We start from the raw sequence: 144,179 nt of genomic DNA on the forward strand, positions 1-144,179 counted from the left end.
TCTACCATCTACAGGAACAATGGAAAACTCAATGAAGGTAGAGAAAAAACTAGAAGGAGCCTCCAACTACAGGGCATGGAAAAAGAGAATAGATCTCATTCTCGAAAAGAATAAAGTCTTAGATCTTGTTGAAGGAAGAGTCAAGAAGCCTACTATTGAATCAAGTAATGCATATCAAGTGAAGTTTAGAAAACTTGAAATCATGGCTATGAATCTTATAGTGGATGTAGTTAAGGATAACTTAATTCCATACATATCCAACATAAATTCTGCTCAAGAAATGTATGAGGCTCTCCCCAAGTTATTCACAATCAAGAACATTGGTCAAATATCAAGCCTCAAGAATGAGCTAAGAATTGTTAAGATGACAAATGATGATATTGTTTCATCATACGTTTCAAGGATATCTAGAATCAAGGATGAACTCCAAGCAATAGATGAAGTTGTCCCAGAAAATGAGCTCGTAATTATTGCCCTTCCAGGACTACCTAAATCTTGGAGTGCCTTTGCATGAGGACTCAACAGTTGGAAGGATATGCCAACGTTTGAACAAATGTGGAATGCATGTAGCCAAGAAGAATCCAGAATATCGATGGTACACAACAAAAAGAAGAATGAAGAAGAGAACGCCTCAAATGCTTACATTGCTCATCACAAAAAGAAGGGAACCTTCAAGAAATTCGAAGGAACAAAGAAGAAAATGGACCTATACATGGTTGAACGCCACAATTGCCACAAGATGGGACATTACCAGAGTCGTTGTCCTGAGAATCCAAGAAATAATAAGGGAGAAAGGGAACATGCAAATGTTGTTGATGAAAGACCACCAAAGACTAACAAGATGGAAGAATCTGAAGTCAAAGACTTATTTGCTAGGGATTCCAAGGGACATTATCCCTTGCATATCCTTATATTATATTCTAAGTTTTGAATTGTTTTCCTTTATGTTCTGATCTCTAGAATTTGTAGGTCTAACATGTTAAGAAATTTTTGAATTATTCTTATAAGTTGTAGGTATCCCTCAAGATTGGAATAAGAGGGAGCCCTCACTATATTACCAAAGATAAGTATCTTATTCCTTGTCTTACCTTTTATGTTTGGTTTCCCTCTCTCATCAAGATGTGTTTGTATTATATGCTAATAACCTTTCTCTTTATATATTTCCTTGGCTAGGAAAGCTTGTTAATTGCTCAAAGATCATGAAGACGACTTCAAAGGATTGACTTGAAGTATGAGAGAATTTCTATTGAAATATTTCAAGCATTGATGTCCTACAATGTTTGATAAGAAACAACCCAAGGTATGTCTTAGGCTATAAGCTTTGTTACAAAAATATCTTCATATAAAGATATGGTCATTCTTCTTTTAAATTTTTCTCTACTAACATCGTTATGTCTAGGGTTTTTGAATCATAAGAGATGCTTGTTTGGGTGATTAATCATTAGATTGAATCTACCCTCATTATATTTTGATTATTTGTATGGAACCCTAAAAGGTTCTCTATAAAACCCTAACCTAAGGGTATGTCTATAATTATGAAACCCTAGTCTTCTTAGGGTTAATAATGAAGTCTAGAAAGCATATTCTCTTGTTTAGAGCCTTGGTATGGTTATAATAAAAACCCTAGTCCTTTAGGGTTTGTTGTTAATGTTTAAAATGAAGCCCTAGGTGTATGTTCATCCGTCTAATCGAAACCCTAGCCTATTCAAAATTGTTGTATGTCTAACTTTAATATATTTGTGTCTTGGATTTATCTAGTAGATATTGTTGTATGCTTGTGGATGACTATGAAATCCTAGATATGTATGTTTGAGTATGCTAACCTAATTGTTGTTGCTCATGTAAATTATAAGGTGTATAACAAAGCCCTAATAGATTTTGATATTCTAGGATATGATGATATTGTTTTCGATATGATTTAGTCAAGGGTTTGCATCAAATCTTAGTAAAGTCTAACATTGTTGAAACATTAGATGCATGGTAGGATTATTATTAATTACTGATATCTAAGGCTTTGTGTCTCTAAGATGGAATCTCGGGTTTGTAATGGATCATAGTATAATTGGTCCTATATCTCTAAAAATAATATGGAAGCCCTAGAAAGAATGAGATTAATCTAAGTTGCTTTATGTTGCAGTCTAGGGTTTGTAACAAAACCATGGCAAAGAAGTTGAAGTTTACAAGTATATGTCTCTTACTGATTGTGAACCTAACTAGATTTAGGTATTTGATGTCTAAACTATTTGATTGTTTTGATGGTTCCACAACTTTAATATTGTTAACTTCATGCTTATATATATATTTGGTTATACTTGTTTTAAAGTTTTGTAGGTACACATAATATCTGTATGAGCATGATCAAGATGACCTTGATGAAGTTATAGAAGTAGAAAGTAGTTGATCTCCCTAAGTTAAGAGGGAGCCTGGATAGAAGAAAAGGTACATCTCCCCAATTGAGAGGGAGGGCACATTATGACAATGAACACCTTGAATTAAAGAAAAGGACCTAAGAAGATCGAAGGATGTATTTAGTGTTGTTGAAGAAATGAAAGAAGTGATAGAAGAAAGCCTCCAACAAGATGTATTTGATAACTTGTTGATAAAAGCAGCATCCCGACCTCGAATGTTTGTGTGTACTTGTTTGTATATTTGAAAATTTATAATTGATTGGGGTTTGTGTTTGTACAGGTAGATCTCTCCATAAAAAGGTTTAACACTCTGGAAGCATGCTTCGGCAGATGGATATATCTAGTTTGATAGGGAGAGATGAAGATCTAATGGTGGATGCTTGGGAGGACATTTGGTCAGCCTATGTGTGTTTGATGCCCTAATCCCAAAGAGGGAGGGTGGCGTTGGTCTTGGAGCTCTGACCTTGTATACACACCTAGGTCCTTAGGTTGATGGTTACTTAGTAAGTTTGATGGTACCTATAGTGGTTGAAATCTTTAGTCCATCCTAGTCCCATCGAGAGATAACCCTGGTCAAGTATCTAGTCTGTGGCATTGAGTGTGCCTCAACTCTTCATAGTTCACATGTTTTTGAGATCTTCCATGTACCTATATATGGTTGTAATTATGAATACATCCCTAGTTAAGAGTGTTGAAAAATGTAAATAGGTTCAGTCTTCATAAATGTATTTCAGTCACAATATAATGTATTTGTAAAAATAAATAAAAAACAAATTTTATTATTATTAAAATTGACTTATTAAAGCATGGGTTTCATGCTTGGGTCAATTGTTTTTAGGTCAAATCCTCCATTGTAGGCTTCTAGGGTTTGTGTCAAGTGTCCTTGTCCATGTCATAATGTAAAGAACCCTTCTTGGGATTTATTTGTCAAAGAAGAAAATTATTTTATTGTAAAATTGGTCAATTAGGCCTCCTCCACCAAGTTGGCCTAATCTAGGTAGCAGAATCACTATATAAAGGCAACAACTCGACCCCATTTTTCACACTCAAAACAAGTTCGATCTGCAACTTCTGGGGGTAGAAAAAAGTGCCAATTTCAAGAAAGAAGAGGAAGAAGGATAGTGAAGGAGAAGGAGGCCTCTCACAAGCATAAGTCAAAATTCTCTTTTTTTCCCACATGTGAAGTTGTGAATATGTTGGAGGGGCCAAAATTTTGTAGTAACTGGGAGGCTAAAATTTTGCTGTTGAGGTCGAAATTCTACAACTGGGAAGTCAGATTTCTGGATTATTGTTGGGTTGGAGTTATTGGATAAGAAGATACTATTATATCATCTCAAAAGGCTAACTTGGTGGAGGAGGAAAGTTTGTTGGTCTAAGGTCTTGGTCCATCTCAATCTGAATTACTGAAGGAAGATTTCTTGACTGGGTTTTCCCCTATATAGGGGTGTTAGCCCTGCCTATCCGCCTACATCTGATGTCCCTAATCTTCATGATTTGCTTTTGATAATTGCTTGATGAAACAAATATAAAGAAAAACAGAAGAAAGTTAATAAGAACATAAGAGTATCATAAGAAATTATCAACATAAGAAAATATTTTTGCATTTTTTATTTTCTAACATGTTGCATACTTTCGATGGACCCTGCTAAACGAAAAATGAGAAATACATGAAAAAACATAATTGCAATCACGTTTTTCATGTATTTCTCATTTTTCGTGTAGCAGAGTCCATCAGAAGTATGCAATATGGGTACTCTTTGGATGAGGAATTGAATTATGCATCCAATGAGTGCTCTCACTCGAATTTTACTCAATCATGTTTTTCATATATTTCTCATTTTTCGTGTAGCAAGGTCCATCGAAAGTATGCCACATTGATACTTCTTGGACGAGCAATTAAATTGTTCATCCAAAGAGTGTTCTCGCTCAAAATTTGAGTAAAACCATATGGAGACAAGTTGAAAATACAAGTTGAATTTTTTTGTTTTTAGTTTATTTATTTTTTACTCAAAAAATCATGAATCATTCCCCATGGTTGACATCATCATCTTGAATCATATTGGTTCTTATAAAGTTGATTTTGGTTGTACATTTTTGTTTTGAGACCCATTTTTTACCTCAAGATTTCTCTAATGCGTGTATGCGTACTTATGTGAAATTATTTGTTGTATATATGAATACATTGATTTTACTTGAAGACTGACTTGAGTTTGATGCAACAAGATAAAAATGCAAGATGTTAACTAGATTCCCTCGAGAAATCTAATAGAATTGCAAAAATTTATGGCTGAGTGATGAAGCATAACTATGAGGGAAAATCTCTTAACTTGTCTCTTGCTAGTTTTAATATTTTTCCTTAATGTTTTGAGAAGTTGTCATATGTTGATAAATAATGGCATAGGCATGCTAAAAATGCAAGAGATAAAATAGTTCAAAGATGCATGTCCATTGAATAGATATTAAATAATAATATGCTAGATTCATGAAGATATGTTAGGTGCATACAATAATGGATGTGCATGCATAAAGACTTGGAGTATTTTGTTGTCATAACATGATTCAAATGACTAATAGTGGTTAATGGTGAACATGTAACCAAGAACAAGTTGACAACATGATTAGGAAGCCAATGAAGGTGTTGCATGTAGTCTTTTGGAATCAAGGTTATGGAAGATAAGGTGTTTATGAGAGACTCGTACAAGTGGCACCTATGCATTGACATTCATATTGTGAAAGTGTTGTGAGTGCAATTCTCCTTGTGTTGCCTTTTGGAAGGCTAGAGCCCTAAAGGGAAGAGTGTAGGGACAATCATTTGTGTGTGGGGTTTGGAGAGTGTCTGGAGCCCCTAAGGTAGATGAAACTCCTATAGGCCATGGGGCTCTAAGACATCCTTGGCCAATCCAAGTTGGAGACCCTGTAAGGATAGTGGAATAGCTCGAGGGACTATTATGATTAGAGAAGGGAGTGCATTACCTTGGGTCGAGTGGGATGGTGGTGGATTATGAAACGAGGAAAGAAAAGAAAATAAAAGGGTTGGGGTTGGAAGGTGATGGGCCGGCAGCAAGGGGCATCGAGGGATGGATAAACCTAGAAATGAAAAGTGATACTTGAAATGGGTCAACAAAGCCTTTTAGTCACTTAAGAAGAAGACATGACTAGAGGATGATGTTTGGGATAATTTTAAGACTACAACAAATACAAATTTTAGAGGGTAGGTTTCGTGGAATTTCAGAGGGAGAAGACATGTGTTGGCGAAAATATTTTCCATGGAAAGAGGGACTATTAGCTCTCGGGGTCACTCTAAAAGTGTTTACACCATGTTTGGGGGTGCTTCATGAGATTAGGGGTACATGGTGTATGATTAGATCTTGAATGGGCTATGGTAGGCCTACACATTAGAGGTGGCTTACTTGTTGGTTGTTTGACCTCAATTAAATAATTTCTTAACAATTTTTCCTTGGAGTATTGGAGATCTTGAAGCAACTTGGGAAATTCTTCATGGTGACCACATGTAGATTGGTTGCTTGCTTGAGAGGACACTTTACACTAGAGGAGGAGCATTTTGCATTACAAAGGAGGGTGTTAAGCCCTAGATAACATAGAGTAGCTTAGATTCTTGCAAAAAGGCATGGAGTTGTCATAAGGAGGTTTGGGTTGCAACAATGTACATGTAAGTGTAGTGGACCCAATGGAGTACATGGCATAGGAGGAGCATTCTAATCCTTGAAGGTTTGTAGAAGGAGCACTGGAGTCCATGGAGGTTTGTAGAAAGAGGATTGGACATATCCCATGGAGCACTCTTACATTAGAGCCTTGCATGTCTCTGCCATCACTTTGGACCTTGACATGTATAACATTGGAGTGTAGCAGTTCACATGAGTGTGCCTACTTGTGTTTTGTGGCTTGCTTGTAGAGGTTTAGGCCCCCCTTTATATTGTTGGCTTGCCTTACCTCTCATTAAATAGAGGAAGGAGAAAAGTCCTTTTGTTCATTATATTTATAATCATGTATTATAGATGTGAGAAGACAACACACCGGTCTCTCTCTCTCTCTCTCTCTTTCTCTCTCAAGTGTATTCTTCTTTGTATCACCTCTCTTATCTTGGAGCACTAAATTTTCTTGGAGGATTCTTGGATATTTTTCAACTTAGGGTTTCTACACTAAGGAGGCAAGGAGTGAGGGTTTGGTGATAATCCCTATGATTGTACTTTTTGAAAACAAGAAGAGAAGATGTGTTGCCAAGGAGGCTTGCTAATGTTGATGCTAGCTTGTGGAAAATCTTTGGTGGAGCTAGAGTTTTCTTGGTTTTCCTTAGCTAGGGTTTTGGAGGGCTTAGAGAGTTGTACCAATGTGTGACAAGTTCAGAGTATGTACTTTAACATCATCTCATGTGTGTGTGTGTGGGTTTGAAACTTCCAGCTATCCAAAATTTTCTTATTGTAGATTTGATTTTCAGCGATCATTGTCTTCATGATTTAGTAATTTCCAACACCTGTATGTCTTGTAGGTTTAACTTGAGTTGACACTAAAATTGTTAATAGTTTCAACATTGATATTGATGAAGGTAGGGTTAATTCAATATTGTCTTAAGTACATTTCAGATCTATTTTATGCTTGTAGTATTGACTTAGAGCACTAAAAATCGTTGGCACACATCTGACATCTTTTCTCTTAGATTTCCTTGTTGATTAGGGTTGAAAATGAGTGAAATATTGTCCATTGTTTATTGTTTTAAATTACACTTTAGATCAAAGCTAAAGATACTAATTGATAGGGACTAGATCCAAGAAACCTCTAGGGAAGAGGTGAAATTTGTGATTACAACTTCACAAAATTTCTTGGAACATAATATGGAGAAGATATCTAGATATGGGCTATCACATACACCCATTTCAGTTACAAAGAAACATTTCCACAACTTTAGGTTTATAAATCCTAGGAGGAATATTAGCCTATTGGACTTGCTCGAGTGGTTGGGAACTTTGATTTTCATGGAAGAGGTTTCAAGGTCAATTCCCTGGGTTGGCTACTTTCATTGCATGCCTCACTAAATGTCCCTGTCGGGTTAGGCATCATAATCAACACTCACAAATTTGCATTGGGTACCATCCACGAATGCATGGAAGTGCCCAAGAGTTTCCTCACGATGTGTTTCTTGGAAAAATGTTCTTTGGGAAGATAGTAAAATGTATAAGCCAAAGGGAAATTAAAAAGATTATTGAGAATGAAATCTTTAATGTCTTGACAATAAATGGGATACTCATCAATATTCCAACTTAATTTTCTCAAAAGATATTGCCAATGGACTTGATTGATTTGTTGATAAATCAAAGGATTAGAGTTATTTGAATCCTTCATCCATGTAATGGGATTTGTCAATGACAAGTCCTATAATATTGATTTTATGCTTCCATATATTTTCTTGTTTAAGGATTTTAAGGGCTTTAAGCATCCTTTAGGCTTGACATTGTTGAAGGATATCCTTTATTTTAGAATAACAACACCTTTTGTTGATGATAAATTTCACGATCATCTATGCTTAACCAAGATGCCAAGAGGGAATTAGGATATGGAAAGGATGAATGCAAACCTTCTAATCTTTCTCCTCTATTTCTGTATGGTTTTGGATCAATGCAAAATATTATCAAAGGTGAAATTTTCTCACAAAATTAAGATAATCATTAAACATGTTATAAACAAACATAAAATAAGAGCATAGAATGAATTTCATGCTCAAGCCAAGCGATTTTCTCTCATCATAAGAAAGGTTTCTCTCAAAATGATAATGGATGGAAATGTCTGAAACTTTTTCCTCCACCTCTTGGAGTCTTTCTCGAGAAGGTGAGGCATTAGAGAAATTTTGAGGTAAAAAATGAGTCTTAAAACAAAAATGTACAACCAAAATCAACCTTACAATAACCAATAGGATTCAAGACGATGATGTCAACCATGGGGGATGATTCACCATTTTTGGAGTAAAAAAAAAAACTATTTTTTCAAGTTATCTTCTCGCAGTTTTACTCAAATTTCAAGCGGTAGCACTCATTGGATGCATAATTTTAATTCTTCATTGAAAGAGTACCCATGGTGCATACTTTTGATGGACCTTGTTACACGAAAATTGAGAAATACATGAAAAATGTGATTGCAATCACGTTTTTTCATGTATTTCTCATTTTTCATGTAGCAAGGTCCTTTGAAAGTATGCAACATTGATACTCTTTGGATAAAGAATTAAATTTTGCATCCAACAAGTGCTCCTGCTCGAAATTTGAGTAAAACTGTGGCGAGATAAGTTGAAAAAGTAGTCTTCTTCTTTCCCTCCAAAATTTGATGAGGTAATCCAATCTTATTTTATTATTTTCACTATTATTTTATAATATTCCTTGGGATGCCCATTTTAGACCTCAAAAATTCTCTAATGCAAAATCACTTTGTTTGATGATAGGGCCCCAATAATTTAATTTAAAGCACTTACGTAATTCTTGTCTTTTTTTCTAGTTTTTTGTTCTTCTCCTATGACCATGACCTTTGCTCTTACATATGCCTTGATCCATTAAATTTGAGTTCCCTTACAATGTAATGGTGGGCCAATTCTTTATTACCCCATTACAAAAACATGTTGAAGATGGAGGTGTTCTTGTAGCTAACTTGACATTGTTCTCATTCTAGGTTGTAGTACCTGTAGCCCACCAGTTTGTGGGTAATATCCCTAGAAGAAAAAATTTCTCTAAGATGGTCTTCAGTCAGAATCCATCAACTAGCTCATTGTGCTATTTCTCCGCCACCTAAGCCAGCCATGTGGTCCCTCGCCCATCTACCATGATCGTAAGTTTGAAGGTGGGCCACCCGAATCTAAAGGTATGCCTTGTCATTTTGAAATTGAGTATTGTAGTTTGCTTGTCATGGACACTTATGGGCATGGATTAATGGAGGGATTCGGCGAAAAGGATGGGTTAGGTCTGTGCCTCTGTCCCCTAGAACCCTTTTAGTAAATAACCTTGGATTCTAGTCCTGTGGGACCTCTTTTATTGACCATTTGGTTTCAGGGATGGTATTTCACAAGAAACCCCAATTTTGGTTGTGGTCCTACTCTCTTATACGCTCATATTACCCTCTTTCCATTCATTATTACCACATTCATCATGTTTCCCGCCTGGGTCCACATTCCTCCATTGGGTCTGCATTGGGTTAGCTTGCGCTTCCCCTTGCCCACACCTTAGGTCATGGCCTAGAATGAAGCCCAGAGGTTAACGTAGCTGAAAAGAAAGTAAAAAGAATATATGGCCACATTCAATAGGAAAAGTACCACAAGATGCAAAAGATGGTTGGAACAAGAACATTTTAGCACATGGGCAAAAGCCAATACATGAGCTCTACCCCATTATCATGGCCACCACCCTAGTTCCTACAGGTTCTATGAGCCTTCTTCATCATATAGGAACCCATGATTGTCCAAACCCCTGGTGGACGATGAACTGCCCCATATTAAAAAGGGGATTCCACTATTATATCTTACATATCATGCTTTAACCCCTCGATCCCTGAGCAATTAATCAAAGAAAATCACAAAAAGTAAAAAGGCATAAAAGAAGGGTGGAAAAATCAAGGTCGAGGCACATCATGTACCACGATTTCTCCCTCTTATACATTATAAACCCAAGTGTGAGCTTCCCTCTTATTAGCTACCCTACATCCTGACATGTGACCCAAGGTACCCCTTTTCATCCCTTACCTCATTCACCATATCTGTCACATGCCACCACCTTTTGAAGGATGTACCTTGAATATTGTCCCCTTTAGAAGTAGAAACCACCTAATAGGGTCATTGGTTAACCCATTTGGAATTTAGGAGACATTAGCACATTCTAAAGCCTATTATAGAAGGGCGAGCCATTTTGAAGTCCCCACCTATGGTCCATGATTAGGTAAGTTCATTTACTCGATTTCTCTAATGACTTGTTGTACTGGTAGGCTAGGGGACGCATTGGATCTTATGCAGGATTGCAGATGGTTTCCATTTTGGGTTTGGTCTCCCTATATGGGGTCCTAATCCTCCAGAGGGCTACATTAGCACATGTAGGGTGAGTGTTGAGAGCCATGGGCTTCCACAACAGCGGATTGCACTCCATGGATCCCCACAACCATCTTGAGATTGCTCGTGGTTCACTTGTTAGACGAGGAGGACGCACTTGATCCATCATGCTCAGCCAGCCCCAAATCTGCACCATACACTTGGAAAATGATCCAGGACTTCCACGATGATGTGGTATCACCTACTACATCATCCTAGCCCTTGAGGGCAACCTACAGGCATCTTCAATTTGTTTGGAGATCCATGAGGACACTTGTGTGCCCCCGCATGTCATTTGGAGCACCACAGGTTATTACAAGGGGCCACCCCCTTGCCCACTTCTTTTGAGGGTTCTTCTCTTCATTGTGGCACCCATGGACCTCATTAGGCCTCTTAGAGGGCCCTACGACATACATGGATTATTATTTGACCTCTTGAGAGGCTTACCTTGTTATTTATGAGCAAGTTTGGTGGGCTTGTCACCGAAAGTTAGTTAATTTGCACATCATTTTATTTTAGGGGCTAATGTAGGCCCAATTAGGTAATTTGAACTCCTAATGAGTGTATAAATAGGAGTTAGGTGAATTCACTTTGTATCATCACTGGACTTGGATCATTCTCTCTCTTCAGAATTACACATTTTTTCCTTGGAGGATATTTTTGGATCATGGATGAATTTTAATGTGTGGATTGGGTCTTCTTATCTCGGAGCTTCTTATATTGCAAATGTGATGATGGTTGGATATCTTCTTTTACATGTAAGTACAATTTTGAAATTATTTTCTTTTACTTTTTTGTATACATTGATCATGAAATTTTCGTTATTTTAGGGCTAGTTGTTGCATGCACTTACAACATCAATGTGGAATTATCTCTATATAGCTTGTCTCTATATATGGGCCATGTTTGATGAATGAATTGTCTAGAGGTCGAAGTTACCTTAACAAGACTTCGCCATTTACAATGAAGTATAAATGATTTTAAGGTCACATTTCCTCTCTTGCCCTTAACATTAGACGAGGTTGACTTTGAGAGCCTCCTTGAATAAGAAACGAGATCCATCTTTACAGTTCTCCTTCACTCCATATCGCAAAAAAGGAATTATGCAATGATCCTTCAAAAGGTGGTCACTTTAAATCTATTTCTTCATCTTTTTCACCTCCTCCCAAGTCTAGCAACATTGGGGTACCTAGGGCATCAATTTCCTGACAAGCTAGCCATCAAAACAATTTGATCTCGTAGGGTCCCCTGACCTGGACTTTCCTCTAGATCTCCTCCAATTTTGAAGACATTCCGACGGTGGAGTTGGGAGAAAAGCCAAGCCCTAGCTCTGGGATCAAAACTTGCTCTTACATCCCCAAGGCTAGTACCTCAGAGGATCAAAGCAACATCCCTGGGTGAAAAAATTTCTTTGATCCTTTCCCACCTTATATAGGGTAAGGATATCATTGGTTGTTACATTTTTTCCTCATACCCTAGGCCTAGTCCACTTGGCCCCATGTGGTCTCGTTCCTTTGAAAGACCATTCTTCAAGAACCATCGGGGATACCAATTCTAACAAGGATTTTAGGGATTAGGGAACTCCTTCACAAATCTCATCCCATAAACCTAACCCTCAAATCCTCTCTTCCTTTCCCTAGAACACATAGTACTTTGCTTAGAAAGCAAGCAAGTTCAATCCTTCCACCTCTTCTGGGAAAGGGATTCATTTGGGTCACTTATATCCATTGATTTATCCTTCATTGGTGGCTCTACTCATACTGGGTATCTTCCCATCGGTGAAATTATGTACATAGAAGGGAGCCTTAGTTGAGGTGACAATGGGCTAAGTCTCCATTTGTTATCCTTGTTCTAGTGTTTGCCCATTAGGTCCCCTACTAGTTTGAGTGGTAAAATTTTGGCACCGTTTCCAAGGACACGAAACGTGGGTTTTGTTCCCTATACGACATATTGACATATCGTTATTGGCGACTTTATTGGAAGAACAAAGCCCTAGTTCTTCATTGAACTTCAAAGTCAATGCTTGTAAGGTGAAGCAGGCATTTGTTAAGACAATTTCATTCACCCTGGCGACTCCCATGTCATTAAGGACCCAAGAACATGTTGACCACATATTTTTCCACCATAGGTATGATAGGGACCCCAAAATTCCCTTCATTAAAATCCACGAAGAATATGCCAATGTTCGATGGGGATCCACATTCCGCAGCCAACCACGTGGTAAGGTTCATAAGGTACCTTTCAAAGCAAAATATAACTCAACCTTGTGACCAAATGGAAGTGTTTGTCCTATCCATTGCCCTAAGTACTCATTGGCTTGAATCATGTAAACCTAAAAGCATTCCTTCTCTTCTGAAGTTGACTACGCAGTTCTTGTTGCATGAAGGGTCAAGTTTCCAATCTCATGAAGACATATCCCAAATGTTAGATATGGCCTTCGAGAGGAGGAATTTATTTAATATGGCTTTATGTCTGAAGAAGAGCCTCTTATTGATGCGTACTTTAATAATAATGCCAAGGGAGAGACTCATGAATCGGAAAGCATATCCTCTAAGGACAATGAGGAAGATCTCAACCCCGAGAGCCCTCAGATATTGCAAGAACGGGTGATGGAATGTGAAAAGTCTTGCAAGAAACTAATGGCCACATATGACTCCCAAGAGATTTTCTCCCACTATTGTGAGCAATAGGAAAGGCTTTGTAACACAAAAAATATATATAAAGAGAGTCTTATTGATTACCTTCTTCGAAATCATGTAGTAAATACCTTGGAGATCATTCTTCGGGAATGAATGAAGGAGGAAAAAACCTCCCTATCTAAAGACGGGAATGAATGGCATTCTAACCAACACCAAATATATAGTAAAGAATTTGAGGATTCTGAGAAAGATCATGATAGTCAAATAAACGGAGAATCTATGAGTGACTTTGGGGTTGTTGATTGGGGAATTAGGTATGATTATAGAAATGAAGACCCCATGGTTCCTCAAGTCCATAAGAATGAGCTTATGGTAGAAGAAAATGCTCTGCCTCTTCTGAATAACAATATTGGTCCTTATGAAGCCCTTCCTAGTGATTGGAAAGGTTTTTTCTTTATGTTCCAAGATGATCAATAAAATAAGAGCCTTCAAAGATTATGGGAAATTATGATGACTCTAATATAAAAGAAATTAAGGATGCTTCCCTAGGCCATGCCACCGATAAAAGGTTTTTCTCCATGTTTGAGTGTTCTTCCCTTACCCTGTAGATAGATGTTTGTGATGATGTTCATCCCCCTAGTTTTGATGAAGAATTAATTTCCCCTATAAAGAACCAAGAATCATGGTTTTCCCCAAATACGATGAAGAGACCACTTCTTGTTTTCCCAATGACCAAAACAGTATCATCCTAAATATGTCTAAGTCTTTCACCCCTTCTTACCCTAAGAATGATAACAGTGAGATAGTTCTCCATCAAAGATTCATATACCGTGTTACTGACATTTCCATCTCCTGGCTGAAGGGTCAAACTCAATCCTCTCGACTGGTGTCTTTTCCTTCTTCTAGGATCCCTTTCTATGGCATATGGATCTCCTGTTTTACCACCTCCCTCCCTCAGAGCCCCTCATTATTATTTTGATTGTCAAGTCCATTGCAAAAATAATCACAGAAGTATGCATTCTTATATTGATCAATTGACATGTTGGTTGCATGGGGTCTATGATTATACCTAGCACTTGACATTGTATCATGTGCATGGTAGAGTAGGATGCATTGCATGCTGATTTTTGCATTAGAAATAACATCATATGATATTCCTCAAGGTAGATAGATACATATTTTATTTTGTGTTGATTTTATGGCCTAGCATATTAACATGTGCGATCATGAGACGTCGTGAAAGCATGTTACCCCATGTTTTTCCATCTAGTGTATGTCAAGGTGACAAGGCTACGATAACCAGGAGATTGTTGGAGTTCTTGTCACCTCTCGTTCGAGTAGCTTCGCACACTTCTTCGAGAGATCACGTCCCAGTTGGAGCCAAATGTTACCCACTATTTTGTGGGTAATATCCCCAAGAGGAAAAAAATTCCTCGAGATGGTCCTCAGCCGACAGCCCTGTGCAGCCATCAGGGAGCTCATTGTGCCATTTCTCCGCCACCTGAGTCACTGATGTGGTCCCTCGCCCATCTGCCATGATCGTATGCCTTGTCATTTTGAAATTGAGTATTGTAGTTTGTTTTTCATTAACACTTTTAGGCATGGATTAATGGGGGGATTTGGCGAAAAGGACCAGCTAGGTCTGTGCTTCTGTTCCCTAGACCCCTTTTAGGTATTAACCTTGGATTCTAGTCCAGCGGGACCTCTTTTACTTACCATTTGGTTCCAGTGATGGTATTCACAGGAAACCCCAATTTTGGTTGCATGGTCTCGCTCCCTTATCCGCTCATGTTACTCTCTTTTCATTCATTATTACTCCATCCATCATTTTTCATGTCTGGGTCCACATTCCTCCATTGGGTCCACATAGGGTTAGCTTGCCCACACCTTGGGTCATGGCCAGAAATGAAGCCGGAGGTTGATGCAACTGAAAAGAAAGTTAAAAGCATATATGGCCACATTCAACAGCAAAAGTACCACAAAATGCAAAATATGGTCAGGACAAGAACATTTTAGCATGTGGGAAAAAGCCAATACATGAGCTCTACCCCATTATCATGGCCATCACCCTGGTTCCTACATGTTCTATGAGCCTTCTTCATCATATAGGAACCTTGATTGTCCCAACCTCTGGTGAGTGATGAACCACCCCATCATAAAAAGGGGATCCCACTGCTATATCTTACACATCATGCTCTAACCCCTCGAGCCCTGAGTAGCTAATCAAAGAAAAACACCAAAAGGCGAAAGGCATAAAAGAAGGGTGGAAAAATCAAGGTCGGGGCACCTCATTTACCACGATTTCTCCCTCTTATACATTATAAACCCAAGTGTGGGCTTCCCTCTTATTAACTACCCTTGCACCCTGACATGTGACCCAGGGCTACCCCTTTTCATCCCCTACTTCATTCACCATATCTGTCACATGCCACCACATTTTGAAGGATGTACCTTGAATATTGTCCCCTTTGGAAGTAGAAGCCACCTAATAGGGTGCTTAGTGAACCCATTTTGAGTTTAGGAGACATTGCACATCTCGAAGTCCATTATGACCATTATGAAGTCCGCACTTGTGGTCCATGATTAGGTAAGCTCATTTACTCGATTTCTCTAATGACTTGTTGTACTGGAAGGCTAGGGGTGCATTGGATCTTATGCAGGATTGCAGATAATTTTCATTTGTGGTTTGGTCTCCCTATATGAGGTCCTAATCCTCCAGAGGGCTACATTGGCACATGTAGGGTGAGAATTAAGAGCCATGGGCTTCCACAGTAATAGATTGCACTCCATGGATCCCCACAACTATTCAAAGATTGTGTGTGGTTCACTTATTGGACAAGGAGGATGCACTTGATCCATCATGCCCAACCGGCCCCAGATCTACACCATACACTTGGCAGATGATCCAAGACTTCCACATGTAAAAATTTCTCATTTCCCACCCCGGTTTTCAGTTTCACCTTATTTCTCCAAAATAGTTAAATGCCCTTTCCCATATCTATACATTCAACAACTAAAAAATAAATTTTGCTGAAAACACAAATTCTGAAAATATTACATAACGCTGGAAAATGCAGAAATAAATATCAGCACATACAAACAGCCATTCAACACATTTAAACACAGTGATTTTTTGTCAAGGTGACCCTAGAAAAACCCCCTACAACTCTTGGGGAAAACTAATTCGAAAACTCTTTCTTATTTCTGGAAAATGCTTTTACAGTGAGAGAAATATTCAGCAAAAATCAGCAAGCAAAATTTTACAACTTATCTCGTTTTCCGTGCCTCACAGTCAATTGGAAAAACTTGCAAACAGCGAAACAGAACAACAATAAATGTTGTATGGCCTCCTCGATTTTTGTGCCCAAATTTCAGCCTTAAATGCTGTTGTACAGACTGCCTAGAAAAGCGTGCAATCTGCCATAAATGCTGTTGTACGGTTTCCTCGATTTCTGTGCAGAAAAATAGCAGTACATCTGTACGTATTTCTGCCTAGAAAAGTGTGCCAAGGTACAGCCACTTGCTATACGGCCTCCCTTGAAAAATGTGCCAACAAACTTCAGTTTTTCTGCTCCTCGATTTCTGTGCTAACTTGTTGTACGACCTCCTTGGAATCTGAACCAAAACTATTGTACGGCCTTTCTAGAAAATCGTGCCCAAAACCTGCCTTTCACTGTGTGCTAACTCAACTGTACGGACTTGCTGAAACACTGCCTTGGAATGTGTGCCAAGTTGCTGCCTCCTTCTCCTCACTATCCAAAAATCTCCCTTGCTCTCTTGCTCTCCTTCTCTCAATCTGTTCATGAAAGAATGAATGACTTTTTCCTCCTTTAATCTAACCCTAAGTGACTTTTGGGGAATCCCTAAATCCAATGGCTGAAATAGATTGAAATCTAGGGCTGAGATTAAATGCTCATTTAAATCTCACTTTCTATTTTTTAGTTCACCCCACTTTAATAAAGACCCACTTAGTCATTTATTTCCAAAGTCACTTTTCCTTTCTAATTTTACATTGACTTTATTAAAGTCACTTTAAAATTAGACTTTAGTAACTTTATCACTTAAAGTCACTTTTAAATTAGATTTGACTTTATAAAAATTATAAAGTCACTTTAGGAGAAAAATTAAATTATTTTGGACACTTTTCCCTAGGCCAAAGATCAAAGCCTTAGGGAACCACCTGTCCTCCGGTACCAAATTTCAACACTCCCTCTTACCAAGGAAGATGTTCCTCACCACACCCATCTTGTCTCTAAAGTAGACATGCTTGCTCCGTGGTAAGGCTTTGGTAAGAATATCTGCAACCTGCTCATCAGTGGGAATATACTCAAGCTTCACAGCTCCCTTCTGAACATAGTCTATGATGAAATGATATTTGATCCCGATATGCTTTGACCTGTCATGAAATACTGGATTCTCCGTGAGTTTAATGCAACTCTGATTATCACAGTAAATCACTAAAGGTCTCAACGGCTAACGAAATAAGCCAAACAACATCTTGTGAAGCCAGATGGCCTCACAACTAGCTAAATTGGCTGCCATATACTCTGCTTCCGCTGAACTCAATGCTACTGACTGCTGCTTCCGGCTAAACCATGACACTAGTGCCGAACCCAACCCAAAACAGCACCCTGAAGTGCTCTTCCTATCAGAAGCACAACCTGCCCAATCAGAATTAGTATAACCTGCCAATCTCACTCCATCCCCCTGCCTGTAGTCCAGACCATAATCCATTGTCCCCTGCAAGTACCGCAAAATGTGTTTTGCAGCCACCCCGTGAACCTTCCTAGGCTCACACATAAACTAACACATCGTGTTGACTGCAAGACAAATATCTGGTCTAGTGTTGACCAAATACATCAAGGAACCAATCAGCTGCCTGTACAATATGGGATCCACCAACTCGGAATCCGAAGCTTGAAGCTTCTTCCAGTTGGTGATCATCGGTGTCGACATGGGTTTACTATCCTCCATGTGGAATCTGCCAAGGATGTCCACAATATACTTCCCCTGCCCCAGGAAGAAATGCCCCTCCTGCCACACCTCCAAACCCAAAAAGTAATGCATCAAGCCGATGTCCTTCATCTCAAACTCCACCGCAAGATCTCTCTTGCAGTGCTCTATGAGTCTCTCTTCACCTGTAATGACCAAGTAATCCACATACAGCACCAGAATGAGAGGCTCCTCACCTATCACAATATAGTAAAGGTTTAGATCTGCCTCACTCTTTATGAAACCCATCCCCTGCAAGTATGTATCTATCCTGGAGTACCAAGCTCTGGGAGCTTGCTTCAGGCCATAAAGGGTCTTCTTCAGTCTACACACATGGGACTCCTTCCCATGCACCTCAAAGCCCTGTGGCTACTCAATGTACACGTCCTCCTGTATGAAGCCATTGGGAAATGCAGTCTTCACATCCATCTGGTGGATCTTCCAACCCATCTCTATTGCTATCGATATAATGGAGCGAATCGAAGTATATCGAGCCACGGGAGTGAAGGTCTCCTCATAATCAACTCCCTCTACATGGAAGAACCCTCTAGCCACAAACCTCGCTTTGAATTTCTCAATGCTTCCATCTGCAGCATGCTTTACCTTGTAAAGCCATCTGGAAGTAACCACGGATTTGCCATCAGGCCTCGGCACCACCTCCCAAACTCATTCTTCATGATAGAAGAATACTCCTCCTGCATGGCCTCTCTACAGACCTGCTGGCTAGCTGCCTCCTCATAGCTAGAAGGCTCAAATTCAAGGATGCTGGTAGCCATTGCCATATAGCTACAAAACCTCTCAGGTGGTCTACTCTCTCTGACCGGCCTCTTAGGCTCAGCAACAAATGTGGCATCTCTCAAGGTGTCCTAAAGCCACTTGGGCTCCCTCTTCCCTGAGCACACTTCTCCCATTGGAAAATGAAACTCCTCCTCCTCATCATCATCAAGAGCCTGAACTCTTGACTGTCTGTCTGCTGTCCTCCTGCCTGCACCTGAACCTGTAGAAGCTGAGGTACCGTGTGAGCTGTCCATCAGTGGACTCCCTAGTGAACTGCTCTATGGACTGCTCTGCATGCTGCCCAGAGCACCACCCCTCTAGCTCGGCGAGCCACTGGTCACTGACGAACCTGACATCATCATAGATGTACCTCCGGATCCTCCTGATCCCCACAACTGACTCAACTGTTGTTGAGGGTCTAGCTAATCCAAATACTCTTACTCCCGTGACCTCCTAAAGGCCCTATCCTCCTCGAACTTCACATCCCGCCTGACAACAACTTTCCTCTGTGTAGGAATGTAAATCCGAAAGGCCTTTGAGGTCTCACTGTAGCCCACAAAGATACCCTTCTCTGCGGTGGGATATAGTTTGGTCCTCTTCTCCTTGGGTATGTAGGAATATGTAATGCACCCAAAGATACGAAGATGACCAATATCAGGCTTCTTCCCAGAAAAAGCCTCCTCCGGAGTCCTGTGCCCCAAGGCACGATGCGGACTCCTGTTCTGCAAATAAACAGTTTTGTTGCAGGCCTCTGCCCACAAGAACAATGGCAACCCCTGATCATGTAACATGGCTTTGGCAGCCCCTCCGATGGATCTGTTCTTCCTCTCTGCAACCCCGTTCTACTGGGGGTTGTAAGGAACAGTGAACTCCCTCCTAATGCCTGCCTCTGCACAATAGTCAACAAACTCTCCAAGGGTGTACTCTCCCCCATTGTCCGACCTCAGGGACTTGATCTTCCGACCTGTCTATATCTCCACAAGAGCTCTAAACTCCTGAAACCACTTGAAGACCTCACTCTTGGTCTTCAAGAAATAAATCCAGGTCCTCCTGGAGTGATCATCAATGAATAAAACATAGTACGCATATCCACTCAAGGAAACATGAGACATCTGACCACTCACATCGGAATGAATCAAATCAAGTATCCCAGTCGCTCTGTTTTCACTGCTGGGAAAAGGGGATTTGGCAAACTTGCCCATCGCACATCCTCTGCAAGTATCAAAGTGATCAGTACTGAAATTTGGCATACCTGTAGTGATCTCCCGCAAGGTGCTCAATGCCAAAAGGGGTTGGAATGCAAACTTGTACACCTTTTCATGGCGTACACCTATCACTCTAGCTGAATCAGCTGGAGTGCCCCTGGGATACATCAACATCTGTCCTCCCCTGAACAGTACCTCATATCCTCTGTCCTCCAAAGCTGAGACGGATATGAGGTTCTTCCTCATACCTGGCACATAAAGAACATCTTACACCTTCAAGGGAGGTTTGGACTCCCTCTGAAATGTCAGTGTCCCCACACCGACTGCTCTAACAAATCTATCATTGCTGAGTACTACCTCTATATCAGTGCCACTCTCTGAAAGCTCTGAGAAGTACTCACGGACTCCTGTCATGTGACGAGAAGCCCCACTGTCCACATACCAGATACCCAAAGATGCTCCACTAATCGAGAGAAAAGCATGCTCCCTCTGAACCTGTGTGGCGGGTGATCCTGCACTAGAGAACTCGCACGCAGTGAACCCAAACTCCCGTCAAAACGATTTACAAAGTCCTCAACCTCTACTGAAGCTGCCATGCTCTGGTTCTTCCCCTTCTTCTTCTTCTCCAGACACACAACTACATAGTGTCCCATCTTTTGACAATTCCAACACTTCACCTTGGAATAGTCCTTCTGTGTGTTACCCTGTTTACCTTTACCTTTGACTTTGCCCCCACCATTGCTTGTGGAAGCCTGCTTCTTCCCTTTACCTCTCTTGCCTCTTGCCAACAGTGCTACATCATCATCCTGCTCAACTGGCATGGCTGCCCCAAACTGACCTTTCCTGATCTTTGTCTGAATGCAATCATCCCAAAACCTCTCCCATGTGGGAAGGGTCTCACGTGCACAAACCCCATCAACGAAGTTCATCCATGAACGGGGAAGGCCATTCACTGCAATCCGCACCAAATCAGTGGGTGGAATGACCTCTCCAACTGCTGCCAACTCATCTCTCACATTAGTAATCTTTGTGAGATATCCAGTTGCACTATCATTACCCATCTTAATGGTCTTCAGCTTCTCCTTCAGGACCATTTTCCAGTTCTCATTGGTACTCTGGTAGAGATTGGACAATGTTGTCCACATCTCATGGGCATTTCTCTTTCCTCTCACATGAGGAATGCAATGGTTTTTGACTCCGTCTAGAATCAGTCTCTTACCCTTGTTGTTCTTTCTATTATAAGTAGTCAACTGAGTAGCATCAGTAGGCACAACAACAGAGTTCTGTGTAGTATGCACCATAATGTCTCAGACTTCTGCCTCTTCAAAGATACTCTGCATTCTCTCCTTCCAAACACTGTAATTGGTATGCCCATCCAACCTATCCTCCACCCTCAATCCCAATGACATCCTGCTATCCTAAAACTGAAAAATAGCACTGTTGTAGTAAAGATAAAGCTGTTGTTTGTGAAAAATCAGCTTGCTGGAATTTTCTGAGTGAAAAATCAGCAGGCTGTAATTTTCCTCCTTGTTGTCCCAAACTGCACTTCAACACTCAAGCTTTGATACCATGTAAAAATTTCTCATTTCCCACCCCAGTTTTCAGTTTCACCTTATTTCTCCAAAATAGTTAAATGCCCTTTCCCATATCCATACATTCAACAACTGAAAAATAAATTTTGCTGAAAACACAAATTCTGGAAATATTACAAGATGCTGGAAAATGCATAAATAAATATCAGCACATACAAACAGCCATTCAACACATTTAAACACAGTGATTTTTGGTCAAGGTGACCCTGGAAAAACCCCCTACAACTCTTGGGAAAAAACAGTTCGAAAGCTCTTTCTTATTTCTGGAAAATGCTTTTACAGTGAGAGAAATATTCAGCAAAAATCAGCAAGCAAACTTTTACAACTTATCTCGTTTTCCGTGCCTCATAGTCAACTGGAAAAACTTGCAAACAGCAAAACAGAACAGCAATAAATGTTGTACGGCCTCCTCGATTTTTGTGCCCAAATTTCAGCCTTAAATGCTGTTGTACGGACTGCCTAGAAAAGTGTGCAGGCTGCCATAAATGTTGTTGTACGGTTTCCTCGATTTCTGTGCAAAAAAACAACAGTACAGCTATACGGATTTCTACCTAGAAAAGTGTGCCAAGGTACAACCACTTGTTGTACGGCCTCCCTTGAAAAATGTGCCAGCAAACTTCAGTTTTTCTGCTCCTCGATTTCTGTGCTAACTTGTTGTACAATCTCCTTGGATCTGAACCAAAACTGTTGTAAAGCCTTTCTATAAAATCGTGCCCAAAACCTGTCTTTCGCTGTGTGCTAACTCAGTTGTACGGACTTGCTGAAATGCTGCCTTGGAATGTGTGCCAAGCTGTTGCCTCCTTCTCCTCGTTGTCCAGAAATCTCCCTTGCTCTCTTGCTCTCCTTCTCTCAAACTGCTCATGAAAGAATGAATGACCTTTTCCTCATTTTCCTCTTTTAATCTAACCCTAAGTGACTTTTGGGGAATCCCTAAATCCAATGGCTGAAATAGATTGAGATCTAGGACTGAAATTAAATGCTCATTTAAATCTCACTTTTTATTTTTTAATTCACCCCACTTTAATAAAGACCAACTTAGTCATTTATTTCCAAAGTCACTTTTCCTTTCTAATTTTATTAAAGTCACTTTAAAATTAGACTTTAGTAACTTTATTACTTAAAGTCACTTTTAAATTAGATTTGACTTTATACTTTCTATTTTTAATTCTCCCCACTTTAATAAAGACCAACTTAGTCATTTATTTCCAAAGTCACTTTTCCTTTCTAATTTTACATTGACTTTATTAAAGTCACTTTAAAATTAGATTTTAGTAACTTTATCACTTAAAGTCACTTTTAAATTAGATTTGACTTTATAAAAATTATAAAGTCACTTTAGGAGAAAAATTAAATTCTTTTGGACACTTTTCCCTAGGTCAAAGATCAAAGCCTTAAGGAACCACCTGTCCCCCGGTACCAAATTTCAACACCACAATGATGTGACATCACCTATACCATCATCCTAGCCCTTGAGGGTAGCCTACAAGCATCTTTGATTTGTTTGGAGATCCATGAAGACACTTGTGTGCCCCCACATGTCATTTGGAGCACCACAAGTTATTACAAGGAGCCACCCCCTTGCCCAATACTTTTGAGGGTCCTTCTCTTCATTGTGGCACCCATGGACCTCATTAGGCCTCTTAGAGGGCCCTACGACATACATGGATTATTATTTGACATCTCGAGAGGCTTACCTTTTTATTTATGAGCTAGTTTGGTGGGCTTGACACGAAAAATTAGTTAAATTGCACATCATTTTATTTTAGGGGCTAATGTATGCCCAATTAGATAATTCGAACTCCTAATGAGTGTATAAATAGGAGTTAGGTGAAATCACTTTGTCTCATCACTTGACTTGGATCATTCTCTCTCTTGAGAATTTTGCATTTTCTCCTTAGAGGATACTTTTGGATCATGGATGAATTTTGATGTGTGGATTGGGTCTTCTTATCTTGGATCTTGAAGCTTCTTATATTGCAAATGTGATGATGATTGGATATATTTTCTTACATGTAAGTACAATTTTGACGTTATTTTCTTTTACTTTGATGTATGCATTGATCATGACATTTTCATTATTTTAGGGCTAGTTGTTGCATGCACTTATGGCATCAATGTGGAATTATGTCTCTATATAGCTTGTCTTTATGTATGGGCCATGTTTGATGAACAAATTGTCCTAGAGGTCGAAGTTACCTTGACAAGCCTTCTCCATTTATAACGAAGTATAAATGCTTTTAAGGTCACTTTTCTTCTCTTTCCCTTAACATTGGACGAAGTTGATTTTGGGAGCCTCCTTGAACAACAAACGAGATCCATCTTCATAGTTCTCGTTGACTCCATATCACCAAAAAGGGGCTAGGCACCAATCCATCGAAAGGTGGTCACTTTAAATCTATTTCTTCATCTTTTTCACCTCCTCCCAAGTCTAGCCACATTGGGGTACCTAGGGCATCAATTTCCCGACATTGAGCTAGCCATCAAAAGAATTTGATCTCCTAGGGTCTCCCGCATTGGACTTTCCTCTAACTCCCTCCAATTTTGAAGACATTTTGACAGTGAAGTTGGGACAAAAGTCAAGCCCTAGCTCCGAGATCAAAACTTGCCCTGACATCGCCAGGTTAGTACCTCTTAGGATCAAAGCAACATCCATGAGTGAAAAACTTTCTTTGATCCTTTCCCACCTTGTTTGGGGTAAGGATATCATTGGTTGCTACATTCTTTCCTCATACCATAGGCCTGGTCCACTTGGCCCCATGTGGTCTCGTTCCTTTGAAAAACCATTCTTCAATAATCATCTAGGATACCAATTATAACAAGGATTTTAGGGATTAGGGAACTCCTTCACAAATCTTATCCCATAAACCTAACCCTCAAATCCTCTCTTCCTTTCCCCTAGAACACATAGTACCTTGCTTAAAAAGCAAGCAAGTTCAATCCTTCCGCCTCTTCGGGGAAAGGGATTCATTTGGGTCACTTATATCCATTGAGTTATCCTCCATTGGTGGCTCTACTCATACGAGGTCTACTCCCATCGATGAAATTCCGTAAATAGAAGGGAGCCTTAGCTGAGGTGACAGTAGGCTAAATCTCCATTTGTTGCCCAACATTTTCCCTTTAGGGTTCCCCTTTAGGTCCCTTATTAGTTTGAGTGGTAACAATACCATTCTCATTTTTTTACTATTGGTTGGATGTGCTACTTTGAAGTAAACACTTGATTTTATGCCTCTCAATGTGATGGAATATTTATTGTTGCTATGTGGTTGATGAAGAGCTTAGTGATACATTGTTTTTAAGTGCCTTTGTTTCTTTGACGAAAATTGAAGTTTGCTTGGCCACTTTTTCATCTATAAGTTATGCTATTGATTTTGAGGTAGAAGTTTGTCCATGTATACCATAGTCATATCTACAATTTTTTGCCTTTCTTATTCAATGTGTTTTGAAAGTCTTTTTTATTGCTTCTCCATCAGAGAGTTGTTACTCTCTTTCAAGTTCAACCTTAGATTGGTGGTGTCATTCATTGGCCCCAATGGTTGAGTTGAATCCTTCCACAAGATTCATTGTAGGTAATGACTCGCAAAACACCTTAAGAATCTCATGAAATTTCTCGATGTTTTTAATAATAGTCATTTCTCAAGGGCTTGAATGCAAGCTTCATGGAACAAGTTTTTAGCTGAATCTCCTCAAACCTTGCTTCTAGAATTGTGTGGGATTCTAAATCTCTAATGAGCAACCGTAGACACTTGATCTTTAGGGCTTGTAGTAAAACCCAGGGTTTTATAGGATTGGACTCAATTCTCCAATTGTCTCATTTTCTACACTATAATGGGAAGTTTCTAAAGTCGTGTACAACTTAGTCGACAATAGAGGTGATTCTCCACTATAATGGGAAGTTTCTAAAGTTGTGTACAATTTAGTCGACAACGGAGGTGATTTGACCCAACTGTGAAGCTGAAGAGGATATGTTTCCATCATTTTTGTTGCCTTAATAGCTTAGAAAGTGTAGTATTAAAAACTTGAAAAAATTATTGTGAGTGTCCAGCTTGGTGTGGAAGATTTTAAAAGTTAGGGAAACAATTATTTCATTTTTAATGTTTGACCAATTCAAAATAGCTTATGAACTACAATCGCTGGAATATTATAAAAGTTAGGGAAATATAAAAAATAAGTCACCTTATTTAAGATTTCAATATCAATTTCAAATCATGTCACTCATCAAGAAACTGTATTATTTAGCTTTGTGCTCACACAACAATTATTTTCTTAAGCACATACATATACTCAATTTTCAATTTCAACTACTTCCTTTTGTAAATAAACAAACTGAAGAAATTCTTATAAATAAGCAAAGAGATAACCCTACAGAGAGAATCCAACTGGAAAAAAAAATGACAATACTAAGATTAGGCTGATACTAACTTTAAAAAAACAAAAATTTAAATTTAAAATTACACTAAATAATCATCTAAAGTGAATATCATCAGCGAAATAAAAGGTTAGAGAAAGAGAGGGAGCGAAATAAAAGGTTAGAGAAAGAGAGGGAGATATCCAGAGAGGTGTTGTTACAACTTACTAACATCTATATTTAAAACTGAAATTAAAAACACACCATTTCTCTTATATAATTTATACCGAAAAACTTTGATCAACACAATTTAATAAAATTATTTATCATCCAAATAAATAAGTTAAAATCACATAATTTAATAAACTTATGAAGTATCCATTCAGTAACAACTCTTTTCAAGTAAGCTGAATAGGTATAATTTATTTCGAGCATCGTACCTGGATATTTTTAATTTCTATGGTAGCCAAGGTTCAGTTCAAAAGAATAACATATCAAGTGAAAGTATATAATTAATTTCGAAGGCCGAGTAATTGAACTTGCAATTCTTCAAATAATGACAAATATAAATATTTTATTGAATATTTCATGGATTCTTGAATAATTGAATTTTCATTTTGGGAATATCGCAAACTCGAAACCCAGGTTCATGTAATCCATATAATCATGCCAACGGATCACTTTCAAATAACCAGAAAGAATAGTTACTGTTTGTCTCAATTCTGAATTGGAAGCTTTATTTTTTTATAAATTCGATTTGAAAGCATTACAATCTTAAGACACTATTTGAACTGAAATCAAAAGGATCTGTGCCAGCCAAAGTTGAATGCAGTCTACCTCCTGCCCAGCCATTATTCAATGGCTGGGCGGCAACCCTGGCTGGATCTCCAACAACACGACTACCTTCAACATATTCTTCAAATTCTGCGAGACCTTGTGCCCTTCTTTCCTTTCGAATTCTCTTCTCTTCTTCCTTCTCTTTCCTCAACCATTTCTCCACTGTCCTCTGCCACACGCAAGTAAAAGGGTTTAAAAAGAGAGTTCATCTAGATAGACATCGGAAAGAATCCCTCTATACAAAATTGATCCTCTCAAATTAGAAATGAAAAGCAATTACTCAAGCCAAGTGCAAGATAACATCGAAGTATGGAAGCATTTCAACATCGACAAAAAAATGGAAAATATTTATGGTTATTTCTTCTCGGTAATTCCAATATCATAAGCCACTAATAAACTAATCCTTTGGTAAGTAAGCACCTAGCGATACGTGCCCTAATAAACTCACCCTTGGTCATAACTAAAGTAAAATAGAAAAAAAAAATTAAATACACTTGTTTATGTGTTTCATAACGATTAGACAGGGCACCGGCAGAGCTATGTTAAACTATGAGATATTGAGATGCATACTGGTATAACACACCCCTTTTCATGTGGACTGAAGATGGCATTTTGATATCACCGTGACATAACAATAAACAATGTATGCTATACACAGACCCTTCATTATGCAACATCAGGGATTAGTTCATACATTGCTCATTTAAAAATGAAAACACACTCGGAAGTGCCCATATACCAGGCTGGCTGCTGTAATGAAGCCAGCGGTGTTGCTTCACAGATATTAATAATACAATTTAGTTTTCATAATTAATTGCAAAGTTATCATGGAATAATATGAGATCTAGAGTATAGGTGACTGAACAAAAACTTCACAATCAGAGTCCTAAGAGGAGCATGAACAGAATAAGAATACAAAAGCTTTACCAAAACTCTGCAAATCTCACAGAGATTTTATCACCAAAAAGATAAAGCAACATTGCTGGGACATTATGTGGAAATTTTTTGGAATTCTGAATTCAGAAATTTCAACTCTTAACTAAAAATTTCCTGCATCTCAACCCTGTAAAATCCAGCCTTAAGGCTGTTATGTTATGTAATATAAAACAAAACAGCAGTGGAAGTGGACAATATTTCAATCCTCAACAATCCAAACTTCTAAGCAATCCAAAAAGAAAAGATACTGAAGTGTGCTAATAAGTTTCATTATTTACTGTTAGTCTTTGAAGCATCGGAGGTGTTCTAGTCTCGAAACTTTGTGGAGAGATTAAAACACGAGTTCTCCATAATCCAGAAATTGTTTTTGGAAATTTCCTGGAAGTGTCTCAATTAGATTATTTGTCTATTTTTAAATATTTCGTAAGTCTGAACTTAGGAAAAGATGTCAATGAATCAGTTTTAATTGAAAAAGGTATGAATCATCAGGAAACTCACACGGATCAATCCAGAAATGATCTCAGGCTTCAGCCATTGATTATGTTTTAATGTTGGTCTTTGAAGTCTCAACTGAAAATTATAAGAAGAGGTCGATGGGTAGATGGAGAACTGTTAATCTTAGGTTAACACGTTCTTTGCTTAGGACAGTTACTTCAAAGATCCATATAGCCCATTTTACAGTCCACAATATTTCCATTAGCAATAAATAATGTTGACAGTAACTCACGAAAGAACATAAATGAAAAATGTCGAAGACAGGCCAAGACAAGAGAACACAAGAATATGGCTCAAGCCAGGGAAAAACCCCAAGATGGGGAAACCCTTGATCAATTTTTCTTATTATTAATGTCAAATGTCCAGCAGAGAGAGGGAGTACAATAATACTAGGTCAAGATTGACTTGCTAATTAGGAGATGCACTATTCTGACCTCAATCATAGATGTACTTCTGAAGCTGACAATATATACCTTCTTAGGCTGGTGACATACTGTAGAAGAAGCTTGGACTGGTTAGGGCTACTTCCAGTTTATCTAGGAGCTGCCATAATCTGACCAGTTAGGTCGATCATCCAACTAGCATTCAAGGCTACATAAATACATCAGATCTTAGGTTGTAGAATATTGTTGTTGCTAGCTGCTCCTGGTTAGAGCATGTGGCACACTGCTTCATATTCACCCAAACAGCCTTCTACAGCTACGGCTCTCCTCCAAGACAGTCAGTCATCTATCAGCTACAAGACAGGGCTTAGTCCAGCCCCCAAACACACCTTGATGCCAATCTGCCTTCACCAAAACAGGTCTGCAGTTTACTTGGGCAAGTATTTACCCTCATGGACCATTGTTCAACAACATAATGTCTGTGGCCTGCCTGAGAGGAACTTCTGAAGGTACGGCCTACCTAAGAGAGGGTTTTCACATCATAAGAAATATATCTAACCAACCCAGCTCTGCCCTTATGCCTCGGTCAACCCCAGGGATAACTCGGACCTGTAATGGAAGATAAACATGCTCAGAGCAGTTCCTACATAAGCCTAGACTTGCCTCTAAGAAGCTCGGCCTTCTGTCTAGGAGACTCAGCCCATCAAACAACCCTGCACAAACATCAACCAATCCCTTCTTCCTTCACTGGAGACACCTTCCTTCTGCGGTCATTTCAGAGAGAAGCAAATGTGTGATTGATGTGTCCAAATGAGGATGAAGGACACCTATATATATAACAATTTGTCCTTATGGAGGTGAAGTCGACTTTGACAGTTGGAGGCAAATTTGAATTTCAAATTTTCAATTTTCCCACCTTAATAAAGTTATGACTTGTAGAATTTCTTTTAAATAAATAAATATTTTTCCTTATCCAAATTCTGTGTTCTTTAGGTCAATTTTGGTCCTCTCGAAAACAGAAATTCAATGCCACAATTATCTTCCTCAAAGGAGCTGTCCAAAGTGGGATTTGTTCCTAGTTTCCAATTTTGACAAGCACACACTAGTGCAGATACTCAGTTGCCCAGGCAGTTCGATTTTTTTCAGTAGCAGAGATCCAGTAGAAAAGATTGAGCCAGAGGGTGAATAGCAGGTGGATGTCTTCTAGATTCGGAAGAGGCAGTGAGAGAGAGTGTGAAATTCCCAAAGGATCTGCACAAGAACTATGCAGGCATAACAGCAGAACATTTCGATCTAGTTGGAGGAGCTAGTGATTCAGGAGCTGGAGGCCGGGATTTTGGTCAAATGAGCTAATGAGTCAGTTCCAGAGCCAAAGAGAGACAAAGTTGTGGATTTCAGAGTTTTCTGGAGGCAGCTATAGCAGAGCCTGCGCAAGCTCTACGCAGGGTTTGACACAGAAGGATTTGCATGTGGCCGGGGAAGCAGATCCAAGGATGGAAATTTGTTGTGGGGTGAGGAATAATTTTGCCAATGTTTTTCTTAGGTTGGATTGTTAGTAGAGCATCCAATTTATTGTACTCAGATGTTTGCTGCTGCATAATAAAAATAAACCCTCATACTGCTGCACCGGTTTTCCCACATTGAGTTTTTCAGGGGACATTTGTCCAAAAATAACTATGTCAATTTTTATGTGTGCTAGCATATTTCTCAGTGTCCAATGCTATTACTTTCCACAATATTTTTGTCAAGGTTGCAGTGTGTTTATTTTGTTGTTACCGTAACAATAAACAACTAATTTAATTAACAGTTAGAAGAAATAATCCCAGTCACTGCAATAAAATTTCGTAGCGAAATTTTCTCAGCTGCAAAATAATTTCGTAGTGCGAATTTTTCACATTTATAATAATAAATACAACAATAAAATAACATTTATATTCTCCAATAACAATGTTAAATCACTTAACATAATTGCCCTTTACTTATGTCAATGCAGCAAAATATATATAGTTGTAAATTATAAATCATGAAGAACAAAGATTGTTGAAAATTAAATCTACAATTTACACAAGTATTGGACAGCTGAAAACTTTATTAATATGCATAAGATGGTTGTACATACCATAGCCTTATCACAATGTTAGTACAATCCACTAGCTCTCCAAAACCTTAGTTCAATCGCAGATCTTCAACATGCATGAATCACTCAAACAAGTCCTCCAAGGCAAGACATCTCCTTCTCTTCTCCTTCTTCACCAAATACAGCCTAGGGTTTCATATCAAGAGTCAAAACCTTGATATTAATACTCCAAGGGATGAAACCTAATGCTAGACTTCAAGATGCTCCAAGAAGATCAAGAAACCCTGACAACTCTAAGAGAGAGATTGAAAAACCAAGTACAAACAAAAACCTAAAAGAGAGAAGACGGCTAGTATGCACCACTTGATCACGTCTCTAACACTAGTGATAAGCATAACGAGTTTTATGAATATGATGATCATCTCCAACGTCTTCTTCTTCACAAGAGTAAACCCTAGTTACATGAGCTACCTCCAACAAAGATGTCCTCCTCCCATGTATAACTTCTCCTAGGATTTCCTCATGAACCTTAGCAATCACTCCAAGAAGACAAGTACAAAGAGAAGAGTATGATGATGATAATAAGAAAGGATTCTCTCCTTCAAAAGAGAAGAGTACGATGATAATCATAAGAAAGCACTCTATCCTTTCTCTATATATATGGGAAGTAAGGGAGGTCAACAACATTATGTGGGCCCATACCTTACAAGCAACCTACAATAAACACGTCGGCTCACACAATTGAAGCACTACACTCCAAGGGTACACATGTCATGCTCCAAGGTGGTCATACACAATAAAGGTTCCAAGATGATATAGCTACACAAGGTGTGTCAACACCCCTCCATCACAAGCTCATACAAACTCCATTACTCCTTTTAAGCCATGTACTCCACTGGGTCCACTCCTCTTGCATGAACATTACCACAACCTAAGCATCACCGAGCCAACTCAAAGCCTCCATATAGTAATCCAAGCTACCCCATGCTATCTAGGGCTTGATGCCCTCCTCCAATACACACACTACTCCACCTCCTAAGTAGGGCATTCTCCAAGCAAGTGAACCTCTCCATATGGCCATCATGAAGGACATCCACCAAGTTGCTAAGAGAACTTCAATGCCCTAGGGAATAATGCCAAGCAAGTGCCCAACGTTAAGTAATCATTAAGGAAGCTATGTGCAATGTACATTTTCATCTTGGACCATCCAAGAGATGAACATACACCATGTACCCCAAATATCATGAAACACCACCAAACATGGTGTAAACCCTTACAGAGTAACCCGGAATCTAACACAATACAAAAGAAAATAGTATAACCTCTAAACTGCAAACGGATTTCATGCCACGTTCTTCCATAATGACGTATTCAAACACAAAAGCAACCATTCTTTATATCAGCTCGAACTTCCAACAACCCTCTAGATACAAGTTCTCTCTTTCATGTGTCCAAAAACTATAGTTAATAGTGCAGTTTGCCCGAGGTAATTAAAATGTCACTTTCAAGCAAAGTTACCATATACAAATTTAGATCCAGATTTGGAAAACTCCTATTGGAAAAAGTCAATTCAAAAAAATATGGAAGTATACATCTCACTAATTTATCTATATATATGTGCACGCGCGCAAATCATTCGAAAATTTTAAAAATCTACATTTTTTCTAAAATGACACTACTGAAATGTATATAGTTAATGAACTCTGTAATGAGGAATATTATGGCCTAGCTTAGCAAACTCTCAAAAGCAAACCAACATGTTCTATTTTTTAATCATGTAAAGGGCTTCTGTATAACGTGGGTAAATACAGCTGAATAAAATTATTGGCTGAATTTCAGTAGAGAAAGGCTTGATTCAGCCAAATTCTGCTACTTTGCTTTCAAGCAGACAAAACAAGGATAATTTCCTCTTTGAATGATATGCTCCAACTCTAGATCTAAACAGTGCTCACAATGAATGCCTTTGGTAACATCGCTTATAAAAAGCAATGTTCCCGTTTTCATTGTGAGGTATCGTGGACAAATTCTCTTCCATCTCATGTAGTAGAATAAAATCAAGACTTCACACACTACACAGAGAGCACTCAGGATAGAATGACTTTTGACAGCCAAAGCATGCCCTCAAAGATGAAACAAAACTGAAATCAAGTCAAGTTCGGAAACTACTAAGCAACCAAACAAATGACGTCCATGATCCTACTGAGATTAAGTCAGGTTTGTGATAGAAATCTGCCCACCAAAAAAAAACCAGAAATGATAAATATGACACACTGAGAAGATGTGAAGACCGATAAGTGAGCTTGGAATCTAGATGTAGGCTTTACAGTTTACAACGTAGAAGGAAAAATAAGCATTACTCAATGATTCATATTTGAGCTAAATACAGGTTAACTACAAAATGAGATCTGAAACTCAGATTTGCAGTTTCAGATCCAAAAACTTCATGGAAAATATGCTCCACAACAATCTGATTATGCTCCTTATCTACCCAATGCCACTCAGCTTTCCAAGAAGTTCCAGCATCCAACTGGGCCGATGTCGCAGCAATGCCCACTGAAAATTGCACCAAAACTGTGTGTTTTGGGGCCCCATGTAACAACAAAGGACACGTAGAGGCTCCCAACCTATCAAAGATCATGTGGGTGCTCCTTGACAGGAAGGGAACCTCTACACATTCCTGGCCATGCAGAATGCCTTCTGCACCAAATCTGGAGCAGCCCGTCCCATGGTCAAACACTCCCAGAACCACTCCCACTATTTTCAAATGTTTCATACATGTTCCAAAGCCCTCAATAACATGGAAATGGTGGGGATGAGTTTCCCACTAGCAAAGAACAGTTTTAATCAATGTTTCCAGGACACTAGAGCAAGGGGGCAGGGAAATGCACATTGGGAATGAGTGGGCACACTGCTAAGATGAACAAAGTTTGTTCTCACACCAAACATTCAAAATGTCTGAAAGATAAAGAAATCCATGTGGACTGTTGACCACACTTTGTCAACATCCGAGACAGCAGTGAACAAGGAAGTGGAGAAAAATTTTCAAAGTCATCAATCAGCCTGAATTTCATCACTGTAAGCCCAATTTCTGCAGTTTATTGTAAATGATACTAGTATGACCATTCAATTATGTAACACCTACGTAAGCCTCTGATATTGGCAAAGGATTTCATCCTAGGGAGTTTTTTAACCTCCCCGAATTATGTGTGTTTGTAAATACACATAATCGGCAGAGTTTTCCTTTCAACTATAACCCCAAAGCTAGGGTGGAATTCGTTGACAAGGTCTTAGGTGAGCACTAGTGTTTATAAAGTCTATTGTAAAGTGTGTTTAGAAATAATCCTAGTGCACAGTTCCTCGTAATCAGAACACCATGGCTAAATTGTTTTATTATAAGCACACTTGGTTTCATACTAGATCATATTGTGTCGCATAATTGGGTAATGTCTCTAGGGTTTGGTCTAAATGTGTATTTCCCCTTCTAAGAGTTGAATTAATTGTAATATTTTGATGTAAAAATTATTTTTGTGCATGGTCCCTCGCAATCAGACACCATGGCTAAAATATTTGAGGGTGGAAAAATAATTAAATACCCTCTAGTGTCAATTAATTAATTCTTTTGGCAAAATTGAATAAAAATCCTAAGCCTGAAAATTAATTAATTTAGAGTCAAAAAATAATTATAGAGAAATTAATTTCTCTCCAAGGGGAAAATTCAAAAATCGTCTGTCAAAAAGAAGTCAATTTTTGAAGGTCCTCCACCAGGGGAGGTATCATTAATATATCATCTGCTATCTTTCCCTAGGTTTCTATCCACAACTTACACTAGAGACTAGCATTAGGGGAATTTTAGGGTCTAAAATGGGCCTCCTAAAAAAATGTACAACCAAAATAAACTTTATAAGGACCAATAGGATTCAAGATGATGATGTCAACCATGGGGGATGATTCACCATTTTTGGAGTAAAAAGGTAAATAGTTTAAAAAATAATAAAATAACAAAATAACAAAACTACTTCTTCAATTCGTATTTTCAACTTATCTCCCTAAGGTTTTACTCAAATTTCGAGCGAGAGTCCTCGTTGGACGCAAAACTTGATTTCTCATCCAAGGAGTAACCATGTTGCATACTTCCGATGAACCCTACTACATGAAAAATGAGAAATACGTTAAAAACGTGATTGGAATCATATTATGCATCCAACGAGTGTTTTTGCTCGAAATTTGAGTAAACCCATAGGGAGATAAGCTGAAAATACGAGCTGAAAAGTAGTTTTTTATTTTTTCCCTCTAAAATTTGATGATGTAATGTAATATTATTTTATTATTTCCACTATTATTTTATAATTTCCTTAGGAGGCCGATTTTAGACCTCAAAAGTCCCTTAATGTTTCAAAACAACTGAGAGGAAGGATTCATTTAGATAGGCATCTAACTTAACATTTATCGAGACTTTGCACTTCACTTAGTTTTAGGTGTGGCATTTCACATAGGATAGTAAGCATCCTAAGTAGCAATTGTTCATCCGGTAACCAAATTTATATTAAGCAAGTAATTTTGACTCCATAATGCACTGGTCTCTCTAATAATTGAACATGCTAATCATAATTAACCAAGTTGTTAGGCCATTCAGTTGTGTCTCCCTGACTTTTCAGTTGTCGATAAGTCTCTCATCCTCACATTTCATAGGGACTACCCCCATAGTCTGTTGTAGAGAGACAGCTAGAACGAAGAGGGCGGGGATCAGAGTGATAGTCCCCGTCTCGAGCATTGTTGCATCTTTCCTATACAATTGGGGCGACAACATGGACAGTATATAAAATGTATATAAAAAATTGATAGTAGAAAATATGATGATCTAAGTAACAGGACACCTCCAAGCAAGGTTCGTGTCTTGTATCCTACATGTATGACACCAATACGTGAGGACACGTGTCTTGTTCGCAGGACACCTTCCAAACACATGCCCTCATTGGGTCCCCCATAAAAAAGGCTTGCACCCCATAAAAACACATTTTCCTTTTCATTTGAGCTCATTTCACTCAACGGATTGGAGGTGTTAGACATTTTGGAGTGTAGTTGAAGGTTATTGTATAGTGTTAGAAGGGATTCCAAGACCTGTGCAAGTGGATTTGTCCACCAATCTTCAAGTTTTTTCCTACAACAGTCTATTGTCTTCCTCATTTCACAAAAATCATGGCTCAATCATCAAGGGCGGCTAGAGAAAGTTAAAAGAAAGGGAGGAATGACCCCAACAATGTTGTCCCCCATTTTTTATTTTCTTCAGGGTCTGTTAGTGCTTCATATGCTTGAAGTGGGGCTGCAATGGTAGCTTCAAATGCTGAAAAAACATTGTTTTAGCAAGACAACAAATTAAAGAGCAAAAGTTGTATGATTGAATTTGTAGCATTATCATGTAATATTCTAAATGTTTTTAGTTTCTAAATTCTAAACAAAATCGAGTCTTTGTCCAGATTTCATTTTTGTATGTGTAATTTACTAATTTGTTCTATTTTTTAATATATAAAGAAATTTGTGTGTGTAATGTGTCCTCTGTGTCTTGTTTAGGGTCACCATGTCTTGTATCGGACACCCTTATTTTTGTTTCCTCTTCGTCTAATGGCATCGTATCATTTGACTTAGATGATGATTGATTGTACAATGATGAGCTCTATATAAATATTCGACAGAAGTGCCCTCTCATTTAAAAGTCATATCTTTTAAGTTGACACATCTCCTTTCTTGTGTCTCTACATTGTTTCTTTATTATATTATTATTATTATTATTATTCATAACATTGTCTTCCCTTGTAGAAATGTTTTGCTCTCAAAGCATATTGATGAAAAGGCTTGAGGTCTTCTTTTTGTCTTGTAATGTCTTCGTATTTTTCTCAACTCTTGGAGTTGTCATCTTCAATGATACAATACAATATGAACCAAGTGCTAAGAAAAATTGTCAAACCAAAAAATGGTCGAACCATCCTAATTCGATCCTCTATGGAATGTTGTGCTTATAGACTTCCCATGATGAATTGTTATCGTGAGACTTAATAATATTGATATCAATATTCTTCAAAAGATATTTTAATTATTTTCCTTCTTATTGATGTTGATATCCTTACTAGTTAATGTACTACTCTTGTGATTAGAATGTCAATAAGGAGTTTGATTTTCACTTATCATACTTGTAATGTTTTCTCGGCTTACTTAAGGTAAATGATTTTCTTCACACACTGAATTTTCAATTGGAATTCCCATTGATTGTGCTGCAACATCCAAGTATGTCTTCACTTCAATTGGATTGGGATCCTTTTGAATCATGATATTATTTAGATCAGTATTTGTTCCTTTTTCTTCAACTTGAATTTTCACATCTGAAGATTTCAATGCTTCCCTTTTGATTAGTTGTTGTACTTTGTTTTCTAGCGACTTCATAACTACTTTAAGTTTCTTAATTTGTGGAAGTAAATTTTGATTTGATGTCGAAGAGGTGAAAGTTCTTCAACTTCTTATTCATCTATTTTATTTTTAATCTTTTGATGCTCATTTTTCTCATTTTTTAATGTTTTAATTTCTTCAAACACTTTTGATTAAGGTCCTTTAAGTGAGAATTTTATTCATCCTATTCTGATATGCTTTCATTGAGTTTCTTCTTGAGATCTTCATCTTCTTATTTTAATTTCTACTTCATAGCCTTACACTTTTTGAATTGTGTCAGTAATTTCTCACTGTGATCTTTTAAGCGAGAAATTTCTTTGTTTCTATCCATGATAACTCCATTAAATTCTTTTTGCATTTTTTATACTGGTTTCTAACTTTCCTGATTGATTACTTTTGATATATTGTTCACATCTTTGGATGAAGGTACTATCGAATTACCTTCACTGTAATGTCCTGAAGTGTCACCTTCTTCTTCTTATCAAGAAAAGTCAAAAGCTTTTTATATGTTTAATATGAAGGTACCCAATTTTTCAAACCAAGGTAAACCGAGAATTATGTCAATTTTTTCTTCAAGCAAAGTTACGACACTGAATTTGTTGAAAATAGTAGCGAGTAAGGTCTTCTTTGACTTGTGCATTGGTGAAAGGGACCATAAGCGATCTTTCTTTAGCATGCAAAAGTTCCTATAAGTTAAGACGAGTTCATGAAGCAGTTTAACTCATGCGAATAGTTGGAGGCTCAATTTGTTTGTCTCCTAGTGCGAGTTAGATTTGGAAAAGGACAAGTGACAAGTCTCAATGGTTATTTGTGGCTAGGACAAGTTGCAAGAGTCGGTTAGACTTAGTTAACCAGTCAATCACAAGTTGGAGTTCCAAAAATAAATTTTCCAAATATAAATAGTTCGAATTGCTTATAAGGAGGACAAAGGAACATTGTTGGATCATTATTTTGCACAATATTGTGTGACTAGAGACTTCTAGCAAGGAGAGTGTGTGAGGAGAATCCCATGTGCAGGATTGAAGGGAGGAATTCTTGAAAATTTGAGCAAGGAAATAGGGAGAATTCCCTATAAGATAGGATCCACTATTGCATTCCTACACTAAGAAATAGGGCTCAAGCTGTGCAAGGATTCAAAGAGAAAATCAAGGCTACAAGCAAGGTGTTTCAAGCTTATGTAAAGCAGGGTTAACAAGTGTGTTGTCTATTGAAACAAGATTGTTTTGTAAGAGATCTATTGCTCAAACTCCTTCAATAAAATTCTCAAGAAATGAAGTGGGTTTTCCAAGTTGGGTTCCCAGGAAAAATTGTATTGTGTTCTTGCGTGGTTGTGTTCTTTATCTCTACATATTCTTTTTTTTTTGCAGCTTTTCTATGGTAGAGAGATTTTCTGTCTTAATGAAAAAAACCTAGTGTTCATATTTTTCATTATAGCAGTTTCAAAATTTCAAGGATTTTCTACATGGTATCAAAGTAGAGATCAGTATAAAGACCAACACCAGACTGATCGGTTAGTGAAGAGTGCAGTTCAATCAATAAGGCTAGTGCTAAAGTTTTGAAGAGAGTTTTTTTTAGGCCGGGAAGAATATTTACGGGCAATTTTTTTTCGTGAAAAGAAAAAAAGAAACGTAAAAAAATTATAAGAAAAGTAAAGGGTCGATTTTTTTACTGAGAAAAAAATAAAAATAAATAAATAAGGGTCAAAGGTTCGTGGGTGGCCGACCAACCGTCGAGCCATCCAAAAGCCAACCACAGCCGCAGCACCCGATAGCTAAACCAAACACAAAGTAGATTAGGTTGTAGGCATAGCAGTGGAGATCAACAAGCATCAAAGGAGCCATCGCACGTGGAGTTTAGACACACTGCAGGCATTGGGCACTAGAAAGTGCAGCCAATCAAAGACAGTAGTTGTTTCGCAGTGGTGTCGAGCAGTCGTGTTCGATAGGGAATCAGCGATCAAAGCAACCTACCCAACCACAAAAGGAGAAAGTTGAGGTGGGGTTGTAGTGGTCGATAGCTACCTGTCGGCACCACCCAGCCATCGTGAACAAAAATCAATTGATAGATGCACAAAAAAAAAGTCACACGTTGGTTGGCAAGGTAGCAAAAGTCTTAGGTCACCTGTAGATCGCACAGTCGAGGAACGTGATATCACTTCTCCAAATCTCCAAGGCTGAGGAAGAGTCCAGTTGAGTTAACCACAGACCAATCTTTTGACTTGGTAGCTAGCCTTACCAAGCTGGAGAGGGCTCTCTCCAAAGGATCACATCCCAAAAGGGTTGGATAGATTAGGGTTTTAGGCTAGATATAGTAGCTCAGGGTTTTGATTTGATTTGATTGGGGTAGTCACAGATGACTGAATTAGGTCAGAGAGTGAACTAGGTCAGGGCAAAAGAAAATCAGAATTGTAAACATCTGATGGGGCAAGGTAGGCAAGTACTTTAACACTTTGTAGTATATTGATCAAATGGTTTAGACTGATGAGGTGCTAAAAAGAGCATGAAAATCATGAATTCTTTTTAAATTGAAGAAATTAAACAAATTACGATGATTTTCCCAAAATAGAGCATAGAAGATGTATTCTGCTTATCACACCTTGAAATCAAACATATCTAGAAGTGAAATGGATCATCGAAGATACAAAACATTCACACATGTAATATTCCTAATTAGCCATGGCTAATTGGAATATTCGATTTTGCCCAATTTTGCCTTCTATAGTTAGTTATAAATAAAAAAAAGTGAGGAAGGGGGGACATAACTCACTTTATGAATAAAGTCACTCCCTAGTAGCAAAACGTTGTAACTTAAAAGGGGAGCCAAGGGGGCCCAAGGACCACGTAGAGAAGGGGCCCACACAGACACTTGGAGGGACTGCGCAGATGGAGAAGGAACACGTGGCAAGAGAGAGGCTACGTTGGAGGAGGTGGGCCTTAGGGTTTTGAGAGAGGCCAACGCTATAAAGGAGAGAGGAGCCTTCTCATTTTGATTATTCGATTATGTTGCATTTGAGCTAGTTATTTCGACTTAGAGCACGCTGGCTGTTTAGCCTGTCTGCAACACTATTTAGTGCATCAAGTGTCTCTGTTCAGAGATCTCACCCTTAGCCCTGGGGGACTTCGAGTGCCTGCTCGGGCAAAGTAGTTTCATCAGTATTTTGCAAGAGGAGCGATCTTTGGAGTTGAGGAGGAGCTGAGCATTTGATGATTGCGCAGTCTTGAGAGGGGAGGACGCAATTTCTTTGGGTAGGAGCTCAGGACTGGGGTTTTGTGGAGGATTTGAGCTAGGAGATTGAGCTAGGGATCAGCCCTTGCATATTGGAGGATTTTGGCAGAGTTTCGGGTAGAGTTTTGGAGGATTCTCTTCAGGTGCAGTGTAGAGCCTTGAGGGATTGCGCAGATCCCCAAGGGGGTGATTTTCGGGGGTCAGCTATTTTAGAAAAGCTTTCTAGGCTATTCTGGGTTTATTGAGCAGAGGTTGATTCCAAAGTTTCAGCATTTTCTGAGGAGGGGAACAACCCCAAATCCTCATTTGACTCCAACAGTAGCAGCAACACAGCAGTTCTCCAGCAGTTTGGATGCAGTTCAGAGAGAGGCCATTTCCTTACCATTCTAAGTGTATTTCTTCACTTGCATTGTGCAAGTCGAGGTGTTATCCTTCTGATCAGCTCTTGTACTCTTTCCATTACTCAGTATAATAAAATGGCTTAGCATTTCTCGAGTATCTATTTATTTTCTGTGTATACATTATTGTATGTTGCACTATTGTTATTTCTCTGGTTGGAGTTTGCTTGTATTTGAGGGATATCTCTGGTAGGGGATATTACAGTGGTATCAGAGCATAGATCTGGCTCAGCCTGTGGAGCTAGCAAATCTATGACATCGGGGGAAAATCCCTACATCTGTTACAGAGGTAGGAGATACAGAGACATTGGGCGTAGGTTGGAGAACACCTACAGAGAGGGAGACTGTGTTCCAGTGGTGGACGCAGAACAGGAGGAGCCTGTGGTGGACGCTGGACAGGAGGAGCCTGTGGTGGACGAAGAGCAGGAGGATCCGATGGCAGATAAGGACAGGAAGAGATTTGTGGACATGCTCCTCAAATCAGTGTAGGATCTGTCGAGGCAGGTCGAGGTGATGGGTCAGAGATTACAGCAGTGGAGGCTAGACAACGTGAGAACCCACAGGTTTTTCAGGTGGGTGAGGGATCACGTACATCCCACCATTTTCCAGAGCAGGGTGCCACTCAGCGTGATACTACTCAGCAAATGGCCTCACATGCCCCTACACGCTCTACCATGCCCACTTTTCTAGGAGCAAACATGGGGGCTGGAGCCCAGCAGGAGGCAGAGCCCGGTCACATGGGCGATTATTTTGCAGAGTACCAAGCCTATGGGCAGGAGTTCAAGGATGCTCTCTCATTCAAAGACTTTGTTCAGCTCCAGCGGGATAGTAGACCCCGCGACCATCACAGAGGACACCGGCATTATCACGATGGAGACACCCACCGCACAGCTAGTAGATTCCACTTGCCTACGTTTGATGGTTCATCAAACAGTTCGGCAAGGTCTTGGGTGGAGAAGCTAGACATCTATTTCCAACTTAACCAGATGTCGGAGGCAGAGGCCATCAAGGTGGCGACATTACATTTGGATGGTGAGGCCCAAGATTGGTGGTTCCATGGGATGGTTACACTCAGACATTCCACAGTGACGACATATGTCGAGTTTACCAGGAGATTGATGGAGAGGTTTGACCAGAGGGATCCGGAACAGCACTTTGTTGAGCTGACGAGGCTCAAACAAACCGGGAACCCGGAGACTTACATTGCAAACTTCTTGAGGATTTTAGTGATGGTGCCAGATCTATCCGCGGCACAGAGGATCTACATGTTTGTTGAGGGGTTAGCAGAGCCACTTCGGGGTCTAGTCAAATCCACTAGACCAGCCACACTCCAGGATGCTGTTAGCAAGACCCGAGACTTATAGGATGCCTTACCCAGGACCCGGACACCTTACCCCCAGAGACCGGCTTTCCAGCCTAAGGGGAAGGATGTAAGGATTCCGCCTCCAAAGGGGAATCCAGGACGAGCACAGATTGATGATGATGCCAGGAGGGAGTTGAAGAAGAAGCGGTTGTGCTTTACCTGTCAGGAGCCGTGGGCACCGAGACATAGATGTGCTGCTGGAAAAGCACATTTTATTGAGGTCTTCTCCGAGAGCAGCGAGGAAGAGGATGAGGAGGATGATGTGGAGGTAGGAGATAGTCATGCCGCACAGGATCCTTTGCCACCTCCACCACCACCAGCAGGTGGTACAGCCTTTGCACCTACCAGAGGGGCCCTTACAGCATTGCGAGGAGTTCCCAAGTATTTGACGTTGTGCGTACAGGGGACAGTACGTGGCCAGCGAGTATCAGTTTTGGTTGACAGTGGGGCAACCCACAACTTCATCGATGCACAGATGGTTGAGCGGAGAGGTATACAGACATAGAGCTTCGATGGCTTTTCAGTTTTGGTCCCAAGAGATTAGAACATGGTGTGTGCTCGTTATGTTATAGAGTTATCAGTGATGATGGGCACCTACACGCTAACTGACCACTTTTTCGTGGTCGATATTTCGGACACCAACATGATACTGGGTGTTCAGTGGCTTATCACTCTAGGGAAGGTCACGACAGATTGGAAGGCCCTAGAGATGGAGTGGGATGATGAGAACACAGGGAGGCATGAGAAGATACAAGGACAGCACACATATCCGCCTTAGACTGTTTCGGCTCATCGGATGGAGGCAGTCTTCCGGAAGGGAGACGTAGAGTGGGCAGTGGAGCTGCGTGCATCAAAGGCAGGGACTACAGGGCAGATGGTGCACCCAGAGATACAGTCCATCCTTGACCAGTATGCCACAGTGTTTGGAGAGATTCTGTCGGGACAGCCACCGGATCGGGGATTTGAGCACACCATTGAGCTTGAGCAGGGCATACAGGCAATGATTACTACTCCCTATAGGCATCCCAAGGCCTATCAAGATGAGATTGAGCGGGCTATTCAGGAGTTGCTGGCTCTTGGGCACATTCAGCCGAGCACGAGTTCTTTTGCTTCTTCTGTGGTGTTGGTGAAGAAGAAGGACGGCACATTGAGGATGTGCATTGACTACAAGGCCCTGAACAAGAAGACCCTGAAGAACAAGTACCCCATACCTAGGATCGATGAGTTGATGGATGAGTTGAGAGGAGCACGGTTCTTCTCAAAGATTGATTTGAGATCTGGGTACCATCAGATTCGCGTGAGGGAGCAAGACATTCCCAAGACCGCCTTCAGGTGTCACTATGGGCACTTTGAGTTTTTGGTGATGCCCTTCGGGCTAACCAACACCCCAGCTACATTCCAGTCCTGCATGAATCACATCTTCCGCAGTCACTTAAGGAAGTTTGTGTTGGTGTTCTTTGATGACATTCTCATTTACAACAGGACTTGGGAGGAGCATCTCCAGCACATTGAGATAGTGTTGCGCATCTTGGAGGAGCAGCAGTTCTATGCCAAGCTCTCCAAGTGTGAGTTTGGATTGACGGAGATGTTGTACTTGGGACACATCATAGGGGTGGATGGAGTGAGAGTCCACGAGGAGAAGATCAGGGCCATCAAAGATTGGCCAGAGCCGAGGAACGTGATAGAACTCCGGGGATTCATTGGTATTTGTACTTACTACTAGAAGTTCGTCAAGAGTTTCTCACAGCTTGCTGCACCCCTGACAGATTTGACGAGGAAGGGGGCATTCAGTTGGTCGGATACAGCACAGCGAGCCTTTGACAGGCTCAAGGAGGTTATGAGCAGCTACCCAGTGCTTGTATTGCTAGATTTTTTGCAGCCATTTGTTTTGGAGTGTGATGCATCGGGAGAGGGGATCGGCACAGTGTTGATGCAGGGAGGTCACCCTATAGCCTTTGAGAGCCGGAAGCTCCTTCCGCATGAGAGGTTGTATTCTATATACGACAAGGAGATGCTGGCCATTATGCATGCATTGGCCAAATTCCGGCAGTATTTAGTGGGTAACAGGTTCAGGGTGAGGACTGATCACAACAGCCTCAGGTTCTTTTTGGAGCAGAAACAGCTACAGGAGAGGCAGCAGAAGTGGATCAGTAAGATCCAAGCATATGACTTTGACATTGAGTATGTCAAGGGTAAGAACAACGTGGTAGCAGATGCCCTTTCACGTAGACCAGCCACGTTGTCTCTTATGAGCTTGGACACAGACTGGAGGGCTCGACTCTTAGTAGAGTACTCCAAGGATAGATTTGCATGTGAGATTCTAGATGGGCAGGTGGCGGATAACAGGTACAGTGTGATCGAAGAGATCATCTACTATAGGGACCGGATCTTCTTGACTGAGGGATCTCAGCTCAAGAAGAAGATACTTCAGGCATCACATGATTCACCATTGGTCGGCCATCAGGGTTTACCAAAACCTACAGGGCCATTAGAGAGAGGTTCTCAAGGAAGGGCCTCAAGGAGGACATACTCCAGCATATGCGGGAGTGCGAGGTTTGCCAGAGTAACAAGGGGGAGTTGAGCCATCCCGCAGAATTATAGAAGCCTCTTTCCATTCCAGAGGGGAAATGGGAGAGTATTTCGATGGACTTCATCACAGGGTTGCCCATGGTGCAGGGCAAGGATTGTATCTTTGTCGTCGTTGATCGTGACAAAATACGCACATTTTTTCGCCATATCCGCACACTACACAGTAGCGCAGGTGGCCGATCTGTTCTTCAAAGAGGTCTTCAGGCTACATGTTCTTCCTAAGACCATCATCAGTGACAGGGACAGCCGTTTCATGGGCGGATTTTGGCAGGAGCTTTTCCGGTTGGTGGGGACGGAGTTGACACCGAGTACCAGTTATCACCCACAGACGGACGGGCAGATGGAGATAGTTAACAAGTGGCTGGAGGGCTACTTGCGTAACTATGTCAGTGGGCAGCAGCGAGCATGGCTGAAGTGGCTGCATTTGGGGGAGTACTGCTACAACACTACACATCACATGTCCATTGGTATGTCACCATTCTATGCTTTGTATGGATATCATCCTTTATCTTTTGCTGACGTGATGTTTGGTGCTAGCAAGGCTCCGAGAGCCAAGATTTGGATCCAAGAGAGTCAGGATATCCTCCGAGCTCTCAAGGATAATATGGCTACAGCGCAGAACCAGCAAAAGCTGTATGCTGACAGGGGTCGGGTGGAGAGACAGTTTGAGGTAGGGGACTTGGTCTACCTACGATTACAGCCATACCGACAGTCGTCACTGAAGCAGAAGGGAGTTGATAAGCTCAAGCCCTGCTTTTATGGGCCATACAGGGTGATACACAGGATTGGACAGGTTGCGTATGAATTGGAGCTGCCCCAAGGCAGCAAGATTCATAACGTTTTTCATGTATCATGCTTGAAGAAGGCATTGGGGCAGCAGGTGACAGTGACAGATGAGCTACCACCCACGGATGATGAGGGGCATTTGGTGTTGCAGCCAGAGGCTATTATTGATACCAGGGAGAGGCAGCTATGGAGCAGGACGGTCCAGGAATTCTTGGTGAGGTGGAAGAATTTACCAGATGAGGATGCCACTTGGGAGAGTGAGAAAATTTTGCAGCATCCATCACTTCAATTGCTTGAGGACAAGCAACATTTTGCCGGGGGAGACTGTAATATTCCTAATTAGCCATGGCTAATTGGAATATTCGATTTTGCCCAATTTTGCCTTCTATAGTTAGTTATAAATAAAAAAAGTGAGGAAGGGAGGACATAACTCACTTCATGAATAAAGTCACTTCCTAATAGCACAATGTTGTAACTTAAAAGGGGAGCGAAGGGGGCCCAAGGACCACGTAGAGAAGGGGCCCATGCAGACACTTGGAGGGATTGCGCAGATGGAGAAGGAACACGTGGCAAGAGAGAGGCTACGTTGGAGGAGGTGGGCCTTAGGGTTTTGAGAGAGGCCAACGCTATAAAGGAGAGAGGAGCCTTCTCATTTTGATTATTCGATTATGTTGCATTTGAGCTAGTCATTTCGACTTAGAGCACGTTGGCTGTTTAGCCTATCTGCAGCACTGTTTAGTGCATCGAGTGTCTCCATTCGGAGATCTCACCCTTAGCCCCGGGGGACTTCGAGTGCCTGCTCGGGCAAGGTAGTTTCATCAGTCTTTTGCAGGAGGAGCGATCTTTGGAGTTGAGGAGGAGCTGAGCATTTGATGACTGCGCAGTCTTGAGAGGGGAGGACGCAGTTTCTTTGGGTAGGAGCTCAGGACTGGGGTTTTGTGGAGGATTTGAGCTGGGAGATTGAGCTAGGGATCAGCCCTTGCATATTGGAGGATTTTGGCAGAGTTTCGGGTAGAGTTTTGGAGGATTCTCTTCAGGTGCAGCGCAGAGCCTTGAGGGATTGCGCAGATCCCCAAAGGGGTGATTTTCAGGGGTCAGCTATTTTAGAAAAGCTTTCTGGGTTTTTCTGGGTTTATTGAGCAGAGGCTGATTCCAGAGTTTCAGCATTTTCTAAGAAAGGGAACAGCCCCAAATCCTCATTTGATTCCAGCAGTAGCAGCAGCACAACAGTTCTCCGTCAGTTTGGACGCAATTCAGATAGAGGCCATTTCCTTACCATTCTGAGTGTATTTCTTCACTTGCCTTGTGCAATTCAAGGTGCTATCCTTCTGATCACCTCTTGTACTATTTCCATTACTCAGTATAATAAAATGGCTTAGCATTTCTCTCTGCATTTCTCGAATATCTGCTTATTTTCTATGTATACATTATTGTATGTTGCACTATTGTTATTTCTCTGGTTGGGGTTTGCTTGTATTTGAGGGGTATCTCTGGTAGGGGATATTACAACACACATGTAACTGAAGAAGAAAAAATATAAAAATACCATGCCACAAGAATCCCACCAAAATAGCTGCAACTCATCCAATATATTCCATGCCAAAGTCTGAAACACTAGTACAACATCCAATGGAGTCCAACCTGTAGAATGACTGAAAAAGTACATGATATAGGCCTCAAACAAACTCCTCCCAGCCTCAGGGGTCGAATCCATGAGAGGAGGAGCAGTTCCACCAAAAACTAAACTGATAGCTAGAGTGTAGGGTGGTCAAAGTGACTCATCCCTCACTTTTTGGAAACTGATTCATTACATCACAAAAAGAGTTTTCACCTAATGTATTTACCCTAGGTAACAGTAAAAACATCATTATTACATTTACATCCATCAATTACATTGGTAAAAACATGATTTGTCAAAGTGAAACTGTCAAAACTGAGAAAATTTACAAAATGAAGAAACTCAGAAAATTTGTGTCAAAAGCACAGCGCCAACTTTAGCTCCACTTTTGAGGGGGTTTCCAGTGTCCAAATTGAGCCCAGCATAGCTCATTGGAAAGCATGTCTTGTCTAGTTTCCAGATCTACCTTTAGTTTCCAGAATGGTCAGTTTTGAACCTCCAAAAGTTGATTCTCCCAAGACTGGTCAAAAGTGCAGCGCCAGCCTCCAAAACAAGGCAGAAACATGATTTTTGGGTGTTTTTTGACCTTTTAACTACTTAGTTGACCCAAAAAAGCTTAGCAAAGTCGTTTTCCTGACTATATTTGGCCTTCTGAATCCAATGGTGGTAGCCATTTTGCATTTGGAGGTCTCTAGGAAAAGCGCAACACTCTCAGCGTTGCGCTTTTCCAGTGTGACTAGTGCAAAAATTGCCAAACATGCTAAAAACTCCACAATTTTCCAAAATTGCTCAAAATTCTTCAAAATTTGACTTGTGGAATGTTGATGAGGTGTGTTAGGCCATGAGTGATGCCTCAGCAAGGATTTCAAGCTTGTCTTCCTCCTTTTGCTTGGCTAGGGTTTCAAGTCTTGTTTTGACCTTTTGGAGCTTGGACCTTGCAATTTGATTTTTCTTGAAGTAATATTTGGCCATCTTTCTTTGTAAGTCATTGTCCCTCTTTGAATTCTTCAAGAGCTTCTCAAGATGCTCATTTACCCTTTCAAACCAATATTCTCGGTCCTTATTGGTCATGGTGGAAAACTGCTCATTCAAAGTGAGCTTATTGGCAAGTTCAACCTCTTTTTGCCTCTCTAGTTCTAGAGCTCTTTTCAGCCCTCTAGTCCTGGGCCTCTGTCTTGGCATTTGGTCTTCTTCCTCATCAGAATCACCATACTTCCCATATGCTTCATCAAGCATGACCTTTGCTTTATTAGCTTCTCTTTGAGCCTTGATGAGTTTCACCTCATTGATCAAATTTTTGGTCTTTAGCTCCTTGTTTTCCTGCTCAAGAAAAGAAATGACAAACTTAGCTCTCTCTAAGTTAGTCTGAAGCTCTCTAATTTGGGCATCCTTCTCCTTGATGACTATGCTAAAATCCTCATAGTCATCCTGCTCACTTGGATCAATAAGCTCAAAATCTTGTTCTGTCTCATGGAGGTCCTCCTCCTGCTGCTGGATCTTTACCTCTGTCATCTTTTCTTTACCTTTGTGTACCTGCTTTGTTGATGAAGAAGGCAAGGCCCCTCCCACAATTTGTGGGGCAAACACCTGCCTATGGCCTCTCTGATAAGTATGTGCCAATGTGCTCACATCTGTGCTCTTAGGCCTGATGACCTCAGCTCTACTAGGTGACCCTGCATGATCATGAAATGGTGATGATGGTGGTGATGCGAAGGGTGGCCGATTAGATGGGGGAATAGATATAGTGGGCTGAGATGGAGGTATGACTTCAGCATGATGATCAGTGGGATGAGATGAAGAAGGCATACCTTCAACGTGTGGAGCTTGTGGAGCAGTGAAAATATCACTGGCAATGATCATGAAATATGCAACTGGTCAAGGTGATGAAGGACAATGATCTTGATCAATGAGTGATGGAAAAGACTATTTATCTGGTGGTCATAATCTCTCTTTTGCACAATGGAGGCCATTTTGTCTATGCTTCTGAACAAATAGTATGGGATATTGAGGAATTTGACCCTTGTGAAGTGCATAAGCAGTCCGATATGATAGGTGTGAAGCCTAGAGAACCTTCCTTCACAAGAGAAGTACTTCATGATGATTTTCATCATGGGGGCATACCTATTAAGAAGGTAGCTGAAAGGGAACACCCTCCTCCTCTCATTTTTGTACAGTGGTTTGATGAATGGTTCATAATACTGATCCTCCAAATCTTTTGATTTAAACCACCTCTCACCCATGTTTGGAATCCCTGTGGCAGCAGCGATGATGGAAGTAGACAAAGTGAAGGTCACTCCTGCTAGGGTCACTTGATTATCTTTAAGGTTTGATGCAAAAAGTCTGGTCAAAACAGGGTGATGCTGAGCTCTTTCAATCATTTTGCAAAAATCAAGGCAACCTACATACTGAAAACATGAGACTGCCATTGGTGAAGCCATGAGTTCATTTGTGTTAGTGGGCTCCAACCTTAGGATTCTGCCTCCTTTGTGTGGCCTCCTCTGTTCTCTGTCCTCTTCTTCTTGCCTATCCTCCTCTTCTTGTGTATTCTCCTCTTCCACATAGTCTTTGTCTTCCTCCATAGTGTTTGGTTAAGAGACCCTAGGGATAAGGTAGGTGGGAATGGGAAGTGGAAATAGGTCTAGGGAATAGGGATAGGGCTATAAAAATTTGGGGAGATGAGGTGGTGGATTATGGAGCTGTGGGAGGTGATAGGAGGTGAAAATGTCAAGGGAGTTGGGAATGAAAATTAAATTATAGGTTTATGGTAGAGGCTACCTAGGAATTTTGGAAACCTAGGTCTTAGGGTTTTATGGGAAAAGTGTTTAGGGACTAGGAAATGATAGTGTAAGGGTAGGGATGGGTTTAATAGTGATGTAGGAAGGTGTTGTAGGGTCTATGGGCAGCAAATTTTGGGATAGGGATGAATTTAGGGTTTTGTCCCTTGCCCAAGGGCCAATTTTGCTTAGGAATCAAAACACTAAAAACAAATGTTGTTTAGAAGTGCAAATAGGTGGAAAATAGGGTCACTTACTTGGTAGAAGAGGAAACAAGGCCTTGTTGAAATTTTGAGAACATTTGGAGGCGTTTTGGTGCTCTAGGGGCTCACTAGGCAAAAGAGCAACGTACTGGGCAAAAGCGCAGCGCCTTACCTAGAAGCACAACGCCTGTGTTAAAAAAGGCAGCGCCTGCAACTCTAAGCGCGTCGCCTTCCTACTAAGCACAGCACCAAGAGAATTTTGCCTTTGAACCTGCAAAATCGACTTTTTGAACCAAGGGAGTGTGAGCTCAACCTTTGAGAGTGAAAATGAATTTGCTTTTGATGTCTTGGTAGCCTTTATACTTCATGAAATTGATGATTTGGGCCTTGGGACCCACTTTCTTCCTTTTGTCATTCACTTTACTCTTTGGAAACTATACCTTTACACTTGAATTTTTCTTTGACAAATTGATCACTTTGAAAACACTTTGACCTTTGACTTTTGGTCCTTTAGCATTTTGGAACTGAGTTGACAGCTTGGGAAAAGTTACTTATTACATATAATGACATAAAATTACATAAATATAAAAAATAGAATTACATCTCTGTTTTTGGAATAAAATTACAAACTGGAATGAAATTCTTACTTGAAATCAAAATTAGAACTTTAGCAACCATGGTTACATGCTTGCAAATCCTCTTTAACTGAAAAAGGGATATTATTTTGTTCACTCTCATACTTTTTCTGGCCTTATGCAGTGAAATGTTGTTTTATTGGACCTTGGAAAAATGAAACCTAAAGACCTAATGGGACCTTGGATGAGCAAACTGCAGGTGGACTTGAATAACACAAAGCATGATGAAATGAGCCTTTATAGTCAATGTATGCTCAGTAAGACACATGAAGGTGGGCCAGCAAATATGGATTTTTTGAGAGAGAGTAGGGCTTTTGACATAGGGCTACCATTAGTGAGTAAATTTTTAAACGAGGACCTAAGTGGAATGACAAAAATTTCAGAATGGGGCACTAATATGATATAAAAGAGGGGTTTTGATCACTGATGGCAGTATGCAAATACTGACTCTAACAGAACAGACTATGTCAAGGGCACTAGCCAATAAGCCAGTAGCCACTAGCCACCAACAACAAATCGTGGGCAGTAGAAGACAGTACAGGGAAAACATGGGTTGTGCAATTGTTGTGTAGGCAGTCATGTTGCAGATCTTCAACAAGGCCGACGAGAAAAATCGACCTGCACGTGAGAAGAGAACGACAACCAACCAACCACTGAGAGTCCTCATCCACCACAAGTCTGACAAAGTCGTCGGCCACTGCAACACGAGGCAGTCAAGGTAGTGTCAGGGTCAAGTCGCTCGAGCTAGGAGCCGCTGAGTGGGGCTCAATGAGAAGTCGAGTTAACACAGTCTAGAGAAGCCAAAAATGGGTGCATTTTGAGTTTGCAACTCCGCAAAGAACACCGTGAGAATTGACCAGCTGCCAGACCAGATTGCAACAAGAGCTGAAGAGGGTTGCGTACAAGGAATAGTTACAGGCAACGCAAGTTACATGAACCCTCATGCATGTAGAGACCAGCAGGACCGAACCGCTGACAGAGTGCCAACAATTAGTCTCAGTTGCAGAACAATTCACATGCGAAGGGAGGAATTTACAGCAAAGCCATTGTTGGCAAGATGTAAAAGAATGTGGGTTGCAGAGGACCGTGGGGTCAAGCAATCACAAGATGTTGAAGTCGGAAAAACATAGAAGTTGGCAATTATAGCCAGCAACATGGTACAAAGGAAAGTACCAGCAGTCAACAGGATTGGCAAAGGTCAACCCTCAGAGGGAGACCGTACTAATCGTGAGATTGGCAGCAGAATTCATGAGTGTCTCAAAGGATCGAGACAGACCCACATTCGTGCTAGAAGGACTTAGCACAAGATCAATGTTAGTGACAAAAAATGGGCACGAGTCCTCTTCCAGATCTGTCAAGACTAGTTGGTATGAACTAACATTGATGGATGCTCAAGAGCAGGATCCTAAGAGCATGGTTGGAAGGAACAAGGCTTCATATTAGATTCAGCAATAGGAAGCAAGGAAGTCTTCTAGTTCAGAGGGAGCGGCTACAACAACAGATAACGTGGTGGTGTTGAAGACAAGTCCAGGTTGACGAGGTTCTTCCAGAAGCACCTTCCTCGTTAAGAGGGAGTGTTGAAAATAGTAGCAAGTAAGGTCTTCTTTGACTTGTGCCTTGGTCAAAGAGACCACAAGCAGTCTTTATTTAGCATGCACACATTCCTATAAGTTGAGACGAGTTCCTGAAGCATTTTAACTCATGCGAATAGTTAGACACTCAGTTTGTTTATCTCCTAGTGCGAGTTAGATTTGGAAAAGGACAAGTGACAAGTCTCAATGATTATTTGTGGCTAGGACGAGTTACAAGAGTCAATTAGACTCAGTTAACTAGTCAATCACAAGTCGGAGTTACAAAAATAAATTTGCAAGATATAGATGGGTCAAATTAATACAATTGTCTAGGGTTCTCATACCAGGGATCATGGCCCTCATACAATCACTGATACAAGAATACAAACTAGGTTTTGGTGTCAACAACTATGACAACCAATCTACCCTGAACAAAATACAACTGACCTAATAGTTGATGTAGTGCATCTCATAGCATCCCTTGGTCGTACCCTGAACACATTTGTTGGTCCTTCTACTCCCAATCTCTAGCAACACAAATATACTTCTATCAATGAATCATGTTCCTTTAGGTCACTGAACACAGTTCACCAATTTTCCCTCTAGCTGATCATTAGTCCATCAATGAATCAACACATAGGGTCTTCTTGTGAGTTGTTCACAACTCCATTTGTGAACAACTCCTAGACTGCCCATTGTTGCTCCTCAACACTTAGGGACTGATTCCCTCTATTACCTTCTTGCGTTTCTCCAATGAAGACAAATTTAGTGCATGGAGGGATGCCTTCTATCACTGTAAGATGTCCTTCTCTTCTGCAAACTTGGGCTAGACAAACTACTCCCTTGTTTGCCTTCCTTTGTCCTTCAAAGATTAGTCTTTGAGCACCAAACCACTGCCACTTCTAGGAGACTCAATGTCCTTCTTAGGTATGCACTTAGGGCATCCATTAGACACCTACTTGTTTCCCTCTAATCAACCACACAATGCCCAAACAATATTGTCCAACTTGGACTATCTCCCTGCTAAATTCAACAACTCAAAATGGCATACATACCTCTTGAAAATCCTTCTTATTGTCTGAAAAACTTAAGCCTGTGCTCTCTTCTTCTGAAATCTTGGCCCTTTGGTTAGGGCATCCTGTGGCAGCTATAGGACTGCCCTTTTCCTAGGCCAAATACCTTTTAGACCTGTGGTTGCTCTTTCTCCTTAGACCTCCTGTCCCTACACTATACCTTGTGTAATTGCAGCCCAAATTTATTACTTTCTAGGCCTCTCAACCCTCCCAAATTAGGGAAGCCATCCACCACTAGTATACATAGATTCTCAGCCCAATAAAACAGAGAAATTTCACCACAAAACAAAGCATAGATCTACCTTCTATATTGTTTGCAATCATCCCTTAACTTGGCCTTGTCCAGACCTTAAAAGAGACACTTCTTGCTCCTTTGTTCCACTTGAACTAGCTCCTTATGTGCTTGTAGCTACCTCAGACCATATGCCACTTCACTATCATGAATTAGCTCTTGGTGATGTGCTAAATGAGATTCCTTTCTCCCTTATTTATATGTTTGTTTAGGCCAACGTCTAGCCCTTCCAGAGGGTTCCTTTAAGTCAAGGCCAACTTGATCTCTAAGACAATTAGCCCACACTTTGACACAAAAAAATATTTTCTCATAATTTACAAATCCCCTCTTGGTATTCTTGGCAGCCCCTTGCTCCATTATGGGTGCCCTACAATCTCCAAGTGTTAAATCATCAAAAGTATGCATGGTTTCACACCCACAAGCTTGGGTGCAAAAGCCACCTCTTGGGTTCATACCCCACAAAGCCCTTTTGTGGTGCCAATTCCTGTACAACCTTGTACCCTAGGGTTTGGAGTACCCCCCAACCTATCAATCTCAACAAAGTGTTCCCTCCCTGGAAGGAATATCTCATCAAGACAAAGTTATACTAAGTATCAAACTATTTTTTTTGGCAATTGTTTCTATTGTAAAAATTTTGGTCATCAAGTAAAACATTGCAAGGCATATAGGGCAAATCACCAAGACAAGATTGTTGACATAAAGAGGCAAGACCAAATCAAAACCTATAATTCATTTTCTCCACTTTCAAAGTATAGTCTAGAATGTTACAAATGCAATAATCTACGCCATGAAGCACAAAAATTGTTCACTAGAGCCAAGAGAGAAAGTTTGAAGGAAGACTAGAGAATCTAACTTACAGAAATGCAATCTGGTTTTGTGTGCGGAGAAAAAGGAAAATCAACGGTTTGTAGATAGTGGTTGTTCTAGGCACATGAAAGGTGGCTACAAAAAATTCATCTCACTAAGCACAGAAAAGGCTAGAATGTGACCTTTGGAGATAATGGATCTACTAAAATTGTTGGAAGAGGCACAATGAGTCTCACCAGTGGCAAGGAAAAGCACAAAATGCACTATATGTTGAAAGGTTCAAGCACAATCTTCTGAGTGTCAGCCAAATTTGCGATCAAGGACATGATCTCATTTTTCGTGTCAAACACTGTGAGATAAGGAGGTCATCCACAGGAAAACTAGTGGGAAAAGAGGTAAGAACAACAAATAATGTGTATATTCTCAAAGAAATTCAAGAAAAAAGATGTTAAATGAGTCAATCAAATGAAAGTTGGTTATGGCACAAGCATTTGGGACACCTAAGCTTTGACAACTTGGTGAAGAAGTACAGTCCTTCAACAGGTCTAAAAGTTACACACAGGCTTATAGAACAGTGCAGAACAGGTGCACAGTTCAGTTAGCCACAGATCTGTTATTGGCTGATATTCTTTCAAGATGTACTTCTACAGTCTACTGCATAAAAATATGAATAATTTTCAATCAATTTAAATCAGAAACAATCTCCAAGTTTATGATTAACAACTTACCATTAGGGAAAGTTCTTTCAATTCCTCAACCTCCTCTAATGGCAACGCTAACTGTAGTTTGCCACGAGCAACATATGCCTGTATAATAGAACAAATATCAAAAATGGTTTTCCAAACAGATGGATTATACAACACTGTAAAGAGTATCTAAAAAAAGAATCCTTACTATGTGTGATGGCCAATTATCAAGGCCATCAAATATATGTGTGGCATAGATAATTGTGGCTCCTCTGTCTTGACATTCATGCTTTAAGAATGACAATAAATCAGCCCTTGCAAGTACATCTAGGTCAACTGTAATCTCATCTAGAAGAAGAACCTACATCAGAACAATACAGACTGGTCACGAGATACGCTAAAAAAGACAGGTATGTAAATATTCTAAGCTCTGTGATTATGGATATTTTGCATTGCTTTTGGCCTGTAGGAACAAAGTTTATAGATTATAGCATCAAAAAGCAGTAAAAATCTGAAAGAAGATTAGGAAAACCTTAAATGGCCGTAGAAGGCCCATACAAATCTGCACACGTCTCCTTTGACCATCTGATACATTATGCATGCGCCATCTTAGGTCAATGCCTAATACCTGAAATAATTTTATTAAATATAATAAGTTCATAATTCTTGAAGCTGGCAACATCTAATTTCAGGTAAGTTCAAACTCAGCCAAAACTTGTGTACTTGTACAAATATTGAATTTGTATGAAATGCAGAAAGATGAAGATCAACATATCATAATAATATCCTCATAATGAATGAGTGTGTGCATCTTATTTATATCATTCCATTGTCAATGACTGTAGGTTCTGTTGAAATTTGAATGCAAGAGAGAATTTCTTAACATTATAATTACTTTTGACTGTTTATATATGTTTTACATTTAGCATTTTACTTCATTCATTAGGTCATCAAGCAATTATACAAATATAATGCACAAAAAGACAAGGAACGCCAGAAATTAGGCCAGAGGTGAAGGCAAAACCCACAAGGGAAAAACCCAGCAATCCTTTTCTTATAGAATCTTTAGTCAACAGGAGAAATCAAAGTCATAGATAAACTGACCAGTAACCCAAGTGCCAAGTCAGACCTCCATCCATAGCTCAAATTCTGCCTTCAATAAGTCTTCCAAATGCCTGTCCTTAGATGCCACGTCCCACAGAGATGATAGAGTATCTTAGATGGCTCGCATTCCATAGAGATAATGACCCTTCCTGCAACTCGCATTTCACAAAGATAACAGCCCTTCTTGCAGCTCGCATTTCACAGAGATAACAGCCCTTTTGTAGCTCACATTCTTCAGAGATAATGGTCTTCATGTAGCTTCCCTTCTCATAGACATGTAGTGCCTTAGTAAGCTCATATACCACAGAAAATATGTCTCGGACATCCGAATAGATGAACATTGAATTGCTTGCTTTGTGGTGGAGTAATGTTGCTAATATATAGTGATCGCCTTTATCCGAAAAGGTGCCTCCAAGAGCAGAGCCAACTTGTTCCTTCGAGGGCCGACTTGGCAGATTGGATGGACAAATGACAGTCAAAAATTCAAATTTTACTTCTTTTACAAGGGTCACAAACAACATGCCCTTTTACTTTTTATTTTGACCAAAACAAAGCATGAAGAACATGCTAGAAAATGATAATAATTTTTCTTCTTCTTTTTCTACATAAATACACATTGATAAAGTAAAATGACAATTATGAAGACCGACCCTAGTTACAATTTTAACACTCCCCTTAACTAGGTAGGTATTCATAATGACTCATAGGGATATTCTCTAGTTGAAGACTTCTATAAGAAAAGATCCAGATTGATAAACATCATTATAAATATCATCATGACCAGCAATGTCAAATTACCAAGACCTTGACAAATAAGCTCTATCTCTCCACTAGATCAGAGCACAATGTTGGGAGGCATTCAATAGGACACCACACAACCACCTCTCCAAGGCACATACTCCACCTAGGTTCACCAAAGTATGTCCTCCACAGGACCATTTCCTAATCTGTTGTCACAATACTTGACACAAGGAAATGTTGGTCCTCCGGACCATTCTTATACCAGATCAATGTACTTGACTTATGGCTGTTAGTCCTAGTCACAGTACATGTCTCAAGAATGTCGGTCCATGATGCTTATCCAATCTACCATTCTCCCTATCCGTGTTCATGTACTTGACTTACGGCTGTTAGTCCTAGCCACAATACATGACACATGGAGAACTAGGTGTCCATCCTCACTCCCTCTCAACCTGGGAGGAGTAATCCACAAGCCCAAGCTTGTCTTGGAAGTATTCATACTTCCCTTACATTAGCTACCTATTCATCCGTGGAGATCTGTTGTAGCTTCTTGGCTCCTATCTACACCATACTCTCGAATCATAAAGTGCTTCGACCTTCCATGAAAAAACAATTTATATGTCAATTTTTATAGAGTATCATGATTGAATCCAACACCTCGTCAAATAGTCCATCAAACAATTTACGGAGCCAAACTACTTCACATCTAATTGTACACATTGCCATATCTTCTGCTTCCGAAATGCAACAAAATCCTGCTTCATGCTCCTCTAAGAAACCATACCAGATTCCCAAGTTGTAGTGTAAGATCCTTCATGTCAAATTTTGCCTCCAAATCCCTCTAAAGTCAATATTTCTACCTTTCACTCATGAGTTCTTCTTTCCCAAAGTACTAGGTCTTCTTTAATCATGAGGCTCCTACGAAATCTGGGTTAACACTTTCAACTGAGGCAAATTATTCTTTCCTTCTTACTAGGAGATCCTTCTTGCTTCCATGTTGTTATCAGTTGCATGCTTGACTTCTCTCATATTTTAAATTTTCTTCTTTAGTACACATTGGAAAAAGTCCTTATGTTTTGCTTCCATTTTTCCAGTTCTTCCATTTGTTGCCAAAGCCTGAGCAATCCTTGCTATTGACTTGCAAACCTTACTAGGAGGATATAGAAGAACAATTATAACCAACCAAAGGATACATAGACAAGAGATTAACCAAAAATTAAAGACAATAATAATAGTCTCAATGAAAGAGAAAAGGTATAGAATACTTATCTTTTGAAAAGAGTCAACTCCCTCTTAATCTATGGACTTCTTGTATTAACTTGCAACTTTGTCAGCTCCACCTGGTATCCAGCTTCTAAGACAACATCATCATGCATAGGCTAGGGTTTCTACTTCTTTCAATGGAAGCAATCAATCCTAGGGCACAAACCCTAGATATTTCTTATTCAAACCTTCGGTAGGGTTTATAGATCAACACACTTGCATGATCAAGACTTTTCCTTTCAGCTTCTTCTCAACTTGCTAGGGTTTTTGTAAACCTAGACTCTTAATTTGCAAGTGCCTAAATGCCAAGATCCTAAATTTCTTACGTCATTGATTTAATCGACAGTTAATCTCGACTTCATCACGCTAAGCAACCATTGTATTTCATCGTGGTAGATCTCAATATTTAAGAGACTTTGGCATTAACTTTTACTCGAATATCCTTGGCTTGTAACATTGTAGTTTTGATACTTGACCTTCATATCAGACCTTGAATCTAAACAAGCCATGTCACAGCTGAGCTTCAAAAGGATTACATATATGCCACACTTCAAGTTGTATTGTAACTAGGATCTCAAGCCAAACCAATCCAACAATTTCTTTAAGCTATTTACTTTGAAGAGACATTAGATTGACTTTCTGTAATATGTATGAACTAGATATCCTTGTAAGATAGCAACAGATTTGGGTTGATCAGAAGGTTTTCTTTCTAAGGCTCACATAATTTTCATAGTCATGCCTAAGGTTATTCAGCCTCAATTAGTAGCCTTGTGGTGTTTCGATTTTGAGCAATAAGCTATACCTTGGTTCTTATAGGTATAGCAATAGAGAACCCTTTATCATTGTAGTGCCATGTTCGCATTAGGTCAAGGGACAATCTTCAAAGAAAGTGTAAGATGCAATTCTTATAAACACCAAAGCATAGAACTACTTTTGATTTTATCATAGTGATCATCACAAGGATGATACCCTTCTTTTGGAGAGCCCTGCAGCTTGATTTGATTTCAAACTTAACCTTGACACCACAAAGATGAGGCTTGGTATAGATTGTATTTCCACAGACTTCGAACTTCTATAGTAATAAAGTGTTTTCGGTTCGCATCCTCAAATCCAAGGAATTTCAAGGAGAACAGGTGCCACAAGTAGCTCAGCCTAGGTTACAAAGATATACTGTCACGGGTATGCACTGTCTCAGAGATATAGAAGCCATAAACTTTACTTGTATTACTGAGATGAGTTACTTTTAGATCTCGCATAGATTTCAAAGACAAAGAGCCTTTAGATCCTTCAGATGACGTGTTCTTGGAGGAGGACGAATACACACTTGGATTTTAATTTAGATTTCTAGTTTAGTCTTCATATTGTTCAAAGATGAACTTCGCACAGGTTATATGAATTGGTAGGTTGTTCTTCAGACTTGGACCATAAGAAACTCGAACTCTTACTTGTCCTCTTTCCACGGGGATAAAGAAGCTCAGTCTTTAGGTCACACTTCAGAGAGTTTGGATACTTTATAATTCAGATCACAGTCCTTGCTTCACAGATATATATCACAGTTCCATGACTCGCATAGTTCCACAAAAAAATTGGCCTCATACTTCATGACATTCCATAGTTTTAGAGTTTCAGATCACCAAAAATTGAGCTTTGTACCACAAGGATAACACAGGGACTTGACCCTTCTTACACGAGAAGTTTAGGTTCTTTTACAGATATGGACAAAAAGAAGCGAGGTACTTCACATATGAAATTCGGACCTGTTACAGAGCTATTCACAAGGAGATTCGGACATACCATATTGTACTAGGATCATCATTATTTGGATCACAAAGAGGGTGGGAACCTCTAGATTTCTTCATAGGAATAGTTTGGACCATAGAACAAAGATAAGACAATTTCAGGATGTGGTCCAATGGTTAGGTGGGAGGTTTGGTTGCCACAAGTATCATGGTCCAATCCTGGGCAGGACTATGTATGCTTAGGCACGATTTCTTCAGTTGAAAAGAAAAATAAGACAACTTCTTGAAACTAGCTCTGATACTATGTTGAAATACGAATGCAAGAAAGAATTTCTTAACATGAGAATTACTTGTGACTATTTATATATGTTTTCCATTTAGCATTTTACTTCATTCATTAATTCATCGAGCAATTATACAAATACAATGCACAAAAAGACAAGGAACATCAGAAATTAGGCCAGAGGCTAGGGAAAAACCCACAAGGGGAAACCCAGCAATCCTTTCACTATATAGTCTTTAGTCAACAGGAGCAATCCAAATCATTGATAAACTGACCAATAACCCAAGTGCCAATTCAGCCTTCCATCAATAAATCAAATTCTGCCTTCAATAAGTCTACCACATGCCTGTCCTTAAATGTCATGTCCCACAGAGATAGAGTGTCTTAGATGGCTCGCATTCCACAAAGATAATGACCCTTCCTGCAACTCGCATTTCACAGAGATAACAGCTCTTCTTGCAGCTCGCATTTCACAGAGATAACAACCCTTCTATAGCTCACATTCTTCAGAGATAATGGTCCTCAAGTAGCTTCCCTTCTCATAAAAACGCAGTGCCTTATTAAGCTCGTATACCATAGAAAATATGCCTCAAACATCCGAATAGATGAACATCGAATTGCTTGCTTTGTGGTGGACTAATGTTGTTGATATATAGTGGTTGCAAGCCGACTTGTTCCTTGGAGGGCCGACTTGGCAGATTGGATGGACAAGTGACACAGTTAAAAACTCAAATTTTACTTCTTTTACAATGGGTCACGAAGAACATGCAAGGTTACATGAGATATCCATCTTCACGGGTGCGTTTGTAGGAGTGCTTATGCATTGAATTACCATTTCCTCAGCTTTAGTTTTTTTCCCAACAGTCAATCATAAAACCCAAAATTTTACCTTTTATTTTCTGTTTTAGGTTTAGATTAGGTTTTATAGCAGTAAAACATTCATTTTCAGCCATAGAATACCTAGATGTATAGGGTTTATGAGCATTTGTATGGTTAAAAATAGATTTTATCATCATATTTTGCATTGTTAAAATGTTTAACAGTTTTCTTATGACTGGACGCCTCACATTTTAGGGCTGTTAGTGCCTTTTAATTTTCAAAGTTTATATGTCAATTAAAACCAAGTTTAATTTTCATTTTCAGCCCCAATTTCCATTGGTATTTAACTTGTTCAAGAGATGTCTTATTTGTTAAGATAATAACTTGCATTATTGCTGAAATCTATCATCTTTTCTTAATGTATTGTAACAGCCATAGCTGTTTCTTCTTTTGTAGTGTTTGGGCCCTGGGGTATCCTCTCTGACCTATATTGTCTTGATAAACATCTAAAATTGTCTTGGGAACTTCATAAAACTGAGATCGCTTAACATATTTCATCATCAGGGTCAATTCCGTGGCATTCCAACAATTTCCGTAAAACAGAGTTATTAACGGGCATATTTTAATTAATTATGCTTAAGGTGTTGTTTCGGGCCGATTACTTGGAGAAACACCTTAGTGTAATAGCTCGTTGGAATTGGGGCGAAAAGATCTACAGGGCAAGATGATGAAAAGGGGCTTTGGGTGGCCAGTGTGACCATGGAGGCAAATTAAGCATTTTCCGGCACTAAAAGTGACTTTAATTAGTTTATAAAAGTCACTTTATTAAATAAAGAAAGGAGTGTTTTTAAATATTTAATTGAAGAGAAAAGGTAAGTGAGTTACAAAAAGGGAAATGAGGGTGTCTCTCCTCATTCATTCGTGCATTTTGAGTTTTTGGAGAAAAAGAGCTCCTAGAGAGAGCTTGAAGGAGAAACTTAGGGTTTTGGAACCCTAGCCATCATAGCAGACTTTGATGTTGAAACTAGACACCCTAGTTTGGATTCAAGAGTAAAATCACACAAATTTCACCACTAAGCTTCAAGAAGGAACAAGATTTCCGAGAAATAATGAGGTATTCATGTGTTGTTAGTGGATTTTATGGTCTCATTTGGTATTTTCCATCTCATTGTGATAGGCTGGGAGATACCCATGAATTTATCAAGTGTCAAGCTACTGCTGGGGTCGATTTGGTAGCTAAATCTCACACAGCTAAGGGAGATCGAATTTCTGGTGCCATTAGATGAGTTCCGGAGCCTAAACAGAGGAATCCCTTCCTTTCCTTGCTGGATGCATTGCTATACTTGGGACGAGAATTTCTTGAAGAGAAGGAGATCGAATCTCCTCACCTTTGATGATAGACGAGTTTTCCTTTGCTGAGGTCGTATTTCTACCATTGGGGACAAGGTTTACATCTGGTATGGCCCACAGTAATCTCCTGAGCATATAACTGGTCTGGAGGGTCGATTTTCAGTTGTGGAGGACATATTTCTTGTTGACTGTAGTTGTTGTTCATTACCTCAATTTCTGAGCTTGGGTAAAGGCATATTGTGGGGACTTCTTTATTAGTTCTAAGGTTGTGCTAAGAGAAGGCACCTTCCACCATTCTTAATTGCTGGACAATCAACCAAAGAGGGTCCACACTCTCCCATGCACCTGGGTCTTCACTTACAGCAGTCCAATCTACTTCTGGAGCTGATTTTAGACATCTAGACCAAGACTGGAGTGGAGGCAAGCATTTCTGGGCAGCATTATATCAGGTTTACTGTTCCTTGGAAATCTGTGCTATTATTTCTCTGGTTGTGACTGGTGTATGGACTTCTAAGTTCACTCATTTCACTGTATATCTATAACTGAACTTTACTTCTGCTATATACAATTGTGATGTGCTGAATATTGAAGGAAATATGTTCTGTGGACTGATTTTTGAATAGGAGGAGGTGTTTTTTATGATCTGTTTGTGTTGTTCATTATAAATTGTTGGTTGCTATATACTGTGGTTGGAACACCAACATTTGGGCGCTATTAAACTGCTGTAAACCACTGTTTGAAAAATCAGAGTTACACAGTATACCGACAGCCATGTGTACGTGACATGTTTGACGAAATGTTTGACTGAAAGGTTCTTTGAAAAACTCGGAAAAATTGTGGTACTTTGGAGGGTTTTCTTTGCGGGAATTTTACAGATCTATATTGCTCTATTGAAGAAGTTGACGGTTGAAATTTTCCGTATAACTGCTTAATGATTGGAATGCCCTAAGAAGTTTAATTGTAACATTGGAAGTAGTTTTCAGTTTGAAAATTTGTACTAGCTTTGATTGCACTAGAAAATCAGCATTATTCCCATGTCAACTTTTGCCAATTTATGTGTAGAGTGAAAGCAAAAGGTGACAGAATTGTCTCTACATTTTCGAATGATTCCTACATTTAACAATTGTGTTCTTAGTTCCCATTCCATCTTCATCAGGAAAGTATATAGTAGAGAAATGGCATCTGCTAAATGTTGTTTCAGATAAATAACAAAACTCTTTTCTTCTCATCCATGTTCAATTTGATAAATGATTGCACTTGCATTCTAATAATTCAATTGCAAATGCTCTTATTTCTGTCTCCCAGAAATCAAGTTTATCCTATAATTGAATGTATAAAAAAATAAATTGAGGTTTTGAAATGGAATGACATTTTGGTGTAGATCCGCAGGGCTTGCCTTTATGTGAGTTTTCATTCAACACAAATAACTCGGAAAAAAATCACTTTCAGAATGGTTGACAAGACAGGAATAACTTTCTTGGACCGCTAATGAACTAGATTTCATAGTTGAATTAGCAACACCAAAGAAAGATTTGGAAAACCTCATCAGTGAATGAGTGTTTATACTGAAGGACAATAACAGACAAAAAAGAACTTAAGTACAAAAGGAAAGTCACTATGGACTCTAATATAAACAAATTTCATATTTACCTTTATAAGGTGATCTCTTCGTTGAGGTTCAATTCCATGAACACCAAATATCATTTTTTCGGCTGAAACATCCATTTGTAACGGAACATCAAAACCAGCAAATGCAACATCTCTTCGCCACTGCAAAAGGGTTAAATACGAAGTTTAGAAATTGAAAATTCTTACCATGACCTCTTCACATTGCAATGAATTCTTAAATAACATGTTCTTCGTCTTAAGACTATCCAAACATGTTCTTGCATAATATAAATAAAACATAGACTAGTATGGGTTTCTTTATTTAGTGCAGTGGCTATTTCAGCTTATTAAAGTATTTGTTATTTATAATATTCAATTATATTTTACAGCTTAATTTTATGGCAGGCAATGTTGCTAAGATGCACACCCGATTAAGCCATGGGAGTATAGCTAGTCGTCCATTAATCACTTGACAAATCCTCGCTTACCTCTCATATAAATAGAGGAAGGAGAGAGTCTTTCCATAACATACTCATTCACTCTCTCTCTCTCTCAGGGATATAGGATTTCTTGGTCTTCTTAAAGTTTGTTGGAGCATCTTGGAGTTCCAGGGTTAATGCTTATCACTTGGAGATTTGAGATTAGGGTTTTGAGAGAAAACCCTATAGTGGATTTGTGAAGAAAAGAAGAGAAGGACATCTTGCCTTGGAGGTTGTGTCGGGGATATTCCTGCACTTGGATCTTCTTGGATCATCCAGGGTTTGATTATTTACCCTAGCTAGGACTTTTTTGATAGTTGGAGTTTTTATACAAGGTTTGAGAGAAGGAAATGGTATGTACTTGTACTTCATCTTGAGCATAAATATGAAGTTACCAGCTATCCACATCTTCTGTCATTTTCAGATTTGATTTTCAGCTATATATATCTTTATGTTTTGCTACTTATAGCCATTTATGTCTTGCTGATTGGACATAAGTAAAAGGGAAAATTGTCAAATGATTTGCCATCTAAGAAAAAATATATGGGGCTGACTTGACTGCTGTTATATTGCTGTAAAAGTGCATTTCCAGATCTGATTATTGGCTCATAAATTGCCCTAGAAGGGGCTGAAACTTAATCTCTTTGTTTGGTATATTTTCTCCTTGAATTTGTTGGAAAGTTTGGGGCTGTTTGAAGTGAATTATTGTGATCTTTCAACTACTGTTTTATACTCTAATTTACAGAAGTTCAAAAGGCTAAAAATTCGAGGGCTAAAATCTGGGAAACCTTCTAGGGAAGAAGGTGAAATTTCAGTTTTGCATTAATTGCCCAAGTGCATGAAATTTCCACAAGGCAATAACCCCCCTAGAGCTTTTCTAGGTAGTTTTTCAATATGAGATAAGGAATCGCCCAATTGGGAGGATTATTCATCCCATTGAGAGTATCAGTGTGACCATATTGCTGGAACTACAGGAATAACGCATCAATTTAAAGAAATGGTACCCAGAGTGAAAAGACTTTGGACATCAAGAACCACATTGATGCCACCTAAACCGATAGAATACACAGGTGGAGAGTTGATAATCGGATATGCTGAGTTTGACATTGTGAAGCCTCCACAAGAAATTGTACTGCCACTGACAAACATGACCTGGAAATTTTTTACAAGGTATGGAAAGCACTTGAGTTGTGCAGCTCACTTATAGTCAATGAAGTTGTGGGTGATTTCAGTGAGAACCATAACTCTCTGTTTCTTGATGTAGCCTTCCACTTTTAATGTCTGTCGGGTGGGGACATCAGTGAGTGCATGCATGGAGACTGTGTATACCTCTAGTTCAACTGGCATTGTTTCTGTAGTGGGTTCCACAGGAACCTCTGTGTTGGCCACCTGGTCAAGTTCCTCTTCTAGGTTAACTTCAAGAATGAAGAGTCAAGATTGTTCAACAGATTTATGCCCTTGAAACCAGTAATAGTTCTTCTGAAAGCAAAGACGCTTACCACATCTTTCTTCTACTTCATTAGGGTAATACTGATTGTAGAAGGTGTAAAGAGCATGGCATCCTTAAATTTATTACTATAAGGGTACAGAGAACAATGAACGGCAAGAAACTTGTCTTTAATCTATCAAGCCAACTTGATGGTTGTGGAGATGTCTTTAAGTGATGCATTTTTACCTCAAGTGTTATTGGTGTTTTCAGATAGTGTTGTTGGCAAGGTAATAGAAGAATTACAATGTGATATCTCAAAACCCTAATTCACTAACCATCCTAGTGGAAGAGCCCGCTATTCTTCCATACATGAAGAATGCCAGGGTTTACAAAACAATGTGCACCACCCCAGTGAAGTGCCCACCTTGTAAGTTCAAACTTCATCTACAATAATCAAATAACTTTGCATATACCACAGAGCAGAGCTGCTAAGTGTCTCCCATGGAACAGAGCTGTAGAAATTGAAACTGAAATTAAAAATCTATTAGCATCCAAGAATAACTGAAACAGGTCAATGGAACTTGAGGGTACAACATGCACTAACAGCTACAAAGGAAACGCATAATGCATTTCCCAGAAAAGAGAAGTCAATTCTAATTCTAAATCTAAATAAGTAATAGAAGTGTCACTAGCAAAAGGAGTAGGCCAACGCAGAGTGTCACCACATTCATGAAAATTTTGGTTGAATATGGAAACCCCCGAAGAAGAAAATGTCTCATGTGTAATATGTGCATAATACAAACTACACCCAGGCAATCTATAAAAAAAGAATCCTCAGAAGAACCAGTTTTCCACTGCACCAATTGGTTTACAGTTTCGCATGACAGTCAATAAAGGCCATCTAGCGAGGACAAACAGAAATCAAAAGAGTCCTGATTGCTGGACAATCAGTTTGATTTCTTTTGAAATCACTGTCATTCTATGGCTGAGATTACTCAAAAGGCATAAAATATGGATGACTTCAGAACATAGAGTTAAGTAACTGTTCCAATATTGTCACACATGACCAAATATGACTCACCAAATCACACCTGGGTTGGTGTCAAAACCAAACCGAGTCAATTCTTCCCAGAAAAAAGTCCCCAACAGAAAAATCCCATCAACAACTGAACAAAAATGTGAAAGACTAACCTAGACTTTTCAATTATTCAAGAGTTTTTCAAAATCTGAGAGTTTGACTTACCAAAAACTCTGGAAAACTTGTGAATTTTGTGTTAAAGAAAACAAATTGCCAAGTTTTCAACCAGCATTTGACCGAATTGTACTCTTACTCTCAGGGCCAGAGGAATTTTTCCATGTTGTAATGAAAAAAATCATGATCTTATGGCCCCCTTCCACCCATCCCTCCAAATGACAAGTGCTTGACCTTGGCTCTTGCTATCTTTGAGGCTGAAAAGCCTCTAGGCCCAAATAGGGAAATAATGGGTAGGAACCCATCCTCACTTATCAAAGCCATTTGTTGGAGGATGGGTGCCACACCCCAAGGGCAAGGATGACCCTCCACTAGACATAGACACGATCCCTGTTAGTTTTTGTAGCATCAGAGGTGTTCTAGTCTCGTAACTTTGTGGAGAGGCTAAAACACAGGAGTTCTCCATAACCCAGAAATCGTTTCTGGAAATTCCACCTAGAAATGTCTCAATTAGATTATTAGCCTATTTTTAAATATTTCCTAAGTCTGAAGTTTGAACTTAGGAAAAGTGGCTAATTAATTAGAATTAATTGAGAATGTGTGAATCATATAGAAGCCACTAGACACAGACACAATCCCTGTTAGTTCTTGTAGCATCAGAGGTGTTCTAGTCTCGTAACTTTGTGGAGAGGCTAAAACATAGAAGTTCTCCATAACCCAGAAATCGTTTCTGGAAATTCCACCTAGAAGTGTCTCAATTAGATTATTAGCCTATTTTTAAATATTTCCTAAGTCTGAACTTAGGAAAAGTGGCCAATTAATTAGAATTAATTGAGAATGTGTGAATCGTATAGAAGCTCACACGGATCAACTGGGTAATAATCTTAGCCATCAATTAAGATTCAATCTTGGTCATTGGAGTCCCAACAGAAGATTATAAGAAGTCGATGGGTAGATGGAGAACACACACACGAGAGATCGATTTCCATGGGCAATTGGATTTCCAGAGAGCAGCAGCAGTTGCCAAAAGAGTTAGAGCAAGAGAAGGGAAGCAACGACAAAGAGGGGCAGGGACAGTGAGTCCGAAGGAAGAGATTCCAGTTCCAGAGAGTCAGCTACAAGAGGGCCGAGTTTCCTCAGTAAAGCTGCGTGGTGCTAGCACAAACGCTTTAGAGGCAGAGTTTGATTTAACCAGACAGAGGGTCGATTCATAGTTGCTGGAGGCTGAGAAGATTTTCGGAAGGTGCCAGCGAGTCATTCTCAAAGGTTGGATTGGGCAAACAGCCTAATCAGTTGTTGTTCCAAGCAAAGCGTCCTAGTGCCTGCGCAGATTTATTTCATGTCCCCATTTTTATTTTTCTCTATAGTATAGCCAAGATGGGTTTCCAAGGTATGTGATGGTCAGGTCGCAGGAGCAAGATTACATCATCAAGGGTCCCGGAGGAGTTTTGAGGAGTTTTTATGGGATCTGATGGCATTCGCTTGGCATATTCCATCATCTGCATAACTTGCCTTTTGTTTTGTTGCATTCTGACAACTTTCAAAAAAATAGCATTATTATGGGGCCTAACTTAATTAATTATGCTCAAGGTGGCATTCCAGGAAGATTATTTGATGGAACACCTCAGTGTAATAGCTCGTTGGATCGGAACAAGAAGATCTACAAGGTGGGATACTGAGAAGTGACTTCTAGTGGCCAAAGAGAGTATGGAGGGCGATTTACCACTTTCCTTAATTAAAAATTACTTTAATTAATCATTTAATTAAGGAAAAATTGATTGGAGGAAAAGGCCCAAAAGTGACGTAAGTGAAATAAAATTAAATTAAAAAGTCAATTAAGATAAAGTCTAGAATAATAATAAAATAAGATGCTTCTAGAGGCTTGGAGATCTATCCATCATATTTATAAAAGAGGAGGAAGAGGTCATTTGGAGACATCTTGGTCTTGAGTATTTGTCTTTGTTGTGGATTGGAGAATTTAGTTCTCTACCATAGTAGCCCCAGGATGAAAACCCTTAGGTGATTGAGTGAGAGTGGACGAGAACCCATCTCTCCCCTTGGTGGATTCATTCAGAATTCACAGGTGATTTTAGTAGATCAATATTTTTAGAGACCCATTGCAGCTTTATGGTTGATCTTTTGAGGGCATCACCTCAGCCATATTTCTACTCTATGTACCAGCATATTTTCTTATTAATAAAATAAGGCTAAGATTCTCTGCATGTTCATCTTGTTGATTCTCAGTTGCAGATTGTGTTTTTTTCAGTTTGCCTTTAAATTTATGGTTGAATGTTTGCAAATTGTTATTGAAATGGACAGCTTAAATTTTTGAAGCAATTTTAGGCAAAATTTATATTTGGGACATTACAGTGGTATCAAAGCTGGTGTTCCTGCCAGCCTAAGGGTTAATTGTATATCAACTTCAGGAACATCAAGGGTTTATGAGAAAATCCATTGTGGCCACCATTTTACTGAAGAAATATCCTTTTATTAAAGAGGGCAAATACTATTTTGGCCCAATTATCTCAAAGCCAAATATCTCATTTTTGGCCAAGATTTACTAAAAGGCCAAAAGTTGAAATTATTTTAAAGGGGGCCGTGAGCAAATTTGATCGATTGAATTATTAAGAGGTTGAATATTTAATATATTTAGCCAAGATTTTTTAAGCGGCCAAATTATATCAAATTATTAATTTTAGATGGGGCCGTCAAAATCATATTAAGAAAAGGTGTCAACATTTGGGGCCCGATTATTATCATTTTGGAAGCCCAATTATTATTTTGAAGTGGATGAGGATCGAATGAAAAATTAAAAGCAATTTTGAGGCTGAGCATTGGATCTGGGTGCCAAATGGAGGACGTTATAGTGGAAGACGCACCCATCAATTCCAATGGACAAATTTCACTGCTTTGGCTAAGGCCAGATTTTGTATGCTTGAGGGCCGAATCGATTATATTCAACGCAGAGACCAAACTACCAAATTTTGTCGACTGCCATTACTCTCTGTCAAAGGACCAAGAGATTTTTTTCCGATCGGTTGCCATTGCATATCCTGGGAATTATTTACCTGTTGCATCACTTGAGAAGAATCCCTCAACAGAATTTTTCAGTATTGCAGGGCATTAATCTTTGGCCAAGTTATTATCTCTTCAAGAGGATGGAACTCCAAAATACCAACTCTCGTGGCAGAATTGGAGATCAAACACCAAAGCAGAAAAGGGGAACGATTCTCTGAAGCCACAAGCTAGATTTAGGCAGAGAAGGAAAGCATATTCCCTAAGGCCGAGAACATCACTTCTTCCAGAATTTTGGAAGTTGAAAGCTTGTGGGTGTGACTGCTTTTAGGGGATGCTGATTTGCAAACTCTTTTACGGTATTTCCAAAGATCGAATATCCATATTACGGACTCAATGCTCCATCTAGAATTTGCTCAACAAGGAGACCAAGCTATATGTTGAAAAATGTGTAACTAGGTTCGGTCTTCATAAATATGAAATGTACTTTTAATTCTTGTATATTGTAAAATGAAAGAAAAACTTATTTTTATTTTTTTTGGAGCATGGGTTTCATGCTCAAGGTCTTTTATTTTACATGTCAAGCACCCATTGAGTACTTCTAGGATTTGTCCTAGGTCAAGAAGTCAAAAGAGTCATTGTCATAAGTTAAAGACCCCATTGGGCACATTGTAACTTGTAAAGAAAATTATTTTTGTCATTAAAAGGTGTCAAAATATCCTTCAAGACCAAGTCGGCCTGGCAGGTGGGACGTTGGCCTAATTTGAGGAACCACGTCCACCTTAAGAAGCCTATATAAAGGAGGGAACTTTACCTCCTTTGAAGACATTCATCACCCACTCATTCAAGTGGAGGAAGAGGAATAAGGCAACGAAGAAGACTTGTTTCTGAGCTATTTCTCTCTCACACATGCAAAGGAAGGTTAGGGTTTTTGTTGTTGGTCTAGGGTTTTTCTTCTTCAGGTTTGATCTTGAAGAAGGAAGAGAAAGAAGGTCAGTGAAGGTCACGTTACGCCATCCTCAAGCACCAGAAGAAGGAGAAAGCCAAGCAAAGGTATAAAAATGTCTTGGGGGGCCAAAAGAAGCTCACACGTGTGGCAACAGCTGCTGCTGGGAGGACCAAAAAATTCAAACCTGTAGTAGAGGCCAAAATTCTGAAGCTGGGGGTCGAAGTTATGCTGTTGGAAGAGATTTGACAAAGATTGACTTGGACAAAAGAAGCACATCATCAGAGATTTGCAGGTTTTCCTGTCAAGTGGAGAGGTTTTGGCCCTGACTCACAGCCTACATTCTGTGTTCTTGTTCTTCTTGTTTTGGTAGTTTTTGATGATATACAAACATAATAATAAGCAAAGAAGCTAATAAGTAACAAAAAATAAAAAGAGATCACAAGCAATTACCAATAACAAGAGAAATAACTCTAATCATTGCCCTGTAGATTTATAAGTAAAGAAGCTAATAAGTAAGAAAAAATAAAAAGAGATCACAAGCAATTATCAATAACAAGAGAAATCACTCTAATCATTGCCTTGTAGATTTATAAGTAAAGAAGCTAATAAGTAAGAAAAAATAAAAAGAGATCACAAGCAATTATCAATAACAAGAGAAATCACTCTAATCATTGCCCTGTAGATTTCTCAACATGGTATCAGAGCTAAGTTTGGCTAAGGGCATTATGAAGATCTCTACTACAGTGAAGAAGTTTCTAAAGAAGTGTTCAAAGGTAGCAAGTCATCTCAAGAAGGGCTTCAAAGAAGTATGGAATCTTCTATTTACTCCAAAGAAGAAAGTGATCAAGGCAAAGGACAAAGGACTCTTCTCAGCATTCACTGGCACATTTCGAGATGAGAGCATTTGAGTGATCGATAGTGGAGGATCAAGACATATGGTTGACCATCACAAGCACTTAAAAACATTGTCAAAAGGAAAGTTCTCTTACTCTTTAGAGCTTGGTGATAATAAGAGCTATCATGTGAGAAGAATTGGATCAACCTCACTAGAGTTGGACAATGGAGGAAATATTCATCTCAACAACATCTTATTTGTTCCAGGTTTGCATAAGAATTTACTTTCCATTTCAAGTCTAGAAGATAAAGGTGATAGAGTGGCTTTCATTGATGGAAAAGTTGTAGTATGGGGTAAAAATTCAAGCATAGAAAATGCAAGAGTGATTGGAATTCGTGAAGGAAGACTTTACAGGCTACTAACTCCCTTTGCTCAAGCTTTAGTTCACATTGAAATCAGCCCATGTGAACTTTGGCATAGAAGATTCAATCATCTCCACTTCAAAATCCTTCCAACCCTAAATTCAATAGTAGATAGAATCCTCGACTTGAAAGAAGACCACGAAGGAGTATGCAAGGGATGTGCATTAGGTAAGAACACAGAGACCATTTGGAAGCAGTGCTTCAAGGTCAAGAAATCTTGGATCTTATTCATTCTAATGTTTGTGGTCCTTTGACTCCAAAATCTCTTGGAGGTTGTCTATATTATGTCACATTTAAAGATGATCATTCAAGGAAACTTGGGTTTACTTAATGAAATCCAAAGATGAAGTATTTACCAAATTTCAAGAATTCAAAGCTGAAGTAGAGAACCTTACAGAAAGAAGAATCAAGATTTTAAGGCCTGATAATGGAGGAGAATACACATCCAAGGAAATTATAAGCCTGCTGTAAGGAGTCTGGGATTAATAGGGAGTTGATAGTCCCATATAATCCCAAACAAAATGGAGTTGTAGAGTGAAAGAATTGGTCCATTGAAGAAAGTGTAAGAGCTATGCTACATGATCAAGATTTACTGAAATTTTTGTGGCGTGAAGCTACGAAGACCATTGTATACATACAAAATCGAAGTCCCCACAGGTCACTAGATAACATGACACCTGAAGAAGTATTCACTGGAAAGAAACCCAACGAGGATCATCTCTGAATTTTTGGTTGTCTTGTCTATATTCATATACCTAAGGACAAGAGAAAGAAGTTGGATCCATCAAGCATGAAGGGAACATTTTTTGGCTACAGTAACTCTTCTAAGGCCTATAGGATCTACATAAAGGAAGGACACTGAATAAAATTCAGTCGAGATGTGATATTTGACGAAAGTATTGCATTCAAGAAATCAAAGGATCTCCCTATGGACTCTGATGATGAAGAACTTTCGGTATTTGAAGAAGAAGTTACTAGGGAGGAAGAAGAATCAAATCATGAAGATGAAGGTCCCAGTGAACCTATACAACCTGTGGTAATCCCCGAAACTAGAAAGAGACCTAATTGGTTGAAGTCTACACTACTTGATGCAGAAGGTCATGGAGTAGTTCAAGGCACATTCAGGGAAAGCAAGAAGCCCAAACGATATTCTGGGTATGCAACCTATATGACGAAGTTGATAGAAGAAAAGCCATCCACCTTTGAAGAATTTGTCACACACCAAGAATGGAAGGATGCCATGAATGAAGAGTATCAATCGATAATGAAAAATGGAGTTTGGGAGATCGTTCCTAGGCTTGAAGACAAATCTGTGGTAACTTCCAAGTGGCTCTACAAGATTAAACATGCAGCAGATGGAAGTATTGATAAATATAAAGCAAGATTTGTGGCTAGGGGCTTCTCTAAACAAGAAGGCATCGATTATGAAGAGACATTTGCTCCGACAGAAAGGCATACAACTATAAATTCGTTGGTCTCTTTGTCAACATTGATGGGATGGAACATCCACCAAATGGATGTCAAGACTGCATGCCTGAATGGCACAATTGATGAGGGATTATATATAGAGCAACCCTTGGGATTTGAAGTTAAAGATAGTGAGGCATATGTTTGCAAATTGAAGAAGGCATTATATGGCCTCAAGCAAGCACCAAGGGCATGGTATGCTGGGATGGATGCATACCTACAGAGATTAGTTTTCACAAAGAGTCTTGTTGATACGAACCATTATATTAAGGTTGTGAAGGGAGAGATGGTAATCATTCTTCTGTATGTAGATGATCTTCTCTTGACAGGTGTGGAAGGTCGATTGAAGAATGTAAGAAGCAACTAGCAACAGAATTTGACATGAAGGATCTAGGGCTTGTTACCCACCATTTTGTGGGTGATATCCCTAGGCGAAAAAATTTCTCCAAGATGGTCCTTAGTCGGAAGCCAGCAGCAACCACCAACTAGCTCGTTGTGCCATTTCTCAACCACCTGAGCCAGCGACATGTCCCTCACCCATCTACCATGATCGTATGTTTGAAGGTGGGCCTCCCGAACCTAAAAGTATGCCTTTTCATTTGGTAATTGAGTATTATAGTTTGCTTATCATGGATACTTCTGGGCATGGATTAAGGGGGGGATTCGATAGAAAGAATGGGCTAGGTTTGTGCTCCTATCCCCTAGACCTCTTTTGGATGTTAACCTTGTACCCTAGTCCCATGGGATCTCTTTTACTGACCCTTGGGCTTTAGGGATGGTATTACATGGGAAACCCCAATTTTGGTTGTGTGGGCCCGCTCCCTCATCCATATATATTACTCCCCTTCCATTCATTGTAACCCCATTCATCATTTCTCTCACCTAGGTCCACATTCCTCCACTGGGTCCACATAGGGTTAACTTTCCCCTTCCCCTTGCCCACACCTTGGGTCGGGCCTGCAATGATGCTTCGAAGGTTGACACAGCTAAAAAGAAAAGTAAAAGCATAATTGGCCACATTCAACAGGAAATGTACCACAAAATGCAAAAGATGGTCAGGACAAACACATTGAGCACGTGGACAAAAGCTAATACATAAGCTCTGTTGTATCTCTGAGATGATAATGGTCAACTGTCATGCCAGGGCATCCAAGATAATTGTTTTGGGGCTTTGTTTTAATTTGGAGGACCAACGTAGGAGACAGATTTAAAACAGTGAGGCTTAACCTTTTGAACAATATTAATGTCCAAATAGAGGGCTGCTATTAAAATTCACATAATGATTTTAGCTTATAAGATGGTAGTGAGCAAAAACAGAGAAATGATATGATTATCACAGTCTTCAGATTGAAAATTAAATAATCATAAGTATGAAAACCTTTAAACTATGTTCAAAAGGTTTAATAGAATATGCTTAAGCTTACAAAATATGTTGATGATTTATTGATTTAGAGGGAATTAATTAAACAAACAGTTCATTAATTCATTCTCTTTACAAATTATCATTTCAGAAGCTTATAAGAATAGATTGAAACCCAGTTATTCCTACCTAGTTATCTCTGTAAGACATAAGAATATGAAGAAAAACATAACAAATAATACTGGAAAAACTTACAGGAAACACAAAACTGTGTAAATCAAAATTCGGAATCCTTTGCTTTTATATTAATGATCCAAAAAAGTCAAGTACATTTGAGGCTTCAAAAATGCTTCTTCAAGGGTGCAATCCTTGATAACTCGTGAAGAGATTTATTTATACAATAGTAGAACTGAGAAAATATCCTAAATTGTTTTTACAAAAATAGATTATTACAAAATCAAAATCAACACTGCTAGTTGATCTGGCACTATTTTGGTGCTGAGGTGTTGATGACTGTCGCTGGAAAGTTGAAAACTGTTGAAGCTAGCTAACTGTTCCTACAAACACTGAATGTTGTTAGATCACCCTTCAGTCAAGTAAATCTGTCAACTCTTTGCAGCGTTTCTTTTCTGGAATAGATATCTTAATTACTCTTCTATAGATTTCATCCATCTCTATATATTTAGTAAAAGTGGGTTTTACTAAAAAAATGTGTCTGATTTCATTCAAAATAGAGAAAGTATCCCTGAGTGTATTTAATATTAGTGCTAGTGTTGTTGAACCTCTGATGTTTGAAACTGAAGCTGCATGTTTGCCAACCTCTGTCAGCGTCTGAACATAATCCTCAATTGGCATCAATTTGTCATTGATCACAAGCATAGAGGGTAAACCCTTGCTGGTCAAGGGTTCTATCCTACTGAAAAACCTCTGAACTATGGTATTGACATTGCTGCACTTTTCCTGTAGTTGAAGGATGAGGTTTTTCTTGGTGATGATCTTCTTTACCTCCAATATAGTTGTTGTTCTATCACTTATGCCTAATTCCTCAAGCTCATAGCTATCTTTGGAATTTAGGAACTTGATTATATCAGAGGCAATTTCTGGCATATCCTCAAGCTGTTTGGTAATGGTTTCAACTGCTTCTTGGGCTTTCTCTAAGAGATCTTTCTGATCAAACACTATCTTGATATAGGGCCAAATATCCTTGATTGATTCTATAATTTCTTCCCACAAAATTTCCTTTGCTAAACCCAATTTGTTTCCAATGAAGGATTCCTTGAGTTCCCTTTGTAGTACTTCAATCTGACCTTTGACTCTGTTCAACTCAGCTGCATGTGAACTGTCTGCTACTGACTTCATAAGTCGTAACTCCTTGAGTTCATCCTTCAGTTTATTAATTTCTCCTGTCTGGATAGATAGGTTCTAAACAGCTTCAGCAAGTTGTTCAGCTCCTTCTGCTGCACCTATAGTCGATGTTGTAGCTGAAGTGGAAACTTTGGTGGTGGGAATCGCTGTAAGGGGGACTATATCCATTGGAGTTTGAGCCTTGTTAACAACTTCCTCTTTTTCCTTGACCAGTTTTTCTATCTGCTCCTCCATTTGTTTGATTTGCAGATTTTGTTCTATGATGAGCTTCATCATATCAGACTTCTGAGTTTTTGTCTCCTCAATTTCTTTGGCCATTGGGTCCTCAGAAGCTGGCAATTTCAGCTGCTTCTTTAATGTTGCAACTTCAACATTCTTTTTCTTAATAAGCTCTTCTACAGCGTTTATGTTTGAGGGATCATATCCCATCTTCAGCACTAGATTCTCCAAGGATTGAATCTTGGTATCCTTTGCTAATGAGGAGACTTTCTCCAACTTAAGTTGTGACTAAGTGTTGGCCAAGGTAACCTGCATTTTTGACAAACTCATGGCAGTGTTTGTCAAGGTTGAAGCAATCATCTGCCCAGTTTGTTTGTGCATCTCAATTTGATCAATTGGATGCACATCCTTCACATTGAACTCAAAAGAGGCTTGCTTTTGATATTGAGCAGCAGTCCTAGGCTGTGGAACCTGAGCCTGTGTTGATTTGTGGTAGCATCGAATGTGCTCTAGCCACGAAATTTGGTGGAGAGGTTGGGGCACATGAGATCTCCAATACCCATAAAGGGTTTGGGTGGATTCTAAATATATCAGGAGATATTAAAATAATTAATATTTTTAATGGAGTCAAAATAAAATATTAATGTGTATTAATATGAATCTATGTTAAAATGGTCCAAAAGACATGGATCAAGCCAGATCTAATCTTAGCCGTCGATTGGGGACTTAATCTCGGTTGTTGAATCGTCAACAGGAAAAGTATAAGAGGAGGCTTGAGGGTCACTTGGAGAGCACAACAGATGATAAGTTATTCCATTCTCTAGAGCGAAGTTCGCTAAGAGAGATAGAATCAGTGATTGTGAGAGCAGCTGAGGACCATTGAGTACAAAGGAACAGAGAAGGCAGAGATTGTGTCAGGACTCAGGAGAGCAACGCAACAGCCGAAGAGGGTAACGCAGAGCCAGAAAGGGCTCACACAGGGCCACGCAGAGGCATCCAAGTGCTGCGTGAAACACCAGAGGGGCCAGCGTAGTTGTCGCAAACGCTCCCAGAGCTGACGCAGGGCCTCTTGGGGCTAACGCATGGCCAGCGTAAGACAAAGAGGGGCTGACGCAGTCCAGATTGGGCAGACGCTGGGGTTGCAGGAGCAATTTTGTGCTGACGAGCTTCCGGAAGGGTTTTCCGAGGTTTCAGCCAAGAGATTTCTCTCAAACTGTGAGGTATAGCTGCTAAGGAAATTCTCTATTGGGTAGGCCAGTTACGACACCCAGATTGTACTCTGATATTGCTTAATAAGAAAACCCTCAGATAGTTGCACCGGTTTTTCCGCATTCGGTTTTTCCTGGGACATTGGTCCAAAAATAATGGTGTCATGTGACGTGTTTGTTCTTGTTTCTTTTAGTTGTTAATCTGTAATATGTTGAGCATGCACTGGTGTTTATTTTTAGTATTTACTTTGTAAATAATTTGTTAAAGAAAAATAAATAGTAGGTAGGAATAAATCAGAAAAAGTGCATGGAGGGTTTCTAAATTAAGTAAAATTAGAAACTTCAACATGGTATCAGAGCATGATTGCAAATTACAGGAGGACTAAGAGACATCGGCCATGCAAAGCAATAGCAACAGAAAACAGTTGTCCCGAGGTGATAGAAGTTGTTTCTAGCAACACAGAAGCCAGAAAGTGTGGCACAGAGCCAACCAAAGCCACGCAGAAAAAGTCGGGAACTGTGCAGAGCCTCAGAGAGGCCAGCGTTGCTGACGCAAAGGGCCAAAAGGTTGATGCAGGGCATCCCAAGGTTGGCGCAGACCCATCCAAGGTGACGCAAAGCCAACGCGGGGCAGAGAAGGGTTGACGGAGTTCACAGAGAGGCAGTTGCTAGGGTCTAGAAGGCTGCAGGAATATTGCAGAGTGGAGCTGGTGAGGTACTGTAGTCAGAACAGTCCCTGACAGAGCAAGGCCAAAAGAGTTGTTACTGAGGGTTTCTAGCCAAGGAACCTGGATCAGCAGTGCAGTTGCAAAAGACGATCAGAGTAGGGGGCATCTCGACAAGCGGCAGGAGGATTTCTAGGAGGGAAATCAGGACTCAAAGATAGTGTTGCGAAAATCGCGATTTTATCGTAAAACCGCGATTTTTTAATTTTACTGATAATATTGCCTGATAAATATAAAGTTTTTTTCCAGTGATTTTTTCCAAAATATCGCGATTCGAACCGAAAAAATCGTCGACCATGCGGATGGCGCGTTTATAAAACAACAAACATGATTTTTTGAAACTCATTTGCACAGACAGCGGCATGCCGACAGCGACGGGGTTTTGAAGTGACCTCTTGGTCATTTGGGAGCTGAATTCGCTGATTGGAGGAGAAAAACGGAGTGAGCTAAGAAGGAGACAAATTTTCTCCATCAAACCGGTATGGGCACCAAAATTTTGTGTTTTGTAACTTTGTTTTGGTTTTTTTTATGTTTTTGGTTGGGTTTGGAATCTGGATAACCCATTGTTTATCAAAAGAATTCAATGGGTTATCAAATATTTTTGAATTGACTTGAATCTTGATGGGGTTTTTGTCATTTGATTTTTCATTTTGTTAGTTAAAATTTCTTAAATTGTCAAAAATTTCATGTGCTTTGTTATGTTACTCATGTATGTAATTTTTTTTTAGTTTTTATAAATTGTAAATTTGTAACTTGTAAATTGTAATCCTTATTTTGCCATAGATTTACCGAATCACCATTCAACTTCAAAGTTCAAAGTCAAACTTCATCTTACAAATTTAAAACTCAAGAATCCAGAGTTCAACCAAGTTACAAACATGCCAAGGAAATTGGACCCTCTATGGGAATTTGGTAAACCTGATGGAGGGTTTGATAGAATGAACTTGTCTTGCAAGTTGTGTGGGCAGCATATGTCAGGGGGGTTTTACAGATTGAAGTATCACCTTGCACAAATCCTTGGATTTGATGTAGGGCTTTGCTCAAATACAAATCCTGAAATCATCCGAAAAGCCATGAGATTATTGGAAAATTTAGAGCACAATAGAGACGCCAAAGCAGAAATGAAGAAGCAACTAAAAAAGTTTGTGTTAGGCTCAGGTGAACAAGGAAGTGGCACTGGTTCTACTTCAGCATCAATGTCTACAACCAATACGGTAGTTGCCTCATCATTTTTTGTTCTTAGAACCACGCCTAGTTCACAACCATCTATCAATTCAATGCTTAAAAAAACTGAGAAAGAACAAGCTGACAAGTTGTTGGCCAAATTTCTCCTTTGGAGTGATATTCCTTTCAGCGTTGCAAGGAATAATCAATTTTTCCAACCTGTTGTTGATGCTATTGCAACTGTTGGCCCAGGGTACAAAATCCCTTCTTATGATCACTTTAGAGGTTGGATTCTTCAAAATGAAAAGTTTGACTGCACCAAAAGATTGAAGGAGTTTAGGGCATCATGGGCACAAACAGAATGCACTGTGATGTCAGATGGTTGGACTGACCAAAAAGGGAGAACCCTTATAAACTTCTTGGTTAGTTGTCCCAAGGGGACAATGTTTATGAAATCTATTGATGCATTTTCACATATCAAAGATGCAAAAACTTTATGTGATCTTCTGGATGTATTTATTTTGGAGGTGGGTGCAGAACATGGTGTCTAAGTCATAACGGACAATGCTGCAAATTATGTTGCTACTAGCAAGATGCTTATGGAGAGGCATCCTACTTTATTTTGGACACCTTGTGCTGCACATTGTATTGATTTGATGTTGGAGGACATAGGGAAAATTTCCTTTGTCAAAGATATTGTTGAGTCATCAAAAAACATTACAAAATTTATATCTCTTCAAGCTAAGCACATATAAATTTTGTAATGTTTTTTGATGACTCAACAATATCTTTGACAAAGGAAATTTTCCCTATGTCCTCCAACATCAAATCAATACAATGTGCAGCACAAGGTGTCCAAAATAAAGTAGGATGCCTCTCCATAAGCATCTTGCTAGTAGCAACATAATTTGCAGCATTGTCCGTTATGACTTAGACAACATGTTCTGCACCCACCTCCAAAATAAATACATCCAGAAGATCACATAAATTTTTTGCATCTTTGATATGTGAAAATGCATCAATAGATTTCATAAACATTGTCCCCTTGGGACAACTAACCAAGAAGTTTATAAGGGTTCTCCCTTTTTGGTCAGTCCAACCATCTGACATCACAGTGCATCCTGTTTGTGCCCATGATGCCCTAAACTCCTTCAATCTTTTGGTGCAGTCAAACTTTTCATTTTGAAGAATCCAACCTCTAAAGTGATCATAAGAAGGGATTTTGTACCCTGGGCCAACAGTTGCAATAGCATCAACAACAGGTTGGAAAAATTGATTATTCTTTGCAACGCTGAAAGGAATATCACTCCAAAGGAGAAATTTGGCCAACAACTTGTCAGCTTGTTCTTTCTCAGTTTTTTTAAGCATTGAATTGATAGATGGTTGTGAACTAGGCGTGGTTCTAAGAACAAAAAATGATGAGGCAATTACCGTATTGGTTGTAGACATTGATGCTGAAGTAGAACCAGTGCCACTTCCTTGTTCACCTGAGCCTAACACAAACTTTTTTAGTTGCTTCTTCATTTCTGCTTTGGCGTCTCTATTGTGCTCTAAATTTTCCAATAATCTCATGGCTTTTCGGATGATTTCAGGATTTGTATTTGAGCAAAGCCCTACATCAAATCCAAGGATTTGTGCAAGGTGATACTTCAATCTGTAAAACCCCCCTGACATATGCTGCCCACACAACTTGCAAGACAAGTTCATTCTATCAAACCCTCCATCAGGTTTACCAAATTCCCATAGAGGGTCCAATTTCCTTGGCATGTTTGTAACTTGGTTGAACTCTGGATTCTTGAGTTTTAAATTTGTAAGATGAAGTTTGACTTTGAACTTTGAACTTTGAAGTTGAATGGTGATTCGGTAAATCCATGGCAAAATAAGGATTACAATTTACAAGTTACAAATTTACAATTTATAAAAACTAAAAAAAAATTACATACATGAGTAACATAACAAAGCACATGAAATTTTTGACAATTTAAGAAATTTTAACTAACAAAATGAAAAATCAAATGACAAAAACCCCATCAAGATTCAAGTCAATTCAAAAATATTTGATAACCCATTGAATTCTTTTGATAAACAATGGGTTATCCAGATTCCAAACCCAACCAAAAACATAAAAAAAACCAAAACAAAGTTACAAAACACAAAATTTTGGTGCCCATACCGGTTTGATGGAGAAAATTTGTCTCCTTCTTAGCTCACTCCGTTTTTCTCCTCCAATCAGCGAATTCAGCTCCCAAATGACCAAGAGGTAACTTCAAAACCCCGTCGCTGTCGGCATGCCGCTGTCTGTGCAAATGAGTTTCAAAAAATCATGTTTGTTGTTTTATAAACGCGCCATCCGCATGGTCGACGATTTTTTCGGTTCGAATCGCGATATTTTGGAAAAAATCACTGAAAAAAAACTTTATATTTATCAGGCAATATTATCAGTAAAATTAAAAAATCGCGGTTTTACGATAAAATCGCGATTTTCGCAACACTATCTTTGAGTCCTGATTTCCCTCCTAGAAATCCTCCTGCCGCTTGTCGAGATGCCCCCTACTCTGATCGTCTTGTGCGCCCCACCATTACACGGTTTGCCACCAGTTTTATATCTCTTCAATCCCTCTTGAATTCTATGTGGGATGTGAAGAGAATGTTTCTTTCAGAGGAGTGGCGTGCTTTGACAATGAGCCGCAAACCAGAGGGAGAGGCCATATGCAGATTAGTTTCATACCAGGAAGACTTCTGAGCGGGAGTGCAGGAGGTGTGCACCGTTACTGAACCTTTGGTAAAGGTTCTTCGATTAGTTGATTGTGAGAAGCCCGCAATGGGCTATTTGTATGAAGCCATGGACAGGGCGAAAGAATCCATTCGGGCCTACTATGACGATAAGGGAGATGATGGGTTTCAGAGACAACTCCTCTTATGGGAAGTGATTGATGAACGATGAAACAACACACTCCATCGTCCCATTCATGCTACAAGGATCTACCTGAACCCCGCATTTTCTTACCCATGTGAGTTCGTATTTGATGCTAAGATCATGGATGGGTTCTTAACCTGTGTTCAAAGGATGGTGCGATCTCCAATAGAACATACAGAAATCTCCAAAGAAATTGAAACCTACAGGATGGCAGGTGGCACATTTGGCTTTGACATGGCTGTGACTGATAGGACGACTAAAATGCCAAGTATTTTTTAGTTTGTTTCAAATTTCATTGTCTCTTCAAGTTCATAACTTCATACTTTGCTTCAACTTTCAAATTTCATTTTTTTTCTTATGTTTATTTAAAATTTTATTTGTAATTTTGTTGTAGATGCATGGTGGAGAATGTATGGTGCCAGGGAACCCCTTCTACAAAATCTTTCCATTCAAATCCTTAGCCAAACATGTAGCTCCTCAGGATGCGAGCGCAACTGGAGTGTATTTGAAAAAATACACAACAAGAAGCGCAACAAGTTAAAACTTAACACTTAAAATATTGCAAATTTCCAAATAATTTTTTGAATTCATTAAACAATATTTTTTTTATAATTATTATTTCATGATCTTTGTACAGGTTGGAGTCCCAGCGACTTAATGACATGGTCTATGTCTACTACAATCTTTGATTGTGGGTGAGGCAACTTGAGAGGGCACCTGATGTGGAGGCCATCTCATTGGATGGGATTGACACCACTGCTACATGGAGGGTTGAGGCCGAGAGGCCTCTCATAGAGTCTGTCGATGATTGGTTAGAGCAGGAGGTAGTGGAGGGGGACGAGGAGGAGGAGGAGGAGGCGAAGCAACAGGACGAGGAAGTGACACCACCTACCCGGGCTACCCATGCCACCAGTAGAGGACGTGGTCTACCTCCTATAGCTCCTAGTTCTTCAGCTTCTAGAGCACAGCAAAGTCCACTGTCAACTCCACCGGCATCTACATCTAGAGGGAAAGGGAAAGCTATTGCATTTTCTCGCAAGAGGGGCAGAGGAAATAAGTAGTATTAGACTTTAGTTATTTGGTTCATTTCATTGTATATGACATCATGACTCATGATATGACTCATGAGATACATTATTATATTTTTTGTTGATATTTTGAGGCTAAGTTGGGAGTCATGAGTCAGGACTTATTATTCAGGACATGATTCACTGTTATGTGTGATGTAGCAATAGAAATGATATTAAACATCTTATATATTAATTCTTTTATCATATTTATGTGTCAATGTATTTATTTTATGTTGTAGATGCTTTAGATATTAAAAAAATTGAAAAAAAATGAATATTTTTGTATGTTATGACTTTTTCACGATTTTTACCGATTTTTACGATTTTTTCCCCTCGCCAATTAAATCCTGATAACGATTACTGCAACATTGCTCAGAGGGAGTCCAGAAGATAACTTCCAGACAGGAAGTAGAGACTCAGAGGAGTCAAACAGAGAACTTCCAGGAGGGAAATAGAGGAGCATTATGGCACTACACGGGGTAAGACACCAAGATAGACTGGACGGAGCATCGAACTTCGCAGTCTGGAAGGCCAGAATCTTATCAGTGCTTGACAGGAATCTTGTCAAGAACTTCGCCTTGAAAGTTATAGCTATCCCAATCGACCCAAATGAGAACGACAAGTATGAAGAGGCGATGGCGAGGGCCAAGTGCATTATCCTTGACGAGGTCAAGGATCATGTGGTACCACATATAGCCGAGAAAGAGACGGCAGTTGAGATGTGGGAGGCTCTCAAGAACCTATACCAGCATACTTTTTGTGCAGAGAAAATGTTGCTCGAGAACCAGATGGGGTCGTATCAGATGAAGAAGGGTCAATCGATCAACACCTTCCTCGAAGGACTAAATGAGATCCGAGAACAATTGACTGCTATAGGAGCGACTCCGAATCAGGAGCTTATGGTGAGGACAGCCCTGAATGTTGTCTCAGAAGAGTGGGAGGTGTTTGTCCAAAGCATCCTGGGCAGAGGGACTCTGCTACCTTGGGACGAGATGTGGGCAGCTCTTCGCCAAGAAGAAATCAGACGACAGTCGAAGATAGGTAGCAGCAGCAAAGGGATCAAGGTCAAGGAGGAGGAGGAAGATGTGGCCCTAGCATCTGAGGGAACGCAGGAGAAGCGGAAGAAGAAAGATCTCCAAGATCAAGTGCTTCCACTGTGAGGAGATGGGTCATTATGCAACCCAGTGCCCAAGGAAGAAGAGTAAGGGAGAATATTTCGAGACTAAGACTAAGGCAGCGCCAGCGCGGGCAGAGAAGGAAGTTTTGACAGAAGATGATTGTGTCATGAGTGCACATGCACCACTTGAGCGAAAGTGGGGAGACATCGAGCTATAGTCAGGTGGACTACAGGCGATGAGGGGCAAGATCCTCGAGATACCCAGCCTCTTGGATTAGACCTTGCTACGGGAGCCCCGACGAGGAGTAGCAAGACTAGCTGGGTGGGTAGAGACGGATGCGGATGGAGTGGCAGAGAGAGCTACAGTGCAAGAGTCCCGAGACAGCGCGAGGCTAGCAGGCTGCAGCAGTGTGAGAGGCACAGGAGTGTTGCACCAGTGTAGGATGGCACAGAGAGCTGTGCAACGATGCGAGATGCAGGGAGTTGTTGCAGCAGCGCAGAGGTCAGAGAGGGAGCACTTATCAGCGGCAGAGGGAGCTTTAGCATCAGTGGGTGTCTCTAGCCCAACAGGAAGTTCAGTTGGGAGATCAGTTACTTACTTCTTAGTAGCTGAGTTGCAGTGCAGCAGTGGGCAGCATGATGAGAGGAGGTGCAATGCGGATGCAGTGCTGGGAGAAAGGACCAACAGCAACACGGATGTAGAGGGAGCTATCGTACAAATGCAGCAGTGGTAGTGTGGAATCATGGGCAGCAGTACAGGATACAGCAGTGCAGAGGATGTTGGGCAGGAAAGCTTAGCATCAGCACAGGTACCGATGTCGAATGATCAAAGTAATACTCAGTGAGGAGTATTGCTAGAGCACAATCCTCACTAAGAGGGAGTGTTGATTTGGGGTAGCATCAGATGTGCTCTAGCCACGAAATTTGGTGGAGAGGTTGGGGCACATGAGATCTCCAATGCCCCAAAAGGGTTTGGGCAGATTCTAAACAGATCAAGAGATATTAAAATAATTAATATTTTTAATGGAGTCCCTAAGTCTAAACTTAGGGAAACTAAAATATTAATGTGTATTAATATGAATCTATGTTAGAATGGTGTAAAAGACATGGATCAAGCCAAATCTAATCTTAGTCGTCGATTAGGGACTTAATCTCGGTCGTTGAATCATCAACAGGAAAAGTATAAGAGGAGGCTTGAGGGTCACTTGGAGAGCACACCAGATGATCAGTGATTCTATTCTCTAGAGCGGGGTTTGCTAAGAGAGATAGAATCAATGATCGGGAGAGCAGCTGAGGGGTATTGAGTACAAAGGAACAGAGAAGGCAGAGATTCTGTCGAGAGAGCAGCACAGCAGCCAAGGAGGGTGACGCAGAGCCAGAATGGGCTCATGCAGGGCCACGCAGAGGCAGCCAAGTAATGCGCAGAGCACCAGAGGGGCCAACGTAGCTGATGCAGAGGCTCCCAGAGCTGACGCAGGGCCTCCTGGGGCTGACACAGGGCCAACGTGAGACAGAGAGGGCTGACGTAGTCTAGATTGGGCAGACGTTGGGGTTGCAGAAGAAATTTTGTGCTGAGGAGCTGCCGGAAGGGTTTTCCGAGGTTTCGGCTAGGAGATTTCTCTCAAATTGTGAGATATAGTTGCTAAGGAAATTCTCTGTTGGGTAGCCCAGTGACGGCACCCAGATTGTACTCTGATATTGCTTAAAAAGAAAACCCTCAGATAGTTGCATCGGTTTTCCCGCATTGGGTTTTTCCGGGGACATTAGTCCAAAAATAATGGTGTCATGTGGCGTGTTTGTTCTTGTTTCGTTTAGTTGTGATTTGTAATATGTTGAGCATGCACTAGTGTTTATTTTCAGCATTTACTTTGTAAATAATTTATTAAAGAAAAATAACAAGTAGGTAGGAATAAATCAGAAAAAGTGCATGAAAGGTTTCTAAATTAAGTAAAATTAGAAACTTCAACAGCCTGCAAATAAGAAACTGCATTTTACCCTTCTCATAGTCAAAGACTGAAAGAAATTTGGCCTGAGAACTGGAGGAATGTTTCCAGAACTGTGCGTAGGTATTCAACTTCAACTCTTCATTCTTTTTTATCTCACTGAAAACATGAAAGATGTCTTCCTCCTTGTCCTTTTGAGTGCTTCCACTAGTCTGGGTTATTTGTTGTTCCTGAGAAGTAGTGGAATGAGTTGGGGACTGTGTAGACTGTGCACCCGACTGTGTATGGAGCATAGTCTCTCCAAGTCCATCAAATGTGGTTTTCATAGACTCATGTGTTGCACCTACAATCACAGAGATTCTAGGTCTCTTCTTTCTGTGCACAATCCTAAAACCCTGGCTTGATGCTTCAGTTGTAGGGGATGACTGTTCTTCCCTCCCTCTCTTGGTTGTCTTTTCTTGTGCAAGTGGAGTTTGCACATTTGATGTAGAAATTGTCTGCTCTTCAGCCTCTTGGAGGGTGTTCTCTGCCCATTCCAACTGATTTTTATATTGTTCTATCTCAGGCCTGGTTGTGTGATGATATGTTGTAAATTTGTTCTCCATCCTGAGCTTGGAAACTATTCCCATTGGGTCATAAGACCAAGTGAAACTCAGACCAAACTTCATCTCCTTTAGTAATTTGTCTACTTCCTCTCCTGCTGCCCTGGTGTTACAGATGAATGGACCAACTTGGGCTTTCAGCTTGAATTGTGATTTCTTCTTTGCAGCCACAAAGTGCACTTCATCTGCATTTAACCTCTGCCTTATATATTCCAGTGCAAAGATTCTGATAGGCAGGTACTTGGGCAGTTTGTAGGGTGGAAGCTCACAACCATAAACCCTGATCTCTATATAGTTTTGGTAGCAATACCAATCTCCTGTTGCAACTTAATCAACCAACTATAATATTTTGACAATCTCCACACTGATCCTTGGTACTGGAGTGTTGCTCATAACACTGATAGCTGGATGAATAAACAGTTCTATGAACTGTTTATATGTAAATTCTTCTTTCTCCTTCATCCCCATTGAAGTCCAGAATATCACCGATTGTTGATTTCCTTCCTCATCTAGCTTCTGTAAAGAAAATGGGAATTTGTCTCCCTGAAAATATATAAAAAGGTAAACAAGTATTGAAGCATACTTGAATACTTCTTCAGTATTGAACTTGACAAATTGCTCATGTATTGCTTCAACTAGGAATTGACTGAAATCATAAATGACAGTGGGTTTAGAATTGGCAAAAAAGATAGACAAGAAACCAAGGATGGCTTCATTAACATTTTGATCAGAGTTGTAACCAAGCAAATAGGACAAAATAGAGGTGATTTGCTTGGTTCTATCAGGGAAAATGGATGAATCATAAGGAGGATTTCTTTTAGGCAGAGGACTATCAATAGCTAGAAAGAGTTCAAGGGTTTGGGATCTTTTAGTAAAGTTTAGTTTTTGATACGCTTCTATATCAGGTTTTCATGGGAAAAAGGATGGGTTGGTGTAATAGCAGGGGCTTGCAGCATTTTTTCAATGGAATCAGAACTGATTAAGCAAAAGATTTATCATGTATGTGAAATAATTGCTCTATGACTGGGATCATAAGATTCATGGCATTTCCTCACAAATTCAAGTGCTTTGTGAATCTAAGGAAAAATGTAATGAGGGAGTTGGGAGTCCCAGAGCCCTATCTCATTTGTCTAGTCAATTAGTTGATCTTCTATCCAACAATAGATTTCATATAAATCGAATTGAGAAGAAGTCTCAATGATTTTACAACCTCTGTCAACTAATGGGGTATGATGAAAGTCAACCTGTGGATGAATCAAAGGATTTGAGACTTCTACAAGTTCTTTTCCCTCGGGAGGCATTCTGTCAAACAAATTACAGACTGATGGCGACAGAAATAGGCCTGAAACAGAGTGATTACAGTCAAAACAATATAACTGTAAAATGAGCAAGTGGACCTAAATGTCAGTTTCCTGAACAGGAAAAATAATTGTTTAATGTCGGACAGTGGTCGAGCTATGGCAAAGAAACCTCCAATGATCAGCTTTGGTTACAGAAATGGACTCTGTAACCGTTTTCATGAATTAACAGCGTTTATAATGGAAAAATTGGAGCGGGGGTGGCAATGAACATTTGAATTTTGCATTAATAACCCAACGGGATTAATTAACAGGTCATTGAATCATAAATTCGCGGGAGCGGCATTAAATGGATAACGGATAGGCAGCAGTTGATTGGATGATAGGCATGAGGTGGAGCATGACGTGGAGCGGCGGTAAACGGTCACTTGATATACCACGTTCGAGGGTAAGGTGAGGCTGTAAGTAGTTTCGGGATTTTAAGTCCCAAAACACTAAAAAGCGAAAATGGTTGTTTATGTCGGCAGTATTGGAAACTTCCCATTTCGGACCCCTCTTCCCCCCGGGCGCCAATAAAGTTCGAACAGTGAATGAGGGCCGAGGAGGGACGTGGGCCATCAGATCTTGGGTGCGCATGCGGGATGAAAGGTGAGGTAGGGGGGTATTTAACACATAAGCAGAAGTGATGGTGGGGTCAAGACTTTGAGGGCGGATGTGACAACTGCGGGTTATGGCGATAAATGGATGAATGGAAATATTTATGAAACAACATTGCAACTTTAAAACTTTAGGTTAATTAAAACCCATCATCGAATGTATGTTTTTCCAATGTTACAGCTTAGGATAAAAACATTTGATGCTCCAATTACATTTTACATGTCTACCTACCCCTTTTACTCCTAACATTTTCACTTATTTTTTAGAGTGCATTTAAGCTAGCAACTCAACATTTCCTTTTTATGCCTAATCTACCTCTATCCCTTATTTCCTCCATTGGCTCAGTTTAAACTGTTGGGCCAATTTTATTTGCTACCTATTGCTACCTATTAACAAAATTTAATACAAATCCAATCATGATTAAACTGTATAACTGGATTGTATAAACAAGTGTGGCATTTTAAACAAACTGCACACAACTTTTATTTGCAGAAGTAAACTAGACTAAAGTAGTGGCATTTAGACTTGCAACACTTTCAGAGTTTATTGTTTTTGCTTTTCTTTCTAACCTAACATTTTATTTTTTCCTTCATTTTTTAGGGCATCTATTCTAACATTTTATTTGATATGGACATATTTATCAAAATATTTCCTAACATTTTTTTATTCAATATTCTTTTGTCCATATCCTAGCTTAACATTTTTTGAAATATATTTTCATTTTTTTACTAATTGATTCTAACTTACCAAAACCAAAAAATGTTACAACATTGGCTCCAACTGGGCACTGTTTTCCCATGTAAAACGCAGAGAACCTGCAGATCCATGTGCCTTCTCCTTGGGCTATGGAGTCTTTGTTGTAAAAAATCACACTAACAGCTTGAAAAGTAAAATAAACTGGATTGTTACAATGGTAGTAATGAAATCTACTTCAACTTCTCAATACTGAATGTAATGTTTGAGAAACGTCCCATTAACAAGGTAATTGGAATACAGCCCCTCAAGATTTTGTAGCACAAAAGTGTTGTTTCCCTTCACTTCAGCAATTGCTAAAGGTCCAAACCACAGGTTGTCAAACTTGCCATGTTTTCCCTTATCTTCTCTTCTGGAATCCCATCTTAGAACTAGATCACCTTCCTTGAAGTCCCTTTCCCTAGCTCTTTTGTCAAACAGGCTCTTCATCTTGCTCTGATATTTTTTCAATTTGTATTGAACTTCATCTTTGTTTTCATTTAGTTCAATAATCTGATTTATTCTCCTTGAAAAGTCATCAGGTTCATCAGTTGAATCCTGCAAGAATTTTAGAACAGGGAAGGCCAAGTTGGTAGGGAAGATTGCATCTTTCCCATAGACTAACTGAAAAGGAGATTTTCTAGTAGATCTTTTTGGAGTAATCCTGTTTGCCCATACTACATAAATTAGGTGAGAATCCCAGCTCTTTTTATGATCTGCTAAAGTCTTTTTGATTACCTTCACTAGAATTTTATTTGAGGATTCTGCAAGGCCATTACCTTGAGGGTAATATGGAGTTGAATGATGCAACAGAATCTGATATTTCTGGCAAAACTCAATCATTTTAACACTAGAAAAAGTTGTTGCATTATCAGTAACAATTTGAGTTGGGCAACCAAATCTAGATAAGATGTTTTCTTCAATGAATTTGATTACTACTGAATTAGTAACATTTCTTACTGGGATTGCTTCCACCCATTTAGTGAAGTAGTCTGTTGCAGTGAGGATCCATCTATGCTGATTACTTGAAGTAGGATGAATCTCTCCAATAAAATATAATCCCCATTGGAGAAAGGCGTTGAAACTATAGTTGGGATCAGTGGAAGAGCTGCTAATTTTTGCCTACCAACAAAACATTTGACAGGGCACACAACTTCTGACCTTTGCTCCTACCTGTAAGAACAATGTGGGCCAATAAAATCCTGCCCTTAAAATCTTATATGTTGTTGCTCTCCAAGCATAATGTCCTCCACAAAATCCTGTGTGAAACTGGTCAATGATTCCTTCAGTCTCTGATTTTGTTAAACACAATAACAAAATATTAAGTGGGTCTTTCCAGTATAGATTTTCATTTATGATACAGTACTTGACTACTTTCAATTTGAGAGTTTTACACTGACTTGAGGAGAATGATGCTGGACATTCAAAATGGATCAAGAAATTTACAATGTCCTGATACCAATTTGATAACAGAAATTTATCATCAATGTGTATGGGGTTGATCTGATCTGAAGGTAAAGGTTCTTGTGGATTCTTTTCTTCAGGGTGAAGGGAAGGTTCTTGTGGATTCTTCTCATTCAAATTTTGGGAAGGTTCTTGTGGATTCTTCCCTTGTATTTCCAAAACAAGATTGATTCTGAGCACTTTACAGTTGGATTCAGCTAGAAGCTTAGCTAATCCTTGACCCTTTACTAGCTTTGTGGTTTTGATAGTCAGATCAAACTCCAGAATTTGAGTGATCCATCTACCTCTCTTCCCATCAAATTCAAGCTGGGTTAAAACAATCTTCACAGCACTGTTAGGAACATAAGCAGTAATGGGTGAATGTAGGACATACATCCTGAATGATTTCAAGGCTTGAATAAGGGCATAAGCTTGCTTCTCAATTATGTCATACTTAAGCTCGGCATCTCTCATAACCTTACTGAAAAAGGCTATGGGTTGGTCATGGGAATCTTCATTCTTTTGTAATAAAACAGCAGCAAGGGTTGTTTCTGAGGCAAAGGAAAAGATATTGAATGGTTTGGTATAATTAGGGTTGGCCAAGGTTGGAGCTTCAGAGATAGCTTTCTTGATCTGATCAAATGCATATCTTGAAGAGACAGTCCATTTAACTTCATGGTCCTTTCGGAGCATATCAGTTATGTCTTTTACAATTTCAGCATAATTAGGGATGAATCTCCTTAAAAAATTAATCTTGCCTAGAAAATCTTGAATCTCCTTCTTATTTCTAGGTAAGGACAATGTTTTAATGGCAGATACACATTTGGGATCAATCACCACTCCTTCCTTTGAGATTATGTGGCCTAGCAGTTTTCCTTCTTTGATAGCAAACAAAGACTTTTTTGGATTCAATGATATCCCGAATTTCCTACACCTATCAAAAACCTTCCTCAAATGCTTAAGATGTTTCTGATCAGAATTAGAAAAAACAATAAGATAAATGACCACAAATTTATTTACCTGGCCCACAAAAGCTATGTCCATAGCTCTCTGAAATGTTGCTCCAACATTAGATAAGCCAAAGGGCATTCTAGAGTACATAAATGTACCCCAGGGTGTAGTAAAGGTTGTCTTCTCTCTCTGTTGGATCAACATTTACCTGATTATAACTTGAAAAACCATCAAGCATAGAAAGTCTTTGTGCTCCTGAAACCATTTGAAGTAATTGATCCATTTTGGGTAAAGGATAGTTATCTTTTAGTGATGCTTTGTTCAAATTTCTAAAATCCACACACAGTCTGATTTCTCCATTCTTCTTTCTAACAGGAACTAAATTAGCAACCCAATTAGAATACCTAAGAGGGAGAATGATCTGGGCATCTAGCATTTTCTTAATTTCCTTTTCCACAGTTGGTAGAAGAGCAGGATTAATCCTCCTAAGTTTCTGTTGATAAGGTTTTGCTTCTGGTTTTAAAGGAATCTTATGCTGTATCAATGAAGTGTCATAAGTCTTTAGATCAGCGTAAGTCCATGCAAAAACATCTTTGTAATTTTCAAGTAACTTAAGGTATTGAGTTTTGATTTCAGGATCTAGAGATGCACAAATTTTGATGTTTTTAATATCATCATTTGTTCCAATGTTAATTTCCTCTATGTCATCTGGTGAAGAAATTGACTGTGGGTTTCTGAGGACATCATTTTGATCAAACAACTTCTCTAAAGGAATTAGACCTTTAGGAATGAAATTGTTAGATAATTGAATGATATCATGTTCAACAATTTTTGAATTAAAATTTGAATTATCATTTTCATTTATGTTTTCTTTTGCTTCTGTTCTATCTTCATCGATTTGTAGAACTGAAAATTCATCTATAATTGCATAAAAGATTTTATTTGTTCATCATCTTCAAATATCTACCAGTATTTGAGATTATCTAGGATGGATGGTCTATATTTGACTTGTATTTGATAGAGTACATTAGTCTGATCAGGAATTTTAAATGAACTAGCAGAAACAACTAAGGAATCTGCATGAATATTCTAATCTCTTGGAATATAAGTCAAATTAAAAGCATTAAAGAAATTATCAACTGAATCCCAAACTTCATTTCGGTAAGACCTAAGCCTAGGATGCTTGGTCTGGCAAATATTTCTTACTTGTTTGACAATAAGTTCTGAGTCAGTAAAAACACTTAAGTTTTGAACCTTTAAGCTTTTGGCTAATTGCAGTCCTAAAAGGAAAGCTTCATATTCAGCCACATTATTTGTAACTTCGAAGTTGAGTTTGCATGATTGGGTAATATTTTCTTTTTCTAGTGAGATTAAAACTACCCCAGCTCCTGCTCCATCTTTTGTACAAGAACAATCAAAGAATAGTTTCCATACATCAGTTTGATTTGGTACAGGACTTTCAACTACATCTTCAATTTTTACTTGAGTTGCATGTGTTTGGTTTGAAGAGAGTTGAAAACAACCAAAATCTTGATCAATTGCATAAATGGGATGGTTCCTTGGTTGGTCCGTTTTGCAAACAGTGTGCACAAATCTCACCTCTCTATATAACCTTAGTTGCTCTCCCCCATAAATAGGAATAGTGGCATAAGACATGTCCATCTGAAGAGTTGCCCCTAATTTGGCATGGCAAGACCTAAAAAGGAGCATTCCAAATTTGGGAGGGATATCTGTGACAACTATATCAAGCACCACACTTTTCACTGGAATTTGGGCAAGGGTGACTACTAAATCCTTAATCAATCCTAAGCAAGGCACCCTTTTGGAATCAAAAGTGTACAAATCATGATAGGATCTAGTTATGTCAAGTTTTAAATGGTCCATGATAGTTTTTGGCATGAGGTTATGCGATCCTCCAAAATCAAGCATACAATTGTATAACATGGAATCATTTGTCTTAAGAGTTACATAGAAAGGAGACACTATTTCATCGATCATATCTGAACTAGGACCAAAGACAACTATTGGTTTTTTGTCTTGAAGACTAATGATGTCACTTTCAGCATCAACCAAGGTGTTTTGTATCCATTTGGAGACTTGATTTTTATACCCAGGGTTTTTGGAAAGTTTTGAAAGTGGAATTGGGATTTTAACTCTTTCTAACTCCTTTTCAACATTAAATGTAGTCAAAACATTCTTTTCATTTTGAGTAGTATCAGTTAACTGATTTAATGGTCAAATAATAGTTGTTTGAGTTTCAACAGCTTTGGTACGGGGTTCAATTATTGGAGGTTCCTTAGGAGGTCTTCCAGGCCAGGTCTAGGCCTAAGATCATATCTTTTGTTCAACTCTGCAATTAGGAATTCAGAGAAGGCATGGTATTTGGAAACCTGTGAGGATTTTTGATCTTCTTGAACCTGTTTTTGTTGTGAGAGGGGAATAATAGCACTTTAATCAGGAGAAGTGTCCACATTATTAATATCTTCAATAATAGTCATAGTATTGTCATTAGGCTATTGATCATCTATTAGTAAAGGAGTTGGAACCTGTTGATCATTACTAGGTCTCTGAAGAATTTGTAATTGTGGATTTCTTTTATACTAACCTTGATTTTGATTTTGGGGTCTAGTAACTGTTTGTTGAATTGTCCTAGGTTGAGTCTCAATCTTGGAAATCCTATTGGACAGATTTCTAAGAAGTGAAGTTATTTAATCTATTTTAGAATCTTCATTTTTAGTTTTAGAGGAAGTAGAGGCCTCTTGACTAGTTTTAAGTTTTCTTTGTGTCTTTTCCTCTTTAGCCTTTAAAGTGGTTGAAGCAGCTCTATTTGCTTCTACCTCTATAGCATTAGTTTGCATATCTTCAAGAGTTCTTGAAGTTCTTTCTCTTAACATAACAGCAAAATCATCTTCAAAAGCTTTTGAAAATCTTGATTTGGTTGCTGCTACAGGGGGTTTACAATCAGCGAGCATCTTATGGTAAAGTTTGTTGAACCTTTTGATAAAATCAGAGACAGGTTCACCATACTTTCTTTTAAGTTCATCAAACTCATTTAAAAAGTAAAGAGCATCTTTCTTCACTCCCCATTGATTCTTAAATATATTTGTTAGTTCTTCCCAGTTTCTAATGGAATTTGCAAGTAACTGCCTAAACCAAGTTCTTACATTTCCTTCAAGAGACTGAACAAACAACCTCATGTAAACATTCTCTTGTTCTATGTTCATGTTGTCTGCAAAGTCTAGGAATGCTTGAAGATGGTCTTCAACTGAAGGACCAGTTTCTCCATTATACCTAGGGAGATGTTTCAAATATCCATTAGAGAAGGCATCAAGGACTTGCGGTAAAACTAAAGAAACATATCTTGCTTGTACAATGGGTTGGAATGCCATAGTAGAAGATGATATATGAGATGTTTGCGAGGATGATGATAAAGAAGAGGAAGAAGATGAAAGAGGGGGTGAAGTACTATGTGGGGGTGAATTAGGAGGAGATAGAGAAGGTGGAGGCTTCCTGAATGTTTTTAGAGAAGTTTTAATTACCAGCTTGTGGACCTGAGATTGAATATCCTCTTTTGTTTCAAAAAGTGGATTTGAATATACAGAAAAGGTCCCTTCAGGTTGTCTAGAGGTATAAGATTCAGTTTGTTCAGAAGTGGAATGAAATGAATAAGTGGTGGGGGGAATAAAATCTGTAGGTGTGTATTCAGGTAAGTGAACACCTAGGTCAGACTCAGATTTAGGAGATCCCGTGGAAGTGGGGGTTCTGGATGAGATTCAAGTGAATGAATAAGGAAAGCTGATTTGAAATCAACTCCCCTATCTAACAGTTCAGCAACCCTAGGTGATAAATGAGTGGTATCTGGATCAGATGGAATGTTACTATAGGGATCAAAATATATAGTATCTTCAAACTGTAATGCTGAAGTGGAAGAAGATGGTTGATGTCTTCTTTTGGAACTGGTCCTTTTCAGAAGTTTCTCTGGATCTAACAGAGGATTAACTTTGTCAGACTCAGAATGGGATCTTGTGTGCTTAAAAGGTGCCAGTTTGGCACAGTGGAGTCGCCAGGTGAAGGATTTTGACCTATCTAAACCTTTAGTCACCTTAAAGGAATAGGATTAATATCGTTGTCCTAGGGAAAACTTAATGAAATTCGAGTCCCCGGCAACAGCGCCAGATTGATGTTGTATCTCTGAGATGATAATGGTCAGCTATCATGCCAGGGCATCTAAGATAATTGTTTTGGGGTTTTGTTTTAATTTGGAGGACCAATGTAGGAGACAGATTTAAAACAGTGAAGCTTAACCTTTTGAATAATATTAATATCTAAACAGAGGGCTGCTATTAAAATTCACATAGTGATTTTAGCTTATAAGATGGTGGTGAGCAGAAACAGAGAAATGATATGATTATCACAGTCTTTAGATTGAAAATTAAATAATCATAAGTATGAAAACCTTTAAACTATGTTCAGAAGGTTTAACAGAATATGCTTAAGCTTACAAAAGATGTTGATGATTTATTGATTTAGAGGGAATTAATTAAACAAACAGTTCATTAATTCATTCTCTTTACAAATTATCACTTCAGAAGCTTATAGGAATAGATTGAAACCCAATTATTCCTACCTAGTTATCTCTGTAAGACATAAGAATATGAAGAAAAACATAATAAATAATACTGGAAAAACTTACAGGAAACACAAAACTGTGTAAATCAGAATTCAGAATCCTTTGCTTTTATATTAATGATCGAGAAAAGTCAAGTACATTTGAGGCTTCAAAAATGCTTCTTCAAGGGTGCAACCCCTGATAACTCATGAAGAGAGTTATTTATACAATAGTAGAACTGAGAAAATAGCCTAAACTGTGTTTACAAAAATAGATTATTACAAAATCAAAATAAAAAGTGCTAGTTGATCTGGCACTATTTTGGTGCTGAGGTGTTGATGATTGTCGTTGGAAAAGTTGAAAACTGTTAAAGCTAGCTGATTGTTCCTCCAAAAACTGAATGTTGTTAGATCACCTTTAGTCAAGTAAATTTCAACTCTTCCCAGCGTTTCTTTTTGGGATAGATATCTTAATTACTCTTCTATAGATTTCATTCATCTTTGTATATTTAGTAAAACTGGGTTTTACTAAAAATATGTGTCTGATTTCATTCAAAATAAAGAAAGTATCCCCGAGTGTATTTACTATTAGTGCTGAGTTGCTGAACCTCTGATGTTTGAAACTGAAGCTGCATGTTTGCCCAGCTCTATCAGCTTATGAACATAATCCGTAATTGGCATCAATTTGTCATTGATCACAAGCATAGAGGGTAAACCCTTGCTGGTCAAGGGTTCTATCCCGCTGAAAAACCTCTGAACTATGGTATTGACATTACTGCACTTTTCCTATAGCTGAAGGATGAGGTTTTTCTTGGTGATGATCTTCTTTACCTCCAATATAGTTGTTGTTCTGTCACTTATGCCTAATTCCTCAAGCTCATAGCTATCTTTGGAATTTAGGAACTTGATTATATCAGAGGCAATTTCTGGCATATCCTCAAGCTGTTTGGTAATGGTTTCAACTGCTTCTTGGGCTTTCTCTAAGAGATCTTTATGATCAAACACTATCTTGATATAGGGCCAAATATCCTTGATTGATTCCATAATTTCTTCCCACAAAATTTCCTTTGCTAAACCCAATTTGTTTCCAATGAAAGATTCCTTGAGTTCCCTTTGTAGTACTTCAATCTAACCTTTGACTTTGTTCAACTCAGCTGCATGTGAATTGTCTGCTACTGACTTCATAAGCCGTAACTCCTTGAGTTCATCCTTCAGTTTATTAATTTCTCCTATCTGGATAGACAAGTTCTGAACAACTTCAGCAAGTTGTTCAACTCCTTCTGCTGCACCTGTAGTCGATGTTGTAGCTGAAGTGGAAACTTTGGTGGTGGGAATTGTTGTAAGGGGGACTATATCCATTGGAGTTTGAGCCTTGTTAACAGCTTCCTCTTTTTCCTTGACCAGTTTCTCCATCTGCTCCTCCATTTGTTTGATCTGCAGATTTTGTTCTATGATGAGCTTCATCATATCAGACTTCTGAGTTTCTGTCTCCTCAATTTCTTTGGCCATTGGGTCCTCAGAAGTTGGCAATTTCAGTTGCTTCTTTAATGTTGCAACTTCAGCATTCTTTTTCTTAATAAGCTCTTCTGCAGCGTTTATGTTTGAGGGATCATATCCCATCTTCAGCACTAGATTCTCCAAGGATTGAATCTTGGTATCCTTTGCTAATGAGGAGACTTTCTCCAACTTAAGCTGTGACTAAGTGTTGGCCAAGGTAACGTGCATTTTTGACAAACTCATGGTAGTGTTTGTCAAGGTTGAAGCAATCATCTACCCAGTTTGTTTGTGCATCTCAATTTGATCAATTGGATGCACATCCTTCACATTGAACTCAAAAGAGGTCTGCTTTTGATATTGAGCAGCAGTCCTAGGCTGTGGAACCTGAGCCTGCAGATAAGCCAACTGCATTTTACCCTTCTCAGAGTCAAAGACTGAAAGAAGTCTGGCTTGAGAACTGGAGGAATGTTTCCAGAACTGTGTGTAGGTGTTCAACTTCAACTCTTCATTCTTCTTTTTGATCTCACTGAAAACATGAAAGATGTCTTCCTCCTTGTCCTTCTGAGTGCTTCCACTAGTCTGGGTTATCTGTTGTTCCTGAGAAGTAGTGGAATGAGTTGGGGACTGTGTAGACTGTGCACCCGACTGTGTATGGAGCATAGTCTCTCCAAGTCCATCAAATGTGGTTTTCATAGACTCGTGTTGCACCTACAATCACAGAGATTCTAGCTTCTTTCTATGCACAATCCTAAAACCCTAGCTTGATGCTTCAGTTGTAGGGGATGATTGTTCTTCCCTCCCTCTCTTGGCTGTCTTTTCTTGTGCTAGTGGAGTTTGTACGTTTGATGTAGAAATTGTCTGTTCTTTAGTCTCTTAAAGGGTGTTCTCTGCCCATTCCAACTAAATTTTATATTGTTCTATCTCGGGCCTGGCTGTGTGATGATATGCTGTAAATTTGTTGTCCATCCTGAGCTTGGAAACTATTCCCATTGGGTCATAAGACCAAGTGAAACTCAGACCAAACTTCATCTCCTTTAGTAATTTGTCTGCTTCCTCTCCTACTTCCCTGGTGTTACAGATGAATGGACCAACTTGGGCTTTCAACTTGAATTGTGATTTCTTCTTTGCAGCCACAAAGTGCACTTCATCTGCATTTAACCTCTGCCTTATATATTCCAGTGCAAAGATTCTGATAGGCAAGTACTTGGGCAGTTTGTAGGGTGGAAGCTCACAACCATAAACCCTGATCTCTATATAGTTTTGGTAGCAATACCAATCCCCTGTTGCAGCTTGATCAACCAACTGTAATATTTTGACAATCTCCTCACTGATCCTTGGTACTGGAGTGTTGCTCATAAGACTGATAGCTGGATGAATAAACAGTTCTATGAACTGTTTATATGTAAATTCTTCTTTCTCCTTCATCCCCATTGAAGTCCAGAATATCACCAATTGTTGATTTCCTTCCTCATCTAGCTTCTATAAAGAAAATGGGAATTTGTCTTCCTGAAAAATATATAAAAAGTTAAACAAGTATTGAAGCATACTTGAATACTTCTTCAGTATTGAACTTGACAAATTGCTCATGTATTGCTTCAACTAGGAATTGACTGAAATCATAAATGACAGTGGGTTTAGAATCAACAAAAAAGATAGACAAGAAACCAAGGATGGCTTCATTAACATTTTGATCAGAGTTGTAACCAAGCAAATAGGACAAAATAGAGGTGATTTGCTTGGTTCTATCAGGGAAAATGGATGAATCATAAGGAGGATTTCTTTTAGGCAGAGGACTATCAATAGCTAGAAAGAGTTCAAGGGTCTGGGATCTTTTAGTAAAGTCTAGTTTTTGATAGGCTTCTATCAGGTTTTCATGGGAAAAAGGATGGGTTGGTGTAGTAGCAGGGGCCTGCAGCATTTTTTCAATGGAATCAGAATTGATTAAGCAAAGGATTTCTCCTGTGGGTGAAATAATTGCTCTCTGACTGGGATCATAAGATTCATGGCATTTCCTCACAAATTCAGGTGCTCTGTGTATCTGAGGAAAAATATAATGAGGGAGTTGGGAGTCCCAGAGCCCTATCTCATCTGTCTGGTCAATTAGTTGATCTTCCATCCAGCAATAGATTTCATATAAATCGAATTGAGAAGAAGTCTCAATGATTTTACAATCTCTGTCGACTAATGGGGTATGATGAAAGTCGACCTATGGATGAATCAGAGGATTTGGGACTTCTGCAAGTTCTTTTCCCTTGGGAGGCATTTTGTTAAACAAATTGCAGACTGATGGTGACAGAAATAGGCCTGAAACAGAGTGATTACAGTCAAAATAGTATAACTATAAAATGAGCAAGTGGACCTGAATGTCAGTTTCCTGAACAGGAAAAATAATTGCTTAATGTCGAACAGTGGTCAAGTTGTGGCGAAGAAACCTCCAATGATCATCTTTGGTTACAGAAATGGATTGTGTAACCGTTTTCATGAATTAACAGGGTTTATAATGGAAAAATTGGAGCGGGGGTGGCAATGAACATTTGAATTTTGCATTAATAACCCAACGAGATTAATTAACGGGTCATTGAATCATAAATTCGCGGGAGTGGCATTAAATGGATAACGGATAGGTAGCAGTTGATTGGACAGTAGGCATGAGGTGGAGCGTGACGTGGAGCGGCGGTAAACGGTCACTTGATATACCGCGTTCGAGGGTAAGGTGAGGCGGTAAGTAGTTTCAAGATTTTAAGTCCCGAAACACTAAAAAGCGGAAAAGGCTATTTATGTCAGCGGTATTGGAAACTGCCCATTTCGAACCACTCCCACCCCCCGCCGATAAAGTTCGGACGGTGAATGAGGGCCGAGGAGGGACGTGGGCCATCAGATCTTGGGTGCGCATGCGGGATGAAAGGTGAGGTGGGGGGTATTTAACACATAAGTGGAAGTGATGGTGGGGTCATGACTTTGAGGGCGGATGTGACAACTACGGGTTATGGCGATAAATGGATGAATGGAAATATTTATGAAACAACATTGCAACTTTAAAACTTTAGGTTAATTAAAACCCATCATCGAATGCACGTTTTTCCAATGTTACGGCTTGGGATAAAAACATTTGATGCTCCAATTACATTTTACATGTCTACCTACCCCTTTTACTCCTAACATTTTCACTTATTTTTGAGAGTGCATTTAAGCTAGCAACTCAACATTTCCTTTTTATGCCTAATCTACCTCTATCCCTTATTTCCTCCATTGGCTCAGTTTAAACTGTTGGGCCAATTTTATTTGCTTTTATTTGCTACCTATTAACAAAATTTAATACAAATCAAATCATGATTAAACTGTATAACTGGATTGTATAAACAAGTGTGTCATTTTAAACAAACTGCACACAACTTTTACTTGCAGAAGTAAACTAAACTAAAGTACTGGCATTTAGACTTGCAACACTTTCAGAGTTTATTGTTTTTGCTTTTCTTTCTAACCTAACATTTTATTTTTGCCTTCATTTTTTAGGGCATCTATTCTAACATTTTATTTGATATGGCCATATTTATCAAAATATTTCCTAACATTTTTTATTCAATATTGTTTTGTCCATATCTTAGCTTAACATTTTTTGAAATATATTTTCATTTTTTTACTAATTGATTCTAACTATCAAAACCAAAAAATGCTACAACAAGCTCTACCCCATCATCATGGCCATCACCCTGGTTCCTACAGGCTCTATGAGCCTCCTTTATCATTTAGGAACCCATGATTGTCCCAACCCCTGGTGGGCAATGAACCGCCCTACCTTAAAAGGGGTATCCACTACTATATCTCACACATCATGCTCTTACCCCTTGAGCCCCGAGCAGTTAATTAAAGAAAAATCATAAAAGGCAAAAGGCATATAAAGAAGGGTGGAAAAATCAAGGTCGGGGCACCTCATGTACCACGATTGCTCCTTATACATTATATACCCAAGTGTGGGCTTCCCTTTTACTACCTACCCTTATACCCCAGCATGTGGCCCAGGGCTGCCCCTTTTCATTCCATACTCCATTCATCTCTTTACCACATGCCACCACCTTTTGAAGGATGTACCTTGGACATATTATCTCTTTTAGAAGTAGAAACCACCTAATGGGATACTTGGTTAACCCCATTTGGAGCTTGGAGACATTATCACATGCCAAAGCCCATTATGGAAGGGCATGCCATTATGAAGTCCTCACCTGTTGTCCATGATTTGTAAGCTCTTTTACTCGATTTCTTTGATGACTTGTTGTACTGGAAGGCTAGGGGACGCATTGGATCTTATGCAGGATTGTAGGTGGTCTCCATCTTGGGTTTGGTCTCGCTATACAGTGTCTTGTCCCTCCAGAGAGCTACATTGGCACATGTAGGGTGTGGGTTGAGAGCCATGGACCTCTACAACAGTAGACAGCACTCCATGGATCCCCAGAGATGTTCAGAGATTGCTCGAGATTCACGTATTGGACGAGGAAGATGCACCTGGTTCACCTTTGCCCAGCCAGCGCCACAGTTGTACCATGCACTTGGCAGATGATCCAGGACTTGTATGCTGATGTGGCATCACTTACACCATCATCTGAGCCCTTACAGGTGGTCTACAAGCATCTTCGACTTACTTGGAGACCCATTTGGTCACTTGTGTGCCCTCACAACCATTGGGAGCACCACAGATTTATTATGTGGAGAACAAGGGGCCAACCCCTTGTCCATTACTTTTGGAAGTCCAATTCATCATTTTGGCACTTATGGACATGCCTCTTAGAGATCCCAATGACATGCATTATTGCTTATTTGACCTCTTGAAAGGCCTGTTATTTTGTTTATGAGCTAGTTTGGTGGGCTTGTCACCAAAAGTTAGTTATTTGCACATTCTTTTTTTTAATGGGCTAATGTAAGCTCAAATAGGTAAATCAAACTCATTAGGAGAGTATAAATACAAATGATGAGAGTTCATTTCTCATCATCACTTGGATTGGATCATTCTCTCTCTTGAGAATTTCGCATTTCCTTCTTGGTGGACAAAATTGGAGCATGGATGAATTTTGATGTTTGGATTGCATTTTCTTATCTTGGAGCTTCTTAATTGGCAAATGTATTGATGGTTGGATATATTCTCTTACATGTAAGTACAATTTTGATGCTATTTTCTTTTACTTTGTCACATACATTGATCATGGGATTTTCACTATTTTAGGGCTAATTGTTGCATGCATTTATTGCTTCATTGTGGAATTATGTTTCTATATAGCATATCTCTATGTATGGGCCATGTTTGTTGAACAAATTTTCCTAGAGATCGAATTTATCTTGATAAGCCATCTTTATTTGCAAACGAAGTATAAACGCTTTAAGGTCACTCTCTTTTTTTCCCTAATGCTAAATGAAGTTGCCCTTAAAGCCTCCTTGAGCTAGAAACAAGATCCATTCTCATAATTCTTTTTGACTCCATATCCCCAAAGGAATTAGGCATTGATCCACCATAAGGTGATCACCTTAAAACCTCTTTTTCTTCACTTTTCCCCCTTTTTCTAGGTCTAGCCACATTGGGCCACCTAGGGCATCATTTTCCCAACAAAGTAGCCATAGAAAAAGTTCGATCTAGTGGCCTCTACTACACTAGCGTGTCCTCAAGGTCTCCAAATTTGAAGAAATTCTGACAGTGGAATTGGGAGATATTCCAAGCCCTAGCCCTGAGACCAAACTTTGCCCTAGTGTTCCCTAGGCTAGTACCTCATACGATCAATTTGGCACCTCTAAGTGGAAAATATTGTTTTGATCCTTTCCCCTTCCTTGTTTAGGTTAAGATCATCATCAGTTGCTAAACTCCCTCCCCTTAACCTAACCTGGGTCCACTTGGTCCCGTGTGGTCCAATACCTTTGAAAAGTCAATTCTTCAAAAACCACTTGGGAAACCAAGTTCAATAAGGATTTTAGGGTTTTGGAAGCTCCTTTACAATTCATACTCCTTGAACCTAGCCCTTAAATCCTCATACCCTTATCCTAGAAAGCTTTGTACCTTGCTTAAGAAGCAAGCAAGTCCCATTCTTGAGCTTCCCCTAGGAAAGGGTCCTCGAGATCACTTCACACCCATCTTAGTTGATCTATTCTTTTACTTTATAAGTGATTCTCTATATATCGGGTCTCCTCCCATCGGTGAAAGTGCGCAAAGAGTAGGAAGTTTTAGCTGTGGTGATAGTGGGCTTTAACTTCATTGTTGCTCTTGACCTATCAAGTGCCCCTCTAGGACCCCCGCTAGTTTGAGCGGTAACAGGACTGATGCACTACTATTTGGGATTAGAAGTCTGGCAAGGACCTGATGTGATCTATCTAGGTCAAGGGAAGTATGTGATCGAGATGTGAAGAGGTTTGACATGGTGGATTGGAAACCAATGACAACCCCGACAATCACAAACTTGAAAAGAATGAGTTCTGAATCGAGCCCTGTGGATCCTGCCAAGTATAGACAATTGATTGGCTCACTAATGTACTTGGTGAATACACGACCAAACATATGTTTTGCAGTAAATGTTCTCAGTTAATTCCAAGTGGAGCTGAAGCATGATCATTGGATAGCAGCAAAACATATACTAAGATATCTGCAAGGAACAATCCACTATTGCCTGAAATATGATAGGAGGAATGATGTCCATTTGATTGGATATATAGATTTCGACTAGGGAGGCAGTGAGCAGGATGGAAGGAGCACTACAGGAGGATGTTTTAGTTTGGGATCCTCCGTGATCTCATGGATGAGCAGAAAGCAAGATATGGTTGCTTTGAGTAGTGCTAAGGCTGGGTATATTGCAGCCTGTGAAGTAAGCAGAGAACTTGTTTGGTTGAGGAAGTTGTTGTCCGACTTGTTTGAAGGACCAATGGACCCTATAGTGATACATTGTCATAACACCAGTTGTATAATATTGTCTGAAGACCCTATTTTTTATGGAAAGACAAAGCATATAAACAACAAGTATCACTACATTTGGAAGCTAGTACAAGATAGTGTATTGCAGCTACTGTATATTTCCACTGATGAACAAGTAGTTGATATTTTGACAAAATCTCTTCCTAAAAAGAAGCTTGTGTATTTGAGAGACAAGCTTGGTTTGGTTGATATATCCTCGAAGAGATGGGCACATCATTCTTGTCTTCACTATGGAAGAATGAATGGAGGATTGGGCAAGCATCTGGCATTTGATACTCTAGGATGTGGTAGGGCATCCAAGATAAGAGTAGACATAGAGGACCGATATTCTTTGAGGACTGGCTATCCAAGATAAGAATAGTCTTGGTGGAACATGCTTTGAGAGAACCCGAGTGGGGTATGTTCCGAGAGAGACAATGATGATGGTGTCTATAAATCATTGGTCTCGTCGGCATTGTGCTTTAATCTTGTGGAGAGATAGAGTTGTTAGTCAAGGCATTGCTATATGACAATGTTGGTAAAAAGGATGCTCAACAAATGGGTTACCAATCCGACTCTTCTTATGAGATCTCTTCAAATTGAGAATGTCCATGTACCATTTATGAATACCTCCCTAGTTAAGAGGGAGTGTTGAATAATGTCTAGCTAGGTTCGGTCTTCATAAATATGAAATGTACTTTTGATTCTTGAATATTGTAAAATGAAAGAAAAAATTATTATTATTATTTTTGGAACATGGGTTTCATGCTCAAGGTCTTTTATTTTAGAGGTCAAACACCCATTGAGTGCTTCTAGGTTTTGCCCCGGGTCAAGAAGTCAAAAAAGTCATGTTGAAGTTTCTAAGTCTAACAGTTAGAAACCCTCCATGCACTTTATCTGATTTATTCCTACCTACTTGTTCCATTACTTAACAAGTTATTTACAATGTAAACACTGAAAATAAACACTAGTGCATGTCTTTTGGACCATTCTAACACAGTTTTATATTAATCCACATTAATATTTTAATTTCCCTAAGTTTAAACTTAGGGACTCCATTAAAAATATTAATTATTTTAATATTTCTCAAACTGCTTAGAATATGCCCAAACCCTTTCTGGGTATTGAAGATCTCATGTGCCCCAACCTCTCCACCAAATTTCATGGCTAGAGCACATCCGATGCTACCCCAAATCAACAAGTCATTGTCATAATTTGAAGACCCCATCGGGCACATTGTAACTTACAAAGAAAATTATTTTTGTCATTAAAAAGTGTCAAAATACCCTTCAAGACCAAGTCGGCCTGGCAGCTGGGAAGTCGGCCTAATTTGAGGAACCATGTCCACCTTAAGAAGCCTATATAAAGGAGGGAACTCGACCTCCTTGGAAGACATTCATCACTCACTCATTCAAGCGAAGGAGGAAGAGGAAGAAGGCAACGAAGAAGGAAGAGGATGAAGAAGACTTGTTTATGGGCTATTTCTCTCTCACACGTGCGAAGGAAGGCTAGGGTTTCTGTTGTTGGTCTAGGGTTTTTCTTCTGCAGGTTCAATCTTGAAGAAGGAAGAGAAAGAAGGTCAGTGAAGGTCACATTAGGCCATCCTCAAGCACCAGAAGAAGGAGAAAGCCAAGTGAAGGTCTGAAGAAGTCTTGGGAGGCCAGAATAAGCTCACACGTGTGGCAGTAGCTACTGCTGGGAGGGCTGAAAATTTCAGACCTGCAGTAGAGGCCGAAATTCTAAAGTTGGGGGTCGAAGTTGTGTTGCTGGAAGAGATTTGACTGGGTTTGACTTGGACAAAAGAAGCACATCATCTGGAAGGGTTGGACTTGGTCTTGGAGGGTATTGGTCTTGGTCTAAAGGTCTTGGAATTCGTCAATTGAAGAATCTATAAGAAGAGAAGTGATTTGCGGGTTTTCCTCTCAAGTGGAGAGGTTTTGGCCCTAGCTTGCAACCTACACTCTGTGTTCTTGTTCTTCTTGTATTGGAAGTCTGTTTGAAGATATACAAACATAATAATAAGTAAAGAAGCTAATAAGTAAGAAAAAATAAACCTTTCCAACTTTGGGACCTAGACATCAACACAAAGTGTCGTCCAGATGTCTTCCCAAGCAATGCTTCACTCACAAAGCCTCAACACTCCTTAATCTGGCAGACCAAGGACAACAAATCTCTCCCGATCAAACTGATCGGTAACCAGCATGCTATCAAAACCTTCAAGAGATTTACCTGTACAAACATAACCCCAATCAATAATATACTTTCACATATTCATAAACAAACACAAACCTTCGGGGTCTTTCAGACAACAAATGTTTCTTCTCAAAACAGTAGGACTATCAACCGAATCTTTGACAGAAGATTCCTTAATCATACACTTTCATTTCCTACTTCACATGCAGCAACATATCCTTCATTCTCCAATCAAAACTATGCTCTCCCTCTCAACCAGGGAGATTTCCTTTATCCAAGCTCCCTCTTAACTCAGGGAGATTTCTTCTATCCAGGCTCCCTCTTAACTCAGGGAGATCAGCTTCTTTTCGTCATCAGAGAATCTTTTGTGGCTTCCAACCATCTCATCAGAGTTATCATTACCATCACTATTCACATCATGCTTATCACATCAACGAACATCTTCACCATCTTGAAGATTGTGTACTTGCACAACTTAGGTAGCAAGTACAACCAAATTTATAGAAGCATGAAGTTAGCCATATCAAAATCTTATAATAACGAAAGCATTTACAAACATAATCAACAAGAGAATATACTTCAATACTTCAACTTCTTGCCCAGGTTTTGTTACAAAGCCTACATCTCATCCACAACTCATCAAGATATCAAACTTATTATATCTAGGGTTTCAATATTCTTTCAATGACATGACAAGTTCTTAAGCCCTAGAAACAATTCAAACAAGTAATATGTCTAACAACTATCATTTTCATATGTTAGACTCCTCACTAGGATTTCATACATGTCCTAGATTTTATACATGAGAACCAACAATCAAAACCAATCACAGCTTAATCAACATCATGACTAGCATTTACTAGGATTTGATGTAAACCCTAGATTTTCATCTACAAATTCTCAGCAATCACTATATAGATTCATAAATTCCATACGGTTATACATACTAGAGAATTTAACTACTACTAGTGTTTAGTTGCTAAACCCTAGCTTTTCCAAACAACATCATCCTAAACCATCAAACTTTGACAAGGTCTTAGATTAAACCCTAAGACTTATGACCATCAATAATTAAGTCAACACACATATCTAGGAATTCATTATCATGCATAAGCATATCATATGTTAGACAACATTAATACATTAGACATATACTGACCTAGACTGAGCTAGGGTTTCGTTAATTTTAGATAACAATGGTATGTTCTATGCTTAAGAGCAATTTTACTTCAATTTCTTATTAGCCCAATATCAATATCTAGTTTAGCAATCAGATCAACATGATAGTAAAATGCAGATAGAACATAAACAATAACAATAGAAGACAAGCCAAGACAAGAGGACAGAGGATATGGCACCAGCCAGGGATAACCCCAATGTGGGGAAACCCTTGATCATTTCTTCTTATAATTCTTCAAAAGTTCAGCAGAGAGAGAGTACAATATACAATTTTCACTTGCCCAATCAAAGTGAAATCTAACCAGTCAAACAACAATAACAGAAAGCCCTAACCAGAAAGTCAACACCGGTCAACAAGGCAGATTTTGACCTCCAAAATAGCTCGGTCAAACTTGGTCAACTCGGCCTCCAACGGCTAGTCAAATCAGCAAAAAACAATCCCAAAAAATCCAATCAAATCTGGTCAACGGAATTCAATGCTACAGCAAACCCTTCTGCAGTCAACGTTGGTCAAACAATGGTCAAACAGCCTCGATTTCTGCGCCCAGAAATGTGGCCTACCCGAACAGAGATCCCCCACACAAAACCACAGTCAAAAAAGGTCAATGCAAGTCAAAATAGCCCTCCTGCAACTTCGGTCAACGTTGGTCAATACAGGGGAAGAAAACCCTTCTCTTCTTCGCATGTGTCGAGCGCTACCTCTGAAATTCGTACCCAATCAACAAAGAAGAGAGAAGAATGAGTGTGAGTGAGATTCAAAAATGAGGAGGAGGCTCCTTGTATTTATATGCAACGTTAACGTGCAATTTTGATGGTTGGCCGACCTTGACAATTTGTCCATAATCAAAATAAATTCATAGTTTTGTTTATACATGTCAAAATGGGATGATCTTTAGATCAATCCTACACCTCTCGGAGAGAGGAACCCAATAAAAATATTTTTTGCCTCATATGAGTTGTCCAAAGGTGAAGTTTGGCCCTAATTGCCAAATTTAACACTCCATCTCAACTAGGGAGAACTTCACCTGCCAAATTGTCTAATAATTTGTACCATCCCTGCCTTTGCTCTGTTGAACCATGAAGAAAGAAGAAATGATCGAGAATGTATCATACCATTCTCCACTGACCCGAAGTTAGTCTCCAAAAATAGAAAGTGTGTCATACCACTCATTATTGACCCGATATCAATTTCCATTGATCCCAGATCAACATCATCATCTGTTAAATTTTTGGTATGTTCTATGCTAGAGCAATTTATTTAAATTTTCACAGTTAGCAATCACATCAGCATTAAGATAAACTGCAGATAGAACATAAATATAAATCGCAGAAGACAAGCCAAGACAAGAGGACACAAGATGTGGCGCTAGCCAGGGACAAACCCCACAATGTGTGGGGAAACCCTTTGATCAAATCTTCTTTTATCTTCAAAGTTCAGCAGAGAAAGAGAGAGAGATAATACATTTACAACAGAAGTCAACACTTTGACTTATCTAGATCTAGCATAGATCATTTCGTATAACGATGAGATCAGTTGAAGACATTCTGCTTCAACTGATTCTCCAAGGTGATGGCTTCACCTATTGTAGTGTTGCACCTCGTCCATTTGCCGCACCTTACCATGTAGCACCATGCTGCCCCATCACAATGCTGGATCTAGATGACTGAGCTGCTCTCATCTTGATGTTGCTCATCATGTTGCATCTTTCCATGGTCTCATCCACCATCAAGTTGCCCATGCTCATGATTACATTTACTATGATGTTGTCCATGCTCCATGCATCATTGTGCTACCCATGCACATGATTACATTTACCATGATGCTCATGATCTCATACATCATGCATCATGTTGCTCATACTACCCATATACATCATGTTGCTCATACTGCCGATGCTGCTCATACTGCCCATATGCATCATGCTGCTCACACTGCCCATATGCATCATGCTGCTCATACTACCCATATACATCATGCTGCTCATACTGCCCATATGCGTATATATGTTCATTTGCAGCGGATGTGTTATATATCAGTCTCCGCATATACATAGCAGTGTATTGCCATGACTGTGTTGTATACATGACATGCGTATACATAACAGCGTTGAGTTTTCTACATATACATAATAGCGTATGAGTTTCCATCATAGAACAGTGTATCGATTGTCTGCTCAACGTGTAGAGACTGCGTGGTAAGGTCTTTATTGAACAGCGTATAGATAATGTGGATAAGGTCCAGCGTATTGATTGATTGCTCAACGTGTAGAGACTGCGTGGTAAGGTCTTCATTGAACAGCATATAGATAATGTGGATAAGGTCCAGCGTATCGATTGCCATGACTCCAGCGTATATATAAGACTGTCCAGTGATTACATTATAGCACAGCGTCCAGCATTTATATAAGTATATGACTATCCAGCGTTGACATACATGCGTTCCGATGTTTCCAAGGCCGCATGTTCCATCGCTGCATATAGACCAGTATCATTGATCCCAGATCAATGGAGGTCATCCTAGCATAGGGAGTACGGTAGATACAACGATGCGTCCATCGATAGAACTATTATGTTCCCTATCCTCATTTCCCTGCTCATTGATTAGATGAGAGGTACTTCCCATGAGTCCCAGACTGTATGGGTAGGATGCCTCGACAGGAGAACTAATCATCTTGTCCACAGGAGAACGAATAATCCTGTCCAGTGGATGCCACGGAAAAATAATCATCCTGGCCTACAGGAGAACGAATCATCCTGTTCCACAGTTGCCACAGAGAACGAATCATCCTGGCCCACAGGAGAACTAATCACCCTGTTCCATAGTCGCCACGGGGTATCACAGGGGAAGGTTGAACCTGTCATCCTGTACATAGTGCACCACCAGAGGAGGGTGAGTCGCCCTGTGGTCGTATGTTGCTCCAGTAAGTACCCCAAGTCCCCCAGAGCTCCCAGAGCTCAATGCATGCAACATGTAGGATCCTTTTAAGAAGGTCTCTTAATGACTCCAAGTTGTTCGGGAAAGTCACAGGTTTGACCTTTCCCCGGGGCTTTGACAAAATGTCAGCAACCTGTACATCAATCTCAATGTGATGGAGCCTCCCCACTCATCGACTTACCATATCCCAGATAAGGCAGTATCTGATGTCTATTTGTTGGAGCAATCATCAAATACGAGATTCCTCAATAATCGAATCCCACCTCTGGTTGTCACAAAGAATCACAGTGGTCTTCATCATGTGTACAAACAACTCACTTAAGAGCTTCTACAACCATGCAGCTTCACATGAGATCATACTCGTAGCTATGTAATCAGTCTTGGCAATGCTTATAGCAACCGACTTCTGCTTCCTACTCATCCATGATACTAAAGCAGAATCCAAAGAGAACCAGCACTAAGAAGTGCTCTAGTGATCCTCCACATTGCCTGCTCAATCAACATTCGAATAATCATGCAGTTTCATATTTCTGGCAGTGTATCTCAATCCATGAGAGATTGTGCCCCAAAAATATCTCAGAAGATTCTTGACACCAATCCAGTGAGACTCAACCAAATATGAGCTCACCATGCTAACTGCAAAACATATGTCCGGACAGAAGTTCACCAAGAACATCAATGCGAATGAGTTTATGAAACTCAGAGGCATTTCCCAAATCTGGTCCGACATCACTACCATATAACTTTTGAAAGTTAAGATCCTCGAGGTAGTCACAGGCTTGCAGTTTATCATTCCACATCCGGAATCCAACTCCCTCTTACTTTTGCAAATGAGAGGGTCTGCACCTGTCAGAAATAGGTCGTCCTCATAAGGTGCCAGTATGAGAGGTCTATCATCCACAATCTTCGGGTAATGGTTTGGATCAGTTTCGCTCCTAGTGAATCTCAACTTCATCAGACAGCTATCCATCCTCTCATACTACGCCCGGGGTGTTTTGCTTCAAGCCATAAAGGGCTTTCTTCCACCTGTATACATGAGATTCCTGATTATGAATCTCAAACTCCTCGGGTTGTTCCAAACCTGTGGACCTGCTGCATGAGGGGAATGGTCCCCTTATAAGATTTTCCTTCGGTACATCTCAAACATGTACCTTCATGCTCCTTTTGAATTCAAGCATCCCTGTCACCATCTGACTCACAGACCTCTGATGCTATGTGTCAATGGACATGGTCCCCAGTGGACTTCCTGCAACTTGATACAACCCTGAACTCAAAAACATCTTTGAAAATTCTATTTTCAAACACGTACCTTTCCATCGATGAGTGCCACCCTGTAACTTTCGACTTCCATTGCTGAAATGGACACCAAGTTCTTCTTTCGATCAGGTACATAACAAAGATTCTGTAAATGAATCGAGTTACCCTCATTCAATTGAGGGGTAACATTTCCTACACCCTTTTCAAGATAGGTGGCATTGGCTCCAAGTATAATCCCACGATTGTTTCCATCTCTACCAAATTAAAGAGTGCACCCATCTATCCGATGGAGTGCCTTGAAGCACTACAATCTATAAGCCAGATTCCCAAAGGATAGGGCCAATACAACATAACGCTTCTTTATCTTATCAGAAACAACATTTGATTCTTCATACCTGGGGTTCCTTGCTTTCTATGAAGAGTCGGTCATTTCCTTGATGACCTACATTACCTGTCATTCCTTTGATCATTGAAGATGTCCCTGTTTTTATCATCATCAAGTGATGTGTCCCTTCTATTCGGACACTCCTTTGCATAATGGCCAAACTAGTTATCTGCCTTTCCTTCCACCCTGAGATCCGGTCTTTCAATGAAGTGATCTTTAGGTAGGCCATATTCCGCTGCGCCATTCTGATAATATTCTCTGCTTCAACTTCACCCTTGGTGAATTTGAAGAGGGATGAGGAATCCACTGATCCCAACTGTCTTTGGTGATTGCTCTTTCACTCTTGCTTGGGCATTATCTTCACCTCAACTCTGATACCATGTTAATTTTAAGTATGTTCTATGCTTAGAGCAATTTATTTCAATTTTCACAGTTAGCTCAATAGCTTTTCCAAATTAGCAATCACATCAGAATTAAAGTAAACTGCAGATAGAACATAAACATAAATCGCAGAAGACAAGCCAAGACAAGAGGACACAAGATGTGGCGCTAGCCAGGGACAAACCCCAATGTGGGGAAACCCTTGATCAATTCTTCTTATATGTTCTTCAATAATTCAGCAGATAGAGAGAGATAGAGATAGTACATTTACAACAGAATTCAACACTTTGACTTATTACATCTACATGAGATCAGTTGAAGACATGCTACTTCAACTGAGTCTCCAAGGAGACTCCTTCACCTATCATAGTGCTGCATCTCGTCCACTTGCTGCACTTCACCGTGCTGCACCATGCTGCACTTCATATTGCTGCTCTTGTCACTTTGTTACTCCAATCATTGAGCTGCTCTTATCACGGATCTGCATCTAATGTTGTACTCATTGCTGATCTGCACTCAATGCCTGCTATGCTATACTTGATTATCAGTTGCACTTGTCACTATGTTTTCACCCAATCATACACACAAGGCATACTCAATACATCATCATGCTGCAATGCCTTGTTGCTACATCATGTTGTTGCTATACTTCTGTTGCTTCAACATGTTGCAACACCTTGTTGCTACATCATGCTGCTGCTATACTTTTGTTGCTTCATTATACTGCCATATGTATATCAGCCTTAGCTGCTTGCTATGGCTTGCAGCCTAGCAAAGCAGCTAGGCTATAGTTCCAGATTCCTTCAAGCAGACTCAAACTAAACAATCCTTCTATTGTCATGTTGTCACCTACAGCAATCCGAATTTATACTGTGAATAGGTGCCATCTTTTGCTGCGGATAAGGAGACTCTTCATTTGCTGCGTATAGGGTGGAATGAGTGACTCCTCTAATCAGCGGATATGATCACTCTTTAGCTGTGAATGAAGGCTCAAAGGATATGTTGATTTAGGGCATCTTAGGACAACGTATAATGGCCTCCTTGAACAGTGAATAAGGGTTGCGTAATAAGAACTTTTGGGACAACGTATGAGGGACACCTTCATATTACGTATTGGTATTCCTCTTGACAGTTACAGGTCTCCTGTTTAACTGCGGCCAGATCTCTTTGTAAGACTTGACTGCGGCTAGGCATCATTATGACAGCAGCTAGGTCCTTAGATGACTGCGGCTAGATGGTGGCTAGATCCTTCCCTTGTTGCTGCATATATACCTTCATGGATTATGTATTGAGCCTCCCTTTAACTGCGAAATTAAGTCTCTTATAGACTACGTATGAGTGCCTCCCCTTGCTGCCTCAGATCATCATTAACTGCGGTCAAGGGCACCTTTAAATGCTACAGCTAGGGCACCCTTAAATGCTTCGGATAGAAGTTTCCTCTAGTTGCATATAGAACCCTCATTACTGCGGCTAGGGCATCATTCTTACTTAGTCCAGCGTATACTCTTAGTGTCTCTCCTTCACCAAAACCCAAAGACGTGGAGAGGAGGAGATCACATGAAGAGTGTGTGTGACAAATGACTTCAAGTCCTCTTCTATTTATACTAAAACGTAGAGGTTGAATAGACATGACTGTTGGGCTTCTGAGCCTACATAAGTTGTTGGCCGACTTGACAATTTGTCCATAATCAAAATAAATTCATATCTTCATAAATACTTATCAGAATCGGATGATCTTTAGATCAATGCTACACCTCTCGATGAGAGGGATCCAAGAAAAATATCAGCTACCATAAATAAGATGACCCACATGGAGTTTGGCCCTAGTTGCCAATTTTAACAGTGAATCATGACTAGTACCACTGATGATATTCCTACCTATTTTGTATCTACTATATTTTGTATTTTCCAGTGGCATTCCCTCGGTATCTATGCAATACATTTTGATTTTGATAACTTAATGAAAAATCTGCAATTTCTGGTTTTAATATCTAAGTTCTACTTCTAAATTTCTAGTTTTATTTTACCAATCATGATATTTCTAGATTTCTAGTTTCTTAGGTGCTTGACCGATTTTTAATAACATGAACAATGAATATTGAACTATGAACATCATTGATGTAGTAAATTAATGAACTAACTAGTTCTAGGATCGTAAATACTAAATTAGTGAATTACAAAATAGATATCATCATGATTCATATTTGTAGATGTTTTAATTTCTAAAAAATATGGATCAAGCACTATATATAATGTGTCCCACGTGTCCTATTTATGGCGTTGTCATGTCTCGTGTCGAATACTCACATTTACATGTCCTCCATGTCCTGTGTCCTTGTGTCATGTGACTTATAGTTGCATGGTGCTTAATATTTGTTGTTTAGTAACTAGCTCATTAACTTTCTAGGCTGCTAGAAGATTTGGACTTTTTGTTATTGGTAGATGATTGATGCGAAATTTAAAAAAAAAAAAAAAAAAAAAAAAAAAAAAAATTCATGTAAGATGTATTGTATGTATTTTTTATCATGTTAACATAAGCATTTTATTCATGCGAAAAAGATAGATGGATGCAAACTTGTTTTTGGCACAAAAATGCATTGTATATACTTTGATCATATTAACAGTTAAGGAAGCATTTGATTCACCAAAAAAAAACCAAAATTGACGCAAGCCTTTTTTGGGTTATACTTTGATCATATTAATAAATAAAGGATTATTCACCAAAAAAAGGATGTCAATCTCAAACCCTGTCCAGTATATCTTGACCAAATTCTATCTCATGGAGGTGATTATTAGACCCATAGCTCTCTATGGCTTTGAGATCTAGGGACCTAGCATGTTGTAGACATATTTGACTAGATTGGAGGGAGTATAGACCTTGCTTCTTAGACATCATCCAATGTAAGTAGACAGTTCCACAACCCATCATTCAAGCAAAGTTTCAGATCCACCCTTTCCACCTTGAGGTCATTTTCCGCTTGCTCCTCAAAGGTTCTTGCCTTAGATCCTTCCCCAAGGAGAGGCATCTCGATTTTTTTAGATGATTACTATTTCTCCATAACGCCTTCCACCGTTAATTTCAGATTCTCCCTAAAATGAGCCACGCCATCTCTTGCCGACTAGACAGGTATCGAACTAGGCTATCAGAAAGGATCTCTATAGATTGCACATTTAGGTCACTTGGGGATCTCACCATCGACGAGCCTAGGCTCGAAGATGTATTTCTATCTAGAGCTCCTTTTGGAGCTTCGTGATGTCATGATTGTCCACCCCCCATATACATGAAGACAGTGGATGTACTCGCTCAAGACCCCTTTGGGACAACTTTGGATCGACTCCCCATCAACTCCAAATAGAGACAAATCACCATATGCCATGATTTGATAGGATCTACCAAATGTGCCACCTTCAAGAGTTGGTCCCCTATACGATGAGATCAGAGAGCACAAGTACTGCCTTTATAACTCAGGAGGCTCCCTCCCTACTTTCTTTCAGTACCAGGATCAAAGATGCTTAGCCCTCTTCATCAAGAAGATTTTCAGCCACAAATCTCAACCTCTACATGCCATATCTTGCTGATCCATCAAATTGGAGCAACAAATGGTAGACAGAGTTCCAAAGCACACCAAACAACAACATGGTAAGAGCCTAGGTTTCGTCTCAACCTCCCCATTGGGGGACCGCTCAATATTAGTGAGATTGGCTTGGAGATGTTGGAACGTACATCAGACCACACGTTCTTGGAGCATTGGAGAGATCAGCTCCAAACTGATCTAAAGTAGAGCACGCCCTGCCAATCAGACTAACTCCCAAATCCAGAAGAACAACCAAAGATCTATCTGAAGTTTCCTTCGTTCAACATCTGATATTAGAAGTATGTAGCCAGGATCCTCATGGTTATACTAAACTCTAACAGCGAGGCAGTGCCCAGTTCACCCCCTCGCCCCTGGCTATTTGATTCAGGAGACCTTGACATCATCGATCCCATCATCCAATCTGCCTCTCTCACTCTCTCAAAAGGTTTTGTGCTGGGTTGTCCACTTTCATATTTGGACAATCTCAATAAGCGTTTTATCCCCGTACCTTCACCACAATTTCATTCATATATGTTGGTTTTTTTTTTCATATTTTTGGTATTTTTTTGGAGTTGTGGTAGTATTTCTACATTGTATTCCTACTGGTTGTACTCTTCAATTCCAATGACCTACTTTTGCGGCCATTCATTGGACATGAAAAAAATTATCTTATCTCATCTGGACATATACACCCTCTGATAATGTCAATTTGATTTGGAGTTTTAACCAAGCATTTTATCCCAAGAACAAAAACAAAAAACGCAGGATGTCAATCTCAAACCCCGTTCACCCAACATATACACCCTCCGATAATGTCAATTGGATTTGCACGTTTAATCAATAGATTTATAATGTTGAATTCGTGAATGAGATCCGTGTGTGTCTTAAATTCTGAAAATAATGACATGAATTAGAGTAAACGAAAAAAAATTAAAATGATACGCACCTCGCCTCCTAAGTAACAGAGATCACCGGATGAAATCAAAGAAGTATCATGAAAAGCCGATCTCCCGAGCACGCGGACCATCTGGGGTTCGACCATGTGTTTCCCTCCCAGTATTTTCAGAATCGTGGTTTTCCCTGTTCGAGTATAAATTACGAGAGGTCAGGGGATCGCGTCACAGCAGTATATAAAAAGGAACTGAATTGAACTGGAGGACAACTTGCCTGCTCCGTTGGCGCCCACCAGGAGGCAACGATCCCCGGACCTGAGAGTAAGCGCGAAATTTTGAATAAGAGGCTTAGCTCCCAGCGGGGGATGGCCATCTATTCCAGGATATGTGAAATTGAGATTGTTGATTTCCACTGTCACATTTTTCATGCCATCCACCATCATGGTTTCTGCTGCTTCTTCTGGAGGAGCTGGTGGTTCTCTGAGTGTCAAGGTCAGGATCCATCTCATGCTATTTCATGTCGCTTCGATCGGGAATTAGGTGAGTAATCCACTTTCAAGATTACGAAGTTTGCCAGCGCGTAATCAAAAGTATGTTTATTTTAAACGTTTTGACTGGACCTGTGGTCTGCCTGTAGACACGCACTAGGGAAGTGAATGGACATATATTTAAAGGCTTATAAAGCTTCTGAGCGCGTCATCTCTAAACGATTTGACTAGTCCATATGGTGTATCTTTGGACACGTACCACAGGTTTTAAAGCGTGAGTTAGCTAAAATTTATGAGTCTACTGCGGCGGAAGAATGGCCAAAAGTGGCCCGAATCCATGTCAAAAAGATAAAAAAAAAATTAGATATATTGTGTGAATTTTATTTTTATAGTGGAAATAAATTTAATATTATAAAAAAATTGTGAAACAACTTAAATTTTTAAAACTTAACAACTATAATTTGGATTTACAAAAAAATTTGTAAAATTTTCTCTCAATATAATTAAAATTTACATAATTTTTTGGACAATTCCTCCGACTAATTAAACTACGGCAAAATGTATAACAAAGCAAGTCATTACTAACCGTAGTGATTTGTTTGGGAAACCATAATTTTATAGGGATCATGGTTCTACCATGCCTCGAGGGGTTGTGGTGTTCCAAATTACATAGGATTTCAGATTTTAAAAAACACATTCGATCGATCAGAGTCATATTTTCTTTTTCTTCTTCAAATTCCAATTTAGATGATCATAAAAGGTGTGTTTTGTATAGACTTTTATAACATGTGGTAACTCGACATAGATTGGCCGGATACATCACAGGTTTGTGAAATTCTGATTCTTTCATTTATTTATATATGCAAAATGGGATCTCCCATCAAAGATAAATGTGTTCAAGGAAATAAATAAATTAAATGTTTAGAAAGATTTAATATATATATATTAATTAATTAATTAATTAATTAGTAAAGATTATATATATATGTTTTTATTAATTAGTTAGTTTGTTTTAATGGTTAAAGCTATTATTGATATTTGATATTTTTATAAGGTTAATGGGTAGTGTTTTTAATTATTTATGGTTTGAAGTAGTTTTCTAAAATTATAATAATATCTTATATAGATGAAGTGGAAAAGATCAGTGTTTAATTTGTTATTTATCTTAATATTTTTTGGGTTAAAAATTTGGAGGAATTGGATTTTAATGTCTATTTTAGGGGTAGATTCAAATTATGTGATTTGGCATTTGGAACCTTTTAGAGCTATTTTGAGGCATCAAATGGTACTTTTTGGGACCAAAACTTCATTAGCAAGTTCATATCTCCTTGATGTTTTTATGCATATTGAAAATTTTCCAACAATGTGAAAATGCATCTCAATTAGAGTTTGTATTCAAAATTTATGCTTCTCGCAGATTAATCTACCCTATTGACCACCATGGCACAAAGTAAATGCAACATCGGCCCTCGTTACTCATACATGTAGGGCTAGTCACATGTGGGATTTTAAGAAGATTTAGACAGTCCAAAACCCCAACACTAATTAAGGGTTGAGGTATGTAAAAACCCTAACCCTAACCCTAGATGATTATCAGATTGTGTCAAATATTGGGCCACTAGGAAGAGAAATGGTTTCATTCTTTTGACATTGTTATTGTTCCATAGTTGGGCATGTTAATTAGGATTAGGATATTGTAGCATAATAGAGTAAATAAAAGATTTTGTAGCAACCATTTAGGCCACAGTGCCAATGGCACCTCCATAATGAGTGCCCACTTCTTTGTACTTGCCTTTCATAACTGGTAAAAAGAAAGTAGAGCGTAGGCCTCACTTTCCCAAGTCATTTTGCATTGGGTTTCCAAGTCACATCATGTGTTCACTTGTGTGGGTGGTGTGTTATTTATTTGCTCTTTCATTTTAGTTTTAGTTATTTCCATAAATTTAAGCATTGAGCTACTAATAATAAATTTGAGATGTAAGGTAATCAACTACATAACAAAATATTTTGAAATATTGTAAGATCTATTATGATGAACTATCATAGTGGAATATCTATGGCACTTTACAAAGCAAGATGGTATTAAAATAATGTCCTTAGGGTTTTGTGGGAAGTTGTAAAATTTAGGGATTGGCTTAAGAAGGAAGTCTCAAAACCATGGTCATGGCAAATGAGTCTAGTTGTAACAACCTTCAAGATGAGGTGGAGGGAAGATTTAGAAGTTGGAAGATCAAGTCATTGATATCTCTCACAAAATGCCCTCCTCATGGCAACTCTGTTGAACAAGTTTGGACTTTTTGGGGAGGTTGGTGGCTCTAACTTAGAAGTTAGAATTGATGAGGAATTGAGAAATAATGAATACTAAAAAATGAAGTCAAAAAGAGCCACATAAAGAGCAACCAACTTCCAATGTCATCCCTCCACATTCTCTGCTTGAAATGAAAGTGAAAGTGAACATCAAACCCTACCAAGGTTAAATTGATGTTGTTGAATTGAATCATTGGTTGTAGTAGTTAAAAGTTTATTTCAATGTCCATAACATAGAAGAACAACAAAAGATTTCATTTTCTTAACTGAAATTAAAGGGACATTCACTAACTTGGTAGGAATGTCACATGAAGATACTTAGGCTAGAAGTTGATCCACTAGTAACCTAGTGGGAGGTATTTAAAACCTTCATCAAGTCTTGATTCTACCCTATTGAGTATGTAGAGGATCAATGGATCCATTGGCATAATTTTGTGCAAAGACAAGGGAAGAGTGTATAAGAATACACCATCAAATTCGTAAAAATGAATATTATATTAGGTATATATCCCACGAACCCAACCATACTTCTCAAGTATTTGGAGGGGTTTACAAAATGATTTGTGAAAGAAATCAATGCTCTTTAAACATGGGATAATTGATTAGCAATGTGTGCAAACAACAATACCTGGAGAATACAGGCCTTAAGAAATTTCATCCAAGTGGTTTTAAATAAAAATACCACCGAGATGCTTCCAAAGAAGCAATGGAAAGGAAAGAATAAGAAAATAATAGTGATTGCACATCAATGCAAGGATCGAAACAGCCAATGCAACAATTGTAATGTCAATGGTCACACCGAAGATAAGTGTTGGAATCTACATTTGGAAATCATTATGATATGAAGTTTTATATGAACTAAGAGACTCAAAGTTCAAATACCCCCAATTAACTTGTGTCTATGAAGGCATTTGTAGGCACCTAGAGGTATAGTGGTAGTGAAAAGAATCGACCCTATGTCATACTAATATGAAATCGACCTAGTTGTCGATTCCTCTAGTGAAAAAACGAAAGACAAAAAAGTGTTGGAATCTACATCCAAATTCAAATCCAAATATGCATAAGAAGGATGCCAAGAAGAATAACTTGCTAACCATAAAGTTGGGAAAACCTAGCAAAGAGCAACTTAAATGTGGATGAAAAGATTGTCTACATTGCAATGCAAAAGGAGGTGAGATCAAGTATCCTTCGTCACAAGGAAGGAGGAGACAACTAAACACTTACAATGAAAAGGGAAAGTCAAGTAGGATGATTCAAAAAACTCTTTGAAAGGAAAAAAATCACCTTTAGCAAAAACCCTAGCATATGAAAACTCTAGCATTAAAATCCCAAGAGCCAAAATAAGAGTCGCTTTTAATGTGCTTGACATCTCCTTTATAATCTTCACTTTATCTTCTTGGAATTGCTTTACGATTAGGCTTTCTATCCATTCATGTAAACAAAACAAAACAAAATCTTTAGTGAATGTGAAATTAGATATTGATCCTCCAATCTGGGAGGGACTTTAGAAGTTCAAAATTCTCTTTTATAAAAAATAAATCGTTACCAAGAATGAAATAGTGAAAACTGAATTTTATTTTTTTAGGCATGATAGTTGTAATTTTAGCTATGGAAACCATTCCCAGTGTGTTCTTCATTCTTCTATCTTTCCAATGAGATCTTGTTTACTCAATTTTGATATCAGGAGCTCAAGTAATGGCCTCTGAAATATGGTCACTCAATAATTGTTGATTTTCACAAGATGACTCAACAATTATTGATCTATTCCACAAAAATCTTAGCCTTTATATTCATCAATCGACTCTACTCATCCCACATGCATTATGAGAAGGCATTCATAATGGTTTAAATATAAATTGGCTCCTTGTATTATTTATATATGAAGTAGAAAGAGCCATAGAACCTTATGTAGCTTATGCATAGTGTAGTTTTTGGTTGCCATCTCATTGCCTAATCATCATGCTAAGTCATTGCCCAATCATGCGTGTCTAACCAATATCTTCCAAGTGTCACCCTATGGTTTAGGATAAAAATGTTATGATAAATATTAATAATGTGAAGGTGAGATACCATAATTTGAAAAATAAGCTAATGTGCAAAGGAAGGAATGTGAAGTGGAGTAAATGTTCTACACAAATTAGAAAATGACCAAGTGCGAGAAATATTCACATAAATAACTAAGTTAAAAGGAGTAGAGGAGGTAAATTAATTCCTCATGAAAATAATACATAGTTGGGAAAATGGAAAATGGATAAATGACATGAATAATGGAAATAATGGAGATATGTGGGGAAAATAGTGATATCTCTGGCATATGACCATTGTTTTTTATTCCATAAGATGTTGGAGTAAGTTGGCACACAAGGATATCCAAATGAGAAGATCAACATGAGAAATTTCTTCCTTTCTGCTATATTTTCTTTTCTTCTCTCTTTTCAAAAGAGTAATCATCTTTGTTGGCCTTATGTGAAGAAGATTTTCACTCTTAAAACTGACTAAAAACATGTTGTTTTATAGTTACTTCATTTGATGTGTGATGTGGAAACACATCAACACCTCTCCCATGAATTCACAAATTTAATGAGAATTGAAGTAACACACTTGGATATTTATATTTTATCCACTTCTCTTTCCACCAATAAAAACAAAATTAATTTAAATGTCACTCTTGAATGTCGTACCGTTATCATCTTCCATTTCATATAGGGGGCATATAGCTTCTCAAGGGAAAGGGATGCATTGCATTCATGCTACTACTTGTTCGACGATTTACAAGGAATAACATCACGATAAATTTTTTTGGTGGTGGCTTCTTTCCATTTTATCATCAACTCTTGAGATTGAAATGCCATTTGATGGTGCTCCACAAATTCATGTTCAAACTCATCTTGGTTACTTGAATAATCCAAGACTATATTTAGAGCAAAGATAGACTCCCCAACCTCCTTAGCGGTGAGGGATTTACATAAAGATTTTGTGGGTCTATCACATATTTTTAGCCAACGAAGTTGAGTGAGTAGATGGTGTAACAACCCTAGTGAAAATTCCATGTAATAAAAGTTAATAAAGGCAAAATAAGACCACGGTTAAGGGATACGTGTTCCAAGTTGAATGTTGGGCAAGGCATCCTAGTGTGGATGTTCATTCGGTTATTATGGCTAAGGAATTTGGCAAAGGCATTTTTGACACACTTATTTATGAAAATCAAGGAAAACAGGAGAAAAGTAAGGTGAAAGGTCACAGGTTGCATGTGAGGAGGAAATTGAAGAAAATAGAGGCCTCATTGATAAAAAGGCTTATGAGGACGAGCTGGCAAGCTTGGTTAGTGTAAGCTTGGTCAATTCAGTTTTGGAGCTCTCTCATTATTCTCTCTCTCTCACTCTTGGACACTTAGAGTTTTCTTGGAGCTCTATAGCTTTGGAGCAAGGAAGGAAAAGCAAGCAAAGGAAAGGAAGAAAAGCAGGGAAGAGCAAGATCAAGTAGCTTCAGCAAGAATACTTGCAAGTAACATATTGCATGTGTGATTTCCTAGCTGGTTTTGACATGCATGGCTTTGCATGTTGGTGTATGGTTCTCTTGTTTTCGGTGGCATGGTTTTGCTAGGTTATGACAATGGTTTTCAGCCTAGCCTTTCCTTTTTTCCGGATGCCATGGTGTGTTGGGATGTTGATCTCGGTTTTGAGCTTTGAAATTGCTGGATGGATTTTCAAATCCGGGGCGGAGATGGTCTCAAGATTCATTCCCAAAGGCTGAGGAATACCTTGACCGATTTTGGCGGGATACACTGTAAAGCCTGAGGGAGATGTCTCGGTTTAGGGCCCAGTGATCTGAGATTGGATTGTGGTAAAGCCTGAGAGACAAGGAGACGAAAAATTCCTCAAGGATAGTGATGGATTCCATATGGCATTCCAAATTCGGTTTGGTTTTGTGATCGGAGCATCAATTTTGGTGTGATCACAGATTGGTGAGGGTGGAGGTGATTTAACCTTTAGATTCCCTTGGTTGTCTTTGGATTGGTTTTTCCATGAGATCCCACATTCATGCTTGGAATATGCCACAAGGGTGACTAGCTGAAAGAAAGATTTGGTTCAACCATGTCTACAGTCGGGTGGTACGTGGAAGTTTCGAACCTGGACGGATTTTCCTATGTTTAATAAAAGCTAAATTCTCTTTCTTTTGTAATTGTTTAAATGTAGATTTAATGGTTGTTATCTCACTATTATTTTCATGGTTTAATGTTGGTTATAAGCATGGTTATATCACTGGTTATTATTGTGTTTATTTCATGTATTTACTTGTAACTGAAAGGATAATGGATGCAAGACCTAATTGATGTCATAACAGTTCAAGGGAGAAGGTGGTGATCCTTCTTGTCATGTCTCGTAAGAGTTTTCAGTCATTCATGCTCTGTCTTGTATCCTAGACCTGTAGATTGTATTGATGCCAAGTGTTTGAGGGAATGTCAGTCACGGTTGGGGATGGTCAGGCCTAGTCTTGAAGTTTTTTTTTTGGTTTATTAGTCTTGTCATCATGCGTTTAATAGTTTCCGGAAGTTATAGCAAGTTCTGGGCAATGGCCGGAATTCTGAGCTTGAAAAGTGCCTTAAATCCTGTGGACTATGGCACAGGTCTGCTAGAAATAGTCCATGGACGCAAGCATGCAGGATTGTGGGAGCGTCCATAGCTCTCTGGACACTGGCATGCCCATAACATGGGAGCATCCATAGGTTTAATAGCTTAAAAACTTAGTGGGACCCAGGGGAATTATACCTATGTGGTTGGGATGGCTCCTAGGAGTGATATTTCTAACGTGGAAGGTATGTTTGATGGGTTTTAGTCGATTCCACTTCCTTAAGGATACCTAAGAGGTTGAATCATATCATAGTAGCCTCTCGTTGCATGTTTACGCCGATTGGCCGGTTACTTGGGTAAATATGGGAGGAGGGTGTTACAGAGTGGTATCAAAGCGGGTTGCACTCTCTTTGGGTCATATATGATACCACTAAGTGGTATCAGAGCATGGTTCACCCCTTGGACTGGATGGGTTGTGTGTTGGTCATGCATTCATGTTGGTTGCATATGTGCTTCTTATGCTTGTAGTCCATGTGCTTATTACATTTGCATGGTGTTGATCATGGTTGTAGTGATGTCTCCATGTGAAGGTTGATGGTGTTGTTGTGGGATGTGTCGTCATGAGTGTATGCTTGTATATGCATTTGTTATGCATTTCGATGTCTATATGTTGTTATGCATGCATTGTCATGGTTATGGTTATGCATGTATGGTAGGTCAGACATGCATTATGAGGTCGTTGTATGCAATTAGCTCATCATGATGATATTGGTATGTTATGATGTTGATGTGTTGGCTGAGATAGAGTAGGACATGCAGATCATCAGAATGAGGTTGCGGCATTAGACCTTAGGGAAAGAGCATGTTGTCTTACATGTTTGGATGTTTGGCATGCAGGTATGTTATTTAATGGATTGTTATATGCATGAGGTTTATATACATTAGGTTTATGTACATGTCTATTGATGTTATGGTTACATACATGGTAGTAACTTGTTGTTATATGCATTGTTGGTGTCATTTTATGTTAGATAACTTGATGATTATGTTATATGTTCTTTTTCCTAAGAAAAAAATGTAATTTTCATTATCAAAAAAGAAAATTACATGTTGTATTTTCTTCATAGAGATTATGCTAATATTAGAGATGGACCAAGCCAGGTATCTAGTGTCACATCATAATTCCAAAAGGACCAAAAATATTTACATAAAAAATCATATAATATAAACATGATAATAACATCATAACAGTCATAAATATGTATCAAAATTAAAAAACCAACCGAATGATCATGGAAAATCATTTGGTACATCTCCCCCTGCATGCTCGATGAATGGCCTATGGAAGAACTGATATATTTCATGTTCTCTGTGTTCTTGAATTATCCACCCCCCTGGGTTGTTGTGCGGCTTCCTTGGAAAGGTCGTCATAAATCTTGTTCCTTTCCCTTTATGTTATATGTTGTTGATGAGTATGTTATAGTTTAACTTGTTGTTGTTATACGATAATTAGCTTGATGATTAGGTTATATGTTGTTGATGAGCATGATATATAACTTGTTTTTGTTATATGCTAGTAACTTGATAATTAGGGTTATTACATTAAGATCTCGATATCATATGTATCATGCTAAATTGGATTGGCCAATGCAGATGGTTCGGGTTATGACATTCAGGTATGAGTCGACTTATTGTGACATCGCGTTGTACTAATCTAGACTGATCGTACATATGTGATTGCTATGCATAAATGACAAATGTTTATGAGTTTATGATGTGAACATGTTAGCTAGTGACTATTATGGATATCATGACCTTATTTATTTTTGAGTTGATTTGTAGTGAAGTTATATCATGCTGATCCACATTGATTGTGCAAACAGGATAGCCTCACGTGAAATACATTAAGGTATGAGCTTGCTTATGTCATATACTTTGTGCTTGAATGTTTGATTATGTCGTTTAGTTGGTGTTTGAGTGTTGGTGTCTATTATGCCACCTATTTGTTGTCTGAATTTTTTATTACTTGCATGATATGAGTATGTGTCTGTAAGATTGTCTGAATGAACGATCTTATTTTAAGATGATTGCACTAACACATATGTGTTGATATAGTTGACATGTACTTGAGTGTAATAGGTGACATTTGTAGTATTATGTCTAATGACTATGAGTTGACTTTGAACTATGACATGATGGTTAGTCTTGGTAAATGTTGATTTCAAATTGATAGATATGATTGTCTTGATATTTGGAACATGTGTAAACAATGCAAGGAACATGCTTGGTATTAGCATGACAAGGTAATAATTGATGTGTTTATATAACTAATAGTTGGGTGATGTGGCAGTGCATAGTAACACTCAATTGCAGTAAGGAAAAGGTCAAAGAAAGGAATCGGGCAAGAATTATTTTGGCTATGTTTGGAAACCCTAATACCAAACGAATGAGTGCTTTGCATACATGGAATATTAGTAATCTTAATCTTGTCTGGCATTATGTGGATATGTGCTAAATTCATGAACGTGCATTTGATAGGTATGTTAGCTAGTCTCTAGTTACAAGTGGATCTATCAAGGGAATTGGAGTCCCTTGAGATATGGCATGGATGTGTTTAGTTGCAAGCAACATGCTTGGCACAACAAGGTAAGGTAATCAGTATATTGTTATGTTTATTTAAGCACTGACAGTTATGTTTTGATGGCAGTATGATGCAAGGGATTGCATGGAAAAGAAATTGCCGTGGAATCTTGAAGAAGGCTCAGGTTGAGCTTTCCCCTAGAAGCACTAGGAACCATGGGGATGGAGTCATGGTGTTTGATGTTAGTCTTGTGCTTTTGGTCTTTTGGTGTTTTTTGTGCTTGATTGTGGTTTTGTTTGCGTCTTGTACATGGCCATGCCACTTTGGTTGTGGTGTCATATTGTTGTTGGTTTGCCATGGTTTTATTCGTGTTTGTTTCTTGTCTTGACTTTTATGTTTGGGGTCTGGGGAATTGGTAGGGAAAGAGGAAATTTAATGGAGCCCACGGAGTGCTGAATGAAACCCAATAGGTGATGTAAGGCCTGGATGAAGCTTAGTGCATGTATAAGGGCATCTGAAGGCAAGCGTATAAGAACTAGTTGGATTGGTTGGGTCCATTGGTGTAAATGGATGATGACGGGATAGTCGTGAGAAAAGTAATCATGAAAGGTAAAGTAAATAGATTTGAGGCGTTAGTTGCCTTAGCTACGTTGGGAATTGTTGTTCTCGATGTTGTACATGTGTTGCATGGATAAAGCAAGTTCTCTTAACCTTGACCTTATGATATATGGTAATTACGTTGTGATCATGATTGTGTTGATATATATATGATTGTGTTGATGTAGGTATGTCGTTTTCTTACGAGATCATAATTGTTTTGTGCTAATGTTATATATATGTATGTATCTATGTATCTATGTCATTATCTGACAAGGTCATCAAGAATCATTCTTGTGGAGGAATGATTGCTTATGTAGGTGAATGACATGAAGGGATTCCTGGTTCATGAGGAATCAAGTGGGAAGAGTAGCCTGACATATCTCTGAGGTCAGTATCATGTGGGTATGAATTGATATTATGTGATTATACTATGTCTATGTTTATGCTATGGATAGGTTAATGTTGAGAGATACATTTGAAAACAACGTGATGCGCGGCATGCTAGGATAAGCATGGATGACAGAGAGACACTGGAAGCAAGGTTGTTTGGTAGTGACAGTGTGGTTTTGGATGTGTGGTACTATTGTTGTGCATATGTTGTACATGTTGCATCTGTGATGTTGTGCGCATGCGATGTTGTGTATATATAGTGTGTGTACATGTTGTTTATGCAATGTCATGTACAGGGTGGTATAGATAATGTTGTGTGAATATTGCATATGCAATGTTGGGCATAGATGGTGCTATGTACATGTTGGATATGAAGTGTCGTGTACAAATGATGATATGTACATGTTGGATATACAGTGCTATGTACATGTGGTGTTGTGTGCATGTTGTACATGGGGTGCTATGTACATATGGTGTTGTGTGCATGATTAGACAAGTGGTGTTGTGTACATGTTGTACATATGGTGTTGTGTGCAGGTGGTGTTGTGTACATGTCGTGCATATGGTACTGTGTACATGTGGTGTCGTGTACATGTCATGCATGTGGTGTTGTGTACATCTAGCATTGTGTACACGTTGTACAAGTGGTACAATGTACATGTGGCATTATGTACACGTTGTACAGGTGGTGCCATGTACATGTGATGTTGTGTACACGTTATGCAGGTGGTGTTGTGTATAGGTGGTATTGTGTACATGTTTTACATGCGGTATTATGTGCATGTCGTACATGTTGTGTTGTGTACATGTGGTATTATGTATGTGCATGGTGTAGTCGTGGTATCATGACATGTGTATTCGTTGTGTTGTACTTTGTGTACGTATATGTATTATGTTGTACATCGGGTGTAGGTGTATGTATTGTATTGTGGTGTACACCAGATGTAGGTGTATGTATTGTGTTGTGCTGTACACTAGGTGTAGGTGTATGTGTTGTATGTCAGGTGTAGGTGCATGCATTGCATGATGTTGTATGCCATGTGGTTGTATGTGTGTGATGCACACTATGTGTATGTGTACATGGTTGAAGAGAAGGCACTGGGTATTTGTCGAGTGTGGAAATCGATCTGGAGTGCGTACATAATAAAGACAAAGGTAGAAGCTAAGGATTGATTAAAGGATAAGTATCAATATTTTATTTCAGTTTTATTATGCATGTGAATCGTGATTCTGGACTATGATGATTACACATGATTTATGATTTTGATCTATAATGGTTGTGTTTTGAGGTAACGTGATGTGATATATTTATACATGATGATTTGGTCAAAGATGTTAGTTTGACTTGTTGTGACAGGAAATAAACAGGATTGCAAGTGTACCTTATTAACGAGGTACTAATGAGGTATGATTTGAAGTTATCACAATTTATTTTAATCTAATCGAAGTTATGTGCTTGGTACAGGAAGCACGGAAACGCTCGGTTGGGTGGTTGAAATCGACTACGAACATTAGTAGCAATGACAAAAGGAATTGGAACATGCAACATTATATTGGTAAAGCATTTCAGGAGCACGACCATTGTGGGACACAGGTACCCAATAGTGTCCATTGATTTCCATGAGCATGCTATGACTGGTATGATGGTTTGAGGTAGGTATATGCCTTGGTTGTTGAGCTTTTGATGCGAGGAAGCCTTGCCAAGGGATGGGTCGCCTAGGATAGGGGATGACAGGGAACTTGGAAGGTGAGTGACTGCATGGAAGGGGTGATTAAATTGCCTGAGGGACTGTGTAGTAGAGAAGGGAAGGTTGGGGATATATTTGTTTTGGTCATTAGCATTGCTAGATGGAATCAAATGCACATTGGGAGTGCGCCCTAAAACAATGAGTCGGTAGTTGTTCGCTAAGAGGAAAAGTGGCGTAGGATTGTAGCGTTGGACATTGGATGCAACTTTAATTGTGATGGTGGATTCTAGACTTCTTGGGAAGGAGGTGAATCTTGGTATTACTTTGAGGGTGGAGGTGTGAGCCTCTAGATTCCCTTGTTGCAGATGCAGGCACCGTATCCTTTTATTTGCTGGTTTAGAAAATGTGCATATGGGTATATGTGGTTATTGTAAATATTGTAATGAGATATGTTATAAAGTTCCAGTAAGCGGTATGGTTGTTATATGGTCATGTTTTCATGATTTTTTGCTTTTAAGCAAGTCTTTCATTGTAAATACTACAACGAGCTAAGTTATAAAGCTCCATGGGTAGTATGTTTGCTTTTCAGTGGTTTTGCTGAGGTCTTGGTGTGGTTTAACACTGAGGGTAGTGTTCCTAAGGAGGAGGGTTCTGTAACATCCCTAGTGAAAATTCCATGTAATAAAAATTAATAAAGGAAAAATAAGACCACGGTTAAGGGACATGTATTCCAAGTTGAATGTTGGGCAAGACATCCTAGTGTAGATGTTCATTCAGTTATTATGGCTAAGGAAATTGGCAAAGGCATTAAAAAGGCAAAAAGGCATTTTTGGCACACTTATTTATGAAAATAAAGAAAAAAAGGAGAAAAGTAAGGTGAAAGGTCACAGGTTGCATGTGAAGAGGAAATTGAAGGAAAATAATGGAAATTGAAGAAAATAGATGCCTCGTTGATAAAAAGGATTTTGAGGATCAGTTGGCATGCTTGGTTTGTTCAAGCTTGGTCGGTTCAATTTTGGAGCTCTCTCATTATTCTCTCTCTCTCTCTCTCTCTCTCACTCTTGGACACTTAGAGTTTTCTTGGAGCACTGTAGCTTTGGAGCAAGGAAGGAAAAGCAAGAAAAGGAAAGGAAGGAAAGCAGGGAAGAGCAAGATCAAGCAACTTTAGCAGGAATACTTGTAGGTAACATATTGCATGTGTGATTTCCTAGTTGGTTTTGATAGGCATGGCATTGCATGTTGGTGCATGGTTCTCTTATTGCCGATGGCATGGTTTTGCCGGGTTATGACAGTGGTTTTCAACCTAGCTTTGCATTTTTCCAAATTCCATGGTGTGTTGGGATGTTGATCTCGGTTTTGAGCTTTGGAATTGCCAGATGGATTTCATAATCTGGGCGAAGGTCGTCTCAAGGTTCATTCCCAAAGGCCTAGGAATCCCTTGACTGGTTTTAGCGGGATACATGGTAAGGCCTAAGGGAGGTGCCTCGGTTTATGGCTTAGTGATCTGAGATTGGATTGCGGTAAAACCTAAGAGACAAGAAGATGAAAAATTCCTCAAGGATAGTGATGGATTCCGGATGGCATTCCAAGTTCATTTCGGTTTTGTGATCGTGGATTGGTGAGGGTGGAGGTGGTTTAACTTTTGGATTCCCTTGGTTTTTTTTGGATTGGCTTTTCCATGAGATCCCACATTTATGCTTGGAATATGCCATGGGGTTGATTGGCTAAAAGAAAGATTTGGTTCAACCATGTCTATGGTCGGGTGGTATGTGGAAGTCTGAACCTAGTCGGATTTGCCTATGTTTAATAAAAGTTAAATTCTCTTACGTTTGTACTTGTGCTTATGTAGATTTAATGGTTGTTATCTCACTATTATTTTCATGGTTTAATGTTGGTTATAAGAATGGTTATATGACTGGTTATTATCGTGGTTATTTCATGTATTTACTTGTAACTGAAAGGATAATGGATGCAAGACCTAATTGATGTCATAACAGTTCGAGGGAGAAGGTGGTGATCCTTCTTGGCATGTCTCGTAAGAGTTTTTAGTCATTCATGCTTTGTCTTGTATCCTAAACTTGTAGATTGTATTGATGCCAAGTGTTTGACAGAATGTCAATCCCGATTGGGGATAGTGAGGCCTAGTCTTGGAGTTAGTTTTTGGTTTATTAGTCTTGTCATCATGTGTTTAATGGATTCCGGAAGCTATAACAAGTTTTGGGTAGTGGGCCAAAATTCTGGGCTTGAAAAGTGCCTTAAATCCCGTGGACTTTGGCACAAGTCTGCTAGAAATAGTCCCTGGACAGAGGCATGCAGGCTTGTGGGAGCATCCAAAGCTCTCTGGAAGTTGACATGCCCATAACATGGGAGCACCCAGAGGTTTAATAGCTTTAAAATTTAGTGGGACCCAGGGGCATGATACCTGTGTGGTTGGGATGGCTCTTGGGAGTGTCATTGCTGATGTGGAAGGTATGTTTGATGGGTTTCTATCAATTCCACTTCCTTAAGGATAACTAGGAGGTTGAATCATATCATAGTAGCTCTCGTCACATGTTTACCCCGGTTGGCCGGTTACTTGGAATCATATCATAGTAGCTCTCATCACATGTTTACCCCGGTTGGCCGGTTACTTGGGTAGATATGGGAGGAGGGTGTTATAGATGGGTACCTTTTTCCTGACAAATGTCATTCACACTCATCAAGTGCCACAACTTCACAATGTTGGCTTTATTGTATTTATCAAAAGGGGTCTATTACAGGCTCGATGTGGGTTACCAAGCTCATGCCATATTGTAAAAGTTTGACCTTGTCTAATTTTAATTATGTAATCACCATAACCCACAATAAATTCATTATTCGAGAGATGGTGATAGTCCACGTAGATCCCCCCCCAGTGATAAGATTTCGTTCCACAATGTTCAAGTATAGGCTATACAACCAAGACTTTATAGATGTGAAACATTTATATTGTATTAAGTTCTAAGTATAGGCACTTCCTCAACTCCCAAGAAAATGGATAAACTTATTTATTGATGATCATAAAGAGTGGTTATGATGTCCACATGCATTAATCAACAACTGTTTTTAAAATAAAAGAGGGAGTTAAAAAAAAAAAAAAGAATAGATAAATCAAACCATTGTAGGTGCATTTAACACCTTTGAAAAAATTGGTCCCTATAAACTATAGCTCAGAGTATTCCTATATTTAATTATGGTTAGTTTCATAAAGGTTGTACTTTGCCTTTAGGATCCATCACGCCTTTTCTCTTAATTGACAAAAAAATAGGAAAAGCCCCATCTTTGTCTTCTCTGCCTTCAACTAAATTAAAATTTCCACAGATAACCCAATAGGAATTAGTGAGGCCATCAACCATCCAATGATAAAATTAAATACTATTTGACATTATTAGAGGCATATATATTAGCGAACCATAGGATTGACGTTCCAAAATTACAAGAATCCACACAAATATCTAAGAGGGGTCTATAACCCAATGCATAATAGTGTTTGTAAGCATGGGAGAGATAAGGAGAAAAAACTATCTTTTCCCATCCAAATGATGAATAGAAAAATATAGAGAGAAAAAAAGAATGTTTGTCCCATCTAAATAGTTCAACACTTTGTGGATAGTGTGATTTTTTTTCTTCAAGTTGTTGGTTCCTTAGATATTTGATGAAGTTACTTTCATTACAAACCACTCAATTTAGATTTTTTATCTCATTGGACTTGAGAGCCTCAATAATGTAGAAAGGATTTATAGAATATATAGCACCAAGGATTAAAAAAACCCTAAAGTGACTTGCTTTGACCTTTTGGTAGCACTATTAGAGGATATATAAACAATTTATTTTGAATAGCATCAAGGATGGAAAGTGGGCACACTAATTACTACCCGTATTGGTTATGGAGCTAATTGAAACAATAAAGGATGGTAGAGTATCCTTAGAGCTATGGTTAGTTATCACAGAGGGTATGCTAGCAGGGTTTTGGGGGATTTTAGAGACTATGTTTTAGTTGCACATTGACATTCTTCCATTTTTGCATGGCTTCCATCTAAAAGCTTTCACATGCCTTGGGATTCTGAGTAACATTAGGTGTAGAAGGGGTTGGTTGTGATGGGGCTTTCTTAAATTTAGTTTGGGCCATCAAAAAGTAGTCTCAAATGTAATGTTAAGGACTTTTTTATCCAAAACAAGTATTCAATAGGTTGGTGTAGTGGACTAGCTAGTGATACACAACATTGCCAATATGGATATACATGAATTTCTTAAGGACCTAGGATAGATCAACTTGCACATGCACATGACTTTAAGGATTAGGGACAAAAAAACATTTCATTTATTCATATATAAATTGTGTTAAAGGTTGAACAATTTCGTAGCAAGGTTGACCAAGTGCATGAGAAAGCCTAGAAAATCTAACCACTAAGTAGAAAAGCTTGGAAAATCTAACCACACTAGGTAGGAAAGTTATGTTATTTTAATAGCAAAGAAATTATGGTTCCGTAGGTCAAGGAACATGAGGGTTAATTGGCAAATGTGTGAGCCACAGTTCAATATTTCCTTAATACATGCACATAATTCTTAGAGTGAAACAAGAAGAAACCCTTAGTAAGGTTATGCATGTGTGTGCAGTGCTGAGAATAAGGCTACCAAACCTCATACACCTAGTTTCAAATAATAGCTTTTGGAACTACCCTTCCCACAAAATATATAAGGATAAAGCATACTTGAAATTCATGGCATAAACTATCATATCCAACCTTAGAGAACTTGAGGTCAAGAGTGTGATCGTGACCTCGTGATACACCTCAGGGCTTAAATTTCCTTTTAGGTTTGGTTCCATCACTAGCATTGGTTCAGAATCCTATCATGTAAGATCATAGAAAGTTCAGGTTGAGGCCTTTGAACCTTGCCATATGACAAGAGGTTGTTGGCTTGACAAGCTAGTTAGGCCAATCAATGTAGAAAATAATACCCACAAACCAAAAGATTGCAATTTTCATAACATCAATTAAAACTTTGTTGTGTCTCACTATCTCCAAATCCATTTTTTCTACTTATACCACTCAAATAACAATTCTAGTGAGAGAAGATTATATCCAATAACCTTGAATTAAAATTAATAAAATGAAACAATATAATTAATTTATATTCTAATATTAATATAAAAAATAATATATATGTATGATAATAAGTTTATCTTACGGATTAATCACATGGTAGTTATTTGGTCGACGTTTTGAACCAACTAATATAATTTGATTAATCCCTAAGACAAACCTATTATCGATATAGATCATAAAAGTCTAAGATCTAACATATATGTATAATATGAATATTATGGTAATTGTCTTAACCAAACATATCCCTACCATATATAACAAACAAGTGAACTAGATTTAACTCACACCTTATTTTTCTTAAATCTCATACATTCTACTTTATTAATAATATAATTTTTTTTCCCAAAAGAAAAAAATCTTATAATTTTATTTATCTAAATAAATTAAACATCTTAAATACTATAAAATATTCAATTAAACACTATAAAATATTCAAATTTTACTCTTAAAACTATAAGATATACACATGGTACATATTCCCCTTATGACTCTATATAATGTATATGAAAAAAAAAATGGTCATCCCTCCTATCTTCCATATATTTCCCTCTATTCATTTCATCTCAATAAAAAAACTATTATCATCCTTCATAATTCATCCATCTACTTGACCTCTACAAATATATAAAAACTTCAATAAAGAGCAACATGAAGTTACAACCAAGGTCCGTGTAAAAATTCAAATATATTTACATGCCATCTTTTGAGATTATCTAAACACCTTACTCTAACCCTACTCCCACTTTTGATATGCCATCATCCTCAATCATTTTAGATAGGTGAGAAAGTTGATTATAAAGACTTTAAATCATAAGAGAAAGGGGATATAGTGAAAATTTTCAAAAATTGTTTTACTGAATTACTAAAAGCAAGTTATAAAAAAAATGAAGATGTACTATTCCATATATCTGTGCATCAATTGTAATTATTTATTTAGGTCTAATTTTAATTTGCAAAGAAGAAGTTGGGATTTAAAAAAAAAATTGCTTATATTATTTTTTATTAAGATTTTATTTATATGTATATATATTTTAATATATTTATTTGTATTTTTAATACCAGTTTAGATTTATCTTAACTTTTATTAGCATTGAGAGGGATCAAATTTCTTTTCACTCTAAAATATGTTTGTATCTCAAGAAATTTGATTCTTCTTTGTGCTTGGTAGATCTGGAGTTAAGATGGATCTAGACTAATTTAATTCCCCCTTTTAAATATGTTATATTCCGCATGAATACCATGGGTTCTCGTACCATAACCCAATACAATGAAATTGTTTTTATTTTAACTTATTTATTATTAGTATTATATTTTATTTTCACTAAGCAAAAATGTTTTCACATCACTAATTTTTATTTATTTTTCCATGTAATTTCACTGAGTCAAAATATTTACCAACAAAAAAATTACAACATCTATTCCATACTCACTAAAAATAAAATCATACATCTCATATAAAAAAACAAAAATATGTTTAAATCCCCTAGAAATTTGTCAGAGTTATCCAAATAAGGTGGAGAAAATCCAGCTCCAAAAGAACAATCACCTTTTTTTTAAACTCTGAAGCGTGACATCAAATCCAAACTCTGAACCATGACCTTGACCTTCAATGGTATTAACCAATGGATCACATATGCTTCAACGCCATGGTGTAAGCCTCAAATTAATGAATAGTTGGGTGGTAACATGTTTGTATTTTTTAATGTGGACACCAAATATATCGACCACATTGTGGAATCGAAGCCCAAAAGTTTTTGAAAGAGTGACTATTTGAAATCCATCTTCGATATCATGGGCCATGGAATATACATGTGGTTTGCTTGGTATTTGATGTGGAGTGGATGTGGGTTGCCTGGGTATGGAATTGGGATTTTGAGATTGGAAGAGTGAATATACATGTGGTTTGCTTGGTATTTGATGTGGAGTGGATGTGGGTTGCCTTGGTATGGAATTGGGATTTTGAGATTGGTAGATAAGGGATGGAATTCAAAATTATTTTGTGATTTATTTACATATTTGGGAGTTTTGTTTAGAATGGAAATGGAAATTTGTTAAATTTTTCTTTAAAAGCAAAGGTGTATCATTTCATTATATTTAGACAATAATATACATTGCAACCTGTTATGGTTTGTTACTAGGGAAATTAAACAAGTGGCAGTGCCATAGTTTTTTCACCATCCAAAACACTCCAAATTTATAGAAAGTTGAAAGCAAAATACTACTATCCTATGGCCTTATGCAAACGAAAACAATTATAGACTTAAAACTAGAAAACGAGGTAGACAGAGCAGCAAAAAAGGAGAGTATTGAGTGCATCATTCAAATTTGCGAGAGTCTGACTCTTCAATCGTGATTGATTCTTTGATGCTCCCTACTAAGCAGCTTGGATATGGGGGAATTCCCAAGTAGGCATCTATACACTCCATTTGTCTGTCTAGTCCTCAAGTAATGAGTTGAATCTCATCCAATATGAGTAACATCTCCTCCCTTGCTACATTTTTGTCCACCATAATTCATCCCATTGGCATCTTAAGATGCCAATAAATGTCAATTGCATGCATGTAGTTGTTGAACCTCCCTATGGTATGTTCCACATCCGAAATCTAGTCATCAAATTCACCGACGACCTCTATGTTCGACAGATAGCCTCTCTCACCAACAATATCTCTCTCAACCAATGCAATATCCTCTTGAATCGACGCTAGTGTATTTTACCTGTACTTGCTTACCGAAGTTTCAACTCTTTGTTTGGCCCAAGTATGCCCCATTTCTCTATGGTAAGCTTCCTCCTATCTTACCCTGGCCCATTGTATAGGCATTTTCTTGCTCAATTTATAGCTTGTGACAAAGGTGGCAGTGGAGCGAGGGTGGCGGAGTCTGAAGAGAGGAGACAAGGTAAAAGGTCCGAGCCCATTTCTTGAATACAACCTTGAAACCAGACTTTTCCTTAACCTATGGAGTATGGGGATATCGAGAGCTCAGGAAGACACTACATGAATTTTGGAGTTGAAGGGTAGAAGGAGTAGACAGAGAGAGCAAGATGGAAACAACAAGGAAACAATTTAGGGAGGGAGAAAAAATAAATGTGAGAAAAACCACAAGAGAACTAAGATCTTGAGATGCCTAGAATACAAACAACTAGACCTAACGCACACCTACAACGGGGTATGAGATTTAATAGGAAACCCCCCCTAAAACCATGAAAAATACAAGTGGAAACCAAAGGCCATGAGTGCTTGTCTATGTCATTTGATGCAAGGTATGTGCATGCAAATTCTTCCCAACTTAGGTAATGACTCACCTGTGTGCAAGCTTTTCATATATCTGCGTGCTTGTTGTAGTTTCCTTGCAATGCAATACACCCAATTGGTCTTGTGGCATGATGCATCCCAACTCTTTCTATCTATGTTCGATTTTGAGGTGATGGCCAATTGATTGCATATTAAACACCAGTTCAATCCATAAATGTCCCCATGCATACAGATGAGTGTCATCATGATGGTCATGGCAATTGGTATTAAGTAAGGCAGGGGGCACTGTGCCATGCCCGCTAGTTGTAATGCTTGGTTGGGCAGTGGCCACGCACTGCTCTATTCGTCCCCTCCATATCACCCCATCCAAGGGATTTTTTAAAGGGAGCTTCGAAAAGACTCTTTGCTTTGAAATTTCATTAGGTTTAAATTTTGAGAATGGAGGAATAATCACTCTTAATAATTCATTAATTCTTTCCTCTTCTTCATATAAATCTTCTGCCAAAAACCTAATTAATAACATAACTAGTCCAGTTATCAAATATATAAAATCTTATTTTGTGGGCCTTAATGTTAAAAAATGTCTCATTATTGTTTTGAGGCTTCTGCGATTTGTATTTTGTGTAGAGTTTTCTTCCGGGATTATCGCATCCATAATTCTTTGTATCGACGTTTCGAGCCATCCACTGTGGTTCATCATCAGGATAGATCAAAAAGTGTGTAAGCTAGATCTCAGTAGAATGAATAAATAGAGGATAGATCAAAAAGTGTGTAAGCTAGATCTCAGTAGAATGAATAAATAGAGGTGTGAGATGGTGATGGAGTGAGAAAGATGGTAGCCAACATGCCTTAGGTTAGGTTAATTGATAATTATAAAACTTTGTAATTCATAAAACTTGGTAATTATTACAGTTAGTATTTTTATAATAATAATTGAATTTTAATTAATTATCACATTGTTCTTATTAATTTATTTATATTTTTAGTTTCTTAGAAATATATAGAATCCTAAGAAAAAATTTATTTAGTTTTTAGAATATAATTATGATAGAATAAATTGAATTAGAGATAAATAATATTAATTAATCTTAATTTTACTTTGTTTTATCATAATTTTTATTAGGAATGATATTGTCATTAGTTAGTTAACAATTAATAATTTTGTTCTAATACTTAAGTTTTTTAATTTGATTTTATTTTAATTTTATTATTTTAGAATTTAATTAAGAATGCTTATTAGGATTCCTATAATTTTAATTAATTTTCATTTAAATATGTTTGTATTAAATTAATTTAATTACGAATGTTATTTAGGATTTCTATAATATTAGTATTAAAGGTAGTGAGGTTAGTGTTTAAGTAATGGGACTATAATTAATGATATTGTCATTACTTAATTAATAATTAACAATTTTATTGTAATAATTGAGTGATATTTATTTTTATTTTATTATTTACTTTTAGAATTTAATTAAGAATGTTATTAAGATTTTTATAATATTAGTATTTAATCTAATTATGTGATATTAGTATTTAATCTAATTTTTTTGATTGAATTAATAGATTTTTAGATTTAGAAATATATAAAATTTTAAAATTTTTAATTTGGATAGTTTTAATCAATTTTAATTTACATATAATTGTATTGTAATAATAATTAATTAATGATTAACTATTTTATTGTAATAATTGAATGATTTTAATTTTATTTTATTATTTATTTTTGGATTTAATTAAGAATGTTATTAAGATTCTTGTAATATTAGTGTTTAATCTAGTTTTGTGATATTCATACTTAATCTATTTTTTGATGGAATTAATAGATTTTTAGATTTAGAAAAAAAAATAGAAAAAAAATTGGATAATTTTAATTTTATATATGATTGTTTTAAGTTATATGTTGTGATTAATGGAGACTGAGGTGGGGAGAGAGAGATAAGTAGGTTTGTTGATAAGTGTGAAAGGTTCACTGGAGAGAGGATGTGGTATTGGAGGGAGGTTGGATCAGGAGGTTAAGGTAGGAATCCAATTGTCACTTATTTTCCATCCTTCATCACGGTTGAGGTTGTTTGGGTGTTTGCCTATTTCTATAGCTTCTCTAAATTTTCTATGGTGATAATGATCGATTTTGGCCACTACTTTGGAGTTTTCAATACAGACATGATGATTGGTTTTACAGGAGTGTTCAGCTAGGGCTGAGGTTTTTGAGCGGTTATGTTTTATGTCAGCAGCATGCTCTTGAATCCTAGTTTGGATAGACTGACCAGTTTCCCCTATGTAGGTTTTTCCGCATGAACAAGGAACCATGTAAACTCCTTTGTGGCATTTGGGATCAACCGGATCTTTGACTGATTTAAGGCATTTGCTAATGGTATTCATGGGTTTAAAGGTGGTTTTAATGTTGTTTTTCTTTAGAATATAGGCAATTTTGTCTGTAGTGCCTAATATGTAGGGGAGGTGAACCTTACTCACTTGATCGTCTATAGGTTGTCTATTTTTGGGATTCTCAGCATTCATAAAGGCTTTGATCACTTGGTGTTTATTATATCCATTCTTTTTTAATACATTCATAAGATGGGTTTTCTCTTTCTCAAAGTGATCATGATCCGAAATACGTACAACTCTGGTTGCTAGAGTGTTGAGAACACCAATTTTTTGAGAAGGATGGTGGTGAGAGTTGGCATGTAGGTAATGTTCCGTGTGTGTTTTCTTACGATATACCTGGTGAGATATGGAACCATCCTGGTTTCTATTGATTAGGATGTCAAGAAAGGGAAGGCTTCCATTTTCTTCCAATTCCATGGTAAACTTGATGGAATTGGATTGACTGTTCAGGTGATGCAAGAACATGTTTAATTTTTCTTTCCCATGGGGCCAGATAATGAAGGTGTCATCGACAAATCTTTTCCACAGTTTGGGTTTTAATGGGGAAGATTCAATGGCTCTGTTTTCAAAGTCCTCCATAAAGTTCTCATCCTTGCAACCTTTAAGTCCACAAGATATATGGGACCAATTGTTGGTGCTATAACAACACCCACACATGTCGCTACTCACTTCTTCTTCTTTTTGTAAGCTTGGCAGTACCTTTCTTTTCTATTAATCATATGTAAGGCAGGTTACAAAATATATGTCCAGTGGCCTCAACCTGCCCGAAGGAAACCAGGTTTGTTGGCCACCGATCAGCATCATATGCCATCCAAAACATAAACAGTTTGAGCATGTCCATCCAGGCTATATAAGCTACTATGTCTACTATATGTTTAAACTTACTACTGACAATGTAAATGTTATCCGACCAAATCATTGTAACAAAACATCAAAAAACTTTTAAGAGGTTCATAACTTCTTGACAGTTAGTCATCTAATGATTCTATGGGAGCCGGTTCCTTTGCACTCGACCCTGACATTTCGTTCTGCTACAGGCTTTGTAGTTGTTTTTCCATGTAGCCAAGGTGGACATTCTAGTGGTATTGATGCACCTGTACTGCCTGGATCTCCTGCTAAATATATTTTAGGCTAGGCCCCTCTTGCTAGGTTTGCGGCGACTCCTCCAAATTCATGGTAGCTTTCATTTCTTTTGCCAATAAATTCTTCATGACCCAGTAGAGTTGGAGTGACTGTTTGAAGAGAGTCTGCCTACCTCGGGTGTATCCAGGGTCCAGAAGCAGGGGTTCCCAATCCTCTGTTAGAGGCAACTTTGTTGTGGCCTTGGTGTTCAATTCTGCCTCCCATGACGAAATTAGGGACTTCACATGTGCTGGGGTTCCCCCACTATAAGCATGCATGAGGTTTTTCATGTTCTCCTTCCCGGTTTTCCTGTCTCTCTTCCGTCAGGTTTTGCTGGTCAAGGCTAGCGGTGTATTCCTTTTGTTGTTATTATGTTTATAGTAGCAACGACACCCTCTTTTCCCCAGCCCCACCTCTACCTTCACCATGCTCCCTTCAACCATAATTCCTTTTGATCGCGAAACCTCCCAAGCTCTTGCCTTGGCACGGAGCAAAAGTGCCGGAGTCGAAGGGAGAAGTAATTTAGACAGGCATGAAAGAATGATGTATGCAGAAGAATTAAAAACAAACATCCAAATGTCGGTATTTCCATCCATCCATTCCCTGTGAAATGCAGTTACTGTGTTGCATTTCCTGGTTTGAGGAGTGAAACCCAATTTCCCCCTAACCCCCTCATCATTTTCCTTCGTCCTCTTGGTGCTTAGACTTAGGTGAATTCCCTCCCTCTGACTCTCTATTCTCCCTCAGGTCCAGCCAGTCCTTTGGCTCCAAGAATTAAGCCCTGCCATAACAGAATTGACATACACATAGGTGTTGGGATACTCTGAGTCCCCATTCATGCCCCTTTGGGCCAAGGTTTTTCCTAGAGACCAGACCTTGGCTAAATTGACAGACCCGCTAGTGTTTGGTGACCTTGACTCCCCATTCATGCCCCTCTGAACCAGAAAATTGTTGAAAGACCCGACCATGACGATATTGACGGACATACTAGTAAAGGGTGTGCCCAGACTTGACTGCATTCCCTCCCTCCGACTCTCTATTCTACCCCAGGCCTAGACAGGCCTCTTGCTCCAAGAATTAAACCACGTCTTAATGGAATTAGCAGATGCATAGGTATTAGGGTCCCCTGAATCCCCATTCATGCCCCAATGGGCCAAGGGT

At 38.8% G+C, this 144,179-nt stretch overlaps 1 protein-coding gene across 2 annotated transcripts; it reads right to left on the bottom strand.

The window, feature by feature from the left end:
• Window positions 1-26,586: 26,586 nt before the first annotated feature.
• ABCI20 (non-intrinsic ABC protein 9) lies at window positions 26,587-119,150 on the bottom strand. 2 transcript variants are annotated; one of them, XM_089457949.1, is made up of 7 exons: window positions 118,784-119,148; window positions 118,563-118,696; window positions 64,168-64,287; window positions 55,751-55,846; window positions 55,427-55,579; window positions 55,261-55,338; window positions 26,587-27,038 (listed from the first exon to the last, which is right to left on the bottom strand). In XM_089457949.1, exons 1-7 carry the CDS (start codon window positions 119,016-119,018, stop codon window positions 26,799-26,801), a joined length of 1,056 nt encoding a protein of 351 aa, XP_089314075.1. In that variant the 5' UTR covers window positions 119,019-119,148; the 3' UTR covers window positions 26,587-26,798. The 2 variants fall into 2 exon arrangements, with proteins under 2 accessions (XP_089314075.1, XP_089314076.1); XM_089457950.1 differs by lacking the exon at window positions 55,751-55,846 and having other exon boundaries at window positions 118,784-119,150.
• Between the last annotated feature and the right edge of the window lie 25,029 nt (window positions 119,151-144,179).

This window comes from Pinus tabuliformis, chromosome 7 (genome assembly GCF_031772625.1).
Source record: "Pinus tabuliformis cultivar Carrire ecotype Pingquan chromosome 7, CPIR1, whole genome shotgun sequence".
NCBI lineage: Eukaryota > Viridiplantae > Streptophyta > Pinopsida > Pinales > Pinaceae > Pinus > Pinus tabuliformis.

Coding starts and splice junctions, on each gene's coding strand:
- ABCI20 (XM_089457949.1), bottom strand. CDS start 119,018: ATGAGATGGATCCTGACCTTGACACTCAGAGAACCACCAGCTCCTCCA. Junction 118,697..118,783: donor GGTGGGCGCCAACGGAGCAG/GCAAGTTGTCCT, acceptor ATACTCGAACAG/GGAAAACCACGATTCTGAAA. Junction 27,039..55,260: donor TGAAAGAACTTTCCCTAATG/GTAAGTTGTTAA, acceptor TGCGTGTGGCAG/AGGACAGTGGAGAAATGGTT.